We start from the raw sequence: 144,179 nt of genomic DNA, 5'->3' as shown, positions 1-144,179 counted from the left end.
TAAATTCTCGAAAATGGTTACTCGTGGTAATAATGGTAATAGGAACTCCCACTTGCACTCGTATCAGTAGACTTAGAAAAAGCGTTCGATAGTGCAAAGCACAACTTCCTGCACTATATCCTAGAGAAAGTCGGAGTGGCGGCCTGCGTAAGGGAAGCAATCAAAAGCATGTACGGTAAAACAACAACGCACATTGCGATTAATGGGTTTCTTTCAGAACCCATTCCCATACGCAGAGGGGTTCGGCAAGGCTGCCCCCTTCTTTTCTCTTTAGTACTAGAGCCTCTTCTAAAAAAATTGATGAGACGCGCGCAGTAAGAGGAATACCGCTGCTCTTAGGCTCCAAACAGTGCAAAACTGTCGTATATGCCGATGACATCGTCGGAACCCTTCGGGATTCCGATTCGATTTACATCTTCTTCGGCATACTGCGAGAGTTCAGCATGCTCAGTGGTCTTCACACTAATCCCGAAAAAACAAAAATCAAAATTTATGGGAAATTCGGCCCTGCCAGTCTTCCGTATGGTCTGAAACCCACAACCGGTCCATTAACAATACTAGGAATTCCCTTCCTAGAGACCCCAGTGTTGCCAACACAACACTTAATAGAAATGTGTCGCGAAAAACTCAAACCCTTCAGTCCCAACTACCTATCATTCGAAGGTAGAGCAACAGTTATCAAAGCAGTCCTAAAACCGATGTTACTGCACACCATTAACCTCACAAACACACAAGACAACGCCATCTACAAACATGTCACTGATTTTTTCTGGAACAACAGGAGGCACGAGGTGCGCAGGGCCTTTCTCCATCCCCCCCCCCACACACACACAAGGGGGATTCGCCCTGCCAATCCTCAAATATTGCCACCTAACCAACACCGCTCAGATCATACGGAAAGCACTGGCATCAAATCACTCTTCCGGCAATCTGATTAAATACTTCTTAGGATTTTTCCTACCCTACTTCGGGACCACTGGCCACGCCGGACCATGTGCGGAGACGTTGCCAGAGTGGTACTACACAATATGCAAACTTTTCAAAAAAATAGCAACGGATGGAGTTCGAGTGCTTCAGCTCAGCCCAAACAAGCTGTACTGGAAAAGTTTTGACCACTTTGACTGGGAAAAGCCCGATCTGGGCACAAACGAAGAGGTGCTGTTCACCAACATAAAAAACAGCTGGGGGCAACCATTTCACCGGGACTAAGCCTGGAGAATCGCCTACGGCAGACTCCCGGTGAAACTGGTAAAATCAGCCTATAGCTCGCGACCGTGTAACCCCTTCTGCGGCGGTGTAGAAACCGTAGGGCACTTCTTCTTTCACTGCCCGCCAGTACCGCGTGTTTGGCACAGACTGGCTGAGGTGCTTGCGATCCCAGCGGTCACATTCGCCGAAGTAGTTTTGCTACAGTTTCCTCCCCCAGTAACCAAAAACAAGAAACACCTGATTTTCCTAATAAATGTGATTAAACACCACATTTGGAAAATCAGGAAAAAACACCTTCTTAACGAGGAGGATCGCATCTATCTCCGTGTTAAGAACTGTCTCTCAGCCTACCTCCGCCGCTTCCTGGAGCAGGAAAGGTACTTACGGGAAGAAGAGCGGTTCCTGAGGAGATGGTGCGACCCACCAACCATCTGCCAGATCATACAGGGGGGAATCCGGTTGTGTCTGCTCCTATAACACCTTCAAGTTGTAGGTGTTGACGCTATCTCGATCTTCCTTCCCGATCAGCGTTTAACCCACAGGTATGTCTAGTCCTTTCGTAGTTGAAAGTTTTTCTGTCCCCAGGTTGGGGTTGACCTGAACAAATCCGGACTGCGAAGGCCAACATCGAGGTGGTCCCAAGCCCTTTTCAGGGAGGGGTCTTCCGGGCGAGGTCATCTCCCTTCTTTTCCTGTTATACTGTTCTGGGTTTGCTCGGCAAACTCATTCCTCTATAGAATTGTCTTCCACATAGTCTTTAGATTTATTTACACTTGTTAAATGTGCTTAGTCTCTCCTTTTTTTTCCTTTTCAGGATTTTTCCTTTTTTAAAAGTGAAAAATCAACGACCGTTTTAGAATCACCCCTAGGGGGTCAACAGCTAAAACAGGTCAGCTGAGACCTCGTTCATCTACTCTATTACTATGCACTCTATCTTTATTTCCTCTACTACTATCTGCTGAATTTCAGCCTATCTTACTCCATAGGCCAATGATGAGATACGTTGAACTCACAAATTATTATTAATAAGATCAATCTCGTTTAGTCAAATAGCTTTGAATAAAAATGAAGTGTCTGCATAGGAAAACGGAAGGAACTTTTTTTTTTTGTTATCAATGGAATAGAAATTTTGTGTTTTTGTTATCGTGAATTTTTTATTTTATTTTTTATCTATCCGCATTGGAACAATTCATTTGTTCCTCTAAAGATGTATTTCCAGGTTGGAGCAAAAAATATTACTCCCAGAAAATAAATCTCCATCTGAAAAAAACAAAACAAAAAAAAACATATGTATATATTCATTCATTTATAAGGATTATTACCTGCAATCTTTTTAATTCTTATATGGCTGATAACATCTTAGAAAAGTAATCGATTGTTAGTTTAATGACACTAAGAGTTTCGTCTTCCAATAAAAAAAAACTTCACGTGTACAAATATACAGAGAAAAAAATATTCAGAGAAACAAACACAGGCAAAACCATTAGAAATATAACAATTGCCATTACTATAAGAAAGGATTGCATTTGTTTAAAACTGCTCTGTGCCCGATAGCATAGTTGAGTAACAGTCTGATAGGCTGCAGATTACATTCATATTCAGATGGCTAGGGCTGAGTGTATTTTTTGTGGATCACAATATCTTCTTTAGTTTCGTCATACCATGGAACTAAGATCTTAAGACATTCCAATTCTCTTCGTGTCTTGTAGACGGGTCATTATTTGGTTCTACAGAAGATAGTACACGTCTTTAAGTGATGTGTTCTAATGGACTGTTTTGTTTGTCCGTAATACGGGACATTGCAATCACACCAAAAGAGGTAAACAGCTGAGAACCTCCGGGGGTGGGGGCAATGTTTGGGGTTTTTATTCACAGAAGCAAGTTTTATCGTTCACTTACAGGATTGTGAATGTCATTCGAATTAATTGAGAATATATATTAAAAATAAATAAAATAAAAATAAAAGGCCTTAGCTGATATTTTTTTTTCGAAATAATTCGAAAATGCAAATATTTACACAAGTCGCAAAATAAAACCGTATAATAAAGTATTGAAAAACTGAATAAACATTACAATTATTCTAGTATATTTAAGGATAAAACAATAGGTTACGTGACTCTGTAGCATTCGATTAACAACGAATTACCTGTGCAAGATATATTTACCATAATGTCATTAGTGTTTCAGCAGTAATGTGCAGGCAATCTTTAATTGAGAAGGGGTTGAGCAGGAGACTGCAGATTGGGTTGGCGTTCAAGGAGGTTGTCGCCATAAAACGGCAAATAGAGCGTTTAGTACTTGATCGGGAAGATTGGCTTAGTGCCTGAGTGACAGAGGATGGCATCATTTTATATTTAAAAAAAAAAGCGACCACTCTATTGTATGCGTTAATAGTATGATAAAGGAAACCAATTTTTATAAAAACAATTAAGATCCAGGGAATAATATATAATATTTGTGTTAAAAATTTATATAAAAGTAATGCATAAATAATATGAAATGATATAATTATGAATTTTTAGATGATACTTTATTAACTTCAGAATATTTAAATAATCACTTACACATTATAAAATATTTTATATGATTTAAATATATATTTTTATGTGTACATAAATTAATAAATCGGAAAAATCCAATACCTTTGGAGAGTAATGGATTGCAGTGCTGTAGCCAATGAAGTTCTAACTGAGGCTCGGCTATTGCTGTTACTCTCCTGTCATGATCAGAGCTTTAATTGCTCAATAACACCTTATCCCTACACTGTCCTCTACAGATAACGGGGAAGATGAAAAGCATTCTTGCTTCGCCCCTTTAAGCCAGTCCTTATAAGGATATAAGGAAATTAATAAATCCTAATGAATTATAGTTTATTAGTTAAAAAACAATTTCTAAATGAATTAAAAAATGAGTTTCCTAATGAGTTAAAAACCAATTTCCTAATGAATTATGGTTTATTAGTTAAAAACGAATTCCAAATTAATGATTTCGTAGATCAAAGTACTGCGGCCATTGTAATGTAATATAAAAATAAAAATATGATTGTAATATATAAAAAATATAAAGTGTAAATAAATAAATATAAAAAATATAAAGTGTAATTAAATAACAGGTTACGGGGAAATGCTTTTTTAATCGGATATATATAAAAATATAAAGTGTAATTAAATAACAGATTACGGGGAAATGCTTTTTTAATTGGATATATTTATATTATTACTCGTACGAGTAATATAAATATAAATATACATATATCCAATTAAAAATCATTTCCCCGTAATCTGTTATTTAATTACACGTTTTTCAATGGACATTAACCTATTATTAGAAAAAAAACATGGCATTAGGAAATGAAGGAAAAGCAAAAATACCTAATCGATTCGGAATAGCCGTTAAGCCTACATATTTCAAATCCACTCCACTCTACTACCGTACATTATGAGAAGCACTCAGACCTAATACTACATAGCCATTTTTGTGTGTTTGAGAGGTCAAAAAATATTTGAGCAACCATTCCGACGGGAAAGAGATGATAAAATGTCTCATTTGGCTTAAAATTCGGTTTAAATAAAAATTATAATTCCTATATATGCGATATTTTGCAGAAATAAAGATTGTGTATTAAGATGTAAAAATTATAATTATTAAAGGAAATCTAGTGAAACTTAACTACATTATTATATAAACAGAAATAAAAATGTACTTGAAATTATTATTATTATTATTATTATTATTATTATTACGTGACACCTCCAGGGAGGCTAAAGACTCATTGAAGGAGGGCACCTACTCTACACTCTTTGTCTCCGCCACTCAGTTCCCCAACTACAACAACGCCATCTATCGCCAACCACCACTAATATTCTACCACAATTAGAAATCTATAAAAATATTTTAAAAAATAATTATTTGTATAGAACGTTGTCATTTACAATATTTCACTCTTATTTCATATGATGATTTTGATAAATTGTGTTGCTCTCTCTCTCTCTCTCTCTCTTTAAGCCTCAAACTTTCTATGGTCTAGGATGGTATTTTTATCACATAGTTTTTTTTATTTATATGGTATTTATATCACATAGAAAAACCTTCCTTAGAACATACGCAATTAACCGACATAATACATTGACCTTCATAGTTGATTCGGTCGTAATTGCAACCAATCAACAAACAGAATCTAACCTATCAAGCAAGGCCTTTCCGGATTAGGACTCAGATTAGAAAGACCTGGGTTCTAATTACGCATAGGAGCCAAAGTACTTTGATAGGAGCTCTTCAAATCAAGGCAGCTTACTCATCTACAAGTGGAAGAGTTTATTTTATTCATAAAACTTTGGTTTTTCATCCCCAAAGCAGACTAACCTGATAATATGAAGGCCTCATAGTCTAGTGGCTTCAGCTTTAATTGGAGAAAATACAATTCAGATTACGAGTTACTGCACCAAGTTAAATCCATATTACTAAGACCTTTTTATTTAAGAAACCTTACGTTGGATTAAGTATAATTGTGACTTTGAACTATTCTTCTACCACGTCATAGCTGAAGCTGTAAAAGGAATATTTCAAAATTTCAGAGTTTAAGAATTCAAATATTAATAATCTAAGGATCAAACCTGGGACAATGGTTCTATTATAAGTACTGATTATAGACTATGAGATCAGTATAAGTGTTTTCCCGCTGGGTTTGCCTGTTTTGAAAGCCTGAATTTGTAGCGAACTGGAAGAAATATAATCTTTGTGAGCATACAAATTTGTAATAAAAGAGTCAGATATTAATATTTAGGAAATGGGCCTGGTTTACAATTAAATATTTTATAGATAAGTTGAAGACGAGTAGGAAGTTAGTGAAATATGATGATGGAAAAAGACAGTAGTGAGATATTGAATTATTCAATCTCTTTTCATCTTATTCACATTAATTAAGACATATATAAGGAGTTTCATTTCATTCTGTTGTTCTCTGAACAATGGAAATTCCCAGTTGTTTTGAATCCCAATATGATGTCATTGATGCAGTCGGTTTAGGATGTAGTTTTACCAGACTCTCATCCCAGTTAATCTGTTATTCATTTTGATGCAGAGTTTGGCCAAGCAGATCAATGAACTGGGATTTAATTTCTCCCACACAGTATTGTAATTAACACTGCAGTAATGTCGCAAATGCCATCTCTGTCTGCCCATTACTAGACAGAGTGGTTAAGTAGACTGGTACTGACTAATCTAAGGAGATCTCTTGACGTGAGATTTAAATGAAAAGATCTTACTGAAATTGAATAGGTGTCGGTCTTTACTTGCAGTCTCCAATTCTCTTTGCAAAAGCTCCGGATTAGTTTCACAGTTCTGTTGATTTCATAAGTTGAAGACAGTGCCGAATTCAGTTGAAGTAACTGATGACAAAAGTGATGTTTGCTACTCAACGCTGATAGATGTCGAATTTTCTATAGAAACAGATAGCTATAATACACTAAGAAACAAAGATCTCAGTCACGTTGATTTTTGGGTGAAATGTGGAACTAGAAACTAGGATCACTATACAATAGATGGTACAAATATCCAACCCTAGCGTAACAGGATTCCACGATCTTTCTTTTAAAAGATCTGCACCGTTTATCAATATGATGTTGAATACTTAATTAGTTGCACTTTAATTAATTTCAGATGTCTGCTAAGCAGGATGGTCGTGCCACCTAGAACAAGGTTATTGGATTGCGTAAAAAAAGTTAAAAATATAGAAAATTAAATTTAAAAAAATATAATGAAATAAAATATATTAATTAAAAATAAAATAAATAAAATTCTGTAATAAAAAAAAATTCTATCAAGAATAGTGACCGGAACTTGCTCCACCTTTGACATGAGTTGCCTCAGCTTGCACTACCTTAAGGGTCAGTTTCTGCAGTATCCAAGTATTTGCTTACGCTTGGAATCACCGAACTTTATATAGTTTCTACAATATTCGGCATGAAACTCTTTGAGTTTCTTATTCGGCTAAGAAATGATATGGGATGTAATATCCCTTAACTTAAACAAATAAATAAAAGATATATAAATCAAGTGGATATTAAATTAAATCCAACATTATTTCAAAGCTGAATACAGAAACTGTGAAAGTTTCGTACGAAATTTGACCAGAGAGCTTAAGGGAATTCACTCGCTGGCATTTAAGACTTGCCCTAGCGCGGACCTTATAGAAAACATGATCGCTTGCCTAAGCGTTCATATATTCGCCTTCTATTGGTCTATTCTGATAAGGTTTCACTGGCCTGACAGCTGTTTCGAAACTAGTTGGTTCTCCTCAGAGACCAGGCAGAAACCTTAAGATAGTAAAAATTTTTTACAAAGGAAATCGAAGTGTCGGCGAGGTATTCCTGTCAGCTCTCTGGTCAAATTTCGTACGAAACTTTTATAGTTTCTGTATTCGGCTTGCAATAATGCTGGATTTAATATCCACTTGATTTATATAATTTTGCATCGCCGAAATGAAGACTTTTGATTCTTTATTATAGTAAATTAAAGATATAAATTAAAAAATAAAATAAACAAAAGATCTAAATCAAAGATAAAATAAAATAAACAAAAGATCTAAATCAAAGATAAAATAAAATAAATACACTGGGCCACCTACTGTGACAATATACTAAATATTTACAACCTTTTGTGAGCGGGAGTCACAATAAAGAAATTAGCCGGTCCGCGACAATTAAGGTCTATAACTCGTCTAAAAAAATAAGTAACATTCAAATGTTGTTAGTCAGTTTAAGAAATGTAGCGTAGATCGCAGTATATCTGTGAGATACATTCATTACTAGTATGTGCTAAAATGCAAGAAAACATAAAGAAAAAACACTAGAAATATAATACATGATGGTACAAATTAAGTGAATATTGAATCCCACATTATTTCATAGCCAAATATAGAAACTACAAGAGTTTCGTGCCGAATATATAGAAACTAAAAGTTTCGGAGGATGCAAGCATAAGTAGTGCCTTATGGGCAACTCGTAGTAAAGGTGGAGCAAGATCCAGACTTCTTTCCTTAGTATTTTACATAAATGTAAAGCGCATCTTGCAGAGGTCAGCAACCTGGAGTGATTCAACAAACACATATACTAAAAAACAAAGGATTCTAACAACGTTTAGAAATGGTGAGTAGTGAGAGCGGTAGCATTGATAACTAGATGACATCAACAACTCAAACTACTTATGATCAGAAGTCTCTCGGCCACTCGCATCTGATGTGCCAGATACATGTTAATTGTTAACATGAATATTCTTTAACGGTTAAAGAATATTCATGTTAACAATTAGCATGTATCTGGCAGATCAGATGCGAGCGCCTTGCTTTATCAATCATAATGGCAAATGTATTTGTTCATTATGCAATAATAGTGTGGCTATTTCTAAAAACGTAATATAGAAAGCCATTTCAAAACCATTCATGCCAATTGTAATTTTACGTTTAATTATTTAAATTAGGAGGAGTCAGCAACGCAGCGCCCGCGAGCGTCATAGCACCCTCAGTATTGCGCCCTTCGTATTAAAAAGGTTGCCGACCACTGACCTAGAGCGTCTAGAAATGCTTATTTAAGTTTAGTATTAGATTTTCGATTAACATAAAAACTAAACTTCATGCGTTAACCTAATTAATGTTTTTTCAACTCCGAGTTTTCATAATTCCGTAGTCCTTATAAGGACTGGCTTAAAGGGGCGAAGCAAGAATGCTTTTCATCCTACCCGTTATCTGTAGAGGACAGTGTATGGATAAAGTGTTATTGAGCATTTAATAAAGCTCTGATCATGGCAGGAGGGTAGCAGCAATAGCCGAGCCTCAGTTAGAACTTCATTGGCTACAGCATTGCCATATGTAAAGGTAAAGCCGTCTCTAAAAATTCGGACGATCCCTTGGCCACTCACTCGTGGGCGAAAGACCGTCCATATCTCAGCGTTGGTTCCACTCAGTGACGGGCTCCCCGACCACTGAGCAGAACCGCTCAAATTCCGAGGAAAATAATTCACCGGTAAGAACCCCTCAGCGGGCCGTGCCGGAGAACACCTTCCCCGGAGACTCAAAGTGCTCCCTTAAGGCAAAACCTTAAGAGAGCGTACTCATAACTCTCGAATCTCAACGCCCAAGGGTGTAACAGCATCAGCCGAACCTCAGTTAAACTTCATTGGTACAGCATTGCCCTTGAAGTTTAACATAGCCGAATTGCCATCCATTACCCTGATTAGTAAGTAAAGGGTAAAATCTCCAAAAATCGGACGATTTCTAGGCCACTCCATAGTGGGCGAAAGACCGTCCATATCTCAGCGTTGGTTCCACTCAGTGACGGGCTCCCCGACCACTGAGCAGAACCTCTCAAATTCCGAGGAAAATAATTCACCGACAAAGCCCCTCAGCGGGCCGTGCCGGAGAACACATTCCCCGGAGACTCAAAGTGCTCCCTTAAGGCAAAAACCCTAAGGGAGCGAACTCAAAAACTCATCACCCAGGATAACAGCAACAGCCGAACCTCAGTTAACTTCATTGGTACAGCATTGCCATCCATTACCCTCCAAGGGTATTGGATTGAATGTATCAACTAAACAACTAATTTCCGTAGTCCTTATAAGGACTGGCTTAAAGGGGCGAAGCAAGAATGCTTTTCATATTCCCCGTTATCTGTAGAGGACAGTGTAGGAATAAGGTGTTATTGAGCAATTAAAGCTCTGATCATGGCAGGAGGGTAACAGCAATAGCCGAGCCTCAGTTACAACTTCACTGGCTACAGCATTGCCATCCATTACCCTCCAAGGGTATTGGATTGAATGAATCAATCACCGCATCTCACGGTCGATTGATTCAACCATAATTCCGTAGTAATTATATTTCTGTATAAATAGTAATTTATATCTACTTTAATTAGGTGTCTATATATTTTTACAATAATAATCAACAAATTTTTTGGTTTTTAAAAAATTAAGTTTTTATTTTATAATATATATTTATAGTAGTTTGATATTATATAGCAAAATATTACTCAAACTTTAGAGCAATGTCAAAGGCTATCTCTGTTTTCACCTCTTTTAATGTTTCCTTATGTCATCTCTTTGTAAGATTGTTTCCAATTTCTTACACGTCATATTTTTCAGACTGTTAGTTCGTTCTGTTCGTTAATTGATTTAAACTGAAGAGAAGAATTGCAGACAGCCGTATGTCATTATACGAAACTCCCAGAATTTTCTGTCTGTCGCCAACGATATTACATCGGAGGCAAAAGTGAATTACCAAACTTCATTCATATGATATTGGTGGATGCATAATACTTTTCATCATCCACTTCTCCATTACATTCTCCATTTATTTTGGCTGCCATAATGCCTGGAATCTGTGTGCTGTTTTACTTCTTATAGCAATAAGAGTCCAAATGCATTACGCTGTCATCTTCTTCCAAACAGATAGCGCCCATCGATTTGTAATATTGAGCTTTTAGGCTGGCTACAACCATTCGATAAAGAACAGAATACATATTCTTCGTGTGGGGAAAAATAATGACTCCAAAGATCTCTGAAAGCAAGGGGAAGTGCTCGTCATTTTCAAGGGGCCCATCAAGCATCGTATTATTGGAAGCTGTAGCAGCAAGGCATGTTTCTTAAAGAATAAGATTCGATTAAGTATGGCTAACATCTGCCTGGTTTCGCAAGCCTAATCATGTGCTTTGCTAAAGAAAAATTCCGTGTTTTTTTTTTTTTTTTTTTTTCTGTTTCTACCATATGGAAAAGTTCTTTTTTTTTCTTTGGGTTAGTTCTGTTTTATTATATAAAAAAAGGCCTCCGTGCAATGGTATTATTGGAAAGTACTCTACTGTACCTAAACGTAAAAAATATCTAATCATTTAAATGGACTTTTATGCTGTAGACATTCGTTTCCGCTTGGCTCAGAAAGGAAAAAAAGGCATCCAGAGAACAGTTTACTATCGACTTCCGGTTTTACCGGAAGTTAGTCATTTTTTTTTTTACTCGGAGCTGTTTCGTATTTATTTTCAAATGCATTTTTCTCCTTTGAGTGTCTAGTAATGAAAAGCCGTTTTAGTCGACGTCTATGGGTCCTTTTTAAGGAATTTACGATCCAGTTAGAGAAGATTTGTAACGACGGTTGGCACCGTCCATATTCAGCTGTTTGAGTGTGCGAAATCCATTTCAAGTCAACATCAACTGTAAACAGTGAGGTATTTACAGTGTCACAAAAGGCTTCGCCCTTTCAAACGTTTACTCGTTTCCATGCGTGCGTATAAACGAAATGGTTTGCTTAAATATAGAGAAGCATAGAGACAATTTACTTTTAAATTTTGGACTGCCTTCGTCAGTCGGGAAAGTTGGAGGTCACCGGTGGCATTTGCGTCCCGCCAAAACTGAATGCATTTTATAAGTCACGCAAAAAAAAAAAAAAAAAGGGATTCCATTTTTACTGACATACTTTCTTTACACTTTCCACGTGATATCTTTCACATTCCAGTATATTTCAGAGAATAAATGAAGTATTCTGTTGGATTTTTTCTATTTCTTTATGACGAAAAAAATGTGTTGTTTGTCTGGGATTTTATTTATTTCCTGCACCTCTTTTTAGAAATTCCTTTTCTCTTTCTACCATTCTACTTATTTCTGTGCTTCTCTCTCTCTTTCTCTCTCAATCTCTCTCTCATTTTCATTTTCTCAGCCAATGATGATGTCGCCCTTCAAGTGGGATATCAGAGTTCGATTCTCATTTAGGAAGTAAAAATCAGTCATAAGGGCTTTTTTTAACTCAAGGTAAGGTACCCAGTCTTGGACGGAGGTGGGGGGGGTTATTTTCACGAACGTTGTATTTATCAAACACGCAAATCGATTAGAAGTCACGCGATTAACATACAATACATTGGACTCATAGCATTTAGTCGCTTCGGTCATTCATTCTGTGCTGAATAACATTATCTCTCTCTCTCTCTCTCTCTCTCTTTCTTTCTCACTCTGTGTGTGTGTGTGTGTGTGTGTGTGTGTGTGTGTGTGTGTGTGTGTGTGTGTGTGTGTGTGACGGACACCCCATGTAAAGTCACGTGTTTGTAGCGATATAAATTAGAGGAATATGATGCTCCCAAGTCAGAGCAATATTGTGTCCTGGTGAAATGGTTGCCCAACTAACGGACTTTGAAAGAGGCGCTGTGATAGGATGCCATGTTGCAGGCCTATCTGTTTGGCAAACTGTTGAAAAATTGGTCAACCGTAGTCAGTGATACCATACTGAGATGGAAGTGAACGGAGTCAACTGCAAGTGCTAACCGTAGTGGACGACTCACGACACTCACCGAACGTAATCATAGGTTGCTATGAAGGTAAAAACTGCCATTCGTCGGCTGACACATGGAATGTTGGGCAGAGGCTGGAAAACGAATTTGCACAAAAATATTCAGAACCGCTTACAACATGAGCTTCCATGGTAGCACCGCAATATGCAAGACTAACGTTATCTGAAACATCATCGTCTTCAGTGGTGCAAAACGCATATACAGTGAAACGTGGAAGCTTGGAAATAAGCGACGAATCCCGCTGCATCCTCTACTGAAGAGATGGGTGGAGCAAGTGTGGCTGATGCCCGGTCAATGTCTCTTACCAAACCTCAACTGTGAAATTCGAAGGTGGCAATGTGATGAAATGGACCTGATTTTCCTGGTTTGGCCTCGGACCTCTATTTGTGATGCCACGAAGATTGAAATTCAAGAGCTATCCGAATGTTCTTAACAATAAAATGCTTCCTACTTTGTGGTGTTTATACGGAAATAACCATTGTCTGTTTCAGCAACACAATGCACTCTGTCAGCTGTTGTAACTGCTTGCATTTTGGACATGAATGTCACCAGAATTCACTGATTTGCATTGAACCCTGATCTCAACTCTACTGAATATCTCTGATGAATAGAAGCGTCGGGTGAGGTCAAGAAACGTGCTCCCCCACAGCGGTCCAAAACTTAATTACATTCCTACAGGAAGAGTGGTCCAAAATTTCCATTGATCGCTATCGTACACTTATGGAATGTATGCCGCGTAGGATTGCTGCAGGCATCGCAGCGAAATTAGGTCCTACATCTTATTAAAGTGGCACCATGGCTGTTTGTTCTTCACACACTGTAATGTCCTATAATGCCTATAGATTCATTCTAAACTAATATATTTTTTTTTATTTCTTTGTAGGAACAATTAAGTTTTTATTCGTACTCTCAGATTATTTCATTAAGAGCGTTATTTAGCTACAGTATCACATAATTACTTAATACACCATTAAAGGTATTTTATTATAATGATTAAAGATGAATGCTACACGCACTAAGTTTAGGGGCGGGATCAATCGACCGTGAGATGCGGTGATTGATTCATTCAGTCCAATATCCTTGGAGGGTAATGGATGGCAATGCTGTAGCCAATGAAGTTCTAACTGAGGCTCGGCTATTGCTGTTACCCTCCTGCCATGATCAGAGCTTTAATTGCTCAATAACACCTTATCCCTACACTGTCCTCTACAGATAACGGGGAAGATGAAAAGCATTCTTGCTTCGCCCCTTTAAGCCAGTCCTTATAAGGATTAAGTTTAGGGGCAGGGGAGACAGATGAAGTATTTCTCTGCATTCTTCATCTGTTATGAAGCAGAGAAAAATTAATCCATCGTGAGATGCGGTGATCAAGATCAATATCCTTGAAGGGTAATGGATGGCAATGCTGTAGCCAATGAAGTTCTTACTGAGGCTCGGCTATTGCCGTTACCCAACCATGACTAGAGCCTTTAGCTCAATAACACCACATCCACACAGATTTTATTCATTCAGATGACGGGATAAAGAGTCAAGGATTCAGTCCATTTCCCAGTTCTTTTAAGAACCAATTTTGTGTCGGAAAGTCAATAAATAAAAGGTAACTAAGAATTGTTGAAAATGTCTTGAGTATATTTCCCTTTGTTTCCCTCACTAAAGTACCAAAATCTTTCTAAGAATGCACTCAGTTAACAGACAAAATGGATTTAATTTAATGGATAAAATAGAATTGGTTCGGTTGAGAAGAGTCTTCCAGTAGGATTCTCTGGCCTCCTCCTTGGAGCCAGTGAATAATAATAATAATAATTGTTATTGATCAAACAGATTTACAGATGCACATCAAATATGTATAGTATTACGTAATAACAACACGAATTAATGAATAACAGTTACAAAAGCGCAGTATATACATAATTAAACTATAAAATAAAGTAAGCAAAATGGTAAACATATAAAGTGCGTTTGGTGAAATAATGACAATCATATGAGCAATGCCAAGTGATGATGACGCGGTGTAATTCTACAGACTTTGAAGCTGGAGTTAGCTTTTTTGAAGAGAATGGAATTAACATAATATATTTATGTTATATTTTTGTGAATAAAAGTTTAGCCTTTGTTATTATAGTTTCTATATTTTATGTGGCCTAAGTGTTATCTTTCGCTGTACTAAATGTATTCATTCAAGTTGTAGAATTCATGTTTTAATGTTCTATAACAGGTTTAGATTGTGTGGTAGTTTGTCGAGCGGTGGGAATGTGAGATGTTCTCTCACAAATGCACCGTATGAATTATTATAGCGTGTATTTAAATAATAAGATTGTGGTGAGTCGTGTTATGCGATACCTGTCTCTATTATTATGATAAGTGTTATTGAAATAATTTCTTAGGAAGGGCAAAGTGTTTTGGGATGCTCAGGATTTCCTATTTCACTATAAGGGATTCAATTATGATTACTATATTCATTACGCATCTATAGTTAATAATATTTTAATAATAATTATTTTTAGTAGTTTGTTATCTGTCGGATAAATTATATTACAGGATTAATAGTTAAATAAAATATTGGATAAATTGATTCAATGGAATGAATGTTTGTTATTATCTGATGGCTGACATTACTGAAACAATTGATATTATTAAGCAAGAACTTCGTGAGGAGGAAAGGAAATGGGATGAACTGTATAAAGAGTATGGTGAAGAAGGCAGTTGGTTATCAGAAAATGGAGCAAGCTAACAGAAATCCACGCAAGTTTTTTCGTAATGTGGCTATTAAAGGCAAGAGTGAAAGAATAACTTTTGATGGACGCAGCTGACGGGAAAGGGTCTACCACACGAAAAATATCTGTTAAATAATCACTTCTCCAAAGTATATCAATCGGCATGATATTCTGCTTGATTTCAGGGTGTGAATAGATGGGAGACTAGGATTGGATAAAGTGGAAGGCGTGAGGAGCTCGTGAAGTATGGGAAATAATCAATGGATGGAATTGAATATGATATCACCGGGTAGGTTAAAATAATGAGTACCAATAAACTGAAACTGCTGCAGACCTGGTTATTTAATAAAAATTCAAAAGCAATGAATGGGAAGAGAGTAAGATAGTTCCACTGTGTAAGAGTTGCACCAAAGTGGAAGCGCCAATATATAGACTTTCTTTTAAGTTGGTGGCCAAGGATAAATTGAGAATTTAGGAATGGATAGATAAATGAATTTCTAGGATGGGAAGCAGGTTGATCTTATCAGAAGGAAGTATTGTATGGATAATTTATTGATATTTTCAAATGAAGTTATAGTTGTTTTGGATAAATTAATATGGACATGTAGATGTTTGGAAGTAATGGATGAAATACTTCTAGATTTTTCAAACTCAAGGTAAGGTACCCAGTCTTGGACGGAGGTGGAGGGTTTTTATTTTCACGAACTTTTCATTTATCAAACACGCAAATCGATTAGAAGTCACGCGATTAACATACAATACATTGGACTCATAGCATTTAGTCGCTAAAATATTAAATTACAATTTCCGGTATGAACTGCAATTGGTAAGAATCACTAATAGACATGGAACTGTTAGAAGAGTGGCAACTAGCTGTTCTATCCTTTAGGCAAGAAAGCAAAAGCCTATGTCACGCTATTTGCGGATGATGCTAAGTTGTAGAGAGTTCAAAGAATGAGCGTGATTCCTTTAGGAAAAGTTAAATAGAATAACTCTCTCTCTCTCTCTCTCTCTCTCTGTCCTTTGTCTTTCTTTTGTTGTCTGAGTGGTTAGCATATAAGCCTGCAACCAATACACTGCTGGTTCGATTCACGCCGTGGTTGTGAAGGCTTTTGATTGTTTTTCTGAGATGAATTTTACCTCCCAGTTTCAGACCACGACCCACTTACTGGAACCCTGAACTTATCAGGTTCCCTCTAGAACAGGGAACTTATCAAGTTGTCTGTTCTAGAGTAGGGTATTCGGATTATGAAATAACGAAATTGAAAATAATATAAAATATGTAAAAGTAATGTCTTTCTGATTATTTCCTTAAAATTCGGAATTCTTTATAACCTAGTTTGTAATTTCTTTCTCTTAGCCTCTCTAAGAAGTCTTTCTACTTCTTCTACTTCTTCTTCTTCTTCTACTTCTCTTTCTTCTTCCTTTTTTTTAATTTATGGATGGAAACAGATTAAATATCATAGTTTGCTATATGAGATAATTTATTTAATATATTTTATTTACTAATTAAAGCAAAAGAGAAGGATTCTAGGCAGTGAAACTCAATGAATGCAGTGATACACCGAGAACCCATCCTAATGCAAGTCCAACTGTCTAATCTGGTTTTATGGCGTATTTATTGCTGGATTTACAATTGTTCTCGTATCACACCAGGCCGTATTCGAAACCTATTGGATAATATATTCATGCTTATAATGTTTGGTAAATTTATGTACGTATTTAGTGTTATATATCTAAACTATAACAAGGTGTGCTGGTGGACATATAATGCTTTCTACGCTAAAAATACTCAACTATCGTATCATATCGTAAACTACCTTTGGCGGTTTATGATATGATACAATTGAGAGATGCAAAGAAGAGTTTCAAGGGTGATTTTTGGATTGCAAAATGTAGGTTATGAGGAAAGATTAAGGAGGTGTGAACAAGAAATACTAGCAAACAGAGAAAGAGGGGTTCATATGTTAAAGACTTACAATCGTCTGGAAGGATCATCCAGGATACTAGTAGGTACAAGTTTTCACTTTAAGAGGGTGGAGAGAGAGAACGAAGGTCATCCATGGAAGGTGGGAACGAATAAATGCAGTGGAAAAGGGGATGAAAGCTAAATTTTTCTCTCACAGCGCGGTGTGTGACGAGTGATTTGCCTGTTGAGGGTGTGAGTGCAGATAGTTAGAATGAATTCACGAGAAAGTGTGACATGTAGTCTCTCTCTCTCGATGACTGGATGACTCTCTATGAAATAATAATAATAATTATTATTATTATCATCATGTAATAATAATAATAATAATAATAATAATAATAATAATAATAATAATAAGTTCTGTTTAGATGGGCCTTATATGCTTAATTTTCCTTAGAGCATCAGTATAGTAGATGGTGTTTCGAAACCCAGAAAAAAAATAGAAAAAATAATAATGTAATATGTTATAGTGCTTCTGAAGAGCACATATCATATTTTATAGTGAATTATGATATACTTTTAGAAGTACTATTGTATGCATTCTAATTTAAAATAAAGTTAATGACGATCTTTAGCAAACAGTTTCAAATTTATTGGTATTTTACATGACCACATTTATCATCTTTAAACATGTAATATTTTTTCTACGCAGAAATTCGTGTGCAGAGTCTTGGAGTGAAAAATTGCGTTATTTTAAATGGTTTAAATATGAACAGATAGCGTATTATTCATGCAAGAAAACAATGGGATATTATTTGGGGAGGACATTGACATGGTCTTCGTGCTAGCTCAGAGAGTTCTCACTTTTTTTTTTTTTTAATTAAGCACGTCTCAAACCAATGATGCAGAGAGTACAGTTAGGCTAGCTTCCCTTGTTTCTCCCCCCCCCCCCCACACACACACCGGTGTCATTTCTTTAGATTTTAAGCTTTATTGTGCCCGGAAATCGAAAGGTAGCAATTTGTCCTCATTGACTCATAGGACTTCGTTAAGTAAGTTCGCTATTATTGCCGGAAAAGTGCGTCTTAATTAGTGTTTCTATCTTTTCCGTCTCTTTTCTGTTACGGAAGACCATGTCACTTCAGCTACAAATGACCCCCTCATGTGTAAGTTTCATTAAGTCGTTCAATTATATCGACACCATTTTCGAATTACTGGAATTCAACTGATTGCTAATGCGAATAAAAACCGGACGAACGAAACAAAGAATCTTCTTGCAAGTCCGATTTGGACTGGAAATTAATTCTCTTTTGTTTTATATTGTAAAATCTATTACATTGCGAAATATGCAGTAGCAATTATAGTCCGCCCTTAGCTCCTCCCGTACAGTATTAATTGAACTATAGTGTAAATCGGCTACTACAACAATTATGATCTAGTTCAACGAAATTTATCGAAAACGTGTAAGGTTGAATATACAAGAGAAGTAGATATCAATGTGGATAGATTTTACTATGATTTGAAGAGATATTAATGATTCTAAATTTACTGAATAAAATTAATTTTTATGTGACTCCCATCTACGAAACTGTGTAAACCTATGGTACATTAATACTCAGGAGGCTAAAGATTTATTCTGTTTTTATTAATTCATGCCAGTTTTGTATTTTAATTATTTTTACGTAACACTGTTCTGGAGATCAGACATGAAACTACTGAAGACACTTCAAGTTACAATAAAGGGGGGGTTTCACATTACACAATTAAAGACACACCTAAGACAATTGCAAATATTCATAGCTAGGACAGAATTCGAATCCGTATCCTGCAGTTAGAGAACGAACATTAACTACTGGGCCAACTAGGTCAGAGTTTAGATGTCAACACTGTTTTGCAATTCAATGAAATCCTTGAAACTATTAGGTTTAGCCATGACAATTAGTTACAGACATCACCATTCTCCATGATGAGAGCTGTTCGCATCCTTCACCTAATTCACCCAACTGATGAAGCGTTCACATCCTGTATACAATCTAAATCTCTAGATGTGTGAATTCCATATCGTCTTTTGCCTGGAACAGAGACTTGTATGACATCATTTTCTTTCTTGTTCGCTCTGTATCTAAACATGCATTGGGATTGAGTCCATCCGATTTCCAAAATCATGACGTTCTCGTGACAATAATAATTTATTTCTTAGCAGTATACTGAAATTGTACTAGAATATTTCCGCTATAGCTGACACAACATGCTGATGTTTCAATAAAAAAATAAAAATTTAATTTAATTTTTAAAAATTCATAACTTACGTCTTCGTCCCTGCGAAGCAAATTCATTAATAATTGAACTTAGTTTTGAGCTAGTTATTTCTCCATGGGATCTTTTCGGAGGAAACTGGTGCCAATTTAGACTGCTATTTCCGTCAACCCAATTTTTTAATTTTTTTTTAACTACGCAGTTTTTTCTTTTTCTGATTAACTACGTGCAGTTAATTTTTTATAAAAAAAAAACTAGATTGACGTACGCATTTTCTAAAAGAGGAGGTTCTTCGGGCGTGGTAGTATTCACGTAAGTGGATTCAAAATTGAACCAATTTTGTCTAATGTTAAAGATCTGGGAGTTACAGATAGCTTCATCTCTAGTGGATAGTTGTGAAATATTACCAGTTCCGATAAGGTTTAATGAAGATAGATTACATGGCTGATATACATCATTAGTAACGAGTGATAAAGACAGGTTACTTAATTCAAGTTAGTTTAATTCCACTTTTGAGTGAGACGTTTAGTTCAACTTTTATTCTTTACAGAGAACATATTTCGAATTCTGTATTGCAGCCCTCATAATTTTCATAGTAGAAACATGAGAGAAAGAAATATACAAGTGAGATGTTTTATGACTTTTTCAAAACATTGCTTTTGTCTTACTTGGATAAATGCGCAATTACTTAGGTGACAAATGCAAATGTCAATAAGATGGATATGTTTGTGTATATGGCAGTTCTGAACTCTTTCTAGTGATACATGAGGAACGATACAACGACAACACAATCCTCTCGTGATTCCATAGATCCATGGGAGTTCAACAGAAGGTGTTGTGGATGAAGGATGAGCGCAGGGATCATAGCAATGTTTGACGGATTTCACGGATCAAGAGAAAGCGCTTTCTGCCTCCAAAAGTAGGTGCGTCAACATCAGAAGGGTTTAGTCCATTTGACTACATTGTATTCCCGAACAGTCGCTTTCGACGGGCTAATCTAATTAGGTGTTTCATGAGATTGATGCGGATGCTGACGAGAGATGTAAGAGGTTAGTGGAAACGCATAACAGGCAAAGGAGAAAATAGAATAATTAAGTGAAAAGAAGAGAAAACAGACTCTGTGGCTTTACGTCTCTGCCATAAAAAGGACCCCAGGTGTGTGGAGAAACATGCCGTTCTCTTTATGAGTTTACAAAAACTTTCTCGCCCATTAAGGCAAACCCATAAAAAGTTGGCCTACGAAACAGTTTTTTTCAGCGCATCAAGAAATGAGAGGCTTCAAAGAATCATAAAAAAGACAATTGGCAAAAAAAACAATCAAAGTAAGATCAGTTTTTGGTGGGGGAAGAAGGAAGGTTTTATACATTAGAGAGTTTATAGTGTGCTGTCGGCCTAGTCGTAGGTAATGACGTTAAAGGGACTGTTTGTCAGCATTGGAGATTTCTCACAAGAATTTGTTAACCAGATTTCTATAAGACAGGGCCATAAAGCTCTCCGAAAAGTCGTCCCCTTGTAATGCTCTCCCTAACCTTGTCCCTTGAGGGTTAGTGGACTCACTCCCGGCTCCATTCCACGAATCTGAGAATTGCGGTAATTTGTCAACGTCTTAATGGCCTGGTTTCTTTGGTAGTGCTTCTTGCTCGGCAGTTACTTTGATGTGGTAGGGGGAGTTATCCCCCATGGTCTCGTTTCTTCTCTTTCTCTTTTCGCCTACCACTCAGGTTATTTTGTTTTTACGCACGTACCAATCGGCACAAAAATCCCGCTTCCTACTTCATAAATATCAAAAGATTTTTTGTGTGTTTTTCTGATTTACTTCTTCAATAAAACATAACGAATGGATAAGAATTCTTTAATCTGTGTTGGTTTGTCTTTCTGTCTATCTGTTTATATTTCTCTTTTCGAAGATTTCGCTATATGTCTGTCTTCTCTCTGTCGTTGTTTTTATCATGTTTTCTCGTATTTTTAAATACGTTGATGATATCTGTCTCCCTCCCATTCTCCCATTCTTCTTTCTTTCTTTCGTTTTTACCGTCATTCTCTCCTTAACGTGTTAAGCACAACTGTCAAGGCCAAAAACAATAGGGTTTACATAAACCTAGTATCATAACAGAGCAATTAATCCTTTCTGAATAATCTCCTCTATCTGTCAAAGCATGGAGGGCTTCGCCGGAAAGGAAAAGGTAAACTCCGTCACTTCGGTATGACATTGGCGTTAGAATAGTGTTTTTCTAGAGTGAATGTTTTTGCAATCAAAGGTCATTATCGCTAGGCCCTCCGTAGCTCAGTCGGTATAAGAAGAAGCTCTTTGGTTGGAAAGACCTGGCTTCGATTCCCGTCAGTCATATGAGAAACTTTTATTCTATCTCTTTCGACCAAAGGTGAATTAGCCGATCTCCTACGGAGGTAGGGTTTTCTTCACCCGTGAACTCGGATGTTTCCTCCCCCAGACGCATCTACAGACATAGGACACACCGGGAATCGAAAGATACTTGGAAAGGTCGTGGGCGCTTAAGTTTAAATATTTTATTTAAACTTGTTTATTTATTAACTTGAATTTTATTCAAGAAGTATTAAAAATTCTTTATTCAAGAATAAAAAAATCAAACAAATCTTTTTCGTAATAAATTGAATTTGAAACAGCCATTCAGATGTAATGAACATACCTTGCAGTCGTTATACTGTTTTGTCTTTGATTTATTAATGCCATTTTTTTTTTATTTATCGCAGCGGGTCTCAATCTACATGCATCAACTTGACCGCAGACAATCTCGATATTATACTACTCGGAAGATCAAATACTAGATGCGGATTGTATTCGTCTTTCCTTAGTGATTTGAGTCACTTAAACATTTTCAGTACTGCGTGGAACATCCCAATCTTCGGAGAAAAAAAAAAGAAGACTACATGCTATATTTTGTCTACGGTTGCACTGTTGCATTAATTGCTTTGAATGTACATTATTCCGGATTGCATTTTTCTAAACTAGATCAAAATCTGAATCTATTTAGCTTTGGCCTCAAAAGCAGTTTTGGGAATAGTGGGCGGGGTACCTTATCGTGAGCAATGGTGACTTGCCTATTTCGTTGTTGACGAAGTAAACATGTTGCCGTATACAAAAACCCTATTGTTGTTATGGAAACATGTTTTATGAGTCTAAATGGAGAAGGATCTATTTATCAATTAATAATAAGAAGCTTTATATTTATATAAAGAACATTTATATATATGGAAGAGTCCCAAAATTGCATAAAATATCTCGATCCTACTCTGGGTCTTACTTTTTTTTTTCATTCTCTCTATTTTCCATTCTGGTTTTGTTTTGTTTCTTTTGTTGTTTTTTTTTAACTTCTTCATTTTCTTCATACTATTGTCCTCTACTCTTTCTTTAAGCTATTGCTTTTTTCTATACATATATATTTTGGAAGTTTTTACTTATCATTGTTTAATTTATCTGTTTATTTATTTCTCCTTCGCTCGCGCTGATTCTTTCTGTTTCTTTTTCTCTCTCTTTCCATATATATACACGCGCGCGCGCGCGCGCGCGCGCGTGTGTGTGTCATAAGTTCTTTATCTCTCTAATTTACATTTATCCCTGCTCTATCTTCTTGTCTGTTTCTCTACGAGCGACACTCGCTCTATTCATTATAGCAGACCCTAAAAGACAAATTACTCTTTTAACTTTTTCCCCATCAAATATTTGTACACGGAGTCCCAAGTTGCATTACGTACATTCATCTAGAGGTAGAATTAAACTCGTTTTCAACATATACGTATATGTGAATCTAGTAATTATCTTTCAAAATTTAAATTACATCTCCAACAGAATCGCTCATAATATTCTGTCTTGTTCTTCTTCCTACTGATTTTGCTACGTACTGAGAATAAGAAGCGTGTGTGTATTAGGAACGATGGACTTGCAACTTTCGTAAGCACGACTAGAATAACTACTTTCTGACAAATAGAAAAAGAAAATTCTCCCAGCAGCTTGGGATGCTTCGATGATTGTGAGTTCTAGTTTTATTAAGGTGCGTTGAAGACTGCGAGCTCCTTGACTATCCCGTGATTACCTTTCCTTTAGATCTTCAGCAGAGATGGAGAGAAAGTAAGAGATCCTTTCAATTATTCTAGTGATTGATGACACTTCTTCTAACCTCGGTAGAGATCTTTGATTATATTATTACCAAACATATCTTAAAACCTTTTCAATAGCAGTGTGTTTTCCTCCTGGTGTCTGCGTACCATCAGACAAAAAAAAAAATAAAAATTCACAGACTCTGTAACATTTCTCCAGTTTCGTTGCCATGGAGATGACATGTCATTGGTGATGGATGGCATCAATTATGAGTCATCTCGGGGCTCTGTTGTTAGGACGTGCATGATAGACTAGAATGAATGACTCGCAGTTTAAGAATAGGGAAAAGGTGGAGAACTGAATAAACTTTGTCAAAAGGGAATGGATTGATTTTAATTCGTTTTTTTTTTTTTTCGTTTTACTTGATGCTAATTCTTACTCAGTAGGTACGTTTAATGATTATTGTTGGATCGTGTTGATATTGTTGGATCATCGTGTCATATATATATATATATATATATATATATATATATGACAGAATGATCATTGACTCGGTTAACATACATAGTTTTATGAAAAAAATTGAATGACTAGAACCGAGATTTAATTAAAAAGGTTTTAATATAAACACACTACTAGTTTCGGCCTGTAACAGCCTTCTTCAGGTGACATTATAAAAGAAAAAACACTAAACATTGAGGGTTAAAAGACTATGAACATCATAGACAGTCTTTATACATAATATATATATATATATATATATATATATATATATATATATATATATATATATATATATATATATATATATATATATATATATATATATATATATATATATATTAACAAGAAATTACCATCTTTCTCCTGTTTAAGACTGAAGTATTCTTTTTTTATTTTTGGCTTGATGGGTGAATATGCTTTTCATATTGCAGTTATCTGTAGAAGAAAATGTATGGATAGGGTAATATAGCGCTATAAGCGCTGATCGTGGCAGGAAAGTAACAATAGCCGAGTAGCAACTTCATTGGCTACCACATTGCCAACCATTACCCTCTCTAGGTACCCATTGTAGTCGCCTCGTATGACATGCATGGGCTACAGCGAAGCTGGTATGTAAGTAAAGCCCTTTCTAAAAATTAGGCGATTCCCCGGACCACTCTTCACGGGTGGTCGAAAGATCGTCCAACTCAGCGTTGGTTCCATTCCACTCAGTGTCGGATTTCCGCCACCACTGAGCAGAACCGCTCATATTCCATGGGAAAGCATCCACCGACTAAGCCCTTCACTAGCCACGCTGGAGAACGCCCTCCCCAGAGACTCAAAATACTCTGTCAGGGTAAACCTCCCAGAAATCTAAGCCCCCCCCCCCTTCACCGGAAGCAAAATTTCGGAAGAAACCTAAAAGAGAGAAAACTCTGAGTCCTATTTAGTCGCCTCTTACGATCTTACGACATTCATGAGCTACAATAGTTCTTATTCTGGCCACCACAGGGAGTTTTTTTTTTTTTTATGTTGGGCCCATATACAGGAGGTTGGCTGGTCAACCTCTAGTACGCACTTTTCATAACACATCACCGTATATGGGTGATGTGTTGACATAGGAGAAACTTGTTTACATTTGGGAAATACGTCAGGGGGAAGACTGTTCACAGTACTGCAGTAGCAGGGATGAAGGAGGAGGAGAAGAAACTTGTTCTGTAGGTTTCGAGGTGTACTTTAAAAGGATGTTGGGGGGCAGCTGTACGTGTTCCAATGGGCTTAGTACAGGGTGGGGGAATTATTGATGCTGTTTCAGATGAACCTTTCACGTGAAAGTATTTATAGAATATACAGATTGCAGAGACCAAGCGTCTATGTGAAAGTGGGGGAAGTGAGTTGGTGAGGGATGGGGCATTTATTAGTCTAATTGCTTTCCTCTGTATTGAGTCAAGCATTTTGAGGGAGCGTTTTGGAGCCCCACTCCAGATGTGAGAGCAGTATTCGAGAGCATTAGAGGTGAAGTTGCGTCTTGAGCGAAAGAGAAAGCCTAGTTTTTTGGACGCTGAGGATGCAAGTTGTGATGTGTTTATGCCAGGAGAGGCTTGATGTCTTGGTAATAACACTCAAATTCCCTTGTCTGGGAATTTGAGTGTTATCAAAAACAATGCTGGGGGAAAATAGTTCTTTTTTTGCGAGAAATAAGACAGAACTGGGTTTTGCTAGTGTTGAAGTTGACAAGGTTATCTGAGCCCCATCGGAGGATGGCTTGCAGGTCGGAATTAAGGGCAGTGGTGGTTGATGTTCTGTGGGTTGAAGTCAGTTGTGTAGGGTAGGGTTTGTCAAATGAAAGGGAGGAATGTAGTATGCTGTAATCTGCAAAACTGTGTATTGGGTTAGAGGTCAACTGAAGTGGGTCATTGATATATAGAAGGAAGAGGGTGGATGAGAGAACTGAGCCTTGAGGGACCCCGGCATTAGTTGGATGGTGAGAGGATAGGGAGCCGTCTACCATCAAGTGTGCGTCCAGACAGGAAGCTGGCAATCCATCTGCAGAAGTTCTGAGGCAGTCCAAATGATTGGAGTTTGCTTAGTAAGCCTTTGTGCCAGACTTGGTCAAAGGCTTTGGAGATATCAAGTGCAACTACTTGGGATTCGCAGAATTTCTCCATAGCGTTTGTTCATTGTTGGGTGATGTATGAGAGTAGATCTCCTGTCGAACAGCTTTGGCGGAATCCGTACTGGTGGTCGCTTAATAGCCGGGTACCTTCAAGGTAGATTAGAAGTTGAGAGCTGATGATTTTTTCCATTACTGTAGATAGGACTGAAGTGAGTGAGATTGGGCCGTAGTTAGATGACTGTGATTTGTCACCCTTTTTTAGGAATGGGTTGAATATAGGCCAATTTCCAGGTTTTGGGATATATACCAGTGGAGTAAGAGAGTGTGTACAGGTGGCATAGGATAGGAGTTAGTTCAGATGCACAGACCTTCAGAATAATTGGAGGAATTCCGTCTGGGCCAGGAGACTTTTTTGTGTCTAATTTAGACAGAAGGTTTGTGATGTCTTTTTGGCAAAAGAATATAGGAGCATTGTATTTTGGGCAGTTGAAATGACTGGAGGGCATTTGCCATTGTCAGTTATGTGTGCTTTGGAGACAAAGTGTGATGCCAGAAGGTTAGCTTTTTCTATGGGTGATGTTGCAAATGAGCCATGTGAGTATGATAGAGGTGGGAATAGTGTAAGGCAAAAGTTACAGCCAATTGCCTTGGCAAGGACCAAAAGGCACGGCTTCCGTTTGGATAGGCTGCAAGCTTTCTGATTTTTGCCCGTTGAAAATCTGTTTTGGAAGCATTGATGGTTTTCTTGCATTTGTTTCGGGATTCAGTGTAAGCATTGAACGAGGATGGAGTTCTTGATTTGAGCGAGTTGTGGTATGCCTGATTTTTCATTTGTACTGCCTTGGCATATTTGTTGGAGAACCAAGGTTCAGTTAGGGGATGGCAGGTCTGAGTAGTGTGGAGAATATATACTTTCATGCCAGCGAGGATCACTTTGGCGATGCGTTCGGTGCATATGTATGGAATGGAAAATCAGAAACAATAGTCTAACCATGGGAATGAAGCATAGTAGTCTCGGAGACTGTCCCATTTGGCACTGTTATAATGCCAAACTACTCTTGTGTGGGAGTAACTGTGTAAGCGTTGTTGCATGGGGGAGGAGATGAGCACTAAGTTGTGCTCAGAATTACCCAGGGGGGCTTACTACATTTATTGCATATTTGGAGGGGTCATTAGTAAGGAAGAGATCTAGGGTATTTGGATAGTGGTTTGGGTTATTCTGGTCGGTTTTTGAACAATTTGCGTGAGGTCATTAGTGACTGCAAATGTTTCAGCATCTCTGCCTACAGGATCTGTATGATTGGAAGAGGAAAGCCAATTGGTGTTATGGACGTTGAAATCACCCAGGAGGATGATTTCGCTGTTTGAGGAGTGGGACTGGAAAAAATCAACTTTTAAGGAGAGGAAATGAAAGAGCTTTGAGTGATTGGTGGTATTAGGAGAGCGATAGCGACAGAAGATGAATTTGACTGAGTGGGGGGAGGGATATCTTCAGCCAAAGAAGGTCGAAGTCGGGCGATTCCAAGCTAGTTGTTCTCTGGCAGGGTATGTCAGAGCACATATATGCACAGACGCCACCCTTGGGTGGAAAGGAGTTAAATAGTGTATAGTTAGGAAGGTTGAGATGAATAGTACTGGGTGGAGGTGAGATTTGAGTTTCGGTTAAAAAGAGTAGGTGGGGTTTGGTGGACTGCAGGTGGTAGCGGATGCTGTTGAGGTTAGAGTTGAGGCCACGGATGTTGGTGAAGTGGATATGCAAGGTTCTGTAAGGCATGGATTTTACCCCAAGGGTCCTGCACGTTTCCTATGCAGTGCCTGCATGCTGGTGTTCTTGGTGGCTATTGGCGTCACTCGGTTTTTGTACGAGTTTGGATTGATTGTATATTACCCAACTGTTGTCTCCATTTTGGCGTTTTTCTTGTAGTTGGTTTCGGAGTTGGCGTCTTTGTTCTCTCTGGGAAAAGATTAAATCAGGTCGAGCACGTATGAGCGACTGGAGTCAAGTGTCCTTTAGCTTGCTGTTTATCGCTGTTATAAATTTGGTTGTGTTTATTGGTGAGTCGCAGGTCACTTTCACGAGAAGTGGATAGTTCGTTCCGTCCTTTCTTTTATTTATGGTTCCGATACGATGGCATGTGACGATGTTTCTGGGATCGAATTTGCATTTTCCTGCAAGTTTGCCGATGTCTTCGTTTAGGGATTTACCGTTTTCTGTCGGAAAGTTTAGGATAACAGCGTTGAGTTTCCTATTTTCGGCCTCGAGCGACTCATGTACTGATGATGTGATTAGTTCACGAAGTTCGTTAGCAGGCACGGGAGCACTTGCGGTCGGATGCTGATCATCTCGAGCTTGGTTTCCAATTTTCCGATTTTGGAAGAGAAGGTATCGATCACGATATTAAGTGACTCTTTTGCCTAGGTTTAGTATCTGTTTTACGGAAGGGAGGCGCATCGTACAGAAGTAGGACTGGTTTAGATCGGTGAAAAGCTTGTGCGCCGATTCATTTATTTTCGGGCAAGAAATCGCACAATATACCCTTTTCCCCTTCTTTGACTTCTGTTTCACAGCTGTGGCACTTCTTAATGTCATTCGGTTTGTTGTTGATCGGCGAAGCTACGCTGACGGGACTCGAGGTAGTCTTCCATTGTAGGCTTTTGTTGCCGCCATCTTTATTTCGGACGGTAGGCATAGCGCTTTCACGTGGCTGTTTTTTAGTTGTAAAATAAAATATATAGCAGATTTAATGGACTACGAGTTGTACTGTAGTAGTCAGCTGCTTAGTACCTTCTGTTATTTTTCCGTTTGCTGCTTATTTTGTACAAAAACACTTGCAGTTACGATAAAATGCGGGAGCACAAATTTAACGTTGATTATTCGCTGACGCCAGTACTGAATATATTCTAGAAATAAATATATTCCATGTATATATTTATATTTAAAGAAATAAAAATTCTTATTAATTAAATTAATATGATTAAAAATTCTATATATTTATATTTATATATAAGGACTGGCTTAAAGGGGCGAAGCAAGAATGCTTTTCATCTACCCCGTTATCTGTAGAGAACAGTGTAAGGATAAGGTATTATTTTATTGAGCTATTATTAAAGCTCTGATCATGGCAGGAGGGTAACAGCAATAGCCGAGCCTCAGTTAGAACTTCATTGGCTACAGCATTGTCATCCATTACCCTCCAAGGGTATTGGATTATATTGGATTAAATGAATCAATCACCGCATCTCACGGTCGATTGATTCAATTCATTCTCGAAATCAATACCTTGTTAATATTAACTTCTAAGTTATAAATAATGGTTTATGAATTTAATAATATATTATTTAATTTTTATTCAATATTTTGTAAATATTTCATGAAAAGTAATAATAATATTTTTAATTCTATATAATTTTTAATGAGATTATTGAAATTTTTATAAAAATAGAAATATTTATATTCAAACAGGCTTTAAATACTTTACGTATTACAATTATTTTAAACCCCTATTTTTGATTAGCGTATGCATCTCTCAGAATTTTTACAAAGCTACAAAGGAATGTTTGCACTATTTACCACAAGATGTCAGCCTGCATTAAGAATTCATTTGTTAATTTCGGAAATTGTATCCGAAGGGATGATGATGACTTTCGCTCAAAAACTGTGGAGTTTATTATGATATTAGATATATGAAGTATAAGCTATCTTATTCTATTAAGAATGTTTATAACCTCAAAAAAAAGTTATGACTGTATCTATAAAAAGAGAAAACGACCTTTATGTTCATAGAAAAATAAAATTAAGACCTACTTTCAACAAAAGTACATCTATAATAAAGAAAAACTACCGGGACTACCAGAAAAATAGATTTTCTTTTCGTTCTTTTCTATCTATAAGTTCTCAGAATTCTTTTTATAGAAACCAAAACATAACTTATTGACAAACTTAACAGAGGCACGTACCAAAGAAGCTATCTGAGGAAATTTCCGACTACTGCAGACATATTTGTGTGTAGTCATGATTGCCAGACACAACAACCTCACTCCAGTAGCCGTACTATAAAACTCGAGAAGCAGTTATGTTGAGCATGCCAGAAGACAATAATAAAAATACCACATCATCTCAACCCCAGCCAGGGGCACCATACATGCATGGGATTGCGGGGATACCTATCAGCTCTAACCCAAGCGCTCTTAATAACATGGAGCCGAAGATATATAGAGAGGAAGATACAGGCGTTTTCATCAAAAACGTGGGACCATCTTGCAGCACGGGAGACCTCCTATATTGGTCACATATCTTCTACACTGACATTTATTACTCCTTACAAATAGTGCAGAAAATATAATAAAGGAAAAAAATAGGATTTCTAATCTCTTATATATATCGTCTGGCTCGCGCACATAATAAACAAATATGAACATCACAGAAATTTTTTCTTTCGCCATCTGGCGGCACTGTTAATAAAATATGTATTAAATGTGACGCTAATCCGCTGTCTGCTAGCTCCGTGCAAGAGCGATTAAAGGAAGCAATTTGGGTGATTCTGTACAGTGATACTATCTATCGCTTAACTAAATTGACTCCTAATAATTTTCTAAGCAGTGTAGGTAAGTTACAGACCCCTATATCGCTTCTGAAAATGAAAAACTTAGCTTGATTTTAAAAACTAAATGACAGTTAGCACTGAGCAGAAATTAAAAATTTTAAGTATCACTAATATCGTATTCACCATCGGAGAAGACGTACTTGTAATAATCAACAATGATGGTGGATATTATCCAGTATCCACTAATACATAAATCAATGCCTATAGTTGCATTGATCTACTACCATTAATCGTGGAAAAAATCTTCAAGTTATAGCTATGAAATCTGCATGTTTGCTAAATAATGACATCATACAATTAGTGACAACCAGTGGAAGCTGGTGGCTTGAAATTGTGGGAGTGATGCAACTTTCGAAATATACATACAGTGTACACGTGTTTGGATAAAATATCAAAATTATGGTAAACATTAAAAAAAATTAAACATGAAAAAATATTGTTTATTATCGATAAAATTATACAGTTTAGTATAGTTCAAAATTACTTAAAAATTACTATAACAAATGTTATGTCTTTAATTGTAATGTCCAAATATTTAAAGAGACGGAGCAAACACGATAAGCACTACGAACACTCTACTACTGGAGCAAACTGAATATAAACAACAGTGGAACTGCGCGACGGACAGTGCCGCATTACGCTAATAGCTCACATCTCACTATGACGTGCATATGCTTGCGCGCGTAGAAATATGACACTATGGTAAACACCGTGCTGCTAGCGTCCTTTGCCCTCTTAAGTGCTACAAGATAGATTTTTATTATTTTTTATTTTTTATACAAAATAAGAGAATTGTATAGGATTGTTGATGATAAAAATAAATATTACAAGCAAATATAAATAAATTATTACATATATTTATGTATCGAGAAAAATTTGGGGGGGGGTGCTGCAGTTCCGCAGTGCCTATGCACGAGCCGCCTCTGGTGGTAACCATAGTTGATTGTACTATACAGATTAAAGCAAACTTGAGTGACAATCCGTAAACCTATGTAATTAACTTTCATATATCCTTTTAGCAAGGAACTCACTCTTGTTGTTTGAGGGTCGTATGTGGCCCTCTCTTGTTTTTATTTTATCTAATCATTGCCTCGTTTTCTATACCTATTTCGTTATTAAGAATATTTTTAGTGGCTAAATATCCGGTTGCGGCCTACAGACAATTACATATAACAAAAATATGACCAGAAAGCTCATTCAAGTTTGATATCCCATGGAACATAGAATACCTGTCCTAGAGAATTCGAATTTTAATTTGAGACTTCCTCTATATTCAATGAATTAATCTGGCTGCAGACTGATGGCAGTGCCAGTATGCCTCGCCTCTTAGCTGATTTGATAATGTGGCCTCTGGGGTTGACTAAACCACAAGGCCTGTTTCATCACAATGTTTCGATTCTACAGATTGACATCAAGTAACCATAACAATGTATGGCAGTCACTCGATGCGTTGCCATGGTTACCTGACAGACATACGTTGTCAAGCTTAATGGCTTTTGTTTTTTTAATAAAGGGGAAAAACTTTTTTTTTTTTTTCATTCGTAGACAGATTCGTTCAATGAATATTTTGGGCAGGCGGTATAGTTGGATCGGGTGCGTGGAAACACCGAACTATATTAAAATTCATGGAGCGCTTTTCTTTTGAGATAAATTAGAAGTGTAACCAAAGTGGAACTTGAGCGATGAGTTTATAAAGTTATACTAGTTGGGAGTTTCTGGATGCACGTAAAATAGATGAATTATTTACGTCCGCCACATGGCCAGACATTGATGGAAATCTCCATTTATGAGAAACGTAAAGCAGGATTTATTAAGAGGGTCTGCATAGAATGCCAGCGATTTTACGCTATTGAATATTTACACCACTTGGAAACCTTAGGTTGTTCGGCGATAGGAGATTCTTCTTGACGTGCGCATACAACGAACTAAGGTTAGTTCTTGGATTATTTATTAATATAATACGCTTTGGTGTTCAACAAATGCACTGGTTTACGAATTTTACAAACTTACATGACTATTTCTAAGCAATAACTGAACGAAATACAAAAATATGTTCCCAAAGAAAGTTAACGAATTTTATTCTCATTGATTACTTTGCAGGTTTATTTTTTTTTATAAATTTAATAAAAATATTTAAAAATTTCATTTTAAATAGAAAAAATAAATTAATGGTTTGAATGATCAAGGTATGTAAGTATCCCCCCCCCCCCCAATTAAGCTGATAATATTTAGTATTCAAAATGTTTTGAGGTGGATACTATTTATGTGTAATTAGTTTTGATTTATTGGTTGTTTATACAGAAAGTGTACTAAAACTACGTAAGATTATTAAAGTTTTAAGGATCTGTTCATTACATTGCGAATAACAAAGAATATCCTCAAGGAATTCATTTTGAACCACCTTGCAGTGTTGGAATAGACACTGCTGGGATAGGCATCTCGCAGTGCCTATCCCAACATGAGCTTTGGAATAATGCTGTAAATATAAATTACGTGTATATTTACAGCATTACGATTCACTTTCGATCCACGATTGTAGTTCTGGTTTTGTGAACATGTTCCTCATCACTGGTTGGTTACTGTCATCTATAAGAGAAGCGAACAGTCAGATTACAAACATTGTTGCAGTACATTTATCTCAAAACGGTGTGAAGATAGTTATAATCTAAAAGATTTTTCTAGTTAAATGAGCATTTGGATAATACTTAGAAAACAAATTGCATGATAGCCACACTTTTAGACCCTTTTATTGCACTTTTCCATAAACACATCTTCTAGTGTTTTCTCAAAGGCCAGTGTTAAAGCGTGTTGGAATACTAAATTTTGCACCATACTTTGAAGATGATCAAGAAATGCTGCTTTTTTTTGATAAAGACATAAACAGCATTTATAATAAATAGATATGAACCGATATCTCGGTTTTCATTCAACTAGGATAGCTATCCGAAGACAGTGGCTATTACTTGCAATAAAAGTGTGAAGTCAGCAATGAAACTATGTCCTGAAATGACGAAAAATTAATACTGGTGGGTATTGCTACAAAAAAAAAATGGAAATTAAATTAAAAAAGATATTTAAACGATACAGAGGCACTTCGACAGACACACACGCACATGGAGATTTCTCTGAAAGTTAAGTTAATAATGATTTACAGAGATCGGAGATGTGAAGGATGCAGAAAAATATGCTTTCAAACAGACTAATCCACTTTGCCCACACGTTCAATAAATGTCGTCGATTAAGTTGATCTTGGCTAAAAGTGATGAACCATTTTCAAGAAGAAAGAGTTACGTATAACCTAAGCACGAATACACAAAAATAGCAATTAAGACAGCACTTCAAATTCATAATTCATTTACACTATTAACAGTGATAAGAATTCTTTAACGATTCATTTCCCAAAATACGAACAAAGTATGTTTTGCGTCCAAAGTATTTTGGACACAAAACATACTTAGCAAAATGCCATTTGATCATAAATTAATATTTTAACACTTAAATTTAATTATTTATTTATGATGAAATCATATTAAGATATATACTAAGACAATCTTTACGATTATAGTAGCCCGTGATACGAATTAAGGTGAGATTATAATTTGAAAGATGATACAAATTGCACTAAGATATGGAAGTTTGATTACATGACGAACAAGATTGTGATTAAGATCAGATCGTATTTGGTGCTTTAGTAAATTAAAATTGAAAACATGATTGTTATTAAAACTGGATGTGGACCTTAATTATAATTAAGATTTAGTCTCTGATTGAGCCTCCGTAGCTCAGTTGGTATAGACGAAGCCCTTTGTTCGGAAAGACCTGGGTTCGATTCCCATCAGTGACGTGAAGAACCTTTATCTGGTCATCTTTCGACTAAAGATGAGTTAGCCAGTCTCATGCGGAGGTAAGGGTTTTTTCAACCGGAAACTCGGGTTTGTCTTCCCCCCAGAACAGGAAAACCGTCCCCGTGAACACACACATGGATTAGGAATACTTAAGACCCAGCCATAGGCCTGATTCTTCGGGTATGCTGGTCCTGGACTTAGGACTTTGATTACGATTATGATTTTGTTAATAATATGGCATTACCAGGTGAAATTGCGGAGCCAACACAAATCTATATTTTGTTTATAAACATTGCATTTATAACTGTTATCATTACCCTTACCTTTCCTATCTGTAATATTAGTAATCTAGCTTTAATAATAAAAATTACATTAATAAAAATTAGATTAGTTTAGATTAAGGCAGATTAAATAATAATAGCCAGAGAGATTGAAAAATAAAAATCAACACAATACCACTTTCATGATTAAAATATAGATTAAAAAAAGCCACAATCGATCTAAAAAAACTTTAAGGTAGACGAACTCGATATCGAAGTATTTAATGCGGAATGTGTCTTATAACTGTGTGCTACATCTAATGAGAAAGAAGATGGATAACATGTCCATTATCAGCTGTTCCTTAATTGATTGGAAATGGTGTGTGTGTGTGTGTGTGTGTGTGTGTGTGTGTGTGTGTGTGTGTGTGTGTGTGTGTGTGTGTGTGTGTGTGTGTGTGTGTGTGTGTGTGTGTGTGTGTGTGTGTGTGTGTGTGTGTGCAGCTGTCAGCGAAAAACTGTCTTACCTCAGTATTTCATTAAGGCTAACAACATGCAGGGGAAAACAGACCACTTTCTCTTTTTCTTCCCCCCCCCCAGATCTCTGCAAAACGGTAAGTTGTCTTTTGCTGAACAAGAGATTAATGATCAAAGGAAAAGTAGCCTTGTTAGATGTAATTTCAGGGTTGTTTGTCATTTCCTCCAGAGATAATGACGTTTGACATCATTCAGCAAATAAACCTTTTGTTTGGGAGTTTATTTATTAGCGAGTTATTATGATAGGTGGGTAAAAAGAGCTTCTGTACGATTCGTCTCTATTGTTCTCAAAGGGGAAAATTATAATAAAGGAAAACATCAATTTTAGCAGCGGTGTTCTATACAGAAAAAAGTTCAGGGCAATTTTGTTAGAAAATATAGAAATATTATAAAACATTTCTTTGAAGATAATGAAGTAGCAATCAAATGAAATTGTTATATAACTGAATCGAGATCTACATGATGTGCTGCACTATAATTAAATTATGTGACTATTATTTAAATTTCCCAATATAACTGTGATTGATATCGATATAATTTAATTAAATTATGTTGATTATTATTCAAAATTACAGTGCAGTATTGATAGTACACGACAGAGAATCTCAAGCTTATAGTCCAAATATAAAATAATTTAATTAAATTATGTTGGTTATTATTCAAAATTACAGTACAGCATTGTATTGTAATTTTGAATAATTATTGCCATGGTCATTTCCTGTTGATATAACTAAATTATGTTAATTATTATTTAAAATAAATGGTCATCATCATCATCATCATACGTATCAAGGATTTAGGCCTAGTATGGCCTGTTCCGACCTTAGAAGTCATCGTTGAATCGTTTAAGAGGACGTCCTGGTTTTCTTTTTCCTAATGGCTTGTACTTTAAGACTTGTTTTGGTAATCTTTCTGTTTTCATTCTTTGAACGTGTTCCATCCATTTATGTTTATATTTTTTAATTTTTACAATTACTGGTTCTTGGTTTAATTCTTTCATAATATCTTCGTTTCTTTTGTGATCAAATAGGGTATACTTTGCAGTTTTTCTCATAAACTTCATTTCAGCTGTTATATTAATATTTGTTTGTCTTTTTGTTTTATTGTCCAGATTTCGCTTCCATACATTAAGACCGGTAGGGCTAATGTATTGTATACTTTTAGCCTGGTTTGTTTTTGAACTAGGTTTGGTTTAAATATAGAGTTAATTACTCGTGTTATTTTTTAAATATTTTGCAATTTTTATGTTTATATCTTTTTCATTTTCATAAGTGATCATACATCCTAGGTAGTTAAATGAATTCACCTGTTCTAAGATCTTGTTATCTAATACTATTTTAGTTCTTGCTGGATCTTGTCCTTTAAAGACCATAGTTTTTGATTTTTCCGTTGATATTATCATACCATAATCTTTGGATATCTTATTTAGATTTAAAATAGCTTTCTGTAAGTTATCTTCAGAATTTGTAATTATTATTTGGTCGTCTGCAAAGAGGAGAGTGTTTAAGTTAACTGTAGGTGAAAGTTTAATTCCCTGATGTAAATTTTTACTCCATTTTATTATTATTTCATTTAAGTAGATATTAAAAAGAATGGATAGTAGATATTGAATAGTAGATATTAAAATAAATGGTGTCTTTCAAAAATAATTAATATGTTAAAACCATTAGGCATTTTAATATAAAATTACATTTTTTTGAAGACTAATATTTTTGTTATACGTTTTTATATCGTTTAATTAAATATTCGTTAACTGAATATTTATTAATTGTTGATATTTGGAAATGCTTCCTCTGTAATGATATGCAATCTTTATACAGATCAAGATAAACATTCCGATCTACAAAGGGTTCAACTTCAAATAAACGTGATCGGTCCAGTTATTTCGACAACATGAGTTTTACTATATTAAAGTAGTTTTACACTAAAAGGAAATTTGATATATTTTGTTACAGAAATACTGTTTTTGAATCAGTACATTATTACTGTTTTCGTAGGCAATAATAACTGCTTGAGAATAGTTATAAGAAGTAAAAAAGCACACTGAATTTTTAAGCACAATTAAATTTTTATATACAATATAAGAGAAAGCAATAATAATAAAATTAATAATCAAATTAATTTAATATTAAATAAAATTTAAAATTATTAATAAAATTTTTTTAAATACACCTCTTATTAAAATGTTTACTTTATTTATTTATTTAAGCCTGAATAGGTTTATTTAATTCTAATTACTAAATGTGGTCATTAGAGTTATAATCAAATGATTTTCGCTTCTTTTAAAGATGTCTTCGTGCGATACGCATCCACCATTCTGTTATCCAACTTTTGTTGTCTTTGTACAAAACGTTCAAATGAATATCAGCTTAGTTAGAGGAATGTTTGAGTTAAATGATCCATAAAAGCATCCGTTATTTAGATACACCATGCACCTCGGAGCGTTTGCAAAAGGGTTTTATCCCATAGAAAATAGAATAAACAGACATCAAAACAAAAACAAACTTTTATTCCCACCAGGAAATGCATCTCACATGTGTGACGCGAATCAAAAATGCAGATGAATTGTAGTGAAGCGTTGTAGCGTATCTCTGACCAAGCTACAACGTGACCTTGTTTAATGGAGCGGATGGAACGCTCTACTTCTCCTTAAGTGTGCAAAAGAAAGTTTTCCAAGAAAAACGCGATATTTTCTTACTTTTAGTACATCACGCTGGGAGAAGAAGAGCTTCTGATAGTTTCGTTGGATGCTGCAGTTGTGAGAACATTTTCTAATGTAAAATCGAATCTTTTTGATCGAAAATGTACACAACACTTGAAAGAATTCGGATCCGAAATATCTCTTATTGGAGGAGGACAACAACTATAAAAATGCTAAGCATTAACCATAAGCTTCTTTGTATTCAGAAGAAAGAAATGCAACATGAAAAATAATATCAAACTGAACAGAACAGATAAAATGTAAAAGCAAACATATTATGATATATCACACTTAAACTTTATTCTGCCTAGTAAATAATAATTTTAAAAGAGAAACTCGTATCAGTAATGTTTCATTGTTACGTGTCTCATAGTGAAATAAACACTTTTTATTTTGCATGACGTCAGAGATAAATGCTTTATTTTTGTAGCCTATGGTTGCTATGAATCTTTTTTTATTGTTGTAAATTGTACCCCTTGAAAGGTTACTTCACCCTATACATTTGATGCTTTCCTCAGCTGTATTTAGACAGTTCAACTTGGTTTGATCAGATCGATTGAATATTTGTAAATATGTCCGTTTTATTAGAATTATAAGGAAATTGAATTTAATATTAAATTAAAGCAAATTTTGATAAAATTTTAGAATCATTATCAAGCTATTATTTATGTATTTAATAAAGTCAATCTACGTAGATATATTTTCATGAGATGGAGTATTTAAACATTTTATTATTATTATTATTATTATTATTATTATTATTATTGACAGTATCTTGTCACTTAAATTGGACATTAGGCCTATCAGCAAGAATTAAAATTTTCATTTCAGCAGGTTTATTTAGTTTAAATTTGGCATTTCATAACTTTCCAGTAAGGTTTACGACACGCTTAATGTGTGTGATTAGCATCTATACTATATTATTATAAAGTCTATAATAAACGCTTTTGACCATTTTATTTGTTCTTAATGTCATTTACTTTATAATAAATGGTCTTATCCAATTTTCAATAAAGCGAATGACTGAGTATTTTTTTTGTTATTAAAGTGATGAAAAATAAAAACATTTTTATGTTTTTTATGTTTTTTAAAAACACAAAACTAAATAATAAAGACGTTAATACGAGGGGGGGGCTGAACAGTTCTGATAAAAACTTAGAACAAAAATTATATTAAACCAACTGCTATAACTACAAGAAAGAACATATCTTGAAACCCCTTTAACTCCCATGTTTCATCAAATTGTAATAATTTGTTCTTTTTCTTTCAGGATATGTAAGAAGACATGTCAATTCCTTAATGGTGATTGTCATAATATTTAAGCACACCCTTGTCATGCATACTAGCGAGAGATCTTAAAGACTTCAATGAGGTAGACTGAGAATGTTTTATCCAACACATTTTCGATTTAAAAAATATATAAACCGTATTATATTTCAACGAGTCATGATAATAATGCTGTTGACAAAAAACAATAAAAATTTTTTGACAATTAATTTTGGAAAATATTGTTTATTTTATCTAATTAAGATATTTCTTAATGTAAAATTATGTACAGTTAAAAGTGTTAAGTTTTGGAGTGACTGGCAACACACAGTTGTATCTTTGCGTTTAGAGTTTAATTATGAGATAGATGGATAAGTAAACTCTAAACTAGTGAGACGGGAGAGAAGGAACGAAAGAGGAAAATAGAGAAAGAGACAGACGCGTACGCAAAAAAGAAACAGGAAATCGATTTCTTGGTCTAAAGTCGAGGAACGCTAGTGGGAAGTAAATGGAGCTGGCTGGTCCCACGGGGAAGACAGCGTGCCTGACGCGAGACTGCAGCGCACCGCTATTAAGAATAGATAGCGTCTCTGGACTCGAATGCGTTTGCTGAACGACGTGACGAGGTCAGAAATAAGCAAAAACAACCATTTGGGGAATTTAAGGAAGTCCCGTTTAGAGTCTTAATCTTGGGGCGTGTTGGCGATGAGAGAGAGCCGCAGGGTCCAGCCACGTGAATTATTGACAACCTTGCTAAGTGTGTGGATTTAATATACAACGAACAAACCATCTCTCCCCTAATGCGTAGATCAGTTTTCGTTTCGGTGTTATAAAAAAGATCTAGAAAGGCTTCTTTTAGACATGAAACATCTTATGGAGTTTAATATAACATCAACAGGAGTGGTAGTTTTCGTCCAACAGAAGTAGCCATCCAGCATTTAGTTTTATTTCAAAATAAACAGAGAATAATAAGGAAATGTTTTAATAATTGTTGGCTAATAAAAAATAAATGGCTCGCGTGGTGAAATGTACATTTCACCACGCGAGCCATGAGTTGATCACGTAATAGCTTGTCTCGTGTTCAATTCATTTCAACAATAGACCAACCGCGCATGTTGTTGTCTAATAAATTGTGTACATTTCACCACGCGAGCCATGAGTTGATCATGTGATAGCTTCTCTCATGTTACAATTCTTTTCAACAATAAACTAAACAGCGCGCGCAATGAGATTTCTTGTTACTTTTTACTTTTTGTTTACTATTTTCTGATCAGTTGCTTTTTGAGTCTGCGCAGTAGTGACTTTCAATCTTTTTTAGCCATACTTTTATCTGGATTTTTTAAAATTTAATCTTTTAAGATTTCACCATCAGCCTTTAATGCTTTATAGTTTTTTTTTTTTTATTCACGTTAGCTTCGAATGCATCTGTTTAAGCTGTTTCTCTCGGGGAGTTGTTAACATTTGATTAGCGAACTTCTGTTTGAGTAAACATCAAGCGAGTCCCTCGGTGGCCAATAAAACACAACATGGAAGAGTACACGCAGCAAAAACTTCCTACTGCAGTTCCGTAAGGAGGCATGCGAATGACACGCAACCACTGACAAATTGGCTTAATTCAGAAGGACGGAACGCTGGGTGGTGCATTAACGTTGTAGGTCACAGGTGTTGAGTAAGAACAAGTGATCTGCTGTGACACGAATGATTGCGACACACAGTTCAGGAATCTCGACATGAAAGTACTTGGAGCACTGGGACTACGCCAGTGCTATGTGAGGTCAGAGAAGAACAGCGTTAGAAGAAGTACTTTTCTAGAATATACTCGTTACTGATCGAAGGAAAAAATTGACATTTTTTTCACTTATTTTAGCAGAAACAAATTCCTTTTAAAAGCTTAGCAAACAATGACGTCCTCTCCTCTGCGTAAACGTTGTTAAATATCGTTTAGAATAACGCAAACGATATAACTGTTCATGTACAAAAAAGTATTTTTTCGAATGCTTACGTAAGTGAAATGATCACGTTTTGATTGTTGCTAGTATACTTATGAAATTAACATTTTCATTGTTCCGTAATATCAGTAAAATTGATAACTTTTATATTGTTGTGAATAATATAATGAGAAAACTATCAATTGTTGTTAGCATTATTCTGAAATAAACATTTCCACATTGTCAGCGTCATTATGAAATGAACATTTCTGAATTCTTAGTGCAATTATGAAATGAGCATTACTGAGACGATAGCGCTATTTGTGAAATCAACAACATTTCTACATTGTTGTTTATGTTGTTATTAAAAAAAGGCACGTTTTCGTATTAAATATTTCCAACAAACCTTTATTTTCAATTGTTAATTTTTATAAAATAGATTAGGTGATTTTTTCGCAATTTTTTATAATTCATTTAGGACTTTACACCTCATTCTACTGGACATTTTATGGCAATTTTCTTTACAGTATTATCCGAAAATCCTTTTTATCACAGATTATTATCGAAGTAATTCACCTAAACAAGCTCATACTCACAGACTACAAGCTAGTTGTAAATTTGGTAGATTGAAGCAATATGCCAATTATATTAGCCCTTATTTCGACCAATTATAGTTTAATGCGGCACTTAACAGACAAATCAATGAGTTCTGCGTGTAATCCCATCCATGCGTATAAACTGACGATGTCTTGTATGAAATTTTATTTCCAAATGGTGAACTGCCTTTAACAAGGTGAATAAGAGGCTTTCACTTCGAAACAAGAAGTTGACATCTCAGTTGCTGCGCCGGTGAACTAAAAACTGTGATAATAATTGTTTCAGTGTCACTGTTTGTCGAAGATTGCCAAACTTGCTTTCTGAAGTTATAATCACTGAAATCCGATTTTTATGAGTTTGAACCCGTTACAGAAAGGAAGATCGTCTTAAGTAGATTTTCATTTTTAGCTCAGAAAAATCATTTCCTTCAATGAATGATATCATTTTTCACTCGTTAATACTAAGAATATAATTAGCAATTTGACTATTCTCATAACTTCAACTGTATAATATACGCCAAAACTATCTTTATGAGGAAACTTTCGAATAGTCTCACTGCGAAAATTTATTTTCAAAGAATTATAATGCGCATGCGCAGACTAATTTGGCGCATCGATTTATTTATCGTATGAATTTATTATTATTATTAATACTGTATGTATATATTGTATTAAACAACCAGAATTATTTAAACAGTTGCTAGTCTTAAATGCTGATAATTGTCCCGGAAATTATCATTTAAGATATATTCTCTCAAGAAATGACAACAACATAGCAATAAAATGAAATAGGACAAACGTTTCTTAAAATAATTGATGTAAAACCTTCATGCCAATGCTCATACGGCTATATAACATTCATTTACACTAAAATCATAATAAACGCATACTCGGGTTCCAATTTCATCTAAGGAGGCGAGGAACTTTTCTGTGCACCTTTTGTGTGCAGGTGAGTTAGACAGTCCCATAAGGTAGTGCTTTTTTTTTTTTCATTCGCAAAACAGGCAAGCAGTTGGAAAACCCATGCGATTAACATACTACGCTATAGCATTATAGTATCATAGGTTTTAATTGCTTAGGTTGCAATTTCAATCAAACTAAATTATTAAGCCATATATGATATCGAATAAATAACATATATGTACACTTTGTAGTGAATATTTGATTTACGACAACTCCTCGCGAATGCATTAAAACCATCGTGTGTATTTTTTTTTTCTTTTTTTATGGAAGTTTTATTGGCTTAAACCCGCAGTGGTGGCAAACCTTTTTATGTATGCATGCCAAAAGTTTACAAATTGAGTTGTTGACGTGCCGGGCAGTTTTTAATAGGGGAAAAATTAATATAAAATTAATTAATTTATTTATTTATAAATTTATAATATATATATATATATATATATATATATATATATAAATATATATAAATTTATAATATTATTCAGTGTTAACCGATTATTGTATTATTAAATTGCTTTTAATGATGATGGCTAAAAAAATGTTAGTGAAAAAAATATTTAGGCATTATAACTCACCATAGAAGTCAGCTGAGCAGGGGAAGCAGCAGAAGGATGTCAACCTGTCGGCGAAATGTTTACCTTATTTACTTGAATATAACTTGCCCTTTCGTATAACTCGAACCCCTGATTTTACTTTACGAAAAAATACATTAAAAGTTTTGCACATATCTCACACAAAAAATGCTTAAACATGTTCACGTCGAGGCGATAGTAAGATAGTAACTCGTTCCCCTCTGTAACAACACGCCCTCCCCAACAGTCATTATACTGCAGATGCAAGAAAAACAATTAGTTTTATTGTATCCCTGAATAAGGTACAGAGGCTTTTGCAGTCTGTGTAATATATTTCTCAACAAATAGTGCAATTAGAGACAGTTGGAATAAAAACGGCGCTAACTAATGAATCACATGTCCGCTCTCACAGAAACTATGCTGTATAGACTCAAGCAAAACCATATGTTGCACCGAAACACATATGTAACTAAAAACTATTGTCCAATTTTTCAATTACATCAAATAAGTGTTTGTTTTTAATGCATTTGAAATTCTCGATGTCACGACGACAGATTACAAAGGCTAACTTCAAATAAAATTCTACCACGAATTGAAACATGACATATAATGCGTGTGTGAGTTTGTCTGCCGGCTCAAACAAGCAGCAATAAAATTCAACCAAGGGTTTGAAACTTTATGTGAGTTGAACCAGCCGGTAACGAGAAGTTCCCTCGGTAACTATAAACGACACCCCGTCGCGAATGAATTACAACTAAGAAATATATAGTGAATGTTTTATGACAGTTTCATATGTTATGGAATTCGGTTGAAGAGAATTATTATTTCAAGTCAGCAATTATCGGCTTGCCTTTGTCTTTAGGTCGCGTGAACTTTTGTTAATACCGTACCAATCGTATGCACGTCTTCATAGATGTTTTCTCGTGTAAAACAAAATTTAACTCGTACGTATTATAATAATTAAAAAAGTTCAATAATTTATAAGCGTATAAAAGGATATCACCTTAAATCGTTGACGTTATTTATTTGTTTAGAAACAAATGGGTGTATATTGCAGTCTCCTCCATAATCAGTGGAAAAACAACACGATGAAAGATCTAAATATCCTTAGAATGGTAAATGAAAACTATGCTAGGGAGGTCGGCTATAGCACAGTATGAACTAAGATTAAATAACTTAGAATCATTATTGGAGATCCTTTAGAGTTATCACAAATTATTACGGATCTAAATTTAAAACGGGAGTTAACGACAAGAACCACATCTTCAAGTACCGTAATATCACATGTCAGTTCTATTATCCGGACAAACTCAAGTTAATATAATACCAGGCAATGTCAAGTCATTAGGTTTGTGCATATAATAATACAATGCACCACATCGGGCTATTTGATGTCTAAATATGGTAACGATAACAGTATGTGTCATGACATGTGGAAATACAAGCGTATAATGCTAGGTTATACCAAATGACGCACATCTATTATAATTCTCACTTCAAGAATTACCGAAAAGAACATTGCCTCATATATTTGCTTTCTTTAAACTTCCCATCAGTGTCTTCTTATTTAAAAAAATGAAAGAATAGGATTGTTAGGTCTTCGTTTCTTCAGTTGAATATTCGTTTCTTATAAGGATGCATATATACGTATGCATCCTTTTAAGATTAAAAGGATGCATACGTATATATTTAATCTTGGGATTGATTCCCATATTTAAATCAACAAATATTACAATCATGCTTACAGCGTTTTTCTTATATAACTTATTTCCTAGGTAAAATATATACATATTTATATTTTTAGAACGTGAATATTTCAGAGCCAAATCGATATCTGAAGAAAAAAAGTTCTTAAATGTTGTGGATAGTAAATAAACCTATATGGGACATTGGGATCATATGAAGGGATAGGATTAGGGACCTGGAAAAGCTGCAGGATGTCGTGTGGCTACTACTAGCACTATCCATTGCATTAAGTAAGATTTTGTGTAAGGAGGATTTGACATAGTGGGTTCACCCGCTGAGCAACATGTTTCTTGAATTTATTTTGAGATAACCAGTGGCGTTTTTTTTCCTTTCTTCTGTCAGTGGAGACTGTTTGCTGGTCTCATAGTGGACGACTTCAGAGAGAGAGAGAGAAGGAATAGGCTATTTTCAGAGTACCTCGTTGGAGGAGGGGAGTGGAGAAGTGCTGAAATTGGAATGAAAGCATAGGGAAGCCTATAGATTAAGGTTATCGTTGTGGGTGATGCCAAAGAAACTAAGACTATGATGTCATTATATTTTGACTGATCATTGCCTGAATTTACTGCCTAGTTTGTTAGTCTGTTTAGGGGAGAATCCAATCTCCCGTATGAGACAAGTGACCTCGTCTTCTGTTGAAAAGCTCTTATAAAAGAAATTCCTGAAATGAGATTGGGAGCAATTGTTCTTCTGATTGCTCTACGGGGTAGGTGACGACCACCCATATTATCTTTTCTTTTCTTTCTTTCTTTTGTTTTGGGCAAACCAGTATGTCAGTAGTATATTGGATGGCATAATGGTCTGATCACCCGCAATTTATATTTTTAATGATTTTATGCAAATATCTAAGAAAAGGTAATTTTTAAGTGCAAATGAATCAAGAGATGATTTCTCTAAAGAGCATCCATAAAGAATTTTAGATTTCCCGTTTCATTTGTACTCTGGATAAATTCCCGATGTTCATTTATATCATTACAATATATTCATTTCGATTGTCATTCATCTTTTTTTTTTTCAAGACTGAGTTATTCGGTCTCAGGTGTAGGTTACAAGTTTTTGCTTTAAACTATTAAGTTATTCCAAAGAATGGCACAACAACATCAGTAGCAACAAAACTAATAACAGCAGTACTAATATTTATGAAAAGAATTTGGGAAGATAAAAGTGTACTTGGATGTCAATCATTGTAATATTACAGTATTTAACACTTTTTATTTTCAAACCTTTCTTTCCTGGGTGTTCTTGTTTTCCACGCGAATATTAAAGGCTTGGAAAGCCGTAGGCTATAGGCTTGAATACCATTGGTTCCGCTTGAAGTTCACGTTGGCTCCAGATCCTAGGTTTGGTCTCAAGGACAGGGGTGCATGGTTATTCAGATCACCCACAGTAATACCATACTCTATGTACAATATACACATAACGGCCACTGATTTATAAACTTTTATTTAATACCATGGTTACTACATAATCATGGACTGCTAATACCGACCTCTCTTCGAAAGATCCTTTGTTTTTCCCATTGTGATCAACACTATTCACGATTACTGATCAACAGCACTCTTAAATAGTAACGAAGTCTTTTGCTGCGTAAGTGACGTTTACTTACATGTGCATAAAAGTTTCTAATTCAATGTCCGGAATGTGCAGTATAATAATAGTAGTAACATTGGGATTATTTATTCCTTGATCCACTTCCTACACACGTCAAATATATCCGATTATTAAAAATATTAAAGGTGAACAACTATACAGAGTTTCTCGATCCTTAAGCAAACGACAGTAATTGAATTTCATTGTAATATTCCGATTTAATATGAGCGAATGCGGTCTTTCCTATTGTAAATAAAGGCGACACGTTATATTACGTTTCTATTCAGTTTGTACAATTAATACAGCTTCGAACGTCAACTAATATCAACACGTGCAAATCTCGAGTATCTTTAATGAGTTTAAAATCCATTACAGAGATTCATTGTTTATATCTGTGATTAAGTGTCGTTATTAGCAATAAACCAGTGATTGCATTCATAAATGGACTTGCGCATGATAACGTAATCCATCCTTACAAGGACTGGTTTAAAGGGGAGAAGCAAGAATTCTTTCATCTTCCTCATTATCTGTTGAGGACTGAGTAGGGATAAGGTGTTATTGAGCTATTAAAGCTCTGATCATGACAGAAGGGTAACAGCAATAGTCGAGCCTCAGTTAGAACTTACTTGGCTACAGCATTGCCATCCATTACCCTCCAAGGGTATTGAATCACCGCATCTCACGGTCAATTTTCTAACACTCATTCCCTTCAAGGCATAACATAATCCATCCTTATAAGGACTGGCTTAAAGGGGCGAAGCAAGAATGCTTTTCATCTTCCCCGTTATCTGTAGAGGACAGTGTAGGGATAAGGTGTTATTGAGCAATTAAAGCTCTGATCATGGCAGAAGGGTAACAGCAATAGCCGAGCCTCAGTTAGAATTTCATTGGCTACAGCATTGCCATCCATTACCCTCCAAGGGTATTGGATTGAATGAATCAATCATCGCATCTCACGGTCGATTGATTGCATTCCACCCATCTCACGGTCCTTATAAGGACTGGCTTAAAGGGGCGAAGCAAGAATGCTTTTCATCACCCCGTTATCTGTAGAGGACAGTGTATGGATAAGGTGTTATTGAGCAATTAAAGCTCTGATCATGGCAGGAGGGTAACAGCAATAGCTGAGCCTCAGTTAGAACTTCATTGGCTACAGAATTGCCATCCATTACCCTCCAAGGATATTGGATTGAATGAATCAATCACCGCATCTCACGGTCGATTGATTCTTCCATCTCCTCTTTTCACGCCCATCTCACGGTCCATTGACCATTGACCATTGACGTTACTGACAGGATGGGTGAAGCACAAGTGCTTTTCATATTCCCCTTTATCTGTAATGAGAGTTATTTGGGAATGGGAGATTTGTGAGCAATTAAGCTCGCCCTCTGAGGGCAGTAGTGTTAGCTATGATCAGTTGAGAGAAGAATAGCCTTCGGTCTTTTGTGTTTGTAGTAATCAGTCTCATTGTAATTGACAGCTTGCACGATTAGTGGGTTTGAATGTGAACTTGACTTCACGAAGAATTTTTCTGCAAGATCACGAAGAAGAGAGGAGATGTATGGAGTGCCGGTTTCTCGGTGAATTTGTGAATTTCTGATGAACCACGGTGCATCCAGGATCATCCTAAGGCATTTGTTTTGGATTCTCTGTAATTTTGAAATGTTTGATCTTGAAGTGTGACTCCATGCTGGTGAGGCGTAGGTAATGACTGGACGTATTACCATCTGGTAAAGAAGCAATTTATTATGTAGGTTCAATTTGCTCTTGCGGTTGATCAATTGGTAGAGCTGAGCTATGACTTTGGAAGATTTGGAACAAACGAGATTGATGTGTTTGTTGAAAAGGAGTTTCTTATCCATCAATACCCCAAGATATTTGGTCTCTGAATGCCATGGGATCTTTTGACCAGAGAGAGCAGGATGTCTTCTTTGTTGCAGATCTTTCTTCTTGAAAACATCATGGCTGAGCTTTTGAGGGGGTTTACTTGAATTCTCCAGTTGGTGAACCAGTTTGCTAGCTCACTGATACTTCCTTGGAGTCTAGTGATTGCTAGGTAAGGGCTGAGCGATCTGGCTAGAATAGCGGTGTCGTCGGCATAAAGAGCCGTAGTAGTTTTTGGGTTGAGAGGAACATCTGCCATGTAAGTTGTGAAAAGTATTGGGGCCAGAAGAGAACCTTGAAGTACTCCTGCCAGGATTTTGCGCCTTGAAGAAACAATTCCGTTGAGTTTTACTTGCACGTATCTTTCATTGATATATGAATATATGAGTTTCACTAGTTTAATTGGGATATTGTTCTCAATTAGTTTGAAGATAAGGCCTTGATGCCAGACCTTATCAAAGGCCTTGGCAACATCCAAAAATACAGCAGCAGTATGAAGGTGCCAGTTAAAGCCATGAGTGATATGTTCTGTTAGTCGGTGAATTTGTTGCACCGTGTTGTGAGCTTTGCGAAACCCAAATTGTTCATTTGGGATTATTTTCTGTTGGTCCACTGCTGATTTTAGTCTTGATAGGATGACCTTTTCTGTTACTTTGCCAAGACAGGAAAGAAGACTGATGGGCCTATAGCTTTGGGGAAGTTGTGGGTTATTACCAGGTTTTTTCAGAGGTATAATGTCCGCGACTTTCCAATCAGAGTGAAAGTATTGGAATCTTAAGGTAGAATTGGTAATATTAACTAGATGAATTATGGCTTTCCGTGGGAGTAGCTTTATTATTCTATTGGTAATGCCGTCAGGGCCGGGGGCCTTTTTATTCTTCAGATGAGAAATGATATTTATTATTTCTGTTGGAGATGTGGGGGTGATGGTTTCTGAATCATCCTTAAGCTGACTTAGTGCATTTCTAACTTTACGATGGACTTTGTAAATAAGATTGATATTTAAGTTTGCATGAGATGGGCTGCACTGATTTTCCAGATTGTCAATTAGGGATTCTGCTTTTTCTTCATCTGTGTGTGCAACTCCAAGATTGGTCTTTAAAGGGGGAAGTGGTTGTCTTTTGGTACGAAGAGATTTTACAAACTTCCGCATGGAGTTATCTTCTGTGTTGATTTCTTTCAGTTTAGTTTCCCATTTGGAGTTTCTGTGGACCTGGAGAGCTTCTCGAACCTGTCTGTTCAAAGTGTTTAAGGTTGCTTTGTCCTGCGGGGCTCTGGTGTTGTGATATCGCTTTCTGGCCTTGTTTTTGGCTCTAATCAGGTCCATTATCTCTTCTGGGATCTTGGAAGCGTGGAAGACAGTGGTTTGAGTGACTGATGCTATTGCTGAGTTGATTTGCCTAGTTAAGTTGTTTACAGCTTGATCTATTTCTTCTTTTTTACGAATGACAGGGGGAGGACCGATGTGGATTGGAAGAAACTTAGAGAGCTTGTCCCATGGTATGAAAGAATGATGGGGAGAGAGTTGGTCTTGAAGTCCTAACCTGAGTAGGATGGGATTATGATCTGAGTTAAGCTCTTCTACTGTCTCCAGCTGGTATTGATATTTGATGTTTCTGAGGATAACTATGTATAATACATCAGAACTTCCTGATGGGCTGTAGTGGGTGGGCTCAGTGGGTCCAGCTACTATTGATGAGTTGAGTAATGTGTAGTTGTATAAGGTACGGCCTTTGGTGTTGATTGACGAACTGAACCAAGCCGTATGTTTAGAGTTAAGGTCTCCAGCTATAATTATGGAATCTGTGAAGCCGAGGATGGAGTCTAAGTCTGCTGTCAATGGTGGAATACTGGGAGGATTGTACGCTGCATAGATTTTGAGTTTGCCAGCGTTATTTGTGTGCACCTCCACACCCGTTACCTCAAGGTTTAGAGTTTGGGGGTTGGTCAGCGAGTTGTGGCTTAAATAATTTTTGATAAAGATAGCTGTTCCACCTCCATTAGAGTTAAGTCTGTCTGTCCTGTATAAAATATAACCTCTTAGTTTTGGATTGTTTGATGGTCTGAGGTGGGATTCACTGATCAGGATTATGTCTGGATTGTATCTTTTTGCAAATTCTTGCAGCTCGAGAATTTTGTTTGTTAAGCCATTGGCATTCCATGCTGTTATCATGAGAGAATTTGGTTTAAATTTTTTAAACATTATAGAGAGCTGTTAATATGGATTGGGTTTCTAGGTAGAATCTTTTTCTGGAGGATGGTGAGGTGCTTGCTTTGCTGAATTCATGCAGCATTGTTGCAAGTGACGAGTTTAAAGCTGAGGTGAGATTAGAGCTTGTTCGCTCTTGTGATGAAGAAGTCTGGGTTCTTACCGCTTCTGCATATGATTTGGACATGGTTGAGGGTCTAGTGCCTTCCTGTGATGTTGAATGTGAGGTAATATGTTCTGGAGGGCGAACTTCTTGGATGTGCATTGTGTCATTTCTTGGAGGAGCGTGGTTACTTCTTAATGATCCACGGTTTTTTGGATGGAAAAGGCAACCCTTGTAATTAGAGGGGTGTGGTCCTCTACAGTTGGCACAACAGGCAGGTGTTGACCTGGGTTTGGTGCAGGAGTTGGTTTGATGACCCTCACCGCATTTTAGGCATCTATATGCAGCTCTGCACAGTTTTTGGGCATGCCCGAACCTCTGGCATCTGTGGCACTGCCCTGCCGATGCCTTCTTCCTTAGAGGTTCGGTTGTGATTTTAAGCTTACAGATGTCCGTTAATTCATAGATGCTTTTTTGTGTATTAGAGATTTCGACCAACACCAGTGGCATTGGTGTTTTATCTGCCCTCAACATTCTAGTGACTTTGGTTGGAGTCAGTCCTTGATTGATGAGGTCAGCTGTAATCTCATCAGTTGAGATGCCTTCAGCCACTCCTCTTAGAACTACCTTTAAGTTCTTCTCGCTTGCTAGCGCAAAGGTGTGGAAGGGCAGTTTGGAGTTGTCAAACAATTTGGTCATCAAGCGATAATCGGTGACAGTGGTAGGGTGGATCTTTACACCCTCTTCCGTATTTCTTGCCCAGGAAAAATTGATATTATGTTCTCCTAGGGATCTTGAGACTGAGGTCCATTTGTCTTTGTCTCGAAGGATAACTGGTGGGACCTTTTCTTTTCTGTCTTGGGAGATCTGATTTTGTTGAGTTGATACATTATCTTCCAGTTCACCTCCCGATGTTCTTCGTCTTTTATTAGATTGTTCCTCATGAGAACAATCGAGCTGTCGGGGAGACTTTGTAGGTAGAACAGGTGTAATGTCCTCTTCTATGTCTAAATCATCATCTTCAGTGTCATTTACTTGAGTAAAGAGATTCAAGCAGCCAGGGTAGTCTGTATCAAATTTCTTAAGGATGAATTTGAGAATGTCAAGTGACATATCTTTGTTTAGCTGTTGAATGGCGTCCTTGATATCGTTTACATTCTCCATTCTTGTGTACGAAATATTAAGATATATTTCGGAAAGGTATGATGGCGTATAGAATGGGCTAGGGCCAGAAAATTGTATCGAAAGTTAAATTCTTACCTTTTATTCTGTAAACAAAGCAGATTCACAATATCTAAAACTCACTAATCACCACTGATATCAAAAAAAACATTCTTCACAACAACAACCGTCATGCGAGACTACTATGCGAGACGCCATCTTATTTTCCCATCTCACGGTCGATTCTCCTAACAATTATTACTAAATAAGTTATGAAAAAATTATTATGGTATATTAATATTTTATTATTTTTTCTAGATATTTTTAAAAAATCAAAGTAAAATTCTTAGAAACTTTTTAAAATAAAATTTCCATTATACTTATATAAATTTTGTGATTATTAATTAGTTTATTGTTTTTTTTCCATCAACAACAAAAGATTTCACTCTTATCATACATTTATTCATAAGCTCGAGAGTCATATTAAATTATAACTTAATTGTGAATTTCATTTTCTATCGTAATTATGTTTAATACGAGTTCTTTTATTGTTAATTCTGCAAATGTTGTTGATTTCGCTGCTAAAGATGCTTGTTGCAAATGCTTTTATTATGAAAAATGCAGATTTTCCATTTGGTTTTATTTATTTATTTTTCTCGTGTATAGAAATTTGTTGCGTTAATTTAAAACGCAATTCCTTCAATGAATAAGCATATTAAAAATTGAGAAGAAGTTGAATGTTACTTTTACCATTAGCTAATGTAAGTTTAATTCATTTAAATGATTCGGTGGTTAAGGTTATTTCTTAATTTATTTCCATCTTCTGCATCTATTCAGAACAAAAATTTCAATTATTGGTTTATTTAATTTAACTACAAAATGTTAAAAATAAAGCATACAAACTTCTGAAGCAAACACTCGGTCACCTTCGGGGCTTTTAAAGGAGAAATGTAAACAGATCCGAACAAATAATAAAATCCTCACATAACATGCAACTATTTAGCATTCTATGAAAAGCTAGCTTGGTTATAACTCTTTTACAAACTACGAAAAGACTACAGATTGCTAATTGATCCGCGTAATTGATTTTACTAGTCATCCTGCCCGTTAGGTGTCGCTCTTCTGAAACCACCTTACGTTTGGCCGTACTGGAACACAAGGAGCAGGCGACAGATAGAAAGAGAGAGCTTTTGCTTTGCGCAGGATGAAAAGCGCCAGTCTTCGACTACGTCGCATTTGCTACCGGTCCTCAAAACCTGCCGGTCTGATTGATGACTGGTCTCTCTCTCCCCACAACCTGTGACTGCTTCTATCCTTACATTCAACCGACAAGTTAGTTGCTCACACTTCAAGGAATCCTTTCCACATTCCTGTTATCCCCACCATCCGAGCGACTGCTATAGAACGTTCAAGGTAAGATTTGCTGTGGTAAATCCAGCTACTTAAGTTCCTTTGCAGGCAATAGCATGTCAAATAAGGATCATTTTTAACGATATTCTTAGGGATATTTCGTTCAGTCTGTTTTTCGGCCGTATGTAACTAGGCGCGCGTATCATACTAGATTAACTTCCTATGATTTTATTCCTAAGAATAGAATATTTTAGAACTAAAAGTTAGTTTTTATGTGTTTATGCATTTACTGAATTGTGTCTGATAGGACTGAATGCCTTTATTCTTTTAACATTTTTTAACCGTTTTTTTACACAAATTTTCAAATAAAGAGTTCATTTTCATTTCTAGCGCATTTAGTTTTACCTTTTGTTTTGTTGTTTTCAACTGCTGAAATTAATCTGAAAGAAATCTATTTCCAATTCCACGCGCTGGCTTAGCGCGAGCTTTCGTGTCAATTTCAGCTTAATACCGAAATAGACACGAGCCTGTGCTTTGCTGATGGCACGCGCGCCATTGATGCAAATACTTTTAATTCTTTAAACAATTGCAAGTTGATTGTTATTGGTTGAGCTGTTTTTTATTTCTTCTTTTGTTAAAATTCTAAATAGAAATTTCAGCTAGCACACGTTTGCCTAGGTGCATCTTTCTCTGTATAAACCCAGTCCATTGTTTAAGCTGTATTTGTATTGTTACAATGTCATTTGTTAAATATTTCTAAAGAATAACTTGATTAGAATATTTTGAAAGTGGATTACTTAATTCAGTATATCAATTTCGACTAAACGTATTTAATTTAGATGTGTAAATCAGTTAGAAAAGGTGGAGAAAATTAGAGATCCTCTAGATAAAACGTTACATGGCTATTAGGGACAGGTGTCAAACATAATTGACATTTGAAAAGAACATTATTTGTAGATCGCTTGCGTAAACTGCCTCGATAAATGTGATTTTGTTAGAGGAGACATTACGATGTTATTATAAACTAAAAGTTGATCACTGGAAGACGATAAAATTTTGCATTAATAAATAATTAATTTTCCCTTTAATTTAGCACAGTCAGTTGTATTACCCTGTGACATCAATATACATGTGTAATAAAATTACGTCAGTGAGTTTTCGGGGAATATTTGAATTGATTACGAGGTTTAATAACAAACATTGAAGAGATTGATAAAACAGTATTCCAATTAGATTTAATCTCATTCTCATGGAAGCAGAATTTTGTATTTAATTATTACATCTCATTACGTAGCATTTGCATTAGAATTATGTATTTGTAATTCCTTTTAAAGTGCTGATCTCCCGTGTGTGATATTAATCGTATTATTCTTTGGTGATTAAATGCAGCTAGTTGGGAACTTTGTACGAATGATACAACTTAAATTAAATATTAGCATTCCAAAATACAGATCGCTTTCCAAAAGTCGAGCGTATTTGGGGGATCACAGTGAGGATGGGAGTATTTTAATTTTAGCCGAGAATACGTTCCCAAATACCAATGCACGAGCATTGACCGCATCCCCCTAGTGGAATTTTCATTTTACTACCCAATTCCCTTGCAATAATGGCTAGTCCAAATCACCATTTGGAGTATGCGGAATTATCCAATTCTACTTTAACTGTTGCATACTTTGAGCATCAATAGCTGCATAAAATATCGTCATCTGCATAGAAAAAGGTTTTGCCATATAGAAAAATATACGGTTTCATCTCAAGCTCTTTTATCGTATAAAATTTTGTTGAGGAACTCTTCATATGAGCTCTGAGTTTTTAATTCCAAATGCATTTGCGTTACATTCAGAAAAATATAAAATGTCAGTTTCACTGACCATGCGCTGTTCGAATGAGAACTCATGTGTAGCGTTTTAATTGTTGAAATATTTTAATTGTTAACGCAATCTACACAATTTCAGTCAAAAGATAAACAAAACTCATATACTGCTTTTTATAGAGAAATTATTTATATATAGGCTCTTTAATACCATATAATAATGTACAATAACTGTTGGAATAATTTTATTCCTAGTTACACATCCAATATTTAAAATATGGAGCTATTCTCAGGTATATAAAACGTTATAAAAACGCGCTACATATTGTACTGGAAGTCCAGTTTCTATGAATGACCACAATAATCATTCTAAGAGCATTCTTGTATTGTGCGATGATTAGTCCGTTCTTCTCACTATTTTCATGTAATTACGAACGGATAAAACAATTGATCACCTGAATGGAAGCGATTAGCTGTTTAGAGACTTTGCCGATACCGAAGGTCAAAGCAAACAGGGGGGGATATTGATGGACCAAAATTTTTATGATTACAAAGAAAATAAATTAAAAAGAGGAAATGTGAGGGTAGTTTATATAGTGCAGAGAAGTATTTTAAGGGAGATATTGATTTCTACGTCTTTTGAAAAAGTACTTCTCATTGTACTTATCACGTGCCAATTATGCTGCTATTGCTTAATTTATTTTAATATGAACTTTATACTTTATTTAGTTTGAAACCAGGGTAAGATGTATAAACTATGCATCAAATACACTGTCTACGTCATTCTTTTCTATTTATTTCACTAAAAACTCCTTCATATTTGACATGAACATAAGTCTTTTGGATTTATTCTAAGCGAATAAGGAAGGTCGTTCTCTTTTTTGAATGAATAAAATGAATTCGTAGGATTGGAATGTAATAATGTTCCCATTTGCTGTTGATAATTCGCTTAGCAGAGTACAAGAGGTCATTTATATATCATTTATATTTATAATTGTGTCGTTGAAAAATATTTACGAGATATACATTTTAACGAATTGATAATAATAGTGTAAAGAGCAAGTAAGCACACGTGCAAAAAGGGACTTAAAACGTTTTTCGAGATCCAAAATATTGCGTTTGTTTTTATAAAATTTTATGAAAATAGTTTTTATAATTGACATGAACACATTTTCGATTTTCATTTTATAAACTCTTAAAGTATAAAATATATTTTTGAAATAATATGTGAATATGACATTGAACACACACACACACACACACCCTAGCCGAAGCACGATGACCACCCAACCTGCTTCTGACCAACCCCACTGCACGATTGGTTGGAAGCAGAACGTGATGACGCTATCCCGGTATGGGGTTGTTCTCAATTAACATCGACTAGGTCTCTTTCCCCCCACTGACCGCCAATTTTTAACTGCGGATTGTTCCAGACTACGTATTTCCCTATATGACGATAACGTAGCCTAATGGATCGGGACTCTTCTAGCAAGGCAACTCTCCAGATCACGACTCTAATTGTGCAAGCATAGTTCGAAAAGAACAGATCCAAGCATTCCATATGCTTCCCCCCCCCCCCCGGCCGCCTGATTTGAATCTCATCGAACATTTGTGAGATCATGTGGCGCGCAGCATCCTCTGGTTGACTCCAGCAGCGCCTCACTCGGCGGCTGACCTCTAGGATGTCATTCTGTCTATTTGGTTCAGATAGCCTTAGAACACCTTCCCTGGTCTGACGGAGTCAATGTCAGTGTAAGCGGGTATTGCGGCCAAAGAGGCCCAACGTGCTGTAGTGGTCATAATTTGTTTGCTCTTGAGGCTATATAAATATAAATAAATAAATAATAAATAAATATATATATATATATATATATATATATATATATATATATATATATATATATATATATATATATATATATATATATATATATATATATATATATATTTTTTTTTTTTTTTTTATTGGGAAGAAATCGACCATACGGTGCACTGGCCTTTAAAAGTTGAAATGCAAAAAGAACGAAGATGCAGACTTAAATATCGCTGATCCTTTATTGCCGTTTAAGATATTTTGTCTTTTTTTTAATTTTTGCTAGAAACCAATACACGTTAGACCTATCCGTATATTTTCGACTTATTCCTTTATTTATTTAAATGAAGGGATGTTTAGCAGACCTAAACTGTAGAAGATATGCTATATAGGCAACTATAGAAACCTATAAAGGCTTCTATAAAGCAAAATTAATACTGCCATAGCTGGTTAATTATTATCAGCAGATGTTGTTGGTCTGTGAGTTGCATGTATTCTCTGACCTGTTTAGTCTGGCTTGCGAAATTAAAATAAAATAAAATAAAATAAATGAGTTTCTGAGATGAAAATTCTTCACCTGCGAACGAGGCCGATCAACTCACCTTCAACTGCACTTTTTTGTATAGAAAAAAATATATACGTCATCTTTGTCATTGTTGCTGTAATTTCAAAGTATACAATTACTTCATTCTTATTGACTATTTGGCTTTACACTGAGCTAATAGGATTTTTTTCTTACATACAAAGGGATACACTGGTCGCAATCAGCACATGCTGGGATTATAATTATGTCCTGCTGACATCGAATTGAATAGTAAACAGTACCTTAAAGAGATATTAAAGATTTAACGATGAATATATTGTGGACAAAATTTTTTAAATAAATAATTATCCCAGCTCGGATCGAACGCAGATTAACAATCGGTATTTTTGATTTTGTTCCTGCTCAGTGTGTGTGTGTGTGTGTGTGTGTGTGTGTGTGTGTGTGTTCCTTGATCTGATTTTTCTCTCTCACTCTCTATCTCTCTCTTTCTCTCTGTGTGTCTGAGGAAAACTCGCCTAAGAAGCTAAATTGAATTTTTGAAACGTATTTTAAATTTGCATACACATGTAATGAACAAAATAAAGAAACACCGATAAGAAATTACTACAAAAGTAATATACAAGCGATAAGATTGGACGTAAATCTTTCAGCATATATATATTTATCATTTACGATCTATAGGACTGATTAGATTTAAATTTTAAATCTGGGTTGAAGATTACTATTAGTTTGTTTTTTTCACATTGACATCTGTTATTGTATACCATAAGATCTCTCTTGAACCTCATACTATATTTGGGAGGGATGTTGGAATTAATGATACGGTCGCAGCTTTCTTTCCACACGAAGTTAGAAGGCAATCGCAAACATACGTGTCCATGATAAGATTTGAACCCCCCAGCGGACATGCTATCCAGTTGGCCATCCAGGGAAGTAGAGATTACTATAAACACTGTAAATGCAATAATTGCACTATTTTTGTAATAATGTATAAATTAGAGCAACAATCACACTATTTCATAAGAAAGATTCCGGTAATTAGACCAAAAAACAAACCCGACAAGTTTCGTAAGTCGTATGATTTACATCTTCAGGGGTCAAAGGTAATTAAACGTTTAAACACAAGAAATAAGAAATTACTCAAAATAGTTCATTCTATGCAGTTGTCTAACTGTTGGATATTTTTTTTTATTAATGCTGACCAAACTTGGTGTAGAATTAGGCCCTGGGTTCTGTTGCATTACGTTGGAATTCTAAGCATGTTTGTAGCTTCTTTAAATTTCCTTATGAAAGAATTTTTTTCAATGTAAGACATGTTTGTTTTTTGCCAGAGTACACTGTGGCCGGCGGAAGTTGTATGGTATGCTAAGCCTAGCATACCATACAACTATACAACCATACAACTAACCAAAATATAGCCTATTTGGGTTCTCTTCTTTTTTTCACGTCTTTTTGGTGTTCGTTCATGCGAATTTCCCCTGATCTTCCCGTCTGGCCTACGTAGCAGATGCCACAGGAACAATTAATATTATTATATACACCTGGTTTTTTTAAAGGATGATGTGGAGGTTTTGGGGGATGTAGAAATCTTGAAATTTTTTCCAACGGTAGAAGAGCCACTTTGATGTTATCTTTGTTTAGTAATTTGGCCATTTTGTCTGTTAACATTCTTGATGTATGGAAGCGTGATTGCGTTCTTGAAATCTTGCTTTTGTGAGATGCTTGAAGGAGGTGTGTTCAGGATTTTTTTGATAGTCTTCGGTCATAACATTTTTTTTTTTGAGGATCTGTGTTAAATGTTGATGTTCTTCATCTCTCCGTTTTTCTGCTGGAAATAAAACCCACTAACACAGGAAGATTTCTTAATGCGGCCTCACACCACCACCCCTCGCAAAAGATAGGTTTAATTAAAACCTTGAAGGATAGAGCGTATAATATTTCCAGCACAGAAAAACAAAGAAATGAACTTCACTGTTTAACACAGATCCTCAAAAAAAAAAAAAAAAAAAAAAAGGTTATGAACCGAAGAATATCAAATAAATTCCAAAACACACCTCCTTCAAGCATCTCACAAAAGTAAGATTTCAAGAACGCAATCAAACAAAGATAACATCAAAGTAGCCTTTCTGCCGCTGGAAAAAAATTCAAGATTTCTATATCCCCCAAAAATTAAACCTCCACATCATCCTTTAAAAAAAACCAGGTGTATATGATATTAATTGTTCCTGTGGCATCTGCTACGTAGGCTAGACCGGAAGATCAGGGGAAATTCGCATGAACGAACACCAAAAAGACGTGCAAAAAAGAAGAGAACCCAAATCAGGCTTCGCATACCACACAACTTCCACCGGCCACAATGTACTCTGGCAATAAACAAACATGTCTTACATTGAAAAAAATTGTTTCATAGGGAAATTTAAAGAAGATGCAAACATGCTTAGAATTTCAACGCAATGCAACAAAAACCAGGGCCTAATTCTACACCAAGTTTGGTCAGCATTCATAAAAAAATATACCCAACAGTTAGACAACTGCATAGAATGAACTATTTTGAGTAATTTCTTATTTCTTGTGTTTAAACGTTTAATTACCTTTGACCACTGAAGATGTAAGTCATACGACTTACGAAACTTGTCGGGTTTGTTTTTTATTGTTATTTATCGTAATAAACATCTGGTCTAATGATTAATAATACCCTCCAAGGGTGTTATTAATCACCGCATCTCACGGTCGGTTAAATTTTCTTACCAACACGCAAGTTCTTAAAAGAACTGGGTGATGGACTGAGACCTTGACTCTTTCATCTGAATGAAGAAAATCTGTGTGGATGAGGTGTTATTGAGCTAAAAGCCCTAGTCATGGTTGGGTAACGGCATTAACCGAGCCTCAGTTAAAACTTCATTGGTTAACAGCTACTCTGGAAGTCTTAAAAAGGACCAGTGTTCTTCCTCCCCAACACGCAAGTCCTTATTCCTTATAAGGACTGGCTTAAAGGGGCGAAGATAGACTGCTTTTCATCTTCCCCGTTATCTGTAGAGGACAGTGTAGGGATAAGGTGTTATTGAGCAATTAAAGCTCTTATCATGGCAGGAGGGTAACAGCAATAGCTGAGCCTCAGAACTTCACTGACTACAGCATTGCCATCCATTACTCTCCAAGGGTATTAATCCAATTCCCTGATAATACATGATTTTATATTTCACCTTATATAAAATAATTATGCATAAAAACAAAAGGTGTGTTAAAGACATTTTTATGTCACCCCTTTTAAGTAATGATGCGTTTATATGATATAGATCTGAAAATGAATCTTATATAACGAGAAAAAAGAATAATGGTTAAAAGATGCCGTTTAATTATTTACTAATTAATAAGTAAGTAGTTGCAAAATGATTTTATTGATTTAATCATTACTTTAATACTCAGTAAACGTTTAAACAGATAAATCAAATAGCACGAAAAATAACTTCTCTTTAAGATATCCTTCATTTTTATGCATAATTCTTTTATATGAAATAAAATACAAAGATTAATACTCCGTGTGATGGCCGGATTAAGATTAGCGCCACTGCGGATTAAGATTAGCGCTCATGCATGTCGTAAGAGGCGACTAAAATGGGACGCTGAGTTTCGAGAGTTTCGTTCTCTTAGGTTTCTTCGGGAATCTTGCTCCCGGTGAGAAGGGCTTAGATTTCGGGGGGCTTGCCCTGAGCGAGCATTTTGAGTCTCTGGGGACGGTGTTCTCCGGCGTGGCCATTCAGTGCCCTTATTGGTGGATGCTTTTCCCTGGAATATGAGCGGTTCTGCTCGGTGGTGGGAGGCCCGTCACTGAGTGCAACCAACACTGAGTTGAACGGTCTTTCGGCCACTCGTAGGGAGTGGTCCAGGAGATCGTTTTAATTTTTAGAAAGGGCTTTACTTAAAAATCACCTATGCATGTCGTACGAGGCAACTGCAATGGGTACCCAGGGAGGGTAATTGATAGCAATGCTGTAGCCAATGAAGTTTTAACTTAGGCTCGGCTATTGCTGTAACCTTCCTGCCATGACCAGAGCTTATAGCCCTATATTACCGCATCCATACATTTTCTTCTACAGATAACGGGGAATATGAAAAGCATTCTTGCTTCGCCCATCTAAATCAAACCTTGCTTGTTTGATAGAAATATTGCTTGTTATGTTTTGAGATTCAAGTAACTATTGCAAAATTTTATTCGAGAATAATTTGATTTGCGAGATATTTTACATCTTAATGACAAATGGAAATGAGAAATTTATGGAATGCCATTAAGTAACTTTTTCGTTTTCTTTTTTTTTATTGCATTTACTATAACTTCAGGCTTTGTAAGTATGTATGGTGTACTTTACTGTAAAACTGTTCGGAGCTACTCTGAAGCTTACCTAAATTTGTAGCGAAAAGAGCGATAGGCACTACTGCTCGCAAAAATCTAATACTTTGAACTTTTGAAGTAAGTCGGAAGATAAGAACATTAACCATCGTCATTTAGTGTGGTACTGGAAAATGTATCTACAAGTCATAAACCATAAATAGTGGAGATAAAAATCATTTAGAGACGCAATTTACTGCCTCGAATTGTTTCTTTTTCATTAAATTAACACATAAATATCATAAGTTATGACCTCATCTGACACACACACACACACACACACACACACACACACACACACACACACACACACACACACACACACACACACACACACACACACACACACACACACACACACACACACACACACACACACACACACACACACACACACACAGAAAAAAAGGTTGAGTAATGCAGTCAGTAGAAACAAAAACCTTTAGTTGGAAAAATCTAGTCTCAGTATTCTCTAATTTATTAACGAATATGAAAATGTATTTTATAGTTCATTAATCGTTGCCTGTCACACGAGAATCAATTATCCTATCATTAAGTTGTCATTTAAAATTTGTACACATACTAACTTCACTTACGCAGCGTATATGCCAGTACTTGGTTACGTGTGTCACCACGTTTTCTAGGCAACTATTTATAAAACAAATACCGCATTAAACACACACACATACACACACGTAATTTAATGTATTTATTTACGGAATAATTTCCAAACCAAAAAAAAAAAATTATATTACTTTTATTTAAATCAAGGGATATTACATCCCATATTGTTTCACAGCCGAATAAGAAATTCAAAGAGTTTCATGTCGAATATAGAAACTATATAAAGTTCGGCGAGTCCAAGCGTAAGCAAATACCTGGAAAGTACGACACATAATCCATTTGGTAGTGCAACACAGGGCAACTCATAATGAGGGTGGAGCAAGCTCCGATCACTTGAGTTTGAGTTTCTTATTTCTTATTTGAATTTCTTAAAATTGAAGCTTTTGGCTCTTCATATATTTAGTATTTAGTAATTCAGTTATATTACTTTATTATTTATACATTTTTATGTTCAATATCTCTCACGTTAAAATATATATTTCACTATAAATTCATCCTTACTCCGTTAAAATAATAAAAATAAATAGCCTTAGTTATTTGGTCCGTAAATTCAGAAAATAAAAAACTCTCCCTCTTTTAAAGACAAAACAAAAACTTGTTCAACTCATCAGCAAACTTTTCAGACAACCACATTTCATTGGAATCGAACCCAGGTTTTCTGTGGAAGAAAAGCAGTTCACCAAATGAATGAGTGAGCTTTATACCTCAGTTTCTTGAACATTACTTTCCGGATTACTTTAATTATCTTTCAAAATCTTTTATTTGTTCTTATTATTTTCTGTATACTTCCAACGTAGCCAACCGTTTTGTATTGTGCCATAAACACCGTTCTTTATGTTTGCTTCTTCCTGTACTTGTGAGTCTATTATTCTTCCTCTCATCTCGATTTAATTCTGCACTTCCTCAGGAGTGTCTGCTAACGATCTGTTTTTTCGCTGACCCTCTTCAAACCTTCCTTCTGTGTCACCTAAATCTCCATGATTCTTTCTTCATTTCTGCTTTCTCTTCACACAATTTATCTCCAGTGTCGTTCATAATGAAATCTTCTGCATGTGAGTGATTATTAGCTTTCTTTATTGTGACATTATAAAAATAAATATATATACGGTTTCGTAATTATCATATACAGCTAATATTATATTATACAAAAATGTATGAAGATCAGATGCATCTATAAGATAAAGAGAAATAAATATCTATTGCTAAAAATTTAAAGGTGTATTAAGAATTTATTTAAAAAATTACTAAAATCTTAAAATAAATAATATTTAATTATTTTTTTGAAATGAAAATTATAATTTAGTATTATTTATATAAAATTATATTAAATTAAATCTAGAATTATTTAAAAATATGAATGAAATTACTTATTTCTAACTGTCAAACTTTTATACGGATATAGATACATGGAGAAATCTTACTGTAATCTTCGCTTCTGCCGTGACGCTATGTCGGCACTGTTCTTTCCACTATTACTTCTGGATAAGGATAATCACTCTCTGTATCCAAACATTTGTACTATGGCGAATAAAAATCGAATATGCATTAACTTTTCTATGCTTTACAAATGTATTTATCTCTTAAAGTAGCAGAATATCACCAAAAAAGCAAACCATTCATGTTATATCTCTTAGTAAGCGCATTTAATATCCGAAATCCGTCGAGCGCCATCTATCGTCATGAACTTAAATATTTTTTTCATACTTGAAAATAAAAACCTTAGCAGTTAGTTTTCGATATCGTAAACTGCTTATCGTAAAATAAACTCGTAAGATTAAGTTTTCAACGAAAAACTAACTACTCAAAGCATACGTTATTTTACTAGTAATCGAACACATCGGATTTTTTTTTTTTTTTCTTGCTTGACCTGTGCAACTGAAATTAGCGGACATTTCCTTATGACAACGGACTTGAAGGCATTAAAGATCAGCCTCACGTAAATGTTACTTTTAACTTTCCTCATGTGCCACAGGCTATCACAACGAAATCAGTTGAATTTCATCACAGTGCGCAAATGTTCCAGATGTCTTTCTGCAGCCATTTTCTCCACCAAATCTTTGGAACAACAGCAATTAAAAACTCATCAACTCTTTGCTTTCTCTGACTCACACTTCCAATAATCCTGATGTGTGTGTGTGTGTGCGCGCGTGGAAAACAGTTACTGTTCTTGTTTTTCTTGTTAACAATTGTATCATCGTCAGAAGAATCATCTAGCGAGGAATAGTTTGTGGATAATGCACACTTTTATTGCTAAAGTTTATCTCCAACAAATAGTGCAAGTATACGTTTCCAATGTGTCTTAAGCTCTGTTAAATGACCTACCCTAGATGGCTAAGAATTCTTTTAAGGGCTGTAAAACGTCCTCTATGTTTTGACGACTACTTTCATGTTCGACTTGAAAGATGAAACTTTTTTTTTTAAGTGAAAAAGTGCAGTTTTAAGTCTAATTATTCTTTGGATTACCACGTTTAAAATGGAATAATCAAATATCCTTTTAACTTCGTCAAGAATATCAAAGTTATGGTTATGAAAACCAAAAAAAAAAAATAACCCGAATGTACTAGTCTCATTTTGAAATAGATTTCCTTTTCCTCTCGAAAAACAGACAAGACCGCTAAATGATCGCACAGACACAATACTTTGATCTTATTTTCCTATAAAATAAATTGTAGAGTTTAATTTAATGTTGTTAATTGAAATCAATTTTGATAAATTAGAAATATTTAAAATAAAACAGCTAGTTTTAAACATTAACCTTTATTTTACTAACTATTTTTATTATAAAAGAAATTGAAAAATAGATTTATTGCTTTCCTACATGACAGGCATTGCGGAGAAATTCTTCACAATCACGGATAATCACCAAAATCAGCTAGTTCGACAGGCAGCGGACTACAAGCCCTCAGATCATTTCAAACATAAAAAATCGAAATCCTCCATCGCAAGAGAAAGCTGATACAGCATCAATGCTCACAATGAGCGGGTAAATTACCCACAATAATCTCATCACCCACAATCTAAAATCCAGATGAAGGGATAAAGAGCCAAAGACTCAGTCCATCAACCAATTAAGTTCAAAGTTATTGCTGTTATTGTTCCTAACAGATCAATTTGTAATCCGAAATTAATGTTGAAGCACCTATCAAAACTACGCAAGTTCCCCCAAAGTTGTGACAGTTATAATTTATATGTTCATTATTATAATGATACTGCTACGTGATACATCAGCTTATCTTATTCAGGAATAATTTCCCATGGCAAGGAAATTACGTTGGATTCAACATGAAGATTCTCATATCGTTTATAAATGATGTAACTTCTGTCAAGGATGGGAAATGCTCAGCTTCTAGCAGCTTGTTTACCATGTAGAGTCTGATTTCAAGACGATATTGTGAGATGTACCTGGCAGATCTTTTGGTGGGAATTACGTTTGATATTGGATTACACTTGATTGTCATAAATAATAAGAAACCGCTATTATCAGTGACATTAACTATTACATTTCTTGGAAGAACAAAATACTATTTGGTTCTGGTTTATAATTACCTTTATGGCTCAGAAATGTTAAATCCTCAAATGAAATTTTAATAAATAACCGCATGAATGTATAAAAATTATTTTATAGTTTAATTTAGTTTTGTTTATCAAATCAATTTTGATAATTTTTTTAGTATTAAAAATAAAAAAGCTATTTTAATCATACACCTTTACTTATTCTTACACTGTCCTCTAAAGATAACGGGGAAGATGAAAAGCATTCTTGCTTCGCCCCTTTAAGCCAGTCTTTATAAGGACTATAAGGACGTGGGAACAAATGGAATCAATCGACCGTGAGATGCGGTGATTGATTCATTCAATCCGATACCCTTGGAGGGTAATGGATGGCAATGCTGTAGCTAATGAAGTTTTAACTGAGGCTTGGCTATTGCTGTTACCCTGCTGCCATGATCAGAGCTTTAATTGCTCAATAACACCTTACCCCTACACCGTCCTCTACAGATAACGGGGAAGATGAAAAGCATTCTTGCTTCGCCCCTTTAAGCCAGTCCTTATAAGGACGTGGGACTATTAAGTTGGTTTTGGTTGCGACGATATGAAAAAGTGCTTTTTAGGACCTTTTAGAGTAACGAATGGCAATGCTGTAGCCAATGAAGCTTTAACTGAGGCTTGGCTATTGCCGTTACCCAGCCATGACTAGGGCTTTTAGCTCAATAACACCTCATCCACACAGATTTTCTTCATTCAAATGACGGAATAAAGAGTCAATGACTCAGTCCATTTCCCAGTTCTTTTAAGAACTTAAGGAGGGACTATTGAGAGTTTTGTGAGCGGTTCACTTTATCGCATAGGCGGTGATTAATACCCTTGGAGGGTATGGCAATGCTGTACGCAGTGAGGTTCTGAGGCTCGGCTATTGCTGTTACCCTCCTGCATGATCAGAGCTTTAATAGCTCAATAACACCTTATCCCTACACTGTCATCTACAGATAACGGGGAAGATGAAAAGCATTCTTTCTTCGCCCCTTTAAGTCAGTCCTTATAATTCAGACCAAGAAGGGAATAGCCCATACTGACAAAGAAAAGCAGAGGCTCTGGCAGACAGCTTGGAAACTCAATGCAACCCCTATTACGAAAATTTGAACAGCAATTTCATCTACAAGATTCACCGCCGAATAACGCAGGCCATAATGCTACAAAATTGGAACATCAATCTCATCTACAAGATTCACCGCCGAGTCAGGCAGGCCATAACACTACAAACGGATGTCCTAGAACCTGTCACACCCTTCTCCAACAGAAGTTATAAATATCATAACCAACCTGAACAACAATAAAGCTCCAGGTTCAGATGCAATTACAAACAAAATAATGAAACTACTTCCCAGGAAAGCCATTGTGCATTTAGTCAACATAATTAATGCCATTCTCAGACTCAAGTATTTTCCCTTAACATGGAAGGTAGCAGATGCCACGCCAATCAAAAAGATTTGAAAAATCGCCCAGCTACCTAAAAGCTACAGACCTATCAGTCTTCTGTCCAACCTTGGAAATATCTCAGAAAAAGTAATCCTTATAAGACTTCAATCAGAAACGGATAAACTAGGTATAATTCCAAATGAGCAGTTTGGATTTAGAAAAAAACACACCACCGTACAGCTGATCTATAGGCTGATCGAATTCATCTACGAAGGCTTCAACCGTAACCTTCGCACAGCTGCAGTCTTTTTAGATGCTGCGAAGGCTTTTGATAAGGTGTGGCATCAGGGCCTTCTCTACAAGTTCATCACATTCAACATGCCTACTAATCTAGTTAAATAATTCACTCATACCTTCAAGACAGATACATGCAAGATACATGCAAATAAATGAAACTGTGTCAACCAGACGCAAGGTCCTGGGGTGATTGCCGCATTGCTCACTCCTTCGCCCTTGCTGTTTTCTATCTATATAGCTGATATCCCTCAAAACCCAAGCTCAACAATCACTGCATTATATATGGAGATGATACTGCATTATTAGCAAGATCTCTCTCAGCCCCAAACTAGCTATCAAAAGACCCCAAAACTGTGTTCACACACTAGAGAAATGGTTGATGGACTGAAGAATCCAAGCAAACCTACAGAAGAGTTCAGCCATACTGATCACTAGAAAAAAGTCTCAAATCAAGGTAGATATACATTTACGAGGAGTTAAAATCAAATGGCAGAATACAGTCAAATATCTCGGCGTAATTCTCGATAAAAAACTACAATTCACCAATCATATAAAACACATAAGTTCCAAGACATCCAAAGTAATAGCGCAGCTCTACCCCATGATCAACAGAAGAAGTGAACTGGAGACTCAGAACAAACTACTCATATACATGATGGTAATACGCCCAATCTTCACTTACGCCTCTCCTGCATGGAGTCATACTTCGAACACAAATATTCAAAACCTGCAACGAACAGAGAACAAATGTCTGAGAATGAGTTTGGATGCCCCATGGTTTATCAGAAATTCCCAGATTCACAGAGAAGTCAACATTCCCTGCATCACATCCCTCCTTCACGACCTAGCTGAAAAGTTCTTCATCAAGACAATTAATCATCCGACCCCACTGATCAAGCAAGCTTCTGACTACAATGAAGAAGATTTCTGCAAATACAAAAGACCGAAATCAATTCTATGCTCAGCTGAACACAGCTAATCTCAATGCCCTTTCAGGGCGAGCTTAAAGCTCAATAATTTCTCCACTCAAAGAACTTTCCATCTCAGACAAAGGGGAATATGAAAAGCATTTATGCTTCACCCATCAAGTCAGTATCGTTATGCGTAGATATGATTATGGTCTAGAAATGTGACTGATTATTAGTCCTTTTTAGGATTTCCAGGGTAAGAATGGCAATGCTGTAGTCAATGAAATTTTAACTGAGACTCGGCTATTGCCGTTACCCAGTCATGACTAGAACTTCAGCTCCATGACACCCCATCCACACAGATTTTCTTCATTTATATGACGGGATAAAGAGTCAAAGACTCAGTCCATCTGCCAGTTCTTTTAAGAACTTAAGATATGATTATGGTTGTGAGAAGGATATCGACCATGAGATGCGGGGATTAATACCCTTGGAGGGTAATGGATGGCAATGCTGTAGCCAATGAAGTTCTAAGGCTCGGTTCTTACCCCCTGGACGTTGAGTTTCGCTCTCTTAAGGTTTTTACCTTGAGGAAGCAAATTGGAGTCTCTGGGGAGGGTGTTCTCCGGCCCCGCCCAGTGAGGGGCTTTGTCGGTCTTTGTGAGGGGCTTTGTTTCCCTGGAATATGAGCAGTTCTGCTCGGTGGTGGGGGGAGCCTGTCACTGGGTGGAGCGCTGAGTTGGACGGTCTTTCGGCCACTATGGAGTGGTCTAGGGATCGTCCGAATTTTTAGGGTTGCCTTTACTTAAACGTCGGTGATTATTACCCTTGGAGGGTAATCGATGGCAATGCTGTAGCCAATGAAGTACTAACTGAGGCTCGGATATTGCTGTTACCCTCCTGCCATGATCAGAGCTTTAATAGCTCAATAACACCCTATCCTTACACAGCCCTCTACAGATAACGGGGAAGTTGAAAAGCATTCTTGCTTCGCCCCTTTAAGCTAGTCGTTATAAGATATGATTATGTGCAATGTCGTCTCCTGGCTACAATCTAGTTAGGAACATCTGCTTTACTACAGACGTGAAGCGGCTTGAAAAAAAGTTCTCTATTCGGAAATTGGAATGGTTAACTAATCCTTAGCCTATTCACAGTTTTAATTCTAATGTACAATTGGTTAGTAGTCTTTTGTGAGTGGGATTAACATTAAAAAAGGTGCAGGGAACCTTAGAAAGTCTATTTCAATTGTAAAGGAATTAGGTCTCGTGAAAAATGATTTCGTTCGGCATCTGGTTATTATTCTGCTTGTCTCTTTCCCTCAGTAGCAGTGGCCGCAGTTCTAATAAATCCGAATTCCCTTCCCACACAGATAAGGATTAATATGTCCGATATAATTCAGTATCACTTGGAACGTATACAAGATTATCGTTATTTCAACACAAGATTCCGTTACTAGTTTTGCCTATTGACGTTTCTTTCAAACTAATTTGTTAGGTATATCTAATCGGTATTTTGTAACTTCTGTAGCATTACTCCTATCTGCATTCAGTACAACAATACAAACTGCCTTTCTCTGCCATTTTTCGAATACGTGCCTTTTTAATCCTGAGAATGCCTCTGCTTATTGGCTTGAATATTAATAATTCCTAGTTCATTTCTGATTTATTTTTAATATGGTAGTATTAAAAATACTACCATATACCTCATCTGTTTACTCTGGTAAACAGAGTTGTCTCATCTGTTTACCAGAGTAAACAGATGAGACAACTGTTCACGCTCCCATTTTTCCTCACTGTCATCAAATGTCACATCCGTGACATTTGCTATTTAACTGCTTTATTTCTAACCCAGATCTCGGATCCATGTTTTAATATTACTTGTATGGTGCCGATTTAATAATTTTTCCCCACATCATAATCAGCCTTGCTTATTCTATTACCATGTTCGTATTTAATTTGCCTTCCTTAAAAATAAATACAAAAGTTGCCTAAAAGTCTAGTTTAGGCAGAGTTTTTAATTATAGTTGTGCACAAAATTCCAGTTATTTCAGTTAATATATTTGTGCAATTTCCGGTAAGATGTCTTGAGGAAAACATTAAAATTTTTTCTAAAAAAAAAACATGTAATTTGATGGATTCCTTCTACTGATAATCTATTACTATATTCAGGAACTGCACGCAATATGCAAGTCATGACGTCATCAATTTCATTGCTCGAGATAAATGCGGATTTCCTAGCGCGCATCCAACCAATGAATTATTTAACAAACAAATATCTCTGTAACTATTGGTGTTTTTTAGTAACGTACAAATGACGTGTTCATTGTTCGCTACCAGGATAAACAGCTCAAATATCTCTTTATTTTGCAATGCCGTAATAACTTTTCCTTTTCTATCAACGTAGTCACGCAAGAGAATTAAGTTTTTTAAATGTTTCTAAGCTAAACATCTTCAGATGCTCCGAGACAGACACGAGAATGACATTGGTGCATTTTACGCTCGCAAAATCTGCACGAGTGTTAAGTGAAGCAGCAAATCGTTTGCTCTATTTCTTGTCTGTGAGGTGCTGATAGTTGCTACTGTGACAATGATTTACATTTGCTTGCATTTAACATGTGGATTCACGCCAGACGCGTGGGTAATGGCACACTTGAAGAACTGCATTTTGCAAACAACTGTTTTTTTTAATCATTTTTTTTTTAAACCCACGTTACTTTTAAATAAAAAAAAAAACCTCCCTCACGCTATTTATAATGCTTTGATAAAGTAGCAACTGGCTAAGACGCGCTTCTAAGAATGAAAAATGGCTCGTATGGAAATACAGAGACAACATCAGCACAAAAGACATAAATAAAAGTCAAATTAATAGTGTCATCGCCATTCTATGCCTTTCTCCATTAAGCTGTCCAAATGCTAATACGGAACAAGTACACTGAGTTCCAAAAAGTATGATACATTGACAGTTAAGAACGTAGAATAATTAATTACTTTTGACTGAATGTTTTAAATTGAGAAATTAATATTTCTATTTAATTTGCTATTCGCTCTGAGTAGTAGCTAGTAGTGAAATGAAAAGGATTGCATTTATACGAGTTCTCAACCAACAGTGAGTTAATCGGTCTCAGATGGGGATTGTAGTCGTGGTTCTTCCCTCCGGATATTTAGACTCTGATTTTTACATAACAAACTAGGCATTATCATGATACATTTGCTGTAATCGGAACAACTACAACCAACCAACGAAATGCAGGCCAGAATCCAATTACGAAACGTAAGATGAGATAGATGATTCAGGATATCCTTAATGCTTGGAATTCCTAGGGACCATCAATTATTACTCAACTCACAACAGAGTGACACACGATACTTACAGGGTATAATTCTCTCTTTGCGATAAATGGAGAAGTTGTTTTAACTTCCATTATTTCATGTATACTTTAAGATAATAAGAGATTTTGAATAAAATTTCTTCTCAACTATAATATATTTTCAATTAGTTTGATAGCATTTCAAAATCTCTTTCTATTCCAAAATATTTTAATAAATAGTAACACACCTTTAATTTTTGTATATATAATATATATGAAACTGCATTGAGGTGAGGTTTCAATTACTTGCAGGGTTAAAAGTAATTTTTCAATTCTTGAATGCAATCACGATACGCCAATTTTAGATACAAATATGGAAATCCTATTCCAAAACATCAGGAATAGCTAGAGACAGCCGTTTCACAGGGATTTAGCATGGCGAATAGCCTACGGACAACTCTCTGTGAAACTAGTAAAGCCCCTCTATAGACCAAATCTATGCGATCCCTTACGGTGGGACACTTCTTTTACTTTTGTACCCCCGCCCAGCGTGTCTGGCAAAGACTAAGTACAGTGTTGGGAATTCCGATGCTGACACTGGAGCAGGTCATACATCTGCAATTCCCCCCTCCGGTCAGAAAAATCCAAATATTCATAATTTTTATGATCAGCGTCATCAAATATCACATCTGGAAAGTGCGGAAAAAGTCCCAGATATGGGACGAAAGCGTAATCTACGCAAGAGTCCTAAGGGCTCTATCTGCTAAGGTTTCTAGCACAAGAAAGGCATCTCCTAGGAGATTACAAATTTGTAAACAAATGGTGCAAACCACCCATAATATGTTTCCTTATACAGAGGCAAATAAAATCCTGTCTCTTCCTATAAGGTAATCCACAGGTCTTACAGTTCAACAAACAGGAGGGGGTCGGCCTGAGAACCCGAGCTGCGAAGACATAAGTCGAGGCGGTGCGGCTCCTCGTGAGCTGCATCACTCGGGTCAGATTCTTTCCCCAAATCTCCGTTCTCAGTTTTTTTTTTTTTCTCCACAGTCGCCCTTCAAAACAATGGATCCCTTTAATTCGGCCAAAATTCAATCCTATATAATTTAAGTTTAGAAGGTTTTCCGTTTGTTTTTTTTTCATGTAGGAACAGGAGACGTCTACAGACACCTGGTTTAATTTAATTTAAGTCGTCACGTTTTATTATATAGAGTAATAAATGTTAGGCGATGACATCTTCAGACACTTGGTTTAAACTAGTTTAAGCTATGGGGTAAAGTAAAGCATGTTTAAAGTTTTTTTTTTTTTTTTAGAACAGGTGAGAAGAGACGTGTACGGACCGTTTAGCCACAACCTCTTGGTTACATAGCTAAACAGATTGACTGAGGCCTCTTCATTATCTCTTACTATCATACTCTACCTTTCGTTCTCTTCCCCTCTTACTACCTGCTGACCCTCAGCACTCTTTATACTCCAAAGGCCGATGATGAGAGACATGAACTCTTATTCTTTCTTGAATGAATATAGTTCGTATTTTGCTATAGGCAAGTGATATGTAGTCAACAACTTTACTTTTGTTGAAGACAATACTTTGCTTTCGTTTAGGGGGGGGGGGGGTGATGAACAGCCTATTTTTCTACCCACTGCAAGGTGAAGGCCTCTCCCATTAAGGGAGGTTTTGGGTCTACTACTCCCATGGCGATCCAGTCTATATTGGGAGAGTGTATCTATACTTGGGTGAATGACCGTATGAAGGTGGAAGACAATCACAAACATCCATGCCTACGCGGGATTCGAACCCGCGGCCTTTTTGCTGTAGAGCGGATACGCTAACCACTCGGTCGACCAGGCGGGCAATGATTATAAGTTATGCAAAGCATAAGTTCCTGCACTATGCCCTAGAAAAGGTCAGTGTGGCTTCTTGCGTAAGAAAAATAATCAAAAGCATCTATAGTAGAACGACAACATCTATTACCATAAACGGGTTCCTCTCTGAACCCATTCCTGCACGCAGAGAGTGGGTTCGCCAAGGCTGCCAGAGTTCCCTCCTTCTTTTCTCCTTAGTGCTAGAACCTTTTTTTCTTTTTAAATAAAATTCACGACTCTCTCACCCAGTGAGAGTAATACCGCTGCCCATAGGCTCCAAAAAGAGGAAGAATGTCTTGTATGCTAACAATATTGTCGGAACACTTCGGGATTTCGATTCTATTTGTATTTTCTTCGCCATATTGAGACAGTTTAGCGTACTCGGTGGTCTTTGCTCTAACCAATACAAAACAAAAATCAAAAATTTTGGAAAATTCTGCCCTGACAATCTTCTGTATGATTTGACACCATTAACAATTTCCTTCCTTCCGAACCACTGTGTTACCAACACAGAAACTGTCAAATTCGTGTCGTGAAAAACTCATTCCTTTTAAACCAAGTTATTTATCTTGGTTTAATTTCTCGGTAATGTTGATCAAAACCACCCAATGCTGTTACACACGATCAGCTAAACAAACATCACAGATGAACAAAATAGTATTTACAGACAGCTCATAAACTTCTTCTGGAACCATGGCAGGGTGGAGGTTTTGCGGAGCCTCGGGAAAATCTTGTTACAGGGTCTCCTCGTATTTTACGGGGTCCTTTTCCTTTTATCATTGCCGGTACCCGTTACCGCAATCATAAAAGGACAAAGAACCAATATAAATTTAATTAAAATATTTCCCATATCAATACATCTCTGAAACATCAAACATTCTATTATAAAATTTTATTAGAAATTTGAAAGTGCCAGGCTCCCTCTGAGCAAGGGGCCTCGGCTCGAAACACCGACGTCTGAGCCGACCCTGTCCGCAGCTACAGGAAACGAGGTGCGCAAAGCTCTCCCCCCAACCCTACGCAAGGAGGGTTTGCCTGCCAATCTTGAAATGTTCATATTTCACTAACACTGTTGGAACCATACGCAAACATTGGCATCAAATCACTCATCTGGCAATCTAATTAAATACTTTAGTGGATATTTCTTAGCCTGGTTTGGGACCACTGGCCATGCTGGACCATGTGCGGAGATGGTTCCAGAGTGGTACTACGTAACATGTAAAATAGTAAAAAGATTTGTTACAGATGGGGTTCGGATGCTTCACCTTATCCCAAAGTAGCTGTATTGGAAATTTCGATTTCTTTAGTTGTGAGACAGTTTCGGTTTTGATCTGGGCACGAGCTTTACGAATATCAAAAACAACTGGGGACAGTCTTTTCACCAGGATTTGACTCGGAGAGTCACTTACGTTACGGCCAACTCCGGGTGAAATTGGTGAAATCACAATATCGCCCCTGATCTTTCGACCCCTTTTGCGAAGTATACCATACAAATGAAAAAAAAAAACCTCATTTTTCTCATCAATGCTCTCCTTACTGAAGAAAACATAATCTACCATCAAATTTAGGAACTGCTTCACCGTCTGTCTAAATCGATTCTTGGAGCAGAAAAGTTACCTCTTGAGGTCGAAGAACGATTCTTGAGAAGATGGTTTAGGCCACCAACCATGTGTTATGTTACACGGGGAAGTATTAAGTTGTGCATATATCTGTAACATCATTGCTTTTATGGCTTTTTAAACCCAGGTTTTATGTTTGTTTTATCATTTTAGTATAATTTGATTTTATTTCAATGTAGGGGAGTTGGTCTGGACAAACCAGGACTGGAAGGCTAACATCAGACCGGTCTTGATCCCTTTTAGGATGGGATCAAGACCGATCAGATCTACTCAGTTTCTTCATGTGTTTTTATTATTTTTATCTTTTACTCTTGTTAGATTTTTAGTGTATTTTGAGGGACTTTCCTTTATCCGTTCAGTTGACCTGATATGGTACCCGGTGCACTCCGGGTACCATATCAGGTCAACTGAGGCCGATTTCACTTCTCTATCACTATTTCATTCTATCTTTTTATCTTCCTTTCTCTCTGCTGAATCTCAGCGTTTCTTTTATGCTCAAAAGGTAAGTGATAAGAGATTTGACCTCACACAATATAATATCACAAAGATCTTCGGGTCAAACTATATTAGTCATTGTTTAAGGAAACGATTCAAAATGAACTTGAATTTTTCCGTTGCGAGCTTTCCCATCTTTCTATTTTGCTGCACTTGAATCGAAAGCGCCTTAGAGATGCATCACGTCTGCTCATAAAAAAAAAAAAAAAAAAAAAAAAAAACCTAAATCCATCAAGCAGTGGAAAGCCGTGGCGAGATGCGGTTTAAAAGATCTGACTAATAGGGGTTATGCACGTTTCCCGGGAGCTAGCCATATTAATTGGCGCCATAAAATAACGAATAAAGGGAGAAGCAATTTACAGATGTTGAAATTATGTTCGCTAACCTCCCCTCAGGCATCGACCGCCTCATTTTTCCTTGAAGGCGAAAGAATATTTTCTTCACTTTAAGTGATGTTTGCGTTTTTGGCCTGCTGCTAACTTAACTGCTGTTTCTTCATTAATATTAAGTGGTTTCTTTCCTATACAGGGACATTTTGGAAGAGTGTCAAAACCTTATCGAATCACGTTTTCTTTCTTCCAGTCACGCATGGTAAGTAATGGGAGGGGGGGGGAATGAAGGCTTCTCGAACGAATAGAGAAACACCGAACTTTAACTTTCAAGGTTTTGCACTATTTCCCATCACGCAATATTGATCAGAACGCATTTGTTCGTTCCATTGCGGTGGTCTGTGTGTTAGCTTGTTACTCTTGATGTGATATTTACGTGCTTGCGAACTTAGTGAAAATCGTTCCTTTTCAATGTTTTAATATCTAAAGTTTTACAAAATACCATTATGGATAGGTATTCATCTTGTGCTAATATCGTATGCAGGTTCCAGGGCCTCCCCGTAATGAAAAAACATGTATAATCCAAACACGTTACAGCACAGCACCTGTCATTTGTTTCCAGTATGATGAATGCATGTTTAAAATATGCAGATTTCGTATGGTAAAAAATGCCAATTATATTATAAAGGTCACGTGATTAGAAACTAGGTCACTTTCGTGGCCTTTTCAGAGTACAATGAAGTGAAAAACGTAATTTTGAAACAAATGAAAGTTATATTTAAATCTTTAATTACTGGAATTAGATCGGTAATCCTTCAACTGTTGTCCTACCCTGCAAAGGAAGAGGAAGCTTATTGCTTTAAAAGGTCACAGTATTTCCATATATATCTGTATTTCCATAGTTGGAATTCTGACTGCAGTAACTAAGACTATATAACCAGCGAAATCGTTCTTTAGTTGAAAAAAAAAATTAATGTAAATACTTACATTATAAATTTGAGGGTACAGATAGTAGTTTCCGAAAATTATTAATATGAAATAATTTTTATTTTATTTTATTATGAATCCCACATTACAGTAATATACAATAGGTTTCAAACCTATAGCTTAGAAGTCACATAATAATAAACTATTTCTTAGTTATATTATATTCGCTTATATTATGAATTTATTACTTTCCGTGTGTTAAAATTATTTGATTATTTATTTAAAATGAAAAAATTATTTTAGCTATATAATAAATAGTTATTAGATTATTGTTATTTATCAAACACATTAATTAAATATTGGGACTGTATTCCAATAACAACAACGAATTCCGGTTGGGTAGGATCCTTATTTTCGGCAAAAAAAAGCAATCGCAAATAAAATAAAACTCACAAGTTCCGATAGTATCCTTATAAGGACTGACTTAAAGAGGCGAAGCAAGAATGCTTTTCATCTTCCCTGCTATTTGTAGTGGACAGTGTAGGGATAAGGTGTTATTGAGCTATTAAAGCTCTGATCATGGCAGGAGAGTAACAGCAATAGCCGAGCCTCAGTTAGAACTTCATTGGCTACAGCATTGCCATCCATTGCCTTCCAAGGGTATTAATCACAGTTCCGATAGCAGGACGCAGGACATATATGGCGCAGAGGGTGAAGCTTGACGCTTTTCATATTCCCTGTTGTCTGTTTCGGGAGCAGTGATAGGAGAGATTTGTGAGCTATTTTAGCTCGCCCTGAGTGGGCAGAGGTGGTTACTCGTCGTTGAGTGTTAGGATGGCTTTCGGTAACGAGATATGGTTGGCGAGATCTGGCTAGAATAGCCGTGTCATCAGCATAAAGGGCGATGGTGGATGGAGAGGATTTTGAGGGATGTCTGCCATGTAGATGTTGAACAGGATCGGGGCTAGCAGTGATCCTTGAGGAACTCCAGCGAGGATTTTCCGTTGAGATGAGACTGATTCATTGAATTTGACTTATATCCTCCTGTTGGAGAGGTATGATTTGATCAGATGTATCATGTTTAGTGGAAGGTTAGCGATGATAAATTTGTAGAGGAGGCCTTGGTGCCAGATCTTATCGAAGGCCTTTGAGATGTCTAGGAAGACGGCTCCAGTGTGATGATTCCAATTGAATCCTGTAGTGATGTATTCTACCAGTCTATGGATCTGTTGGGTGGTGCTGTGATTTTGACGGAAGCCAAATTGTTCTTGTGGAATGATAGTTAGTTGGTTGACATGATCTTGGAGTCTGATGAGGATGATTTTTTTCAGCTATTTTCCCTAAATTGGATAGCAGGCTGATGGGAAAGTAATTTTCAGGTAGGTATGGATCTTTGCCTGGTTTGTGAATTGAGATGATGTCAGCTATTTTCCATGACTGGGGGAAGTGCTGCCATTTGAGGATGGAGTTTATGATGTTTGCCAGATGTGCTATAGCTTTGTGTGGTAGTGCCTTGATGACTTGGTTAGTATGCCGTCAGGACCTGGGGCTTTTTTGATCTTCAGATGGTTGATGATGCCGATTATTTCGGTGGGTGAGGTAGGCATTATAGGGCTTGGATTGACATCGGCACGATTTACTGTGAACCAGACTTTATGATCGATCTTGTATACATGGCTGATGTTTAGGTTCTCATATGCAGGACTGCATTGTTTCTCTAGGTTTCTTGCTATGGCTTTGGCTTTGTCAGAATCTGTGTATGCAAGATGCTTTTCTTCTTGCAGGGCGGGGATTTGCGGTTGTTCCTGAGGTTGTTTAGGAATTTCCATATGGAATGATCTGCTGTGGAGATGGAGGTGAGCTTGTTGTCCCATTGTTGGTGCCTGTGGTTCTGGAGAGCTTCTCGGACAGATTTGTTTAATCTGTTGAGGGCTGTTTTGTCCTGGGGAGTACGAGTGGTGTGATATCTTTTTCTTTGTCTGTTTTTTTCCCTTATTAAGTCCATGATTTCTTTCGGAACACGATTTTGTTTGTGGGTAATCGTGGATACTGTGGCTGCTGTTATGGCTTTATTGATTTGATTGGTGAGGTTTTTTATTGCCGTCTCTATTTCTTCCTTGGCTTTTATATGGGGAACCGGACCAGTGTGTTCTGGTAGCACTTTCTTAAGTTTCTCCCAGACAATGGAGGTTTGGGGGGGAGGTGACTGGTCGTTGTTCCCTAAGTGAAGTAGGATTGGGTTGTGGTCTGATGATAATTCGTTCAGAGCTTGAATGCTGTGCTGGTATTTGATGTTGTGTAGGATGGCGATGTCTAGGATGTCGGCTGTGTCAGTTGGGCTGTGGTGGGTTGGTTCAGTGGGTCCTGTTATGACAGCGTTGTTTAATCCTATGTAACTGAAGAGGACATGGCCATTTTCATTTGTGGTTCTGCTGTTCCAGGAGGGATGTTTGGAGTTTAAGTCCCCAGCAACGATGATGGATTCATTTGTGCCTAGTACAGCATCCAAGTCGGAAAATAGCAGGGGAGTTGTAGGCGGCGTAGATTTTAAGTCTTCCAGTTGCGTTTGTGTGAACCTCGACACCGGTGAGTTCTAGGTTGGAGGTTGAGGGGGGGTGAGTATTCCATTGTGCCTGATGTAGTTCCTGATAAATATGGCTATACCACCGCCTCTGTAGTCCAGTCGGTCATTTCTATATAGTGTGTAGCCTCTCAGTTTTGGATTGTCTGCAGGTCTTAGATGAGTTTCATTAATTAGCATTATGTCAGGGTTGTATCTGTGAGAGAATTCTTGAAGCTCCAGTGTCTTGTTTTTTAGGTCATTGGCGTTCCAAGCGGCGATCTGTAGTGAGTCTGGGAGTAATCTAGTTTTATTCACTAACAGTATTGATAATATGGTTTGAGTTCCTTTTAGAAATCTTTTTGTGGAGTTTGGTTAAGGGTTTGACTTACTGAAGTCTTGAAGCATGTTTGCCAATGAGGCTGTGATGACTGTTGTCATGTTTGGAAGAATTTGGTCCTGCTGGATATATTTGGATGAGCGGGCTACTTCAGCGTATGTCCTGCTTCGACGGTGGCATTCCAGACTGTTGATATTTTCCATTTGTGAGAGCTGGTATTTTGTTGTCTTTTGTCGAGTGTCAGGTAACTGGGGAGCCGTCAACTCTGGTGCCTGTGGGCAGATTTGAGAGATCTGTTTCGTTTTGTTGTCTGTTTTATTCTTAGGTTAGTGACTGCAACCTCTGTAGTTTTCCGGGTGGGGGCCCCGCAGTTCGCGCATTTGGCTGGTGAGGTCCTGGCTTTTGAGCAGGTTGCTGTGGGGTGGTTTTGCCCTCATTTAAGGCATTTATAGTCTGCTCTGCAGAGTTTCTGTGCATGTCCGTACTTCTGACATCTGTAGCTAGGACTAGCCCGACGAGGCTCTTTTCTTTAGTGGTTCTGTTGTGATTTTCAGACCACAGATCGTTGTTATGTTGTATATGTTCTTGTGTGTTTTGGGTATCTCAACGAGTACTAGGGGCATTGGACTCTTGTCAACATTGACAGGTGGGAGATCGTGGAGCCAGAGGTCTTCAGTAATTTCATCTGTGCAGATGCTTTCTGTTACTCCCCTAAGTACAACTTTTAGGTTTTTCTCCGACTTCAGTAAGTATGATATTTAATATTTGACTCATCCATGGTTTTTGTGAGGAGTCTGTAGTCGCCTACTGTGGCAGGCTGGATTTTAACTCCGTCGTCTACGTTTTTTGCCCATGAATAGGCAATTTGGTGGTTTTGCATAATAGGCCTAAGGGCCATCCAACGTTCTTTATCCCGTAGAACAATTGGAGAAACTTTTTCGTTGTTGGGTGTGGGGAGGTCAGTGTTGAGGTTATCTTCTTGCATCCCCTCGTTTATCTGAGTCTCCGCTGTTTTACGTTTTTTCTGAGCATGGGTTTCTGTATCATGTTTTGGAGTGGGAGCAGAGATTATCAGGTTCGTCTTCCCCTTCTTCCCCTGCTGTTGAGTTGTCCCCTTCTGTGGAGTCGTCTGTCGCTGAATATAGGATTAGAAACCCTGGCCACTCTACCTCAAATTTCTTCAACAGTTTTTTGAGGAGGTCGAGCGCCAGCTTCTTATCCAACGATTGGATAAAGTCATCGGGACTTAAATTGTTCATGTTTAAAATATTCAAATATATGCTTACCTGAGCTGGATCTCAAGGACTTCCGTATCGTATAAACACAAAATACATCACACTAAAGGACTATCGTGAGACGACAAGCAACACTTCAAAACACACTCGAATGACAAAGAACAGCGCGACTTGGAAATATAGACTTTACGGCGAATTCTCATGAGAAACGAAGTTTTACAAGTTCCCACGGTAGCTCTAAGACCAGATATCACCACTGAATGACATCTAATTTACGGTACGAATGCACATCATAAATAAATCACATTTTTTCACTCGATCGTCATAATCAACTCCAATCAGAAATTCATATATCAAGATAAGTTCCAATAGCAACAACAATAACAACGTTACTGGCTTGCTGGGTGAAGCATAAAATGCTTTTTATTTTCCCCTTTATCTGTGTCGAGAAGCTTGATGGTGGGTGGGGGGTGAGTCTTTTGCTCGCACTTTGTGAACTACGGAGTTCGCTCTGTTCTGCTGAGAGCAGGATTGTCTTGGGTCTTATATGTTTGTGATAGTCATGTCCACTATAACTGGAAGCTTGTCTGATTAGTGGGTTGGGATGAGAGTGTGCCTTGCTGAAGAACTTTTCCGCATGGTCATGAAGGAGAGAATGGATGTCAGGGGTTCCGGTTTCTCTGTGGATCTGCGTGTTTCTGACGAACCATGGGGCGTCCAAGATCATCCGCAGGCATTTGTTTTGTATCCTCTGTAGTTTCTGGATGTTAGATTTGGATGTGTGACTCTATGACGGGGAGGCATATGTGATTACTGGTCGTATTACCATCTGATATAGTAACAGCTTGTTGCGTTTATCCAATTTGCTGTTGCGATCGATAGAGTTGGGCTATGGTTCTGGATGTCTTTGTGCCTATGAGCTTGATATGGCTGTTGAAATTTAGCTTTTTGTCTAGCTGTACTCCAAAGTAGTTGGTTTCTGTCTGCCATGGTTTTTTTTTTTCCCGAGGAATTGAATATCATCTTGTATGAAGGCTTTGCGTCTGGTGAATAGTATAGCTGAGCTCTTGACGGGGTTTACTTGTATCCTCCAGTCGGAGAACCATTTCTCGAGCTTTGTGATGGTATCCTGGAGACGACTGATCGCCAGGTGTGGGCGAAGAGATCTTGTCATTATGGCTGTGTCGTCAGCATATAGGACTGTGATGGTAGTCCTCAGGTTCTGTGGAATGTCCGCCACGTAGATTGTGAAAAGTAAAGGAGCCAATAGAGATCCCTGTGGTACTCCTGCCAGGATTTGGCGCCTAGTTGAGATGGTACCATTTATTTTTATCTGCATGGATCTGTCAGTGAGGTATGATTTTATTAGACGGGTAAGGTTTGTTGGAATGTTGGCCTGAATGAGTTTGTAGAGTAATCCTTGATGTCATACCTTATCAAAGGCCTTGGCAATATCCAGAAAAACTGTAGCTGTGTGAAGGTTCCAGTTGTATCCTTGAGTGATATTCTCCACTAGTCGGTGTATTTGTTGCACTGTGCTGTGCATACGGCGGAAGCCAAATTGTTCGTTTGGAATTATTCCTAATTGGTCTGATTTTTCTTGTAGTCTTGAAAGGATAATTTTTTCAGCAATCTTTCCTAGGTTGGAAAGCAGGCTTATTGGACGGTAGCTTTGCGGGAGTTGTGGATTGTTTCCTGGCTTTTTTTATTGGTATGATGTCGGCTGTTTTCCATGCAGTGGGGAAGTGTTGTATCCTCAGTATTGCATTGGTTATGTTAACCAGGTGTATAATAACCTTTCTACGAAGTAATTTGATGATCTGTTAGTAATTCCATCTGAACCTGGAGCTTTGTTTTTGTTGTTTAGATGTTTTATGATATTGGTTATTTCAACTGGAGTAGTGGGGGTGATGCTGTCTGGTTTGTCTTTGGACTGTCTTAAGGTACGCTTGACCTGCTGGTGGACTTTATATATGTGGGTGATGTTTACATTTTCATATGATGGGCTGCATTGTTTTTCTAGGTTTTCTGCTATTGCTTCTGCCGTTTCTTTATCAGTGTGCGCCGTTCTATGAGCAGTTTGCATGGGGGGGGGGGGTTGTATTTGGTGCGCAGGATATTCAGAAATTTCCATATTGTGTGATCATCTGGGTTGAGTGATGATAGTTTATTGTCCCAATCCTGATTCCTGTGGATTTGAAGTGCTTTTCTGACTTGGTTGTTCAAGTTGTTCAGTGTTTTCTTGTCCTGTGGGGATCTTGTGTTGTGGTATCTTTTCCTGGCTTTGTTTTTTGTTCTGATGAGGTCCATGATGTTTTCTGGGAGTCGACTGGTTGGGTGGTTGGTTGTGGTTTTGGTGACTGCTTCTAGAGATTTTTTAATTTGGTTTGTTAGATTGATTACTGCTTCATCTATTTCTTCTTTTTTGTGGATGATGGGAACAGGACCAATGTATTCTGGTAGGATTTTAGCTAGTCTATCCCACGATATGAAGGTGTGCTGGTGGGCCAGTTGGTCTTGCGTGCTACGTTTGATCAGGATTGGGCTGTGGTCAGATGATAGTTCATTGATCGTCTCTAGTTTGTATTGTTAACTGATGTTTCTGAGGATACCTATGTCAAGTACATCTGATCTGCCATGAGGGCTGTAATGAGTGTGCTCAGTGGGTCCTGCTACCACAACTGAGTTAAGTGTTGAATTGTGTAGTATGCATCCACTTCTGTTGTTGGTGGTGCTGAACGATGCTGTGTGTTTGGCGTTCAAGTCTCCTGCTATGATAGTGGGGTCTGTGGTGCCAAAAAAACTGCATCCAGGTCTTCTGTCAGTAGAGGGTTGCTTGGTGAGTTGTAGGAAGCAAATATCTTGAGGCTTCCAGCATTGTTTGTATGGACTTGTATTCCTGTGGTCTCCAGGTTTGTAGTCTGTGGGCTGGATATGGCATTATGGTGGAGGTACGGTTTGATGTAGATGGCAGTGCCTCCCCCTCTGGTGCTGAGTCTATCCGTACGGTATATTGTGTATCCTCTCACTTTTGGGTTGTTGGCAGGTCTTAGGTGGGTCTCATTGATCAGCATTATTTCCGCCATTGCCCTCCAAGGGTATTAATCACCGCACCTCACGGTCAATTGCTACCTCTTCCTCCGATAGCATCCTTATAGTCCTCATAAGGACTGGCTTAAAGGGGCGAAGCAAGAATGCTTTTCATCTTCCCCGTTATCTGTAGAGGACAGTGTATGGATAAGGTGTTATTAAGCAATTAAAGCTCTGATCATGTGGCAGGAGAGTAACAGCAATAGCCGAGCCTCAGTTAGAACTTCGTTAGCTACAGCATTGCCATCCATTACCGTCCAAGGATATTGGATCGAATGAATCAATCCCTTCTTCAAGCCATTCCTCCGATAGCATTTATAAGGACTGGTTTAAAGGGGCGAAGCAAGAATGCTTTTCATCTTCCCCGTTATCTGTAGAGGACAGTGTAGGGATAAGGTGTTATTGAGCTATTAAAGCTCTGATCATGGCAGGAGGGTAACAGCAATAGCCGAGCCTCAGTTAGAACTTCATTGGCTACAGAATTGCCATCCATTACCCTCCAAAGGTATTGGATTGAATGAATCAATCACCGCATCTCACGGTGGATTGATTCCCCCTCCTCCGATAGCATATTGTCCTGACAATTATTTAAGTAAATCATTAAAATTTCACATATTGGTATCTGAAAATGTATTTAAAAAATATAATAAAATTTAGAAATATTATAAACATTTTGAAAGTTTTAAAAATATTATTTAAGTTACCATAGTTTTTATAAAAGTATATTTACGAATAACGAACTAAAACAGAAATATTGTTCCTTTTATAGAAAACAATTTTCTCTTAGTTTGCAAATTATGATGTACATTGACCTTCTAAAAAACTCTTTATGCAGAAATGGACATCTTGGACTATTCCTTTTGAATGTAACGTGCTTTTGAAACAGCTTAAAAATACATGCTTTATTGGTTTCATTTGAATAAATAGTGCATTTTGTTTTCGACTAAGTTTAGATTAATGCAGGGACTTTCTTGAATAAAACGAATTATTTATATCACTTTTTTTTTCTAAAAGAATTTTCTAAAAGGGGTGACTTATGCATGAGGGAAATCGAAGAAAAAAAAATAATAACACAAATAAATAAAAAAAAAATCCGTTCTAATTCCGTCTCTCTAGACCGATAAAGATCCGCCACCTGCCATATGTAGTGTTCGGAATAACTTGCAGGATTGTTACAGCTAGGAATAAGGAGGAAGAGAAACAATTTGAGAAGACTTAGCAACACATCCTCCCAGCAAGGAACAAATCCCAAGAGAATCTCATGGCAGATAGCGGTCTGCTTTGGAATGTGCTGGTGATGAATTATAACCCTCCCTCTCCTAGCGCACTAGCTGAGCAGTAGCCTTCGGGAATTCCGCGTTCCTTGGAGGTCATCGAGATAACGAAACGCATCGGGGTTGCCAAGTAGCGCGTGCGAGAGAGAGAGAGAGAGAGATGGAAACACGGCTTTCGAGAATTTCCAAATCTCCGCAGATAGGAAACTTAAATTTGGTTCAGCTGGTTTCCGTTAGAGGTCACTAGTGCAGCGCAGATAGTTGGAATGCTCTTGTGAGTAAGTGAGAGAGAGAGAGAGAAAAAAAAAGAAAGAAAAGAGTGGGTTTGCTGCTTTTTAGTGAATTACCACTACTTTACTGGATTCATGTCCGTAGAGCCGTCGAAATATTGGAAACCATTAAGAAAATGAAGGCGACTCCGAAGCTTTTCCTTGGTACCTAAGCGAAAACAATAAAATCACTAAGTGTTCCGTGTAGAGATCCTCACACAGCTTTCTCCCACAATGATGCAATGTGATGAACTGCCTCCCATAAACATTCAGCCAGAGTAGCTAAATGATCTTTCAGATGTACCGCTTCGAGTTAGGTAATCTAAATGGAGAAGACGCAACAAAAAACCCAAGGATGCATTACATTACTGATTAAAAGATTACTACAATGTTTTAATCAAGTGGATATTAAGCGAAGTGCTTACTGAATTTGTCTCGTTACGCCAACCGAAACGAGAATAAAAGGCGCATTTAGGAAAATGAAGAGGTAGGAAGGATTTCTGATTTCTATTCGAATAACAATTACATTTTACTCAATTTGTTTACGAAATCTAGTTTGGAATACCGAATGAGTTGATATTTTCCATGAATGTCTACGTAACGGTAATATGAGATTTGTGCAAATAAAAACATCTGTGATTGTCCTGTTTACAAAATCGTAATAATCCAAACATCTTTATTGCAGCTCCACAAAATAAGCGCGTAGTCGAGAGAAATTTAAATAACTGATCAGCGACATCTGACGGCGGAAACGGAAGTCAAGTTATTGTTTATTTCGTATGTTGAGAATTTTAATAACTGTGCAATGACATCTAGCGGAGACTGTCTGGTCAAGTTTTCTATTTTGAATCTAAAATTATAATGTGCTGTATTTAAAGAACAAAGGAGAAAAAGTTATAGAGCTACTTTGTTGTCATAAAGGCTGTTGTGATATCCAGCGATGTGTCTTATACTTAAGTATAAGCTGCTTTTAATTTAAATATGGCATAGTTAGCTCACCTTATTTTAAATTTTATTTACATAGATCTGTTCCGTAAATTAGTGGAAGGCTGTGAATAAGAATAAACGTATTCATGTCGATTTTAAATGGTTGTGAGGGCATCTTTTAAGAAAAACGAGATCCAAATATTCCAATGGTTTTTTTTTGGATTGGGCATAGGCCATAAAAAACTTCTGATATGATGGAGTAGTTAGGATTTGATGATGATGTGTCATAAAAACGTTCAAAAATTATCAATGTTCGCTGTCACGCTGATTTTAAAAAGGATTATATTGTTTCTCCACCTTTTCTGTGGTCTTCCTCTTGATCTTTCTCTCCTTACTTTTCATTTCATACATTTTTTTTTCTCAGTATTATTCCTGAATCAATTCTCATTATATGTCTAAAATCATCGCAAGTGGGGGTTTATAAGTATTTCTTCAATATTTTATAGTCCCAATACATTACTGTTTGTGATATGCATTGTTAGCATAAGCAAGCTAGCTGTACCATTGCTCTGAAAGGGAATTTGTCTACGTTTACTAATAATGTTCAAAATCTGGTATTTTAAATTGCAATAGAAGCTGCTATTATCACTTCAAAGCTAAATCTTGGTGAAGTTTTGATTTGTGTAACGTTCTACGAAAGTAACATATAGAATATAATCATACAATAATTCAATCTAAAGAGACTTTCCGTAATATTATTATTATTATTCAGGCCCCCATGGAGTCAAAAGACTCATCATGGGAGGTCCTTTCTAAAAAACACAAGACTATCAAGACTCATCGAGCGACGTCCCTCTTAGGAAACAGTCATATCATTCCACTCCTTATCCTTATCCTTATAAGGACTGACTTAAAGGGGCGAAGCAAGAATGCTTTTCATCTTCCCCGTTATCTGTAGAGGACAGTGTATGGATAAGGTGTTATTGAGCAATTAAAGCTCGATCATGGCAGGAGGGTAACAGCAATAGCCGGGCCTCAGTTAGAACTTCATTGGCTACAGAATTGCCATCCATTACCCTCCAAGGGTATTAATCACCGCATCTTATGGCCTATTTTCCATCCTCTTCCACTCCTTAAAAGCATTGACAGTATTTTTATCTTAATTAATACAATTTTTATTTTAATTATCTTAATTAATTAATTTATCTTAATTAATACAATTTGCCTGTACTGGGCAAATGGACGGGTTTGGATGTGGAGTATGCCCGGTGAACGTCTCTTACCAGAGTGCGTAACCTCGGCTATGAAATTCGGAGGTGCCGGTGTAATGGTGTGGTACAGGTTTGGCTTCCAATCTCTGTATGCTACGAACATTAAACTCTGAGAGGTATCTGAACATTCTGGACAATACAATGCTGCCTATTTTGTGGCGCTTTTACAATACTGACCATTGTCCCTTTTCAGTAAGTCAATGCACCGTATCATAAGTCTGCTGCTGTAATGCGTGATTTGTGGACATGAACATTGCCACACTTGATTGGCCTTCACAGAGCCGTGATCTGAATGCTCCTGTGGGATGAACTAGAGCGTCCAGGGCGGTCAAGGGACTCCGCCTCACAACCGTTCAAGACCCCATTACATTCCTACGAGAAGAGGGGTCCAAAATTCCCATTGAACTCTTGCCGTACTCTTGTGGAAAGTATGCTCCATAGGATTGGTGCAGTCACGGCAGCGTAAAGTGGTCCTACATCTCATTAGGGGGAGGCATGGCTATTTGTTTCTCGTTCATTGACTTCTTTTCAAGCAGTATAATTTTCGGTCCATCTTGTACACGAAAATATCCTAATAAAAAGCAATGTTATAATTTCGTTACGCAATGTTAATGTTGCATCCGTATTTAGATGATTCCTCCTTACATGACGATGGACGCATTTGCAATATGTGCGGCTGTTCTTTTAAATAAAGTTACAGCCATACAAATCTAGCTCCAATTCATGATGTGTCTAGATTTTCCCGTAATCTATAGATTCTTCATCTTGACGAAAGAACACTTCTTATGAATCCGTACTTGATATATGGTATGTTTCAACAAAGAAATTTTGACATATCCGTCTAAAATGTTTTGAACTGTGTGTGTGTGTGTGTGTGCGCGCAATCACATGCGCAGAAGTTTATTTATTTTTGGACAATGGATATCTTATCAGAAGTTTCATCCCTGAAAAAACTCTGCTCGATGAAAAATAAGTTTTTAGTACTTTTCCTACTTCCCGAACACATCTACATACATTCAAACTACTGAACAGAATTTGAGTTCTGTACCTTCCTTCTTACTATCGCTTCGACTTGTTAAGATGTCTGAAAACTTGTAGTCACACTTTCAGACATATTAAATTTTACATAAATCAAGCTTCTCCAGACTGTCTAGATTCTAAAGCTGCAAGTCTAGATCAGATAAGTAGCAACATGCTGGTAATCATGCTTATTTAAATGATTGAATAATAAGACGATGGGATTTCACTTATCATAGACGTCTACGTTCTCCAGCCACACAGTTTAGATTCGCAGTGCACAAGCATTTGCCATCGTTATTAATTCTTGTTTAATTAAAAAAAAAACAACTGTAACTTATTCAAAAGTTAGTAGAAAACTTAGACAATCTTTATTCAAGTTTTTTAAAATTCTCAATTACAATTCTAAGGAAACAATGCTAAAAATATAATTAATTACATTTGAGAAATATAATTTTGTAAATTAAAAGAAATGTATATGGAGGTATTTAAAATAATTTATATAGTTTTAAATTTTATTTAAGCCTATAAATGTTTAAATTATATTAAATATCTTTTAAATAGGTTTATTTAAATTTCTATCATAAATATAAGTACTTAGCTAAACCATTTAGTAGATAAATAAAATGGAACGCAAGACAGAGTAGATCTAATGGAAAGAATGTGGATTGTCCTGATCAACTTAAATTAAGAGATGACTAGAAATGGAAGTATATAAATAAAAGAAATTAGGAAGCCACTTGCAGATACCACACAGTGAAATGCTCGAGTTCTGTACATCTTAGAATAGCTTGCCAGTTCCTGCTTCGGGTCTTTTCCAGATTAAAGCAGAACTGGATGTTATCTCTGGTACTGAGTTAATCGAACTGGGATAGTCTGATTAACTTAGAGCCTCCATCGTAACATCAAATCAGACTCCACTCTTCCACCACCCAGTTTCTTTATTTTTCACAACGAAAGGGTCCTCGTCAACTCGTTATATATTCATAATAATTTTCAATGATGAAGACGTTCCACACTTTTTAATTATTTCTCTTCTTCGAGCAATGGAGTCACACATTTCTTCTGACATAAACATGCAACATCCAAGAAGCTTAACTCTTTTTATCCGAATGGGACTTATATCCTGGATAATCGCTTACACTCTAAAATTCCCAGATATCCCCGCTCCCCACTCTCAGCAATATTACTCTGTTGAAGTGTCTCAAATATATATTTACAGATTTCACTCCATTTCCTAGCAGAAGATTATTCTTATCATCTGTGAGAACCAAGGATGCATAATTACCCACAATTTACAGTTCATTTCCGACCCCACAGCTGTAACTATTCATTCCTCTCTCACCAGTACCTGTCGCCACCATCCACCCACTAATTGTAGCCTAAAAGCATTCTTGTACAAGATAAATATTTTTCTCGTCTTCCTAATCCACTCTGGTAGCAGTTAATCACCATATCCCTGCATTAAAAATGCAGTAGGATCAATTTTATTTCAGTATACAACACGAATGGAGTACTTCGTTTAAATAATGTCCTTTCTGCCTGAGATAGGCTAGTGTCTCGTGATGGAAAGTTGAATAGTACTACTACTACTACTACTATTAGCACTAATAATAACAACCTGATATTAGTCAGACACAAGTAGTATAGAAATAAGCAATTATTAGGATCGTAAGCAATGCCTCTCCTCTACCACTCCGCAGAAATGTACTTATCTGCGGCGATGCTACACAGTGATCAGCTGTTCTACCGATTTCCAACATATGGGAAAGTGTTTTTTTTTAACAACATGACCACGACAAGATGTCGTGGTCATATTTGAGAATGACATATTTGACAACTAAACTATTATTAATATATATAAATATAGAAAGAGGAAAAACCTGTGTGTGTGTGTGTGTGTGTGTGTGTGTGTGTGTGTGTGTGTGTGTGTGTGTGTGTGTGTGTGTGTGTGTGTGTGTGTGTGTGTGTGTACGCTTTGCTAGGCCTTTGCTTAATTAGTTCACGATAGCCTCTAGTATTCGTAAGAATGAAAGCAAAACCGATAAAACTAATCGTTATGCCATCATTATCCAAACCCATCGCCTGTTCATACACAACTGTGTTCAATTAATATTAAAATATCACCAGTTAACTCATGACTGGTCACTTTAACCTTTACGTACATTGCTTTCTTCAAACCCTAAAGCTCTCCTATCAGATATCGGCATCACGTATTATCAATAGTGGGTTTTGTGTCACCAAACTCCTTAAGTGAAGTTTCTATGGAGCAGCGTGGTCTTGTTAACTGCACAAGTGGGAGTCAATAATTCATAAGTGTGTCTCTGTTAGATTTTCTCGTGGTTCATTTCCCTGTGCCGTAATGGGAATTTAATTTGTTTTTAATGAATATTTATCGAACGCAAGAGTAATCGGAGATCCACAGATGTTATGTATCTATAAACTAACTATTCTGCAATTCCTCTCTTTCAACTTTGGTTTTCACAGTGGAAAGAGATCATTTTTGTCTGACATAACGTCAAAGATAATCTGATTGCAAGTCACTCTGACAATAATGCGCATTGTTGTCAGTTTTGTGTTGTTAATCGTCTCGTCTGGGTCAAACAGCACATTCAATTTGAACTGCTTCCTTTGTAAGGTGTACACCGTAAACAAGTTCGTTCACATTGTTAATAGCTATCCCGTAACTTGAAATAATTGTCAAACAATACGCACTTGGATTTACTAATATAATTAGAGTATTGTGTTATAGTCGGATTCGAATGTCTTAAACTAATGAGGAGTTGTGCTGAATGCAAATAAACTGATGCAAGGACATATTCTGTCTGATTACTGACGTTCTCGCTTTTTAGGCATTGCTTATATAATTTATTATTTTTAACTTGTCTGATACAAAATATTTGGGTTTAAAATGTAAATAGTAAAGTGCACGATAGTTCACTACTTGGTCGTTAGAGGGCGCTGGGTTGGCACACGAGTGTCAATGTATTATTAAGAGGAATACAAAATTGCATTTGGAGGAGCGTTCTGTGCGTGTAATTTCTACTTTGTACTGCTAGAACAGTTTTGTTCAATCACACGAACATTAACATATATATGCTAGATATTTAGTACAACACTGTACCCTTTCTATTTATATAAATAAAAGTGTCAGAGGAAATATATGACTATTAGGGCATTGCATATGATTAGTCAAGTTGTGCGAAAGGTTTTTTGATAATATATGTGTGTGTATATATATATATATATATATTAATTGATATATAATATTATTTATAGTATAAGAAATTATATTATACATGTGATACTTTTATAATTTTTTTAATTTTGTACGAAATATAATTATATTACATAATATTGTATTATATTATTTATATACATTAATTATATGTAACGTTACTTGCAGAATGCGCTAACACAACATTTAATGAGGCTTATGTTTAATACTTCTTTTAAGGTTTAAGATAATAATCCCATACAAAATTTTGTTGTGATTTAAGATAATCCCATGGCAAAATTTTGTTGAGATAGTTTTGATCAGTTGATTATGCTACTCCATATCCGAATAATCAAAAATTATGAGTCAAGTGACATCTTCTATTCCAATAGGTTGTGCCAGAAGATTCAGATAAATGTCCTTCGTGGTTCTCACCTCCACACTTATGGTAGTTTCTAATAATATTTTTGAGCAGTCCTTATATACACACATTTTTCCCCTTTCACTTACAATTCAAAAGCAAATATTCTATGGTTGTACTTTTTTCTTATTTAAATCCAATTCTTGTCCTTCCTAGAACGGTTGAGTCCCTTGTTAGAGGTTTTAGGTAACTTAGTGCAACCCATTTACATTTAATTGCCTAAATCCGCTGTTGAATCCCTTTAATAGTAAATATTTTTACCCTTAAATAGTACCTGAAGAAGCTAACAGAAAGCTTTTGTAGAGTTGGGAAACTTGCTGAAAGGCAAGGCAAGGCAAGAGGGAGCGTTGCCATGGTTACAGAGAATAGTTTTTTTTTTTTCCTTTCAGAAATGAACAATATCTAGATTTTTTTTTATTTTATAATTGAAGGTGAAATATATGAAAAATGTAAATAATTCTATAAACAGAATAAAGTATATATTCTTTATAAATATCCATTTTCGTTTCTTGACGCAAGCAAAAGATTGAATTGTGTCCAAACTTTGCAAGTTTGGACACATTGGACAAGTTAAAACAGAGCAGCTGTCATATGTAGACTTTGTAAGACACATTACAGGCATTTTAAGAGTAAAGTTGTATTACATATGACGTTGTCCCTTTTAAATTCTATTATAATGTTTGATATTTGAAGAATATCAAACATCGCTATTTTAGTTGACGGGTTCCGATCCAAAAAACTTCATTTTTTCCTTCATTTCTTTGCCAGACTTTACGGTTTTCATATTATATTTGTAAAGTGTCATGTAAGGTGAATATAGAACAATGTTCCTCTAAATAATATAAGCAACCAGGCGCAAGCTCGTAACACATTCTCACACAAGAAGGCATGAATACTCTTGTTGTGGCTATACAAGTCCATGATATTGATTTTATTGAGTACATCTTATGTATAGGAGTCATACATAACAAGGATATGTTATGATAATTTTTTGTCTTGCTGCAGATATATTTAATGGAGGTGGCAGAAGAATAACGAAAAAGGCTTTTGTTTATAATATAGAACTCTGTGAATAAAGTAAGAATATCGTTTACAGAAATATTCATTTTGATAGAAACATTGAAGCCATTTTGACTAAAATGGAGTCTCGAATTTCGCCTAAAGTGGCCGCTTAGAAAGTTTCTTTGGGGAAAAGATGGCTTTAGATTTGTTGGCTCCAAATGACTTTTTTCTCCAGGAATCAAAAAGAATGTCTTAATCGGACAAGTATTTGTAATTATTGATGATTCTTGAATGGTAGGGATTTTATAATTGCCTTCAAAGCCTGAATGTAAATTCACGAAACGTTTTGAATAGATGAAGTATATTTAGATCAAGTCGTTAATTTTCCATGATGAATATTTCTGAAGATACAAAAAACAATGCACGTAACAAAAATAGTACGTTTGCTATCGCTTTATTTTAGATATATTTTATATGTAAATGCGGTTATAACAGCAGACTACCATTGAAGGTACCACTTCTCTCAAACGAAATAAGAACTACGACTAAAGTGGGCGAAGAAAAATCACTTGAGAAATGATAAATGGTGCAAACTACCTGAATATAGTTAATAAAAAATTGTATTTGTTCAAACTATCCATTTATCCTGCATGCAATGAACACTTCTAGAGCTGGATAATACTCATCCTAGATGCCCCCCCCCCCATTCACAGATCTCAACTAACTCAATTGAATATTTTTGGTATGTGACAAGATAAGATGTTCGTAATACGAATTCATTTCCATCTATTACTCTTATCACCATATGGAATATCTGTAGGTTGATTTCCACTGACCGTTTCGTAAGATCGATGGCTTTGTATCAAGACTATTCTTAATTATCCAACACACGCTCCAAGGTTCAAGGTTGTCCAAAGCCCCACTATGTTAGCGAGTGAGTTGCATTGAAAGTTCACTGAAGTGTGTCGGAGGTAAACTCATTGCAGTATCGTTATCATTTGCAAACAAACATTCCCTTCCAAACATGCCTTATTATTTCAGTACTCTTAACTGCACTAGGTCTTGGACCTACCTCTGCTAATAAATTATGCCAATTATCTTCGTACAGAAGATAACACTTAATAAAAGTGGAAATTCAAAACTTGTTTTTCAGCAACATCTATATGATGCTTTATGCCAAATTATAGATCATACAATTTAACAGTTTTTGACATGCTGGCCTACAGATGTGTTTATCATATCAATATATTCCTACAGATTTCTTAACGATTTGTAACATTCCAGGATCAAAGTGAAAGACAATAAACACAAATAGAATCCCTGTTAGCTGAATTTCCTTAACTATTAAATCAGACAACCCCTGAAAATAAGGTCATTTTTTCTCTTTTGAACTTTTGTACATTTGTTGTATAAAACATCCTGAATATGTGTAAGGGGTTTCAAAAATTGGAACACAAAACTCATATGAACACGATTGTACGAGACTCAATAACACCGACAAATAGGAAGACATGTTTAGACTTGTTTATCTGTATAATAAATATGAAAGCGACTTCTTTTATTCTTACATCGAAATGATCATTAATTTTTAATTTTCTCTTAAAGCGTTTACAAATGAAATGATTTTAGAATTCGACTGACTACCGGTACAAGCTAGTACAGTTGTGTATTAGTCACAAACTTTTTCTTAATGATATAACCACAAGAAAGAACATACGAGAATATAAGAATATAAGTTACCTTCATAACTCTGTTGCTGGTATGTTCTTTCTTGTGGTTATATCAGTTTCTTTAACATCAGGGCTCCCTTCGTATATATGATATTGGTGTAGTCTTCGTTACTTGTAATTTACTGAAAATAATCGTAAAGAAAAGAAAGACACGAAAAAAACATCGTTGGAGCAGTTATTACTTTTTGTAATAACACATTTGATTTTTTTTTTGTCATTTTTACGTTTCTTTTGGTATCTATGTAAAACTTTGTAGGGAACGTATGCCAGATTTTCCACTCAGTTTTTTTTTTCTTAATGAAAAACACCACTCAGATGACGAAGAAAAAAAAACCCGCTGAAAATGTAATAAATGGTTGAATTTCATCTTGTCCCACGCCTTAGTACGACAGAATTGGTTTCGAAACGTACTTGAATAAGCAAAGCCCAAGCACTGTGGACAGAGATAAATTTCATGCGCACTTTTGGACCCGTTCCATCTGGTAGCGAAGTTCCTTTTATACATTTGGCGGAAGTCAATAAGGATGGATAATAATAATAGGTTGTTTTCCTGAACTACGTGCTACGTCGTAAAAGTATCGACCCACCCACCCCCTTGCAAAACTGTAACAGGAATAGACGTCAGGATCCGTTGCAAGATAGACAAAGAGGGCTTTCAAACTGCTCGCGCCAGAAATCTCTCAGTGCTCCCAGAGTATGAACGATCTCAACTTTTGTACACAATAACAAACGTCTATGGAACACAGAATTTGTCAATAGAACACAAGACAAGAGACTTTCCGAGTGAATATGTATGGTAGTTTTCTATTCGGCAGTATTCTTTGTCACCAACTACTTCCCCTCTCTCTCTCTCTCTCTACTGTTTTCATCAGCTATAACACAATTCTGTGAATACAGTTATTCCATTGTACTGGTTTTCCGTTTTTGTTTGTATTTCTTTCTCGAATTCCTTTTAGTGTCTACTCTTTTATTTTAGTTTTCTTTTTTTAACCAAAGTTTCTTCTGTTTGTTTATCGTACATTTTTCTATGTGTGTGTGTGTGTTTCAAGTGATCAAAAGGTCTATTGATAATGCTCTTTGGTACTTTTAAAAGAGAACTAACAATGGATATGTGAAGTCTCGAAAACAATAGAGATCGTAGATGCAGCTAAAACTAGATTTCCTGTTGTACTAGTTGATATAGGATTCGTTAGATGCATGACGTGGGTGTCATTTGAAGATCTTATCTCTTTTAGAACTGCATTTGCCATGAAAGAGATATTATGCAATTATTATAGTCAAAAAACAGAGATGCAGTTGTACTACATAAAATGTTTCATGCAGTATAAATATAAGTAGTTTATGTACACTTAATTTCTATGATTATTGTACGGTATGATGGTATATTTTACAAAAAAGAAGTTATTTGTATGTTTACATATAATTTTGAAATATTTTGATGTTATATCTGTGATAATACTCGCATGTGCTAAATGTGTATATTTGTGTTAATTTAAACTATATTTCTTTTTCTTCATGTATTCTCATTATTGAATGTGTAAAAAATAATGCGACTGACTTTTTCTCTACTTGTTAATGGGAGCAGATAAAACATACCTCAACTGTATAACGAAGATTCGTTGCAAACACATCATTTATTGAATAAAATATGGATATACTTTTTTAATTTTTATATGTGAGAATTAAAAGGGTTTCTGCTTGATTCTAACTAAATTCTAAAAGTTTCAAACAATATATGCTGAAAAATTTCTGGTATTAGATTAAACATTATTGATTACAATTATTTTTATTATGATAACTAAATAATACTAATTTAATATCATAATAATTTACATAATACATATTCTGTGGATTATAGTCCTCACGTATATTCAGAAACAATAAAATTATGCGCACTCCGAAAAGTGGGAAGAGGCTGTTTTATTTTATTAAAATATTCAACATATAACGATGATAAATAGTTACGATGTCCCTTTATCGTATCATATTACTCGAATTGCATAACGCTAAAATACTCTCATTAATACCATGGCTGTCAGTACCCGTATGCGAAGGTGTATAATGACGCCATAGATCACGTGTGTCCCCTTGGAAATAGCATTCCCGCATGGCACCAATTCCATTGCACTGTAATAAGCATAGATCTTAGCTGTGTCTTTAAGTGGGACTTTGCCACATGACTAGGGTATCACGTGATATAAGGATTCTTCTTCAAAGAAGGCAACATGTGGGACCGTCGGTGTATTTGCAAGGTTTAAACCCAAGGGAGTCATAATTTGCAGCATTAACCTACCCGGAATATTAATACAGAGCAATGTTTCAGAAATGTATGTAAGCAAGGAGGTCCCATTTAGTTGGCATCTCGCAGAGGTCGTGAACATTGCTAAGATTTATGCAATGCGTTCTGTTGCAGGCTAATGGCATTATAAATAACGTACGGCGACGCAACTACGGCTCTGCTTAATTACCTCGCGGTCTCGCGAGGTCTCCCTGGTAACAAACATTGCAAAAGTAGAGGATAAACTAACTTTTAGTGAGAGAAGCGTCAGCCACAAATTTATGTGGAGTTAGCTGATGTTAATAAGAAGGTGAGTTTCTGTAACTTGCCTTAATCCCCAGTGTTTAGTTCGGGGGCAATAATTCATCAAAAGGGCGAGCAGTTACACAACACCGAGCGACAAATATAATCCTTGCACAGAAATAAAAGCGGGATTCATTATAAGGTTTCGTGTCGGTTGCAATCATTCTTGCTGGCAAAAACTAAGCAAGAATCATTCGACTTCAGAAGAAAGATAGACTTCAGGAATCTTTCTCTCTCTCTCTCTTTCTCACTTTTAATTTCCATATCTCTACTATCACATTCTTTTGTTATATCTACTATGACATGCATCATCATCATCTTCTATCTCTCTTTCCCACTTTTTTCTTTCCTTACCTCTACTATCACATTCTTTTGTCTTCTGTTTACTATGACATTCATCTTCTTCTTTCTCTATCTTTCTTACTTTTCTTTCCATATCTCTACTGTCACATTCTCTTGTCATGTCATAGTAGAGACATGCATCTTCGTCTTGTCTCTTTTTCCCTCTTTCTATTTCCATATCTCTACTATCACATTCTTTTATTTTATCTCTACGATGACATGCATCATCAAAATCTTCTCTCTCTCTCTCTCTCTCTCTCTCTTTATTATTTTTCTTTCCATATCTCTACTATCACATTCTTTTGTTTTACGAGTATCTCTGCTGACATGCATCTTCTTCTTTCTCTCTCTTTCTTACTATACCTCTTTATTTATATATACCTCTACTTTCTTTATATACCTCTTTATATACCTCTACTGACACATTTTTTTTGTCTTATGTCTACTACTACATGCATCTTCTTTCTCTCTCTCTCTCTCTTTCTTACTTTTCTTTCCTTATCTCTACTGTCACATTCTTTTGTCTTAACTCTACTATGACATGAGCTTCTCTCTCTCTCTCTCTCTTTCCCATTTTTCTTTTCATATCTCTACTATCACGTTCTTTTGTCTTACGAGTATCTCTGCTGACATGTATCTTCTTCTTTCTCTCTCTCTCTCTCTTTCTTGCTTTTCTTTCCATATCTCTGCTGTCACATTCTTTTGTCTTACGGGTATCTCTACTGATATGCATCTTCTTCTTTCTCTCTCTCTCTCTCTCTCTTTCTTACTTTTCTTTCCTTATCTCTACTGTCACATTCTTTTGTCTTACCTCTACTATGACATGAGCTTCTCTCTCTCTCTCTTTCCCATTTTTCTTTCCATATCTCTACTATCAGATTCTTTTGTCTTATGTGTACTACATGACATTCATCATCTTCTCCTTCTTTTTTCTCTCTCTTTATTATTTTCTTTCCATATCTCTACTGACACATTCATTTGTGTTATGTCTACTGCGACATGCATCTTCTTCTTTCTTTCTCTCTCTCTCTCTCTCTCTTTCTTACTTTTCTTTCCATATCTCTGCTCTCACATTCTTTTATCTTACGAGTATCTCTGCTGACATGCATCTTCTTCTTTCTCTCTCTCTCTCTCTTTCTTACTTTTCTTTCTATACCTCTACTGACACATTCTTTTGTCTAATGTCTACTATGACATCCATCTTCTTCTTTCCCTCTTTCTCTCTCTCTCTTTATTATTTTTCTTTCCATATCTCTACTATCACATTCTACTGACATGCATCTTCTTCTTTCTCGCTCTCTTTCTTACTTTTCTTTCCATATCTCTACTGTCACATTCTTTTGTCTTATGTCTACTATATGACATTCATCATCTTCTTCTTCTTCTCTCTCTTTCCCACTTTTTTCTTTCCTTATTTCTAGTATCACATTCTTTTGTCTTATCTCTACTATGACAAGATCTTCGCTCTCTCTCTCTCTCTCTTTCTCTGAACTCTTCTTATCTATGTATCTGTTTATTATATTTCTTAAATCGAAACCTAAGTATTTTTCTTAAGATGCGAGCATTCCTAAGCTTGACATGTTTCATTCCCTTGGGAAAAGATAACTGTGCACCGGTCCGTCTCATCCACAGGCACATGTTGTGTTTTATTATTTCGCTGATGTTAAGAGAAAAGTGATGGAGTTCGTTAACGGATTGGAATCCCGTGTGAAACGAACGCTCTGACCTAATTTCTGGTATTGATCGTTCAAAGTCATTCCATTACGAGGCGCATCGATTTCTCTCGCATAACAGTCACCATTAGACAGTAGTTAAGAATAAAATCGGAAAGTTTTTGAATTTCTCATATCGATTTGTCGACAACCGAAGTCGATTTGGATAGCACCAAGTTCTTTTGTGGTATTCAGATATTGGAATGAGTAATCTCCCTTCTGACCTCAGAGCGATAGGAATTATCACTACACCGATTGAGATCTTGTGAAGTGGTTCTTGTACTAAGACATATCTACACGTGTTTTGGATATCTAAGCAGATTTACTAAATTTAAATTAATTAGCACGCTTCGAAATTGCAACCGGACAGAGGAAGCTGCAAATCGTCTTGGAGAGTCCGAAAAAAAGTATACAATACACTTTCAATTTTATTTATTTATTGTTAAAAACTCTAAATTTGCGCCAGGTGGAGCCACAAGTTAACTGTTGTGGTGTAGTTATACATTCAAAAGTGAAACCCAATGAACATGCTGAAGGTTATTTATAAACGGGGGGAAGAAGGGGGAAGGAACACGGGGGGTGTTTTGACGCATTTCGTCCCAGTTTCCACATAAGGATACCCTTCCCCTTCGTTCCCCCTCTCCCCCCCCACAAAAAATACGGCCCTAAACAAAATAATATATATATATATTATTAATAGTAACCCGGGTTTCCCAACTTATTTCCCGCGTCAAAACACACCCCCATGTTCCTTCCCCCTCTTCCTCCCACCCGTTTATAAATAACCTTCAGCAGGATCTTGGAATTGGAAGATATCATAGAACTAAAAACAAGGTATGTACAAAAAAATTTTCCACCTCTTTTATTCTGCCATAATTGCCTTCTATACTCACCCATAATGCCCTAAAAAAAAAAAAAAAAAAAAAAAAAAATATATATATATATATATATATATATCCCTTTTTTGAGTAATGTTAGCCAACGTATTAAAATAAGGGATACTCCTAAACAAAAACAGGCTATAATAGCCGTAATTATATTAATAGTGTTTAAGAGTAGTAACATGGGAATTTTCCCAGAAACTATACCCAATGAACATCTCTTAAATTAAAGAATACACAAAAATTTATATTATATTATACAGTTGAAGCTATTTCTAGGAATGTAATCCCATTTATGATACTGAGCCTATGGGAAATTAGGGTTACATCTGTTCATTTAACTACTGTTATCCAGGAATCAATTAGGTCGTAAATGCGGGTAACTAATGTATGTGTTTGTGTTATGTGTGCACACTGCTCTGACTGAATTTTATTGGCGCATGAAATTGACATAATTGGCGTTTCGCCAACCAACTAAATGCATATTTCAAGAGTTTTGTGATGAAAATGTTTTTTAAATGTATCATTATTTAAGTATTCTTTGTATACCTGCTTATTAAAATGAATGTATATTTCTTTCTTTCTCTCTCTCATTTATTTTCTTTACTTTCCATTTTCATCTTCCATTACATCCCTCAACCTTAGCGATTCTTTTTTCGAGTATGATCTGTAAATCTCTTTAATCCCACAGGGTATTATTCTCCAGTTCCACTCTTAATCCTCGGGTTACTCTTCCATAATATCTTGTTTCAACCCATCCTTATTTCGGAAGCTTTTTTTTTTTACTACTCATTGAATGTCGTCTAATCTCTTCCTGTAATTTTGTTTTTCAACGTTCTTTCTTCTCCAAATCAGTTTGATTCTTTTTCGAAACCATTTCTTCCTATTTCTTATCTTTAATATTGCGATTTCTTTATTTAGCAGGTGTAGGTTCTACTTCTCTTTGAGCAGTGAACTCTTGTGTTTTTCTCTGCGTGTCTAGTTTTATATCTCTTCTATCCTTTTCTCTTAATTCTTTTGTTATATATATATATATCCATTTTTTCCCCTTGTATATCCATTTTCTTCAATTGTTTCTTCATTTAATTATCGTTAGCGCGATCTGTTTTTTTATTTTCTGTATGTTTTGTTGGTTCTTTTTTATTTCTTTCTTAATGTTCTCTATTCTGTTTCTTTCACTTATTCTCTATTTATCTTCATTTTATATTTAAATGCTATTTTCTTTCTCTGATACTGTTCCATATTTTCTTGATTTTTCCATCGCTCTTCTGTTCTTTCTCTCTCATTTCTTAACTTTTATTTCGTTCTCATAATTTTCAACCTTATTTCATTCTTTTTCCCTTTTTCTATTTTTCATGTTTTATTTCATTCGTCTTTTACTCATATTTTTAATTTCTTTCATCCTCTCTTCAGTCTCTCATTGTCCTTTATTTTTCTATTTACTTTTTTTTCACTTTTCTTTCTTTCTTTTTTTTCTATCACGTTATCCTAATTTCTTTCTATCGCTCTTTCCGTTGTATTTTCTCTTTCTATCGCTATTTCCGTTTTATTTTTTCTTTCTCTAGCTTTATCCATCTATCTTATAATTTCGTATATTTATCATATAATTCGTTTTTCGTATACTTCTATGTCTTTCTTCTTTCTGCCACTTTACTTCGTTCTTGCAATCATTTTATCTTTCATTGTGTTCTTTCTATCTATCTATCGCTTTACCCCGTTCTTTCTTTCCTGCCCTCCCTTTCTTTGTCTTTCTTTCGTCCCTATTTCATCACCCTTCTTTCTGTCCCTCTTTCTCTCTCACTCTGCACTTTTTTTATGTATTTTTTGTTTCTGTGTGTATGTGCGTGTGTGTCCAGAACACTGTAACCGATGATGGGTGACTGAACACGAGATCGATGAGTTTTTCCTTCCTTTGGCAGACTGATGACAGTCATCGTGAACGACGCCAGAGCCCAGGAGCGTCCTCCAACGTCACCAACCCCAGCGCAGCTCACCAGCGACTGATCCGCAACTGCATCCCGGGCTTGGCAACAGTGACGAGGACTGGATGGATGCTTTCCTCAAGTCTCCCACCGTATCTGTTTGGGATTGTCGTCATCTTGCTGCCGCCTTTCTCGTCGACCACGTGCCGCTTGTCCCAGTTCACGTGCGACAACGGGAAATGCGTCGGCCTCAGCCGATTCTGCGACGGATTCGAGGATTGCTCGGACGGCAGCGACGAAGCAGTGGGATGTACAAGTGAGTGCGTTTAACTTGCTACTCTTCGCACCTTTCTTAAATCACCTGAGTGCACGCGACACTTAGCGACTCCCCCCCCCCCATCAGCGTGCGGCGATTAAGAATGCTGATGGCGACGAAGTGATCGTCTTCGTTGCAAGCTCTGGTTTCGAGCACCATCTCAGTGGAGTTGAAACAATACACCACTTTGAACTTACCGCTCGCTGAAGGGGCCGTCAATGAAAACCTAATATTTAGGAAATAAATCCCATTTGTACACTGTATTATTGCCATATGTTTAACATCCCGGCGCAAGAAGCTTGCCCAAACATTATTATTATCGTTATTAATATAACTTGAAAACATCGGTCAATAGTGAAATTTACACACTATTCATTGCTATTAAAATTAGATTTTCAGAATAGTAGCAGTAGAAAATTCTGAGCCTACGTATCGAAGATATCCTTTAGCCCAAAAGAGATGGGTCCGAATCCGGTCTGCTCGTGAAGACCTTTATAAGAGATTCTTGATCCTTCTTTATAGACAGTCTCCTACACCGTGTGTTTTTTTTCTCCCAGAATGTCGAGTTTTTAATATTACCTAACAGCAAGCTGCCAGGCAAATGCTTGCGATTCACATATAAAAATGTATAGGAAGATGATTAACCTGAGCCTCTGTGGCTCAGTTGATTTAGAGGAGTCCTTAAGTTGAGAAAGACCTGGATTCGAATTCAGTTTTGGACTTGAGAAACATTTATCTTATGTTTTCAAACAAATGGTGAGTTAGTCGGCAATTCTTTTTCGGTCCTTAAAACAGGCAAACTAGCCAGAAGAACATACGCAATATACAGTCATAGGACACTTCGGAAATGAGGATTAACCACTCTAGTCCGTCAGATTTGACTTCGAATAGCTTCAAGGTAAAGTCACAGGGGTCAGTCAGGATAGTTTAGATATTCTATGGTTTTGGAAAATGAAGAATACTGCGCTGTTTGTGGATCTTGTGATCCTGTAAATTCCGATGATGGTGATAGGCATTAGAGAATTAAGTAATATTCGTGTATAATCGCAATTAGACTTGAAAACTGCACTCTAATGGCATGTGTCGAGTTACGTTCGGGCCTAAGTGTGTACAGAGAAAACAATACAAAAAAAAAAAAAAAGAGGCGAAACAGAGAGAGATAAAGATGCAGAAAATGTGGCACAGAAAATATTCTTGCTGTTTCTGGAGTATGCAGACAGCTAAGGCCACGAGGCGATACATTATGCCCTTAAAATGCATCTTCTCCTGCCCAACTGACTTTTGAAATTGTGCTACCTCCAGATGAAACTCGCTCGCTCATCATAAGCTGAAAATCTATCACAAATGCATCTCGTGTTCTATACGGGATTTAAACTGATGTTCGTCCTTCGAACCAGTTGTGAAAAAATGTATGCTATTTTTTTTTTCATGATAATTATGAGTGAAAAAAAATAGTGATAAAACCAAAGGGAATTAGAACTGAGAAAATGAAAAGAATATATTTATAATACAGTGTTCATTGCATTAATTTTTAACTATGGTATTTAATTGTTAATGAGACAACTATTCTCTCTACCATAAAAAAACCAAATTGTCCATATATATATATATACTTTGAAAATGTGTTTTATTTCAACATTTTCCTACCTCTACATTTAGATTTAGAGTAAAGGCATTATCAATTAAATAATACAACTTACAATTATAGTCCTTATAAGGACTGGCTTAAAGGGGCGAAGCAAGAATGCTTTTCATCTTCCCCGTTATCTGTAGAGGACAGTGTAGGGATAAGGTGTTATTGAGCAATTAAAACTACAGCAGCTACAGCATTGCCATTCATTACCCTCCAAGAGTATTGGATTCACAAATCCATCCATCCCCAACCACAACTTACAATACTTTACTGACTGACTAAAATAGTTTCATTCATAAAAATAATAAAAGGGGTGTCTATTGACACTAAAGCAAAATCTCTAAAAGTTTCATAAAAATGTCTTAAAATAAGAAATAATATAAAATAATACAGATGCAAAGAAATTTATTATCTAAAATAAAAAATAAATAAAATTAATGAATATTTTCTTAAAATTGTTTTCATCCGACGGTAAAAATGTCTAGTGAATAAGCACATGTCTATTAAACAATATTTCCTGACATTTGAATGCACAGTACAGGACTATATCACTTCATTGCATATTTCAAAAATATTTAAAAGTAAACTAAAATTTATTTATGACATGAATATAATTGTTTAGAAGATTTTTCTTTATATTAACCCTATTTTTTTTTACATCTAAATTTACTGTAAACATTAGGAAAGACCAAAATCAGAAATTCTTATATAAAAACTTAAAGGGGATATTTATTAATAGATGAATAAATAGCATTGGACTTATAAATTATAAAGAAACCCAATTACTAATCCCAAACCAACCATACACCATGACATATACTGAATATCCCACATTTAAAAGTATAAATTTATTTGAAACAATCGGATTCACTCATTCTTTAGTGATACCAAAACTAACGTGCACCGATATTTTCAATGGGATTCTACTAACCATTCATCAGGTTTCTATAGCAACCGTCAACTGGGAAATCAGCGAATGAGAAATGTGGAATTTACACTTAAAGACAAACACTCTTCGAGTTTGATGACTAACATAAACATACTATTGAGATCACAGTGGCGTGCTTCAGTATTTGCAGCGAGTATTTCTTGATAGAGAAGTCCTATTGGTTTGTGTTGAATTGCATCAATAACGGAGAGATGATTGAACTCAATGGTAACTGAAAGAATGCTCTTTCTAAGACGGTTGTCGCCGCTTTCGTAATATTGCTATCATTCCCTATACGCCGAACTTTATTATCTGGCCTTGTTAGAATTTCCGAAGGGTATAGGTTAATTGTTTAATGTCTGTAATACGATCAATAGTTGTAAGCAATACACCTTCTGTCCAAAAATAAACCGAAAATAGAAGGAACTAGTGGAGTCACCTATTGTATCTTTTTGTTCTCGAAAGCAGCAACCTTCATTAGTGTTGTTTCAACTGTTTATGACATTTTGTCTCATTAGAAGCCGAGTTATAGTGCCAAGAGTGACAGCGTGTTTTCACGAACGGTCGGAAAATGAGTTTCAAACAGAGAGCTGCGATTGACTTTTGTTAAACTTGGTAAACGTTTTACTGAAACGCATCAAATGCTTCAAAAAGGTGATGAATGCTTATACCGTATTCAAGTTTACGAGTGGTTTAAGCGATTTCAAAGTAGTCGTGAGACGCTTGAGGACGACGAAAAGTCGGGCCGTCCAAAAATTGGACTGAGCGGAGCTAACACCCAAAAAGTGCGTAATTTCTTCAAAGAAAACCCGAAATCGTCCATGAGATTGATTGAAGATGAATTGAGGATTGCAAAATCAACTGTGCACAACATTTTTTGACCTAGAGTTTTGGGCCTTCTTGAATTGAATTCGCGATTTGTTCCACACAAGTTGACCGACGACCAAAAAATTTATCGAATTGAACACTGCAAGGACCTCATTAAAACCGCTCGTAAAGTCTCAAACTTCCTTGAAACGATCGTTACTGGTGACGAAACGTTGTGTTTTGAGTATGAGCCCGAAACAAAGCGCCAAGGTGCTGAGTAGAGACCACCAGAAGAGGGGCATCCGAAAACAAAAAAAAAAGTCGCTTGGAGAAGTCAAAAGTAAAGACAATTCTGATTTGTCCCTACGACTCCAAGGACATTATCCACAAAGAATTCGTTCCGCCTGGCCAAACGGTCAATGGTCAGTTTTATCTCGAAGTTTTGAAGCGATTGATAGCGAGAATTCGTTGCGTACAGCATGAATATCGTGACAACCTACCGTTCGTCAAAACATACTGTCACTCTTGGCACTATAACTCGGCTTCTGATGAAACAAATGTCATAAACAGTTGATACAACACTAATGAAGGTTACCGCTTTCGACAACAAAAAGATACAGCAGGTGGCGCACTAGTTTCTTCTATTTTCGAAAAGTTCGGTTTCCTTTTTGGACAGAGGGTGTATGTACTCGTATAATGTGTATGAAGAAAAATTGAAATTTCGTCTATATTCAGGCTAATTTTCAATTTTTTTTTAACTTTCATTTTCTTCAATACGGTGCTAGCACAATGCTTGTAAAACTTATCATTCGTGGTTTGAATGGGTGTAAAGAGAGCCTTTATGTCGTTTGTTTCCTCGTATGACCACGAGATGGCATTAGTTGTAAAAGTAAAGGAACACTGTGGAACAGTACGTAAAGGTGTGCAGTGTGATACGATTCCATCATGTTTATCGGTACCGTGTAGGCGGACATTTGTCGCCTGCTTGTACAGACAGTGTCACGTCAAAATAACAAGTTTAGATCTGATGTAATACTTTTTGCTAACGGAAGGACATGTACGCAAAGCGAGCGGTGATCCAAGGTGGGCACGTCCGCTGAAGAATTTAACTTCCTTCTTAAACAGCAGCTACAAACGCATTCAACTAAATGACATCGTCAAAGAGTTTACCATCTCACTGAATAGTGCACAACACTGTTCTAAACAATAAAAACCAACTGCTGGTTGCATACTTGGGCACAACTAAGAGATGAAAAAATAACTCTCTTCAGTAAATTATAATTTATGAAAAGTGTTTTTTTTTTATTTTCATCCAACTTTTAATTTGGGATCTAAATTATGAGGAGATTAACTGTCCTGCATAATCTCCAGTGTTGCGTGTATTCCCCGGCCGATTTGTCTGTATTACCAGAGGAAATCTCGAGACTCCGTAAGAAAAACTGCCACCTCCGTATGAGACCGGTTTATTTACCTTCAGTTAAGAAGCCTTGATAGTACTGGATTTGTACTGGACAGAGGAAAAACCCCGTCGATGTTACAATACCTTCAATACTACCGATCAGACCTTCTATAACTTTACCGCTTTGTAAAAATTAAATCTTACTTTCCCCTCTTTCAATGAGGAAATAACAAATCTCAGCAATTTGCAGTGCCAAAACAATATGGCGAAGTCATTCAAAAGATGGATCAGAGATCTCTAAATAACCGTGGAGATCACTCTTTACCACGTTTGAACAAGAAATGAAATATATTATCATCTGTTTTTATGCTGGTAGAATATACACCATCTATCAATAATTGTCCGGGTACTTTAGCGATTTACAATTGATACCGGCAGGTGAACCCTAATATCGGGTATATTCACGTTTTGGCTTTGATCACGTCTTGCACCCTTTGAAGGAGACTTTCCGCCAATATGCGGCAGACACCAGTCTTCAATCAAAGCAGCACTGAGTTCAGAGACTCAATCGTCGCTCCAGTTCGTCCCACAGTTGATCGATTGGGTTGAGGCCAGGGCAGTCGTTTAACACCCATCTCTTCATACCATTCCATAACAGCTGCAGCTTTGTGGCATGGGCATTGTCCTCTTGAAAGTAACACGGGTCCTTTCTATAAACATTCCAAAGTGTAGGCAGCACCTGATTGTCCAGAATATCAAGGTACTGAGCTGTCTTCGTGGAACCACGGACAACGACCAGTGTTTCCACTCCAAACCTGTTGATGTCCCACACCGTTACTTCTCCACCACCAAACTTCGCTGTGGGTACAACACACTGTGGTAACAAGCGTACACCAGCCTGCTTCCACACCTACCATCATACTGTAAACAGGCAAACTTTGATTCATCCGTTTGAGTACCGTTTCCACTGGTCAGTTGCCAATTCACACGCTCTTTATACCAGGCCACTGATCATCCGTGGAAACCCAGGAAATGGAGTTCTTTTCGTACACCAGTAGTGCTCACCATGGTGTTACTGGTACTCTGGAACTCATCACGGCTGGTCTGTGCCTATTGTAGCCGGCTTCTGCGTGACAACCGTTTTAACACCCTTCTGTCCCTATAGTCATTTTCGGTGCCCCCCCCCTGAGTGTTTTGCTGCAGACGTGATGCCAGAACGTCTCTATTTGTTGATCACATTGCCAACCGTTGATTTTGGATGCTCCAGTTCAGCGGCAATGGCACGTATGGACATGCCACTAATGTGACAACCCACGATGACACCTCTCTCGAAGTCACCGAGTTCACGTCGTGTTGCCAACCACCTGTATTCAACTGTTATGATGAAATACTGCTTCCTACTACTCTATACGGTAGTTTTATGCTATTAGCAAACATGGAATGTTCCATAACTTCAAATAACAGGGATGTCCGGACAATTATTGGTAGATATTCGAGTGGAAAATAAACCTGGGTTTTTATTAACGGGTATAAGAGCAGTTCCAAAACGGTAGACTGGTGTACCACAACGATCTATCTTAGGATCAATTTTATTTAGTATTTTATATCAATGACTTCTGCAAGCTTAAACTAAACAGTAATAAAAACGCTTTTGCAGAGGATACCGTCCTAATTTTCTCTACGGACATAGCCGAACAAATGCAAACCATAGTGAATGCTGATCTTTTGAGAGTAACAAATTGGTTCCAGTCAAAACTTAGTCTGAATGTCTCAAGAACGAAATATGTAAGTTGTAATTTGCGAAATACATCAAGTAAAATGAATTGCACTGCACAATTATTTTTGCATGACTGGAATTGCAAAACAAATTCAAATTGCAACTGTGCGGAAAAAGTCAATGTAATAACTTGGGATTAAAAATTGAGAGTAATTTGGAAACCGCATATCGCCGATGTCGTAAATAAAGTAAGGATTATGGTAAACAGACTCTACTATCTAAATAGATTCTTAAATTTAAATATGTTAAAAATATTATATTCTACATAGATTCAAAGTACACCACAATTTGGTGTATTAAGTTGGGGAGGAATTATCGCTCTACGCTGAAACCTCTAGTTTTGACTCAGAATTCTTAAGTAATTCAAATCTTAACTAGAAAATAGAAGGATACTGCAATGTGTAATAAATACACCATAGTGAACATACTATCCTTTAGATATTTATACGCTTATAGGGCACTGCTATTCATAAAAAACTACAACGAATACGTAAATATCAAACAATGCTTTCCTTAGTAGACATAAGAGCATAAAATATATAGTTCCTAAAGCAAATAAAGAAGCAACGCACAAACATTATACTTGTTTAGTGTAAATATTCAATACAATACTTTTTCACAATAAGAAATGAAACTAACCCAAACAAATACAAAACTCTAATCAAAAATATTTATTTGTCCACAGAAATGCGGAAACTGTATTCAAAATAATTGTGTAAATGATTGGTGTTAGCATATTTGTATTCAAAGATCTAGTCTTATGTGTAAAACGTAAAATTTAAATGCTATTTACCTACTTTGTTTTATTTTGTTCGAAAACCTAATTAAGGTAACGCGACTTTTTCTGTACATATTACCATGTCTCCTGTGATGTATACTATGTATAATATATAGATGTACATATGTGTATATAATGATGGTGCATTACATAACTTTTTGTAACTTTATACATATCGTAACATTTGTACTATAACAGGAAATTTAGAATAAATTAAAAGTAAAAGAATATGGAAGACGAACAATAAGTATTTCAAATAACACCAAATGAATTATTTTTATAAACACACATAAATTGGTTGAACTTCTAAGATAATTTCAATTTCTTCAACGATAGAGGAATCAAAGAAATACCAGTTTTACTCAGTTCTTAAAACTAATTATTTTAAATGTTACATCAGGAAGAGGTTTTATTATTATTTATTTTTTATAGCCCTATTACATGCGTTTTTTTGCTAATCCGTTTTAGCTAATCCATTAAAAGTAATATAAATAGCGCTATTCCCCATCGACGTTTTAATTATTCATTCATGTTATTATTTTACAATATTAACATTTAAATTGCATGCAAAGAAGACAAAGAAAAAAAACAGAATTTTCATTTGAAAGTTTAATATTAACGACAGATGACTTTCTAAATAAGAACTGTATATAACTAACGGTTGTCATAAGAACGAATTAACATGATAAAGAGATTCATGTTTAAAATTGCTATTATTAAAGTAGACATCTGCGGTAAAGTATTTTGCTAAATATGATAGAAAGATCCGCAAGCCTAATTATCAGATTCCATTTATTCTATATGAATAAATTTGAATACAAATTTCATTCAAATATCATTAGTATTAAAAATTCAAGCTTCGAAAACTTGTTAGGTAAAGAGATCCAATTTATATCCCAAGATGTGTCACTGAATGGTAAAGCATATGGTGGCAGGACCATATACGAGGGTGGTCTGAAATGTTTTCGGCCTAACAATGTAAAAACAAATTTATAATTTCAAAATTATTTTTATTTTTCAACATAATCTCCCTTAAGACTAATACATTTATTCCAGCGATGCTTCAGCGCCATTATCCCGTCCCTGTAGTGGTTCTCAGTAAGATCTGTAAAATACCCCTCTACAGCTGCAATCACTTCTTGATTCCAAGAAAAAAAAAACGCTGACCAGCGAGGAAGAGGTTTAGTTTTGGGAACAGACAGAAGTCAAGTCAGAGGGAGCCAAATCTGGGGAATAGGATGGCTGTTCCAACAATTCATAGTGCAGATCCCTTAATTTTCCCATTGACAAAACACCTTTGTCGGCAGGTGCATTGTCCTTATGAAACATGATTTTTTTTCTTTTGCAAACCAGGTCTTTTCTCACGAATTTTTTCGTCTAGTCTGGTTAAATAATCGGAATAATATTCCTCGGTTATTGTTTTACCCTTTTCAAGATAATTAATAAACAAAATGCCTTTAGCATCCCAAATCACCGATGCCATGACCTTTCTTGCTGATGGAATCGATTTTGTCTTCTTTGGCGCTGAACAACTGGCTTCTGTTCACTGTTTTGGCTGCTGTTTGGATTCTGGTGTATAATGCTGAATCACATCCATAGTAATAAATTCCAAGTCTCATCTATAGTAATAAATCGACGCACAAAATCAGTTTTATTCTTGTTAAAACGCTCCAAGCATTGTTCAGACATTTTCATGCGAGTGCGTTTTTGATCTGCTGTGAGCAAGCACCCATCTTGCGCAAAGCTTTTCATTAGTAAATCTTCATGCAAAATATATCTTACACGTTCTTTGGAAATGCCTATAGTCTCAGCAATTTCACGCACTTTGACTTGCCGGTCATCCAATACCATATCGTGCACTTGATCAATGATTTCTGGTGTTGTTCCTTTTTTTGGACGTCCTTCACGTAGATCAACTTCACGGCCAGGTTTAAACTCGGTAGCCAATTTCTTAATTGTCGAAAACGAGGGAAAAGAGTGCCCATAAACTTGTAAGAACTTCGAGTGAATTTCTTTTGGCGTTAAACCTGCTTTTACAAAGAATTTTATAACCACACAATATTCAATTTTATCCATTTCAAAGGATACGGATAACACGTTTGCTTTAGACAGCTGCATTAAAAAAAAACTACTTGATAGAATGACTTGCAATTTCACATGGATGCATACGACAGATTTAAGAACTCATAGAAAAAAAATCTTGCCGATAATGTAACGATCTATGGTCGAAGGCGAGAACATATACTGATGTATTAATTTTTATGGTATTTTTCTGTAATTTAATTTTGCTCTCAAAATTATTTTAACAAAAGTGATATTACTTTTAAAAATAAATAAATCTGAACAGGTTTTATTAAAAAACTGAAACATTTGAAAGTGAAAGTTATACCATTTATTCTTAACTTGCTTCCCTATCTACAATAATTCATGTAATTCCTGTTTTGTCCGTAAGGTGCACTTGTTGTCTAATTAATGCAATAGCGACTCAGGAGAGTAAAGCATGCTGTGTTTTACAGTTTTATACTTGGAAATCTATAATTAATTTTAGATATCGTTTCGACGCTTAATGTTCAAACAAATCACTCTCTAGATCTAATTTTCATTCCTGGAAATGATTTAATTAAAAAAAAAAACATCTTGAGTTACACTGCTGAAACTCAAGACGGTGGCAACTCATTTGTTTTAAACAATATAACAAGAATCAAAAATATATTACCATTTTGATATTAAGTTAAAGATTCAGTTCAAGATTCCACTTATGTCAGGGGTCTTCAACGCATGGCCTGAGGAGCTCTTTGCCGTGGCCCGCCAGCCATTTTGCAAAATTAACTACTTAACATTAACTCGATTAAATAAAAAATAATTTCAATGAACCCCGAGAGCCACTAAGCTATACTGCGGTATTTAGAATTGTAAGATGCTTCCCAGATTCATAAGGAACGCTGTGCATTTGATACTTTACATAAAATCCTATAAAAATAAATATTAAATAGACATGCTTCTTCAGCAATCTAAATCAGTGCCAAGCGGTACTTAAGTACTAGTACTAACGTCGTCGGTAGATGGCTCAAGCAGCAGTGCGTTCGAGTGCGCTATCTAGTGCCTTCCAGATACATCTCGAAGGTTCTCGATACTAGTTATTTTCATATAAATACAAGAGGATCTCATCCACAGTCAGTCAGTCGTGAACAGTGTGATATTCGTGTATAAGCGCACGCAGGTTCTTCGTGTCAGCCATAGCCGATTGTGGTTTTATATTGCCAGACTTTTTTCATTAGTGTGAAACATATTCAGTAGATAATAACCGTTACACGGCCATTTTGGATCATGTTTTGGATTCGCGTTCCATCGCTATGGCATCTACGAGTAAGAAGTTTAAATCAAGTGATTATTTTCGGATTTTTAATGAAAAGTGGAATAATTTGTACTTTTTTGTGCCGATCGACGATTAGCCAGAGTGTTTAATTTGTCGTGAGTCAGTGTCAGTATCAAAAGAATACAATATGAATCAACACTATGAGACAAAGCATATCCAATTTCGATCATTTTCAAGGGCAGCTTCGTGTAGACAAAGTAAACCATCTCCAAACTGATTTAAAATGCCAGCAGGATACGTTTAAAACTGCAGAGGGACGAGAGCGAAGCGTGCGTCAAAGTTATGTAATAGCTGAAAAAATTGCTAAACAATCAAAAACCTTCTTGGACGGGGAGTTTGTGAAAGAATGTGTCATCGCTGATGGGGAAATTCTGTGTCCATAATAAGGAAGTGTTTAAAAAACCGAGTTTGTCTGAAGTAACTGTAGCACGACGTGTCGAAGAACTTGCCAATGACATTGAAGGAACTTAAAAAAAAAACGGTTGTCCGAATTTACGTCATATTCACTTGCTTTAGATGAGAGCACAGATGTGAAGGATACAACACAACTGGCTATCTTTGTCCGTGGAATTGATCAACAATTCAATGTGACAGAAGAACTGCTAGCGCTCGTACCTATGAAGGGAACGACGAAAGGCACTGATTTTCTTGAAGCCGCCAAGAAAACGTTCCAGCGTTTCGACCTCAGCTTAACCAACCTCAACGGTGTGGTACCTGATGGTACCCCTGCTATGGTGGGAAAGAACGAAAAGTTTGTTGCGCTGCTACGAAAAGAACCGGAACTAGAAGGAAAAGAATTCGTCCATCTTTTACACTGTTTAATCCACCGGGAGAATTTGTGCGCGAAAACTATTGTAATTGAGAATGTCATGAAAGTTATTGTGACTGTCGTCAACATTATTAGGGCAAGAGGATTGAATCATCGTCAATTCCACGAGTTTTTGACCCAAGAGTGCAAAGCGGATCACGGGGATGTGGTTTATTATAGTGATGTGCGTTGGATGAGCAGAGGGTAGGTTCTTAAGAGTCTTTGACTTAAGGTGCGAAATACAGCAGTTCATGCAAACCAAGGGGAAGCTGATTTCGGAATTCAACGATCCGAATTGGATGACAGACTTGGCCTTTGTGACCGACATCTCGTTGCATATGAATGACCTAAATATACGGCTACAATCCAAAGATCAACTGGTGCACACTCTGTTTGATCACATCGAAGTGTGGCCATGCTCAAACTTTGGGAGGCACAACTCGCAAAAAAGACTTATTTTTATTCTGAATTTGTTATCGCTGAAAACTCATTTTCGGCTTCTCACTGAGTCCAACTGTTCGTCTCTTGATGAATGCGCTACAAAATTAGCGAAGTGAGTTCAAAGAAACGTTTAGTGCTTTTCGTAACCAACAGCCTTCTTTAGATTTATTTTCAATGCCATTCAGTGTCAATGCTGCCGAAATGCCAAGATCAGTACAAATGGAGCTGCTTGAAATCCAAAACAACTCTTCTTTGAGAGAAAAATTATTCAATGTGCCCTTGCTTACATTTTACAAAGACTACATTTCTGAGGACGCATTCCCTAATCTTCGCCGGAATGCTTTGAAGATGTGCGCTTTGTTAGGAAGCACATAATTATGTGAGCAGTTCTTCTCCAGAATGAAGCATGTGAAGTCCAAGACAAGAACTCAGATTACGGACCAACATCTCGAGAATACTCTGCCCATAGCGACTTCCAACATTGATGCCAACATCGACAAGCTGATCAAGGAAAAGCATTGCCAAGTTTCCCATTGACATGGTAAAAATGAATGTTTTCTTCATTAAATTATCTTTTTTCAAGTATTGATTGTATTTACTTATCATCAATCTAACTCCTACCTACGCTCTTAAGCTGAGGTTGTTTATTTTTATAGGATTTTATGTAAAGTATCAAATGCACAGCGTTCCTTGTGAATCTGGAAAGCATCTTACAATTCTAAATACCGCAGTATAGCTTAGTGGCCCACGGGCTTCATTGAAATTTTTAATGCGGCCCGCAATGTCTGAAAGGTTGAAGACCCCTGGTTTATGTATTAACGATTCTATTCTTGATGAATACAAAGAAACAAAATTAGGCTCATTAGCAACAGACATACTAGGGCTTCACTATGCATGATCGTGGTCTCAGACCGGGCGATAGAATTCATATATGACCAAAAAAGCATTCACAAATATCCATCCATAGTTATGGGGAGAAAAATATTCTTTCCATTTGGTTAACCAAGTCAGAGAATGGTTACGTTTTGTATGATATACACGTAAAGTGATATTTATTTTTATTATTTTATAAATCACTCTGAATTTATGCTTTCTTTTATGTACACGAAACATTATCATAAAATTTCTAAGTCGTGCAGCATATGTGTGAATAGATAGGTAATGTCTGTTCAATTCGAAGTAATCAACATCCTATATTCTATACTGTTAGACAATTGTATTTTCTTAATTGTATTTCTTAATTGTATTTTCTTAAAATGCTACAGAAGTTAGAATGTGAAATAACAATAACCATTTTAATTTTTCATGTATGTATTATTAAAAAATAAATTGGGAAATTTATATTTGAATATTTATTTCAATTGCATCATATACATATATATATATATATATATATATATATATATATCCTTGTATAGACAATCAATTGATGAAGAGGATAATTATGATATGTCTACCAGTCCAACCCCACTAACTCGTTTTGGCAGAAACACAATCCTCAACTCACCCAGAACTATTCATCTCAACCTTCGAAACCACACACTCTTTAACTCCTTTTGGCCCAAGTATGGCGAATGTATGCACAGACGCCCAAGGGTGGCGTCTGTGCATACATTCGCTCTGACATACCTTGTCAGAGAGCACCCAACCTAGAATTGCCCATCTTTGACCTTCATTGGTGGAAAATATTCCTTCCCCATTTAGTCAAATTCATTTGCTGGCTCTGCTACTTCCCAAATGCCACCAAACACTTGAGCTCTTTAATTTCCTGTACCTGAAAAGTTTACGTTATTACCTCTATCAACAATTTTCCGGAAAGCTAATGTCAGGACGTCAATATTGTCAGGTCTTATATTTCAGTCTTCGTACACACACACACACACACACACACACACACACACACACACACACACACACACACACACACATATATATGGGTTACTGAATTACAAATCTTTACTTTATGTATAGGCATGCAACTGCAAATAGGTCTCTTAATTTCCTTGCGCATAATTCGGCGGGATATGGGTCGGGAGCAGCCTTCATTAAATACTTCGGTCAATTTCTGCAAACAGAAATTATGTATGTCTTTACAAGCCTTCTCAGACCACCGTGATCTCGTTCCTGACAGTGTTAGGACCACAGTTGCGACTCTTAGACAATCAATATAGGCAAGCAAACTCTTAGACCAGCGATTAACAATAAATTCAAGGATATTTCCCTGCAATTACGCATACGTGGTCGATCTGACCTATCGTTCGCCCAGAGAGAACAAGGATGTCATCTTTGAAAACTTGAATAAAAACTCTAAAATGGATAAAACAAATGGATCATAGACTACAAACAAGTTACATTAGGGCAAAAATCAAGTGACGCACTATTAGCCACCATAGAGACCAGTATGTAGGCACTACATAAGAAATGTGCAAGAACCCTTGAGGTCAAATAAATGCCCCACAGAACCTTGCATGTCCACTTCATTAACTTCTGTGGCCTCAACTCCAATCGTAACAGTGTCCGTTACCATCTTCAGTCTACAAAACCCTACCAACTCTTTTTTTTCAGAACTCAAATCTCACCTCACTCAGAACTATTAATCTCAACCTTCCAAACTCTTTAACTCCTTTTGACCAAAGAGTGGCATTTCTGCATACTCCCTCTGTCCAAAAAGAAACCGAAAGTTTCGAAAATAGAAGAAATTAGTCGACACCTGTTGTATCTTTTTGTGTGTCGAAAGCGGCAACCTTCATTAGGGTTGTTTCAATTGTTTATGATATTTGTTTCATTAGAAGCCGAATTATAATGCCAAGAGTGACAGTGTGTTTTGACGAACGGTCGGAAATTGAGTTTCAAACAGAGAGCTTCGATTGACTTTTGTGGTAAACTTGGTAAAAGTTTTACCGAAACACATCAAATGCTTCAAAAAGCATACGGTGATGAATGCTTATCCCGTACTCAAGTTTACGAGTGGTTTAAGCGATTTCAAAGTGGTCGTGAGACACTCGAGGAAGACGAAAATCTGAGACGTCCAAAAACAGGACTGAGCGAAGTTAACATCCAAAAAGTGCGTGATTTCATCGAAGAAAATCGTCCGTGAGATTGATTGAAGATGAAGTGGGAATTCCAAAATCAACTGTGCACAACATTTTGACCGAGAGTTTGGGCCTTCGTAAATTGAATTCGCGATTTGTTCCCCACAAGCTGACCGACGACCAAAAAATGTATCGAATTGAACACTGCAAGGACCTCATTAAAACTGCTCGTAAGGACTCAAACTTCATTGAAACGATTTTTACTGGTGACGAAACTCGGTGTTTTGAGTATGAGCCCTAAACAAAGCGCCAGAATGCTGAGTGGAGACCACCAGAAGAGGGGAATCCGAAAAAAAGTCGCTTGGAGAAGTCAAAAGTAAAGACAATGCTGTTTTGTTTTTACGATTCCAAGGGCATTAGCCACAAAAATTCGTTCCGCTTGACCAAACGGTCAATGGTGAGTTTTATCTCGACGTTTTGAAACGATTGATAGCGAGAATTCGTCACGTACGGCATGAATATCGTGATGCAGGCAGCTAGCCACGTTTGCACGATAATGCACCATCTCATAGTTCGAACATTGCGAGACAGGTTTTGAGCAAAACCAAGTTTGTGTTGGAGCACTCGCTGTATTCACCTGATTTAGTGCCTTGTGACTTCTTTCTCTTCCCTCAACTTCATTTGCCGATTAAAGGAAAGCGATAAGACACCATTGAAAAGTTCAAGCGGCAGTAACCACGACCCTCAACAGTATCCCAAAAATCGATATAAAAAACTCATTTAACGAATTAATTGACCGTGCCAAACGTTGCATCGAAGCTCAGGGAGAGTATATTGATAAATAAATTATTTGAATAATTATAGTTGGACTGTGTTTTATTTTCTATCAAACGTTCGGTTTCTTTTTTGGACAAAGGGTGTATATTTACTCTGACATACCTGCCAGAGAAATCCCAACCTAGAATTGCCCACGTTTGACCTTCTTTGGTGGAAAATATCCCTTCCCTATTCAGTCAAAATCATGTGCTCTCACTCCACTAATGCCACCAACCATTCTGACCTCTTTAATTTCCTATTCTTACAAATTGAATTTCTCCAATCCCACATTCCCAACAGCAAAACCACCCTCCTAAAAGATTTTAATGTCCACAACACCAAGTAGCTTTTCTCTTCCAGATCTAACGATCTTGCAGGCAGAGATGCTGAAACATTTGCCATCGCTGACGACTTTACACAAATTATTCACATGACCAAAATACCACATACCCCGAACCACTCCCCAGACACCCTAGATCTCTTCCTCACCAATGACCCTTCCAAATATACAGTGAATGTATTGGGATCCGTAGGTAATTCTAAACATAATTTAGTACTCATTTCCTCCCCCATGCAACAATGCTTACACAGACACTCCCTCATACAAAAGTAATTTGGCACTATGATAGTTCCAATTGGGACAGCTTCCGTGACATCTATGCCTCATTCCCATGGGTTGGACTATTGTTTCTGGCCCGCTAACCCAAACATATCACCAAAGTAATCCTCATTGGCAATGAAACATACATTCCCCATACTACTCTGAACTACAGTCCCCTAACTAAACCCTAGTTCTTCAAAAGATGTGCCAGGGCTGTACAAATGAAAAATCAAGCATACCACGACTGACTCAGATCAAGAATTCCATCCTCCTTTAGAGTTTATATTGAATCCCGAAATAGATGTAAGAAAAATACTTCCAAAACAGAATTTGAATGGGCATAAAAGCAAGGAATTTGCAGCCTATCCAAACGGCATCGTAGCCTATTGGTCTCTTTCCAAAACAATTGTTCGTAACTTTTGCCAAACACGCATTATAACCAACAGAAAAAGCCAATTTCTTGGCTTTACTCTTTGCTTCCAATGCATGCATGCATGCATAATTGACAATGGAAATGCCCCAATCATCCAGATGCTTAACACACAATGTCCCCTTTATCCTTTTAGACACAAATAACCTATCCCTGATGGTATTCCTCCAATTATCTTGAATGTTTGTGCACCAGACTGACTCCTATCCTATGTTTCCTGAATATACCCTCTTACTCCACTGGTATCTATCCCACAGCCTGGAAATTGGCTTATATTCAACCCATTCCCAAGAAGGGTGACAAATCACTACCGTCTAACTACCGCCCTATTTCACTCACCTCAGTCTTATCTAAAGTAATGGATTCCATCAATTCCAAACTCCTGCACTACCTCGAAGGTACGTAGCTAATAAACGACCACAAGTATGGATCCCGTAGCTGCCGATCAACAGGACAGGAGATCTACTCACATATTTATCACCTATCTCTGGACAAATGCCATGGAGAAGTCTGGTGAATATCAAGTGGTTGCACTTGAAATCCTCAAAGCTTTTGACTGAGTCTAGCACAAAGGCTTATTAAGCAAACTTTCATCATTTGGTCTGTCTCAGGACTTCTGCAGTTGGATTGCCAGCTTTCTGTCTGGACGCACACTATATGTGATAGTGGCTGGTTGCTTATCCTCTCACCATTCAACTAAGTTCGGGATTTCCACCAGGTACTGTCCTCTCACCAGCACTCTTCCTTCTGTATATCAATGACCTACTTCAGTTTACCTGCATCCCAATACACAATATTTCAGAGGACAGTACATTGCACTCCTCACTTTCATTTGATAAACCCTGCTCTATACAACTTGCCTTAACCTACAGAAGATCAACCACCGCTGCCCTCAATTCAGATCTGCATAACATCCTGCAATGGGGTACAGATAAACTCGTCAAATTTAAGCTAGTAAAACCCAGTTCTGTCTTATTTCTCAAAAAAAAAGAACCGTTTTCTCCTAGTGTTATTTTGCCAACACTCAAATTTACAGACAAGGTGAGATCTCTCTCTCTCTCTCTCTCTCTCTCTCTCTCTTCTTGAAATTACCTGACATCAAGCCTCTCCTGGCATAAACACATCACAACCATTGCATCCTCAGCTTCTAAAAAACTAGAATTTCTCTTTCGCTCAAGATGTTACTTCACTTCTGAACAACTGTTAACCTTATACAAATCAAAAATTCGCCCAGCTATTTAATTCTGCTCTAACATTTGCAGCAGGGCCCCTAAGCGATCTCTTAAAATGCTTGACTCAGTACTGAGGAGAGCAATTAGATTGATAAATGAGCCATCTCTCACCAACTCACTCCCTCCCCCCACTTTCGCACTGACGTTTGGTTTCTGTAATTTGTATATTTCAACCAACCTCTCGTGTATGGGCTCAACATAAAAAAAATGCAATGTGTTATTTTTCCACTGATTAAACACCCGGGATTCTTATCATTTGAGAAATCAGTCAGCTCTACTATTTTTAAAATCATGGCTCCATCCAGACGGGCCCTTTATCGAACTCCGAAAGATCCTTTGTTTTTTTCCATTGTGATCAACTCTGTTGTTGATTATAGCAGCACTCTTAAATAGTAGCTTAGAATACGTGGTAACTCACCTGACTAAGTATTTTGTATATCAATTTGAAATGTTTTCTTGGTTATAATTCATTTATTTACATTAAACTGTTTCGAAATAGTTTAGCTTTCGGGTTCTGTAGAGGTAATTAGCTTTTGATGTAAGCAGCATTTTTATTTAATAAAAATATTTTCAACCTTATGAGAAAACAGAATGAAAAAAGAATGAAGAGAGAGAGAGAGAGAGAGAGAGCTGTACTGCTAACACTACAGTTAATAAAACCACCCTTGCATCTAATAATTAGATGCAAGGGTGGTTTTATTAACTGTGTCAAAATATGACAATCCCCTTATAAATAGGATTATAAGGGGATTGTCATATTTTGTCTTGACCAATACCGTAAGCCTCTTATTCTTTATTGACTTTAGGCATCAGTGAACATAATCGTTGAAAGCTTTAGTTACAATCTAAATCAAAGGATACGGTAATCCAGCTCAAAAGATGTTGCATTAATCTATCCAGCTGCCTAGTTTTTCATTTAATAAGTTATCACTTTGTCGCCTTCTTTCTTTGTTGCTGTTCTTTTCAGCGACATAAGACAACTTCAAACTTCTCACTTCCTGCAATTTATTACAACGTTCTGACGTTCGTGATTCCGGCAGATTACGGAAGAATTAAAATTAAACCATAAATCTTTTTTTAAAGTATAATTTAGATTTTGATTTTATAGAAAGCTACACAATATCATTTTGAATATTTAAAATTTTTAATATTAATCACACTAATATTCCAAAAAAAGATTAGAAACTCCATAGTTCATCAATTTTGTCTTTTTATAAGGAGATTCACATGTCATCCTTCGAACTACAGTTGCTTTTCTTAAGACAACCCTTATAAACTCAAAAGACTATGCAAACTCTTCCAGAACAGGCTTTTACAAACGCCCATGCCTACAGTTGGACTCAAACCCATGACCTGTTTTTTTTTTTTTTTTGGAGAGTGGGTATGCTATCCACTTGGCTAACTAGCCGCTGACGTGTTCTGTGTAGCCCCTCCCCCAAGTTGCCGAAGTCCCAGCATATTTTTGTAGAAGCAGTACTTGTCCTGAATCAATGTTGAACTTTATTTCCTCATGACTACAGCCAAATATGGACATAAATTAATTGCCAGCATATTAATAAAGTATAATTAATCCAAAAATGTGTTATAAATTTCGTACAAATTAAACTGAAATTCATTTTTGGCAAAAGTTACAAATTTCCTAAGGACGTAGTTAAGGAATTAATGTACAGTGCTTACAGAATGGAATATGTCCACTTGAAGTGCGATGCAGCTCTCGTAACGATGAGCCATGCTTACCACCAAGTGATTCAGGAGTTCTTGAGGCAAACTGGTCCACTCCTCCTTCAGAGCAAGAATAAGGGCTTGTTTGTTTTCTGGAGGGGAATTTCGAGCAGCAATCCGTCTCCCTAGTGCGTCTTAAACGTGTTCTATGGGGGTTGAGATCTGGGAACGTGCTAGCAACTAGATTCGATTAATACTGTGTCTCCAGTGCTACCACCACTGTGTATTCCATAAAACTGAATTCCTCACCTACTGCACCACGGAACAATCGAACATAACCCTGAAGAACCTTTCTGTAATATCGTTCACCAGTTGTAGTCCTTTTTTCTAGTACTTGTAGCTGGGCGCGTCCATTAAGCATAATGCCTCCCCACTAGGACCCCAAACACCACGATATCTATCCTTTTCAAGAATATTCTCGCGATGGTAATTAGTACCACTTTCACGCCAGATCAAGTGTCGTCTGGAATCGGAGGATACATTAAAACAATATTCATCTGTAAAGAGTACATGAGCCCATTGGTGTCCTGTCCGATTTTTATGGATACAACACCAGTAGAAACGTGTTGTACGATGAGCTGTGGAAAACGAAATGCAGACTAATGGCCTTCGGGCTTATAGGCCTATGTTTCGGGGCCGTCTTGGCACAGCTTGCCGAAATAGCCGCGTCCTCTACTTGAATGGAGCCAACTTGCACGCTGACCCGACGTGGTACGTCAATTAAGTTCTGCTGTTATAACCAAACGTCTATCTTCATGCTCCGTAGTAGAGCGAGGACGACCTCTTAGCGAACGTCTGGAACACATTCCAGTCGTTTGAAACGCTGCCCAGTGCCTGGATACAACGATCTGTGAGATTCCAAACTCTCTGGAAATATCAGTGATTCTGTCGCCTTCTTTAAGCTTTCCAATAATTCTTCTCCTCATGAAACGTGATGTCTTCCAAACATTACAAGACATCCAAGTTTGCAACTTTATTCCTTCACGAAAAGTGAAGGAATATAGCTTAAACTTTGAAGCTTAAACCAATGTTGTGTACCATTCACAGACACCACGCGCATTCAAGGGTCTAAAAGCCATGATGGAAATCTATTGGAAATGGAACAAGAAAGCTTAGGTTACACAAGACGTTTTTATAGATTGTACACAAATTATTTTTGTCCTACCGTGCTTCGCTTCTGTGAAGAAAATGATTTGCCATCCAAGCCATTCGATAATGCCCCTGGATATCCTCAAAACCTTGCTGAAGTAAGAACACCATTGGATGTCAAAGTTGTTTACATGCCCCCAAACACAACATCACTTTTGCAACCGATGGATCAGGGAATTATATCAATCTTCTAAGTGCTACCACGTGACCCCTTTGTACGCGATTTGAAAATTTGAATGTGTACCCACTTTCCACTCGAGCTAGCACGTTATTCAAATTTCCATAAGGTGATTCGTCTGAATTTGTGGTTTGTGAACTTTAAAAACAGCGTTTGGTCGTCCTTAGGTTTTAGAGAGAGAGAGAGAGAGAGAGAGAGAGAGAGATGGAATGTTCTAGTTGTTTTTTTATTATTGAACATTCGACATTTAAGGAACATTTTTAAAATTTTATAAGAGCTCATAGGCATAAAAATGGAGGTACGTTAACACGGTAAAAGTATCGTCCATAAACTTAAATGTGATAATTGGCTTTTAGCTGCTTAATAATATGAAATTAATTAATAAAATTAAATTAAAAAATATATAAGATTTAATAATAAAAAATTTATTTTTATATTTCATAAATACAGAAAAAAATCAATAAATAACAATACACCTTTTTAATTTAAAAATCAAACATTTATTATTTGATTTCTTTTTTTATTGCTTGTTTATTCTGTACAGAATATTTATAATAATACAGAATATTTATAATAATATTTATAATAATATAATATATAATATAATACAATATACAATATTTATTATATTTATTATACAATATTCATTAGTTGAAGTAGATAGAGATAGATATGATTACTGTTTTGTACACAGTAAAACGGAATCAAAGTTCACTTAAATGAAAATTTATTTATTATTTGTTTATGCAAGTAGAATTAAAAAACACATCATCGACAACTTTTATGTTAATCTCAGTTATAGAATGAATTCATAACAGTCCTACCTGTTGTTTCTATTATTAGAATGGAAATCATCTTCCATTCCTCCTCTCACTTCGTGGTACTATTTGTGTGATGGACAAATTACGACGTCGTTCGTTGACTTACCTGTTATGTTGCGGTGTTAGTAATTTGCTTTTCCAATAACCTAATTACGTAGCCTGCTTAATTTCTTTCTCTTTACAGACTGCAACAAAACATTCTATGGCGAAGTGAATGTTCGTTATCCAATCAGGATTACCGGGCCCTTCCAGCGTTATCTTCCTTTTGTGTGCCTCATCACTTTTGTAGCCGCCGGAAGCGACTACGGGGATATCGTAGAACTGAGATTTTTATCGTTTCAGATTGGGGCACTGGATTTTGCACGGTAAGTGGCAAAACAGAGCAATCCACCGTATGGAGTAAAAGGCAAAAAGAAAGAAAGAGAGAGAGAGAGAGAGAGAGAGAGAGAGAGTAGCTTAAGTTTTTATTTATTATAATATGATAATCTATTTAGGAAGATGAACACAGACTTGGTTTTTTGTTTGTTTACAGAATGATGACAACATTTTGAGTATAATAATTTTTTTTGTGCTATTGATGATAAAGATATTAGTTTACTGATATACCTTCATATATGCGTGAAAAAAACTGTTTAACTTTAAAGTCATTTTACATTTATTATTTGATTTTTCTTTTACTGCTTGTTTAGTCTATACAGATTATTTTTTCCAGTATTCCTTATTGTAACTTACAAGTTTTCTTGACTAGCACTGATACACAGACAATGTCATCATTTTGAACGAGAAAGAAAATATTTTTATATATGCTTATTGAAAAGAAGAATCGCTTAAGAATTGAAGAATTCAAATTGGATAATTACGTACAGTTAAATTTATGCAAAATTGGAAAGTTTTATAGACACAAAATTATACACTAAAACTGCATATATACGTTTATTTATTACTTCTATTGTTAGTAGCATTACTTCTTAAAGAAATAATTACAATAAATTTAACAAATAAGATATAATGAAAATAAGAACAGCATTATTATTATTATTATTATTATTATTATTATTATTATTATTATTATTATTATTATTATTATTATTATTATGTGACATCTTCAGGGAGTCCAAAGACTCATCTAGGGAGGGCACCTACTCTACAACTCTGTCTCCACCAACTACAACGAACCACAACTACACCAACGCCATCTACCACCCACCACCACAAGTATTTTCACAGCCAATCACAAACACCAATGGCGGAATTCGATCCCACAGCCTTTTGGCTAGAGAGTGGATATGCGGATTTTAATCCTTATTCCCGTAATATCCTATGTCTGTATATGGTGTGTGTTCTTCTGTCCGGATTGCCTGTTTTGAGGAACGAACCAACCATGTTTCCGACAGAAAAAACCCTCCACCACAGTATGAGACCGACTAACTCACCATTCAGTTAAAAATATGTGATAAACGTTTCTCACTTCATAAATAAAAATCGAACTCGTGTTTTTCCAACCAAAGAGCTTGCTTAAGCTAACTGAGCTAAGGAAGCCTCTAATGAAAAGATAAAACACAAAACTAAAAGAAAAAGTGAAATAAATTGAAAGAATGCATTTGCACGTGAGAGAGATTAATTGAAAGAAAAGCACTCCCGCGTAGCTCATTCAGTATAGAAATACCTGGGTTCGACCCTTCGGAAAGACCTGGGTTTGATTCTCGTCCAAGGCGTGAGGAACCTTTATCCGATCGCTTTCGACTTAAGGTGAGTTAGCCAGACTCATACGGGAGTAAAGGGTTTATTTACCCGGAAACTTGATTTTTTCGTCCCTCAGAACAGACAAACCGGCCGTTGAACACACGGATCTACAGTCATAAAAAAATACATACTTAATCCCTCATTAGGAGGACTCAACCAGTCCTAAGAGATGGTGGAAGAACGGGGAGAACCCCTATACGAATAAATAAATAAATTGAAAGAAAGAAAAAGAATGGAACAAGATAAAGCGTGACAGAAAGAGAAAGAATGAAATATATTGAGACACGTAGAAAGAGACAGAGAGAGAGAGAGAGAGAGGAAAGAAAGAAAAAAATAAGGAGGAGTAGTTAGAGAAATGGAAAGAGACGGAGACAGAAAATGACACAGAAGATAGGGCTAGAGGAATGGTGTGAAAAAAGCGTGAATGAAACGAAGTGAAGCAAGAGAAAAGCAAAGCGAGAAACAGAAGAGATGAGCAAGACGTAATTTAAAGCAAAGTGAGGAGAGTGTTAATGTGTGTTCTGATGTTCCATCAGGGGAGAATATTTGATTTGAGTTGAGCAAAGCATCTCGCTCGTCATGGCTGTTTGTTTCTGTGTAAGTGGATGAACCAGTCTGAAAACACGTCGGAAGTCATTTATATACAAACAGCATCCCCTTCCTTCCCCAGCAATAGCATCGTGCCCTTATGCACTGACGGCTAACGGCTAGCCCGAACTCGTTATGTAATTTTGCGTGTTATTAACCATTTCCAACCACAACGAGTTTCCTAGGTACTCTAATTATTTAATTATCCCAACGAGGAACTTGTCACATTACCCATCACACGGTTGCCATAGCAACGATTCATCGTGCCTTGTCGGTTTCGCATAGCCTAGGAAACTTCTCCTCACTAGCCTGTTCATGTATTGTAGGAACACATTATGACACTTATGGAGTGCGCGCGCGCGCTTACACAGCTTGCACGCGCTGTGTATGCAAAGGGGAGGGGAAAAGTGCTAGCGCGTGCACGATCACACGACAATGGCATGCCTTCCATCTCATCGGCCGCATTTGTGAAATCCATTTTCCTAGTTGATTGTTAATTCAACCCGAACCAAACAGAATAAAATACACTTAGAGGACATGAATTCAGTCAGACTCCGGCAAACTTCGTTAAACTTGATAGGATACTAACTATTACTTCACTTCTCAAATAAAACCAGCGTTGTACAATATAATAATCAAATTTTCCCCTAAAATTTTGCTGTTCCCAGAATTTTGTTTCATGGAAACAACATTAAAAAAAAAAAATGTAGCTAAACTTAAATGTACTTTGTTCGGGAATGGAGATTATTATTTTGATCTAATCCAACTCGATACGTTTCACGAAATACATTTTTAGCTTTGGGTTATGTCTTTGATTATTGTCAATTAAAATTATGAATATCAATTTGATGGTTGACACGAATATTATTCTCAACATATGGTTGACTAATTACTGCCATATGTTAAGGTAAAGCCGTCTCTAAAAATTCGGACGATCCCTAGACCACTCAATCGTGGGCTAAAGACCGTCCATCTCAGCGTTGGCATTCCACCCACCACCACCACCACCGAGCAGCTCATATTCCGAAGAAAAGCATTCACCGATAAAGCTCCTCACCGGGCCGTGCCGGAGAACACTTTCCCCGGAGACTCAAATTGCTCCCTTAAGGCAAAAACCTTAAGAGAGCGAATTCAAACTCTCGAATCTCTGCTCCCCAAGGGGCAACAGCCGAGCCTCAGTTAAACTTCATTGGTACGACATCACCATCCAATACCCTCCAAGGGTATTAATCATCGCCTCCTATAGTTTAAGTAATGTTTAGCAGTTGGGTTGACTAACTACTGCTAACGTAATTTATCGCTAAATCAATATTTACGTGCTATATATTAGATAAATAATGGTGTATTAAAAAAATGAGAAAAAATCCGAGCAACTTATTAACTATTAGTAAACTAAAGATATAATAATAATAATAATAATAATAATAATAATAATAATAAAACACAGAATGCTCTTTCATAAAGTATGTTGCATATTTAATTATTAATCAGGCGTACATAGTGTATGCGGTTTGAAAATTTAGCTTCTATTAAAAACTTCCTATGAAGTTAGCTACGATGATAAATCTTGATCTCATCGCGTATGTATTCTTTATATCTTCAGAAAATATCCGGGAATTTTATATATTAGGATGAAGTCATTAAAATAACGTTAAAAACAATGCATCATGGAACTTGCAATATTACTAGAATGTTCTTCGGGATGAAGTAACATCTAAATAACACCGATAGGTGGCATGAGTATATACGTGGTCGAAATTATGCTAGGATGAGCTATTTTGGCCATTTTTTTTCTATTTCAGCGCATTTTTTTTTTAAGTTTCAGGAACGCATTATGCCAGCAACAGCTTGTGTAATAGTGTGGAAACATTTTTGTTTAATCAATGCAAGGCTAAAAGACTAGGAATAGAAAAGACATTTATAAAGGGTCTTGTATATAATAGCTGTAGCAGATCGATTTTATCATCGCATATTTCGACAACCATAATTAGCTTAATACAATTCTTTCATCCTATGCAAAATTTGATGTTATTAGAAGTGCTCAAAGTAACTGTTAGCACTTTAAAAAACTGGTGACATTTGTTTTCACAAATGTTCGATGGAATTCAAATCAGGAGAATAGAACGGTCATGGGAGCACAGAATGCTAGGTATGTCTTCAGTGGCGCACCCAGAGGAGGGCCCTGGGGACCCTGGTCCCCCAAAGAAAAAGGGAAAAACACTAGAAAATTTTCCAAAAAATCTTTTTCTAATTAATAAAATTCATTTTTTAAAAAATGTATGTTGTGTCGGGTCTTCTATTTCTATACTACTTATGAATTAGCAATCATTGGAGATGTTCAATCATAGGTCGTATGCGATTCGTATTGTGTATTCTCAAATCGTCTACTCAACTCGCTCCCCCCCCAAGATTAAACCCTGAGAGCGCTACTGATTCTCTTCGAACCACGTTTACAAATGCGAGCCTTTATGACACATTCCTTTGTCTCGAAAAGGGTCATCCATCGGGTCGCATTGTCACATAATACCTATCTGGTCGGAAACAATCCCCAGATAGGGATTAGTGGTGAAGGTGTGTTCAGTGGGGATGAGCGGACCTAATAATATCCATCAGAACAATCCCCATATTCGGACACCACCACTAGCTGCTGATTGCCGGCCAACGATTCAGTCTGATTGACTAGAAACAGGCTGAGTTGTTATAATTTTGGTTCATGAGTGTATATTTTTCAAGTTTTCTGGAAAATCCTTGCGCTAACCTGGAAAACTTTATTTCATTCCTAAAATTAGCGTAGCAAACTTAGAATAGTAAGTTATTCGAAAGACGTTCAAAGATGATCAAAACATAGAAATGCGTATACGTGTCAAAGTTAAAACGTGTTCATATAATAGGAAACGAGGCTAAATAAGAGTAAATCATTGAGCAGACAGTTTATTCTCCACACAATAAATTTTACTTCGAAAAACATTTATATGCTATTATATAATGTTTGGATTGGTTGGAATTCACGCAGACTCAGCTGCACCAAGTCATGTCTCTTAGTTGTGTTCTCCAGCCGACTTGTATACTTCGGTATATTTATATTATTTTTACGATCCAAATTAGTCAGCCTTTTAATTCTCCAACACCTTCTGTTCTGCACTTGGCACTAATCCAACCTTATAGTAGGAAATTTTTACGACTTGCAGCCAGCTTACGCATTTGCGTGTTTAGAGTGACCTATAGATTTTAAACCTCCCCCTCCCCACACACATACAAAATTTTTTTGCCTAATCCTTTAAAAAATAATTAATTTATAAACTCATGTCTCACAAACTCATGTCTTTGAACCTGGATCCCATAGTCTAGTTACTTGCGCAATGACTTGCGCAGTCGTTCCACTTTTGAACGTTAATAACATTACCGGACATAAATCCTATACCACGCGTGCCATAACCGCTCTTTCTATCCCGCGATAAGTGCTAATGGAAGTCACCTGCTGTGTGCCATTAGATCCTAGTAGGTGAACGCTGACGGAAAGGTTATGAACCAAGGTGAAATATCACCCCCTTAAACCACTCCGATGCTTGTTCGACCTTTAAAGAGCACTCACAACAAGAAAAGAACTTTAAGGTGTCTATAAATCATGTTTGAAAAAGAAAATCATACAGGAAAGTGTCATTTAAATGTTATTATTATTATTAATCAAATTTTAATTTTGAAGAAGAGTTTGTTTCCTTCTCTCGTCACCAGAGGGCGTGATTAACATTTTCATTGCATTCACATGTATCCTTCACGCGTTTAGAGCACGACATCAGAACATACATTACCTTGACACGCAGACTATTATAATCAGGCACTGACAACTGACAACGTTTCATGACGTCACTAAAAGGTCATATAAAGGTCAAGAAGATACTTTTAGAGTTGAGATAAATGAAATTAATGATAGGTTAGCTAAGTAAGTGCAAGAAGATCTAAGGCGGTGAGAAGAGAATACACCGGTTATTGTAATATAAACCGCATGGTCTTAGACGAGTTTTTTCTTCGTTGAGAGAAGGAAACTAGGCTCCCTGGATGGAAAATCCAACCATATTCGCATGTGCCATCTAACACCAGTCACTTTTCCTTTGAAATAAATGAAAAGTGAAGATAAAAATGGAATGGACATCTGAAAGACACACAACAGCTATAACCCGTATGAATAAAAATCTGTGATTTTTCTTTTAGGGCAAATAAAGGTCAACGATTACTGATTCGTATAAATGACAGAGTTATGTACCTGCCGCATTAAAGTTCATTACACAAACATCCAGAAATCACGTTGAAAAGATCAAAGGTCATCCAATGCCACAGCAGGAAATGAATGGAAGGTCACGCCCGTATACTTGATTTAAAGTTCCCTTCCGTGCAGCCGCGTCGAATAGATAACGTTACATGCGCCTTTTGGATATAAAAAGCCAAGTTTGATTTTGGTTGGTCGAGGAATATTTCTTTGAAATAAAAGGAATTTTTCGACTAAAAGCAGGTTAGCTGATCTTATACGTTAGAGTACAGTTTATCATCCCATGAACACACACAAACTGACAAGAATATACAACGATATTGTACAGACGATAGCGAGGTTTAAGGGTCTAGACATGGGTTGCGGATTGTTACAGTTAGGGATTATATTCTTCTTCTTGGCTTCGATTAGGCAATTGTTTTCCTGTAACGTTTTCAAGGGTTTAAAAAGTCTTCTGCCATCTCCTCCTGGGTCTTCCTCTTGATCGGTGTCCTCCCTTTGGTTTATATTTCTAGGCACTATTTGGCCATCTGTCCTCATTCATTCTTTTACGTTTTTTCCAGTTCTTTCTATAGTGTGGGATGTATTCGCTTATGTTATTTATGGATAACTGTTTTCTTATTTCCACATTTCGTATCTTGTCTATTCTTTATAGCCTGCGAGCGGTCTTAGGAACTTAATTTCTGCGGCTTCCACTTGTCTTTTATCTCGTTCTCCCCAAGTCCATGTTTCACTGCCATATTTCAGAATTGGTTTGTCTATTATTTTATATAATTTTATTTGGGTTGTTCTGGACATCTGTTTACTGAAGTGTCTGTTCCAAGTTCCAATCACTGCTAGGAATTTTTACTTTTTGTATGCAATGTCGATTTCTCCATTGAGGCTTATGTAGTTTCCCAAATATTTAAATTTGTTCACATGTTCTATCACACTAAAAATAAAAAAAAATAATAAAAATAAAACACAACAGGGTGATAATCCATTTCCTTGAATGAGACCTCTATTGGTTATAATTTTTTCGGTTGTTTCATTAAAAGTAGAATATTGGACAGCTAATCCAACGGAAAAATTGGAAGCCACGATTGCAGTGAACCGGAGCAGGGTAGGTACACAGGTAGCCAATTGGAATTAAGCATTCTTCAAGATCAGCAGTCCAACCCTCCCTTTCTCAGATATGATAACCAATCCATTTGGAATATGGGGCATACCTCAAATATTAACTGTAATCTATTCAAATAAAATTTAAAAGTATGGGAAACAGGAAGAGATTGCACGCAACTTATACAACAGAAGTTATGTATGTCAAAATGCCCACAGGGTACACGTTTTATATCATATACTGTATGTATGTCAACAGTTCCAAGTCTGCGCGATACAAATGCATTTGTTTTCGTTTGTTTGATTATAAATATGTTGACAAAACATAATTTCTGTCTTTATTTGTCTCAGGAACCAAACTCCAGTGTGTCAGAAGGGCTATCTGCAGATCACCGAGAGGCCAAGGGAGATTTATTCTGAAGAGCGTGGTTCAGCTCTCCGAGACAGTTCTCCAGGGCGAATCCAACCATCGATTACCGGTAGCTCTCGGGATGCGACTGAACCGTCGTTTGGCCATTTCTGTGGCGACATGATTGATCGCAGTGTAACGTTCTTCTCCGTGGAAAGCAACGTCAGTCTTTTCGTCGTGGTGCCGAGTAGAGCGTCGATTCCCAGCAGTTCGTTCAGCCTTTACTTGACCTACAAATTCCTACCGAGCAAGACTTCTGGAATACGGTTCGGCCCCGAAGATTCCCCTTTCTACACGGGGGAAGTCACTCCTCACTCGTATTGCGATCGAGTGTTTGAGAACTGCGACAGAAAGAAATGCAAAATTCGTTCGCCGAACTTTCCCGGTTTCTATCCTCGCAACATCACGTGCCACTTTCTCATTAGACAGGTGCGCGTACCTTTGACCAACCAGGAGGCTCAGATCGTTCTGTTTCAACGCAACGAGTACAAAATCTCCATCTACACCGGCAGCTCCACCACAGGTAGTTTCCCTCGTCGAATGCTCACCACCGATTGCTTTAGCGACGTGGTTCGCATCTTCGACGGGCCAAGTGTCAAATCTCCATTACTCATGGAGTTCTGCGGTGCGGGAGCGTTACCGGAAATCACTTCCAGCGGTCCGGAAGTCCTGGTGCAACTTTACAGCTCACCTTATCAGTTGCTGTACAATTCCCACATCGAACTGGACGTGCAAGTGAAGTTGGTGGACTCCAGCGAATTCCGACTGGAGAACGGACGTTGCGTGTTCATGACAGATGGGTCAAGGCAGAGACGTGGAGTCATCTACAGTCCTCGTCACACTGTTCCAAGAAACACCACTTGCACTTTTCACCTAACCGGAACTTCCCAGTACGATCGCATCTGGCTTTATTTCATCTCATTTTTCATCATGGAGAAGCCGCAGATGTATAGCATCGAGACGTGTTCCGTGGGAAAACTCGAGATCTACGACTCTCCCCCAACGGTAAGACACACTGCTGGAATGTCTAATGTCAACTCTTCCGTGGAACCTGCTTTTTGGTTCTGCGAAAAGTCGAGTCCTAAAATGTGTGTGCGTGCTGCAGATCATCCCAACTATCTTCCAGTCCGTCCATGTGAAGTCCACTCAGAGAGCTATCTCTCTTCCGGTCCGGAAATGACGTTGAAACATCGCTACTTCAGTAATTCCGAGGTGGTGAGTCTCAGCAGTTTTTTCGTGGCTCGGTTTGAGTTCGTGTATATGAAGCAGGAAGGGGTAGCCATCAACAACTCCGAGTGCGATCGAAGATTCGACAGTCGACTTCTACAAAAAGGCCGATTCTCTTCTTCACGCAATGTTTTTCTCTACGGTAGAGGGGGTAGAGAGAACGTTTCCTGTATGTTTCATTTCGTAGGGCTCCCATCCGAAAGGGTGAAAATTACATTGACCAAAGTGCGTCTGAAGACGGAGTTTTGTGTTCACTATTACGATTATGCCTTACATCGTCATGGCTGTAATGTGACTCTTGACTCTTCCCGTAAGAGGGCACTGCTGTATGCCGCGGAGTTCTGGGAGGGTCATTCTTCTCCTTTGGGTTGTTTCTGCAACGTGTCTTCGGACATCTCCAGACCTCTCGTACTGGAGTCTTTTGTGAGCAACGTCAAGGTGACCTTCGCAGTTACGGGCATGACACCTTTCGAAGACTTCAACGACTTTGGGTTTGAGGGATTTTTCGAGTTTTTCAACACGTCTCTCTGTGATACTGGCTTACAGAAGAAAACCGGACTCAGTGAAGGTGTACTTGTGTTCGGTGCGCCACCTACAGTCAGTATGTTGGAACTACCGTTACGATGCCGGTGGTTCGTTGAAGCTGGCCCTCATAAATATTTGTATATGAAATTCAAGGGTTTGAACAGCTCTTCTGATTGCAAATTTGGAAACAGACTCGTGGTGTATTTGGAGACACATTTGAAACCCGTAGCCAGTGCATGCGTAGATGATAGCTTAAACGAACAAGAGTTCGATATTTTTTCCATATCCTGGTACAACGAGTCTCGCACGGAAAGAGGTTGGAATCCCTATAGCCGGGATCGCTTGTTCATCGAGATCCTAGCCTCACAACCAGGGATGTTTAGTGTTCAGTGGCTAGAAGTGACCAAACCTTTTATACGAACGCACTCCGGACAGACTTTACGAAACGTCAATTGTCTTTTTGAATGTCCCGAAATCAACGCCTGTATCGATCCAGAACTGTGGTGTGATGGAAGCGTGCATTGTCCGTCTGGTTACGACGAAGCTCCAGAACATTGTAAACGTTTTCCCACGATCTATGTTGCAGCAGGGGCTGCCGGGGGGTTTGTGACTTTGGTGGTGGGATTAGCCATCATCAAACATTTCTGTAGCAGAAGGGTGAAGTCAAAGAACGTCAGACGAGTTCCCACTGAGGACTTCCAAATGGAAAGCCCAATTGCATGACCAGAAAAAGTGTTAGCTACATATACACACACAATAAGTGCCTCCATGAAATAAAAAAAAAATATTCTCGGTTATATGTGGACAATGGTGAAGTTATTTTCATGTTCCAATCGGTAACTGGCTCAATGTATATCATATTGTTATTTTTCCAAATCTCTAACCTTGTGGGAAGTAAGTGGAGACACTCAAAACCAAACAGTTGGCTTTTTATATATACGAACTCAATGGATTTATTAATTCTTCTGAGAAAGAAACTTCCCTTCTAAAAACTAATTTGTTTGTTATGAACTGTCTTGGAATTCAAGGGTTATATGTAAACACAAACACGAATACAGAAAGTTTTGCAGCATCTCATTTTCGATAATGTTGGAATAAATTTGTAAGTTTGTGGATTGTTCATTGTGTTCTGTGTTTATTTTTTTTTAAATTTAGCTTTTCACTACACGTTAGATAATGCTGGATCATTTGTAGAATCAAATAATCAGTGTTAGTGCTATGATAATCTTAATTAGAAAAAAATTCTAATATTTATTGAACAATCTCAATTACTATACATTTCAGTTGCACCAAAAACAAAACACTTGGAATCATCTATGTAGCATTTTCTTATACATTTCAATTGCAACAAAAAAACATAATTTTTTTTTAGCTAGATGGGTGAGGAAAGAATGCTTTTCATAGAAAATGTATGGATATGGTGTTATTGAGGTAAAGGCTCTGGTCATGGCGTAACTGCAATGACTGAGACTCGGTTAAAACTTCATTGGCTACAGTATTGCCATCTGTTACCCTCAAGAATTCTTAGCAAAAAAAAAAAAGAAACACGTAAAAGTCCTTATAAGGACTGGCTTAAAGGGGCGAAGCAAGAATGCTTTTCATCTTCCCGTTATCTGTAGAGGACAGTGTAGGGATAAGATGTTATTAATTAAGCTATTAAAGCTCTGATCATGGCAAGACGGTAACAGCAATGGTCGAGCCTCAGTTAGAACTTCATTGGCTACAGCATTACCTCCAAGGGTATGATTATATTCCTTATAAGGACTGGATTAAACGGGCGAAGCAAGAATGCTTTTCATCTTCCCCGTTATCTGTAGAGGGCACTGTAGGGATAAGGTGTTATTGAGCTATTAAAGCTGTGATCATGTCATGGCAGGAGGGTAACAGCAATAGCCAAGCCTCAGTTAGAACTTCATTGGCTACAGCATTGCCATCCATTACCCTCCAATGTATTAATCACCGACTATGTAAGTAAAGGTGAAATCTCAAAAATACGGACGATCTCTAGGCCACTCCATAGTGGGCGAAAGACCGTCCTAATCTCAGCGTTGGTTCCACTCAGTGACGGGCTCCTCGACCACTGAGCAGAACCGCTCAAATTCCGAGGAAAATAATTCACCGACAAAGCCCCTCAGCGGGCCGTGCCGGAGAACACTTACCCCGGAGACTCAAAGTGCTCCCTTAAGGCAAAAACCTTAAGAGAGCGAACTCAAAAACTCGTCGCCCAAGTGGGTAACAGCAACAGCCGAACCTCAGTTAAACTTCATTGGTACAGCATTGCATTGTTGCCATCCGTTACCCCCAAGGGCATTAATGAACCAATCGACCGCATCTCACGGTCGATTAACATCTCCCTCCAAGGGTGTGATCCTTATAGTCCTTATAAGGACTGGCTTAAAGGGGCGAAGCAAGAATGCTTTTCATCTTCCCCGTTATCTGTAGAGGACCGTGTAGGGATAAGATGTTATTGAGCTATTAAAGCTCTGATCATGGCAGCAGGGTAACAGCAATAGCCGAGCCTCAGTTAGAACTTCATTGGCTACAGCATTGCCATTCATTACCTTCCAAGGGTATTGGATTGAATGAATCAATCACCGCATCCAATTAATGCTAACCCATCCCCAAAGGTATGATGAGCTTTGCAACAATATTATATAACAGTTTTATTTAACTTTCATAAAGGTGTATTAATATTATAAATAAATATTTAAAAACTTCAACTGAATTTTCAAAAATCAATATGTTTTAATTTTTAAATATATTATTTAAGTATATTATATATTAATTTTAAATATTTAAAAAATATGAAGGTACTGTCCAAATGTTCCTTGCATTCCTCAAAACAAGGTAATTATTCCATTATGAAATTATATGCTGAGTCAAGCGATTTTACTGCCGGTTGAAAACATAACCTGATAAGGGATTCTAACCCACGTTTTCCCAACCATACAGCATTTCTGACTTCCTGTGATCCCTTTTTTTGTTACCTAATATTTTCATTTGAGGTAATGAAAAAAGGAATTCCCTAAAAAAAAAAAAGGAATTACAGGAAGCAGGGGATGTCCTGAATTCGGATATCCACTAGAAAGCAAAAAACGTTTATAAGGAATTTTCTCCTACAGGTGAGTTATCCAATCTCATACTTAATTGCCAGTGTTGACCCTGCCTAGAAATTGTGGCCTTTCATCCCGCAAAATACTCAAACTGATCAGATGACCATACGCCATTAACAGATACACTAACCTCAAAGCCTTATTTGTTATGCTGAGTGCACGACCAGAACCATTGTTATTGACGAAAACGCTGTTTATGCATAGTTTGCATTGTTATTTGGAGTGTTTCTGATTGCTGTCGTTTGGCCAATATCCCTAAGCGTTTTAAGGGATGTTGGCCAAACGACAGCAATATTGCCATAAACAATATTGCTGTCGTATGGCCATAAATAAAAATTCCTAACACTCAGCTGCTTTGCATCTGAGTGTTAGGAATGTGAGAGATTTAAATTGGAATTTAACGAAGTATATAAATGAAACTGGAGAAAGGAGTGCTATTAATTAATATGATGTAATATAACACTAAAAGTAGCAAAATCCACTGATGATTTTTTTGTTTCCTAAAGAATAGGTAGAACTGATTCAAATGTTTTTAAAAATCGGCTGACAGCCGGTTTCCATTCTAAAGGTAGCTGATTTCAGGGCTTTCGATTATTTTAAGACCTACAGTGGGGAGAGAAAGTACGGAGGGCAAGTGTTGCCATCAAGTGATACTAAGGTTAAAAAGTGTTGTAGATTAAAAATCCGTGTTTCTAAATCTACATGTCTGCTACAAAGATCGATTATATTGGTAACCGGGCGGAGAAACGTCAAAACGTCTTCCATTCAACGAAAACCATCCCATCTGCAACAGTATTTTTTCGGTCCAACATTTTAGATGTAGGGCCAACAAAGTTATACTGACCTTTTACAAGTATTAATTAACTATTATTATCAATGTATGTAGTAATCTAATGCTTTGAAGAATATTTTAAGAAAAATATTAATCATAAGGAAGAGAGTGAGAATGGCAGAGAAAGAGATAATAATAATAATAATAATAATAATAATAGTGCAAGTAATAAATAAATATACAGACAATTATAGCTATGTTAAACAGATATAACTTAATCATTAAAATAATTCGAAAATTAAATTTATTACTTATTAGAATTAAAAAAAAATTTCCTTATTTTTGCAGATCTACTTACGACTATTAGAGATGAAAGAACCTATCTTTTTCATTTCATATTCTAATTATTACAATTTAAAATAGGATATTTTCCTATTTCTTTCTTTCTTCATAATTTGAGTAATTATTATTTTCTATAATATAATATATTCCTAGAAACCAATTTATTGTATACGCCTTTCATCGACTATATATGAACAATTTCCTGACCAATAGGTGGGCTCTTAGCTCATTTAAATTGATTTTTAATTTATTTTAAAATGATGGCAAAAATTCTCTTGGAAAAAATGGAAAGAAACCATCTGACACATACCTCGCATTCTTCTTCCATCTTGGTTTAGTCTTCGAACTTTCGTTACTTCAGAACCATACTTCGCCAATAAATTAAAATCTGGAGACACTTTCGTTATTCCATAGAAATAACGAGATCATTAAAACCATTTGTGTGGAAATTCGTGACTTCTAAGTTGCGTCGTTTCCTTCTTAGATAACAAAAAAAAAAAAAAAAAAACACAAAACGAAAATAAATAAATAAAAAGAAAGCGCGATCGAGAACGTCATACCGACTTCCTTTAGTATATTTTTAGAAATCATTTTATTTTTCAAATTCCATGACCAGGAATTCAATTTTATTAGATGTAGATTATTACATTGATTATAGGGGGACTGCAGAAATTTCCCAATGCTCGAAAAAACATGTGCACAAACATATATATCGTCATAATTAGTATTTTGAAATTGATAAGAGAAATTAAGTCACTCTGTCATGAGTGGAATTCATATGCATATATATTTTTTAATATTACAATTTTAAAAGGTGTTAGAGTAATTTTTCAATATATTTAAAATTTTTTAACTTATTTAAAACTTTTTAAATAAATTAATTCAAATATAATATTTTGACATATATTTTATATGATTTATATACCTATAAATAAATTTAATTCATAAAGACCAATCAATACTGCGAAATGGCGCTTAAGCCCATCGTATGCTATATATCGGTTTGCCTTTTACGAGTTGAAAAATCGGAGTTTCTGGAGGAAACTCTTCAAATTAACAGATTAACTCACTTTTAATTGAAAAACACTTATGAAGGCGAGTTCTAATTCGGGTTTTTCCCATTAAAGGTCATCGTCCTTAGTGACTAAGTAGGTAGGCCAATAGCTGTTCATGGCTGTTAAATTACTCAATGAAAATTTCTCTGACATTCAAAGGCTTGTTGGCTATCTTAAGCTCATAGTACTTCATATTTATATAATTAATCTTAGAATGTTTATTTTAATCTTTGTATCTGGTAATAATGAGTAAAATTAAGATTTAATTTAGTTAGTTGCATTGGTGTCATGGTAATTTGACACGTACGAAAATTTCTTCAATAATTAAAGGTCAAAGGTCAATAATTAAAAATACAGAAAATTTGCTAATACTTGCAAAAATTAATAGCAAATGCACATGAAAAGAAAATATCAATAAATAATCATAAATAAATAAACTGCTTAGAATAATTTATTCTACTATCAAAAATTAACAAATGTTACTAATATAAATTCGCCAAATATGTTTGCCAAGCAGTATTTATTCTTCCCTTTCCCTCTCTTCAACGATAACGATCATGTAATTGGTAATTTCATTTTGATTACCAAGTAATTGAGAATACACACGATACTAAAGAATAGAAATAGACTTATAGATTCATCCCCAAACAAGGTAACATTATCTTAATATTAATCTTTTTTATATTTTTATATAAAACTATATTAAATTTTATATTATTTTTATTTATATTGTTTTATAAATTAAATTATATTAAAAAAAACAAAGTAAAATAAGCTTTTTCTATACACCTTAAAATAAAACAGAACATGAAATTACATTATTAAGTTCACTATGATCAATTTAAAAACTCTTCTGAACAATAGATTCAAGTAATCGAAATCATAGACAATTCTTTAAACGATTGCTTCAAAGCCAACATTCAATGAAGATTTTAAAAAACTGGTTTAAAGTATTCAAAGAAGATATAGAAATATATTCGTCGCATAGATTATCTCGTACTTGAGGGAGGAAATGGGTTTAAAACCATAAGTTATTCCTAAGAAAATCTTGTAATAAAAACAAAATCCTGTTACATTCACTCACATGGGTAAGAAGCACGAAAGATAAAATACAAAAAGCTGGAACAGGATATGGAAGATGAAAGATAATATGTTAGAGAAATTTTACTTATTGAAAGATAACACGTGTAATCAACAGATAAATACTTTGTGGCTAAGTATATTTTACGTAATTGGATTTAAGAAAACGATCTAAGACAGGTACTGGATTAAGGAATATGTCTGATTACTGTGACATTATTTAGGGTGGAAATACTTTAAGTCCAATCCTTATTCGAAAATAAACATGCTGCTGCCACTACATACGTTATGCATATTTATAGAGCCCCATGGTTAAAACGAACTGACTGCAGCACTTGGAAATAAATATGAATAAGAGGAAGAGTTGAATCATGTCAGGTGTTTCTGTTCTGTTGGATGAAAATTCTGAGTTTCATGGAGTAGTGCACTAGTCTACTGCTTCCTCAAGAGATCTGCTAAAATGAAGATAATTTTTATAACCGAATTAAAATAAAATAAAGACATTGCACTCCTCTACACGCACGCACGCACACACACACACACACAAAAAAAACATAGAATCTGTGAAAGGAAAGCAAAAATCCAGTTTGCATTTATTTTTCATATCTGTTATATCTACGCAAGGTATAAATGCTACTGTTATTACTAAAAGTTGAATCGTTATGATATTGCTACGTCTTATTTCCTTCAGAACGTTCTTTAATTTTAGAAAATGTGAAAATAGCCGCATGGTTTTAGTTGAACAGAGTACACGAGAGTACTCGTATGTTTGAAGTACAGAGTACAACTGTCACGAACATTTTTGTCCAACATTTCCTGCTAATATAACGTAAAGTGAGCAGGAGCATTGTAATAGTAGAGAATATGAACTCCAATGTACCCTTCGGATTTTTCTATAGCACTGCGACTACTTTCATGAACAAGTTTCCTTTACTGACAAAAAAAAAATATATATATATATATATATATATATATATATACAGGAATTGCTAAGGATAAAACATGCAATTATGTTTTACAATGCATTGATTTTCAATAATGCTGCTCACAACGTTCGAATAAACGGTAATCATGCCAGCATACTCTATTCTGTTCTACTTACCGTTAACTAAGATAGCTCAAACTGCAGTAGGGACACCTAGTGGTTACCTTGGATCTTCTTTTTATCACAATCATAGGGAGTCATTATTGAATGTTTTTTAAGCCTCGAGAAAAACTGAAATGCATTAAATATTAAAAAACAATTACTGATTGTTAATAGATTAATATGTTATTTATCTACTACATTTTTTGGGGGGGGGAGGAACAAAAAATTCTCCGAGATATTTGATGAGGAGCGTTGAACTTTCACTTGAATCTCTGGGAAGATGTTTAAACTAGTTTACTTATTTTATTTTTTTAAATCCCCTGTTAGATAAACAAAATATTGGTATCCATGATTCATAATAATTTCTTTATTAATATTTAATGTATTTTTCTGCGCCTTGAGATGACTTTTTTTTAAGGACTAACTAATGTAAACAATTTCTAGTATGTCCGCTAGGTGACACTACTCATTTCGTTAGTGGTAATTAGAGTCAGAATCTGATGGCTTACTCATCGTTTTTAGCGAAGGAAAAATAAATATTTTTCTAGATAAAGATGTGTATGTTGAAGTTAAGGAAGTAGCATTAGTCTCAAGGAATATTTCAAGAAAATAAAATTTACTTAGTTTTCATCGAAGTTTCCATCTTAATTGACGTGCTCTTTCATGCAAAGCAATCAAGAAACAGGAATGTACATCGGTAAAATATTCTTCGGATCTTCGTGTGTATGTGTGTGACAGAAAATTTCACTCTGTACAGAACATAACGAGAGCTCAAAAGCAAAGCGTATTTCCTTTTAAGAATGCCCATTTTGGTATTCTCTCCACTGTGCAGACATTGGACAAAGCACATCTGTGACAAGCTGGAATATTCCACTCTCGACACACACACACACACACACACACACACACACACACACACACACACACACACACACACACACACACACACACACACACACACACACACACACACACACACACACACACACACACACACACGCTACCATCTTATCAACCCAAATGCCCCTTAGAGACGGTCCCATCAGTTCACACTAGTAACATACACAAACGAGAGATGAATACAAATCGGAGTTCTCTTGCGAGAAGTAATACCAACAGAATTCTAGTAGCAAACTGGTCACACAATGCGACGTGAATATTGTGATAATGGTCCCAGAACAGCTCACGATCACACACACTATAACAAAAGTGTCACATGAAAAATCTTCCGCTTGAGGGCGCCAGCATCCGTGATCATTATCAACTCGTTTTATCTTCTTCAAAAGACGTTGAACACATTTTGAATCTTTTTCGCGTATTAGAACAAGAAATTATAGTGTCATTGTGATTTGTGTCTGAAATCGATGAATAACCAGTCGTTTCCATGTGACTTCATTCCTACTGCTCTTTTTCTATCCAGACCGTGAAAAGGATCAATTTATGAGTCTCCCAAGTGAAAAGGATCTTAAGAATTAAGTTAACGAATGTTAATGTCTCCTAGGAAGAAAAAAATATAGGCGCATTTCAAATAAAAGTGAGTTAATCAGTCTCGTGTGAAGGCGTAGAGGTTTCCTCCTTCCGAGACCTTGGATTCCACTCAGCTGAA

At 36.5% G+C, this 144,179-nt stretch overlaps 1 protein-coding gene across 1 annotated transcript; it reads left to right on the top strand.

The window, feature by feature from the left end:
* Positions 1-53,322: 53,322 nt before the first annotated feature.
* Positions 53,323-135,847, top strand: LOC150097231 (uncharacterized). Its single transcript, XM_090407625.1, has 4 exons — positions 53,323-53,452; positions 103,024-103,342; positions 125,455-125,635; positions 133,315-135,847. Exons 2-4 carry the CDS (start codon positions 103,156-103,158, stop codon positions 135,845-135,847), a joined length of 2,901 nt encoding a protein of 966 aa, XP_090263751.1. The 5' UTR covers positions 53,323-53,452; positions 103,024-103,155.
* The last annotated feature ends 8,332 nt before the right edge of the window (positions 135,848-144,179 follow it).

The sequence above is a fragment of the Typopeltis vanoorti genome, chromosome 17, assembly GCF_054136105.1.
Source record: "Typopeltis vanoorti isolate ZY-2024b chromosome 17, IOZ_Tvanoo_1.0, whole genome shotgun sequence".
In the NCBI taxonomy this organism is placed as follows: Eukaryota; Metazoa; Arthropoda; class Arachnida; order Uropygi; family Thelyphonidae; genus Typopeltis; species Typopeltis vanoorti.
The sequence above is the reverse complement of the archived record's forward strand: the minus strand, read 5'-3'. Positions and strand labels throughout refer to the sequence as shown.

Bases quoted from the DNA above. Each gene is read 5' to 3' on its own strand.
- LOC150097231 (XM_090407625.1), top strand. From the start codon at position 103,156: ATGCTTTCCTCAAGTCTCCCACCGTATCTGTTTGGGATTGTCGTCATC. The intron at 103,343-125,454 runs GTGAGTGCGTTT...TTCTCTTTACAG, and splicing joins CGAAGCAGTGGGATGTACAA to ACTGCAACAAAACATTCTAT. The intron at 125,636-133,314 runs GTAAGTGGCAAA...TATTTGTCTCAG, and splicing joins GGGGCACTGGATTTTGCACG to GAACCAAACTCCAGTGTGTC.